At 38.0% G+C, this 112,998-nt stretch overlaps 5 protein-coding genes across 7 annotated transcripts in view; 1 reads left to right on the plus strand and 4 right to left on the minus strand.

The window, feature by feature from the left end:
* The first annotated feature begins 15,528 nt into the window (after positions 1 to 15,528).
* On the plus strand, positions 15,529 to 32,938 carry LOC136240814 (ABC transporter G family member 23-like). Its single transcript, XM_066031876.1, has 22 exons — positions 15,529 to 15,773; positions 19,113 to 19,272; positions 19,641 to 19,795; positions 23,217 to 23,324; positions 23,379 to 23,472; positions 23,544 to 23,618; positions 23,669 to 23,749; positions 23,799 to 23,886; positions 23,937 to 24,027; positions 25,712 to 25,821; positions 26,620 to 26,702; positions 26,750 to 26,853; positions 26,912 to 27,006; positions 29,103 to 29,152; positions 29,205 to 29,270; positions 29,320 to 29,390; positions 30,441 to 30,529; positions 30,581 to 30,684; positions 31,408 to 31,480; positions 31,555 to 31,641; positions 31,878 to 31,982; positions 32,694 to 32,938. Exons 1-22 carry the CDS (start codon positions 15,613 to 15,615, stop codon positions 32,801 to 32,803), a joined length of 2,160 nt encoding a protein of 719 aa, XP_065887948.1. The 5' UTR covers positions 15,529 to 15,612; the 3' UTR covers positions 32,804 to 32,938.
* An 11,025-nt stretch (positions 32,939 to 43,963) lies between these two features.
* LOC136251644 (uncharacterized protein C14orf93 homolog) lies at positions 43,964 to 46,911 on the minus strand. Its single transcript, XM_066044101.1, has 8 exons — positions 46,750 to 46,911; positions 45,061 to 45,483; positions 44,933 to 44,994; positions 44,787 to 44,881; positions 44,615 to 44,733; positions 44,422 to 44,563; positions 44,213 to 44,377; positions 43,964 to 44,157 (listed from the first exon to the last, which is right to left on the minus strand). Exons 1-8 carry the CDS (start codon positions 46,825 to 46,827, stop codon positions 44,063 to 44,065), a joined length of 1,179 nt encoding a protein of 392 aa, XP_065900173.1. The 5' UTR covers positions 46,828 to 46,911; the 3' UTR covers positions 43,964 to 44,062.
* Positions 46,912 to 49,839: 2,928 nt separating this feature from the next.
* On the minus strand, positions 49,840 to 71,939 carry LOC136240846 (ABC transporter G family member 20-like). Its single transcript, XM_066031909.1, has 22 exons — positions 71,700 to 71,939; positions 66,414 to 66,573; positions 66,210 to 66,364; positions 64,485 to 64,592; positions 64,337 to 64,430; positions 64,196 to 64,270; positions 61,101 to 61,181; positions 60,969 to 61,050; positions 60,832 to 60,922; positions 60,642 to 60,751; positions 58,452 to 58,534; positions 58,296 to 58,399; positions 58,149 to 58,243; positions 55,697 to 55,746; positions 55,581 to 55,646; positions 55,458 to 55,528; positions 54,921 to 55,009; positions 54,758 to 54,861; positions 54,170 to 54,242; positions 54,031 to 54,117; positions 50,811 to 50,915; positions 49,840 to 50,174 (listed from the first exon to the last, which is right to left on the minus strand). Exons 1-22 carry the CDS (start codon positions 71,837 to 71,839, stop codon positions 50,065 to 50,067), a joined length of 2,133 nt encoding a protein of 710 aa, XP_065887981.1. The 5' UTR covers positions 71,840 to 71,939; the 3' UTR covers positions 49,840 to 50,064.
* A 1,929-nt stretch (positions 71,940 to 73,868) lies between these two features.
* Positions 73,869 to 100,746, minus strand: LOC136240823 (ABC transporter G family member 20-like). Its single transcript, XM_066031883.1, has 22 exons — positions 100,568 to 100,746; positions 97,661 to 97,820; positions 97,457 to 97,611; positions 93,070 to 93,177; positions 92,922 to 93,015; positions 92,780 to 92,854; positions 91,332 to 91,415; positions 91,203 to 91,281; positions 91,066 to 91,156; positions 90,126 to 90,235; positions 79,739 to 79,821; positions 79,588 to 79,691; positions 79,443 to 79,537; positions 79,044 to 79,093; positions 78,931 to 78,996; positions 78,807 to 78,877; positions 78,452 to 78,540; positions 78,296 to 78,399; positions 77,143 to 77,215; positions 76,734 to 76,820; positions 74,732 to 74,836; positions 73,869 to 74,061 (listed from the first exon to the last, which is right to left on the minus strand). Exons 1-22 carry the CDS (start codon positions 100,717 to 100,719, stop codon positions 73,952 to 73,954), a joined length of 2,145 nt encoding a protein of 714 aa, XP_065887955.1. The 5' UTR covers positions 100,720 to 100,746; the 3' UTR covers positions 73,869 to 73,951.
* A 4,911-nt stretch (positions 100,747 to 105,657) lies between these two features.
* Positions 105,658 to 112,998, minus strand: part of LOC136240856 (ABC transporter G family member 20-like) — a 22,599-nt gene continuing 15,258 nt past the window's right edge. For all 3 annotated transcript variants that reach the window (XM_066031929.1, XM_066031920.1, XM_066031935.1), the window contains exons 10-22: positions 112,187 to 112,296; positions 111,538 to 111,620; positions 111,386 to 111,489; positions 111,241 to 111,335; positions 109,753 to 109,802; positions 109,636 to 109,701; positions 109,516 to 109,586; positions 108,756 to 108,844; positions 108,605 to 108,708; positions 108,292 to 108,364; positions 107,720 to 107,806; positions 107,371 to 107,475; positions 105,658 to 105,834 (exon numbers count right to left, since the gene is read on the minus strand). In XM_066031929.1, the coding sequence (XP_065888001.1) occupies positions 105,725 to 105,834; positions 107,371 to 107,475; positions 107,720 to 107,806; positions 108,292 to 108,364; positions 108,605 to 108,708; positions 108,756 to 108,844; positions 109,516 to 109,586; positions 109,636 to 109,701; positions 109,753 to 109,802; positions 111,241 to 111,335; positions 111,386 to 111,489; positions 111,538 to 111,620; positions 112,187 to 112,296 (1,147 nt within the window). In that variant the 3' untranslated portion in view covers positions 105,658 to 105,724. The remainder of the gene's footprint in view (positions 105,835 to 107,370; positions 107,476 to 107,719; positions 107,807 to 108,291; positions 108,365 to 108,604; positions 108,709 to 108,755; positions 108,845 to 109,515; positions 109,587 to 109,635; positions 109,702 to 109,752; positions 109,803 to 111,240; positions 111,336 to 111,385; positions 111,490 to 111,537; positions 111,621 to 112,186; positions 112,297 to 112,998) is intronic.

Genomic DNA, 112,998 nt, shown 5'->3' on the forward strand with positions numbered 1-112,998 from the left:
ACCTGACCAAAAGGAGGGGGTGTATATTACTGATTCAGAGAATAAACTGCTTTTTCAGGCTGATTATATTTCCTCCTTTTAAAAGTGTTATGTGTTTATGTCTTGATATTTCCCATGTCAATTACTGCCCGATAATAATTTTCAAATATTAGGTGATACCAAAGGCAATACAATCTCAATATTCCAGTATTATCCTTCAGCTCTGAAACAAACACTGCACTGTGAATTGACATACAAAAGAATATGCAATAGAAATTCTATTCTAGTGTATTATATAATTGAGTTAGTTTTATTTATTTATTAATTACTATCCCACTAGGGACCCGGAAGAAGGTAGTTGCTGGGTATATATGTGTTATTGATATATAGCTACACAGTGTCTGGGAAGATGATTATACAAGCATAATCTAGAAAGTGTTTTGGATTGGACATGTTGGTTACTATATGAGGTTATGTTGAAGCCAGTTTGGTAATGTGAATTAATAATAACATAGCCAAACAGCTGCCTGATACATGTCATGATAGACTTAGTCGCACTGGAGTAATGTATGTTTAGTAAATGCTCTTGTGATGGGATTAAGACTCATGGTAGTAACTTCCCAGCCAAGATTCAACTATATCTATCTCAGGCTAGTCAGTACAATGACAATACATCGTCAATTATTTGAGTTTGCGGTGAAACTTGAGTATGTGATGACTACACAAGACATTACACTGGAATATGAGGTTTACTATGAATACTATCTAAGTGTGAGCACTGATTGGTGCAGTAGACACTCTGTTAAATCCTACCCTTGTTTAACAGCAAATTGACTGTTTTATTAGAGTATTTTAAGTGTAGGTGTACATAAACCACAACTCAGTGAATTTATCACTTATCTCAACATTTGTCTGACATCATTGGGTTCAAATAACTGAGGGTTTATTGTAATAAGATCTGGAACATGCACCCAGTAGTGGCTCCTTTATAATACCATCACACCGGATTGGTGTTATAACACTAATATACAATAGATGCTCCACTGGCACTGAGACTAGCAGCACTTCTTGATGACTGCTGCTCTGATACCTCGAGGAAGATGTCCAACATTGTCTAGAAAAACCTAACATTCAACACCTTAATAATATAGCTACTCAATCATGACTCACAAGAAAATTAAATGATTTGATAAGCCTGTCTGAGCTGGTTGACTCTGTGTTACACACAACTATCAATAGTTTGCTCCATATTAGCTTTCATAGTTATAATCTACTGTACCAAGTCTCTGTTGTTATACGGAATGCTGTATAGTATTTGATTTATCAAATTCCTCAATGAAGGACAATTTGACTGATCTGTATTATGTGTAAAGACAAGAATAAAAAGACCCTTGTATTATTAAAATATATGTTCCAATGCGTAATTTCATATTTAAAAACATGTTTTCTGTTAATCATCTAAATTTTCCAGCATAATTACAAGGATATGACAGCCATTTTAAAGAGTCGGAAGACTAGATAGCATTCATTCGTTGCTTTTTCTTAGGCAGTACTCATGATGTTCACATGTGGGACCACCATGCACATACAAGTGGCACCATTGTTATTACAACACCACACGAATGGGTTTACATCATTGGTTATATGACTTCCCAACCTCAAGTTGAGAGTGAAAGATTGTAATTAGGAGTTTCCCACCAAAGTAACAGCTAGGATATCGTCACTGTTGTTATTTTTACCCACCAATAGCTACTGTGTTTTGCTCACAAACAGTTGTAGGGTCAGAAATTTTAGTTAGCAGTTTCCACTGAACTAATTCACAAAGTTATCACCCCCTCCCCAACCTAATTACCATGGATTTGTGCAATATTACGTCACCTTGAAACCACTAATTATAACTCAGTGACTGAAATTTTTTGTGAGACCACCAACAGTTAACACCAGGGTATCTAAACTAGCTAACAACCCATAAGGAACATCCATGTCGAATCCAGCTCGTAACGCGTGAAAGGCGTTTCGTCCCGTCCCATAGAACTTGTGGACATTACGAGTCTGTAGCGCCAGCATCATCCTGCGGCTCTACAGCCATTAATTTACGTCTCTACTGCTACTGTACTGATAATAATGATCGAAGGTTATTCCGGCTTTACTAAGGGGGCGCGCCCTCTAAATGTTTATTCGTCAATTAGCACATATTTATCGAATCACGTATTGTGGTTGTTGGTGGTATTAAGTATTCATCGAATTACATTTAGTAGATGCTGGTAGTATCACTATTAACTATATTTTTGGCAGGTGGTCAGGTTGTTTAATCACGTGATCAGGTGCACGTGATCCCCTCTCAACGCAGGTCGGTGACAAGCATGTAGCTGCTATTGCGTTTTCGAGCCTTTGTTGTAATCTGTATGGCTCGATGTAGGATTTTTGGCCCCTGCAGCTAACTCGAGCCTATCTGGACGAGAGTTCCATAGCCCAAAGAAAGCCCATAATGGGGTAGCAGGGGGTTCTAAGTGGCTAGCTAGTTGGTGTAGTTTAAACCTTGTCAAAAATGATCATCTTGTTTGAGCTTGGTTTTCCTATCGCCCAGATGAGGTCTTGTCGCCTTTGATAAGCACTGTTAAGCGTTAGCGCCATAGGGTTAGCACGTGTGTCTGCCTATTCATGGCTACCTGGCCACCTCTTTGTAAACCGTGCCAGCAGCGCAGTTTAAGAGCCGCAAATTGCTGTTGGTTGTTGATACTGGCCGGTATAGAAAGGAATATATTTCAAAACGTTAAGTGAGTGATGTTGTATCAGTGCCATGCCCTGGTCTGGCGAGCAATCCACTGTCAGCGGACTACCCCAGCCGCTTCATCGATACTTAGCTGCGTGACACTACAGCCTTTGTTTGATTGAAGTTTTATGGTCATAGTTATGACTTATGCTAAGACTGCTTGCTATAGGTGTGTCACCAGCGTGGTGCAAAGTTGGCAGTATCAGTAGCCGTAGCTATAGCTTGTTATTAATCTATATTAAATGTACGTGTGTATGCAAGTGCGTTTTAGTGGTTGCATGGCCTGTTGGATTTTTGCACTGTAGTCATGTGATGACCTAGCTGATGTGCAGTTGCGCTCTGTCCCCAGCTCGCAGTGCAGTCATAGTGAGTAATATTGGCTCACCTATTTGTGCACTCTTGCATCTGCGCAAGACATCTTTCATTAAGTGATGACAGAAATGTTTGAAAACATTGAAGGTGTAGAAGTTGTAGTTGATGACATATTGGTATGGGGAACAAACGAGGCCGAACATGATTCTAGACTAATTAAAGTCCTTGACAGAGCTCGCCTACGAAACCTGAAATTGAACAAAAATAAGTGCCAATTTAATAAACAAGAAATCGCTTACCTGGGACATGTCCTGATTAAAGATGGATTGAAACCAGATCCCAAGAAAACACAAGCAATTAGTGAAATGACACCTCCAATGAGCAGAGAGGCTCTACAACGTTTCCTCGGCATGCTCACATATCTTGCCAAATTCATTCCCAACCTCTCCCAGACTGCAGCACCTCTCAGAGCATTGCTAGAAAAGGATGCAGAATGGCAGTGGCACCAAGAACATCTGCAAAGTTTTTCAACATTAAAACACTTATTTTGCTTACTTCAATCCCAGCTAGCCAGTCAAACTCTCAGTTGATGCCAGCTCTGGGTGCCGTCCTTCTCCAAAACAACCATCCAATAGCATATGCTTCAAGAGCCCTTACAGACACTCAACAACGATACGCTCAGATTGAGAAAGAAATGCTCGCTGTAGTATTCGGATGCACAAAATTCCATGACTACATTTATGGCATGCCTAATGTTGAGGTAGAAAGTGACCACAAACCTCTTGAAGCAATTCTAAAGAAACCTCTCCACCAAGCGCCACTAAGACTGCAGAAAATGATAATGACCACACAAAAATACTCACTCAATGTCACCTATCAGCCAGGCAAAGAACTTGTTTTAGCTGATACACTATCAAGAGCATACCTACCAGAGTGTGAAGAATCAATAGAAGAGGAATTTGATATCAACATTTTACAAACTCTGCCAATTTCCAATACAAAGTTACACCAACTGAAAAAAGAAACCAAAAAAGACCCACATCTACAAAAACTAGCATCAGTGATCGCCACAGGTTGGCCAGAGACAAAGCAAGAGGTACCAGAAAAATGTTTACCTTACTGGAACTATCGTGATGAATTATCAGTCTGCAATGACATCATATTCAAAGGTGAAAAAGTTATAATTCCCAACAGCATGCAGCAAGAAATGCTACGCAATATTCACAGCTCACACTTACACTTAGGGGTGGAAAAATGCAAAAGAAGAGCAAGAGATGTAATGTTTTTGACCTGGAATGGCTGCCCAAATTCAAGACACCATTGCAAACTGCCATATCTGCAGTACTCACCAACGAAGCAATACAAAGGAACCAATGATAGCACATGAAATCCCAACCAGGCCATGGTCTCAAGTTGGTGCAGACCTGTTTGAAATCAACAACCAGAAGTATCTAGTTATGGTTGATTATTACTCAGGCTTTATTGAAATCAACTTACTCCAAAACGGCACCACTAGCAAGCAAATTGTTACACATTGCAAATCGCAGTTCTCCAGACATGGAGTCCCAGACAAATTGATAACAGACAATGGTCCACAATTTTCTAGTACAATGTTCAAACAGTTCTCACGAGAATATGGATTCGAGCACCAAACAGCAAGTCCATATTACCCACAGTCCAATGGCATGGCAGAGAAAGCAGTCCAAACAGCAAAAAACCTGATTAAGAAAGCCATTCTAGACAATCGGGACCCATACTTAGCTCTACTTGAATATCAAAATACCTCCATATAAGACACATTAGGATCACCCGCACAAAGGCTCATGGGCCAAAGGACAAAGACCCTGCTTCCAACCACAACCAAACTATTGCAACCAAAACTCATCAGCCCACAGGCTGTACATAAGGAACTCAGACAAAGGAAAACAAGGCAAAAATATTACTACGACCGCCACACGGCAACTCTAAGACCATTAGTGGTGGGAGACAGGGTGATGATGAGAGCAAAAGGGAAATGGGAACCAGCAAAAGGGAAATGGGAACCAGCAACAGTTATTGCCATCAGCCAAGATGGGCCTTGCTCATACATAGTTAATACTCCAGGAGGACAAAGTTACCGACGAAACCAACGGCATCTAAAACCAACACCTAGTAGCCTGAATGCAAAACGGCACTACCAAGCTGATCACAGCTGTGATGACTGGCTAGAGGATGCCAATATTAGTAGTGAAGCTGACACCACTGAGACTGAAATTCCAGCAGGACAAAACAGTGTACCTTCACCCCCTTTACAACTCCGCAGATCACAGAGAACAATTTGGAAGCCAGCAAGGTACACTGACACAAACTATTGAACTCTGACATGCACACACATTTTAAATGCACATATTTATTGTAACTGTATGATTGCATACTCAAACAACAAGGGAGATGTAACATATATTAGGATACACGTATGCGCATATGTAACACGTGATATATATTATTGTATTGGAAGTTTTTCGTGTAGCAACTATCACAAGTATCTCAATGCTGCTCAGGGAAAGTGCTAATGCCGAAAATTAGTGCCTCGATATAGTTTTGTTGCATGAGAAAGATGATCACCGTGGCGTAAAAAATTTAATGGTGATAATATGCTGCTGGTATAGGCAGACGAAAATTAGAGGTTGGGTGATTTTTAAAAAAATTCTATATTTGGTCACCTATAAGTGTTTTCTTGCTGTATGTGATGTTAGATGGACTAATATTATTGTGTAAAAGTGATTTTTGTCACGTAAAATGTTTCTAGGGTGATTTTTAAAGGTAGCATTTTAGGTGTCGCGTGTCATTTTATGGGCGATCTCTTCTCAAACAGTACTACGATACTGTTTGATTATAACTATATATGCATACATATATACACATTCAAACTGCATACTTATTATGCATGTACATCTGTATACAGAATATTTTCTTTACAATATTTTCTACACTTGATTTCCAACAATGAATGATGAAGAAAATGGATTATATTGCATGACATGTGAAATTTGCTGCAATCCGTATATGAGCCTCAAATATCTGCCATGTTATCATTCTTACTGTGAGACATGCTTGGAAAGATTGGTAGAAGACTGCATCATACAATGTCCAAAATGCAGAAAGAAAACACCAGTTCCTATGGGAGGTGTGAAGAACTTAAAAGACAATCGTTTTTGGGACAATGCAGTAAAAGAAGAGGATCCACAAGATGATGAGACTGATGAATCTGCAGATGAGACAAGTAGCACATGTCATGAAGAAGCTTCAGTATCATGTTGTTCTGGCTGCCATATAGTTCTGTGTCATCGTCATGTTCACCATCACATATGTGTGAGAAGATTTCATATGCACAATGTCTGTGTACATCACCAAGCTGAAAGTACACCAACAGAAGGTAAACTTTTGAAATAAACAATGTTCATATGTAATCACATAATTATGTGACCCACTGAGCAAAAACCCGACTAGTTTGCATTTTTTCTCGAATTTCTTTTTATAACTTCTTTGTTATCCAGAGGGAAAACCAACAGTCTGTGAAAGTTTCAGCTATTTCTGGTGAATAATTGTGGAGTTATAGTGATAGGCAGCAAGCAAAGCAAAACAATCGATTTGTACAGTGACCATATGGAAAAAATTACAGACACTTGTTTAATCAATCATAACTCATGAAGGAAACAAGCTATGGAAATGGGATTTGGCTCATTTTATTCAGAATGAAGTGAGGGCATTCAGCAAGGTATGGTATTTGGCCTACATAAATCCATGCATTCAAGCAAGAATGCTGTATAAGCTCAGAAACACTCATTTCTGGCTGTACACCTAGATATGGTACATGTTGACAATACCGTTACAAAAATATTACCCTATATAACTATGTTATTTCGTTTCATCGCCATATATGAAAGTAACAAAAATATGTTACATCAAACTTTTTATACACGAAATTAATTTTCTATGCCCGATTTACAGTAGCTGCCACAATGTACATATAAGCTCCTATTGATGTAGACCAGATACATGAGGGTCTGGCCATGCCAAGCTAACTCACATCAAGGGCTGCAATCACTGAGCCATTTCTGGCCACTATCCTCTTTAGTTTCTACCTTTTGAAATTAGAGTTTTAGTTTAAGCATACAATTAATGCTTACAAAACCATGAAATAGAAGGTTACAATAACCTGCTGTATTTGTGCAGTTTCAACTGCATTGATTGTAGTGCTTAATGCTGTTGTCATTAGTTCTATATAATAGTTATAGAGATATTTGTCAAGACATTGACTGGAAAGACTGCTACATACACTTTCAAGATAGCACCTTCAGAACTGATAGAAACTTTGAAGGCCAAAATTCATGGAAGAGAAGGTACACCAGCTGATCAGCAGACACTGTTTTTTATGGGTGAGCTACTGGATGATGAGAATAAGTTGTCAGACTACAATGTTCAAGATGAATCTACACTTTATTTAGTTAAAAAAGGTTAGTGACAAACATAAGACGCCATTACATGTTGCGTAGTGCAGTAACAGTGATCAGCTTATTTCTGAATTTCAGTGTGTGCATATGCAATTAGGCTTGTGGTGAATTGCAATGCCGGGTACATAACCAAAACAATAGTGTAGAAGACATGTGACTGGATTTGTGAAAATACCGGTGTCTTCCACGGACAATTATTCGTGATCAAAGCTACAGGTAGGAAAAGGATATTGGTTTGAAATTAATTTTTTTGGTTCGATGTAAGCAACAAAAAAGCTGAATTGGTGGAGAAAATTTCAGGTTTGTATTTCTTTGAAACAGTGGCAAAAAGTTTTTTACAACTAGCTCTATACCAATACTGGTTTTTTTTTATCAACTAGGAGGGTCTGGGAGCATAGCCCCCAAGAAAATTTTGAAAAATAGCCGTGACAAGATTAAATCTGGAAGCAGTCTGTGAGCGATTGAGATTCTGGAAGTAATTTTAGGGAATAGGTCAAGCTGAAGGGGACAAAATTACAATAAGAAATACATACGTATTCTGTAGGAAGGCAGATATATAACTATATGATGTCATTTTCTTAACAGGTTCAAATGCTATGTCTGCACGAGATGGGAAGGATTTCTACTTGTTTCTTTGTCAACCACCTAAACACTTGTCATGTAGTGTATGCTATTTTCTTAACCAAAATCTTCACCTAAGTGCATGTTGCGGCTACAATTTCTGTAAGTCCTGTTTGGTTATGCTTAAAGGACAGGGTAGAAAAGTTGAATGTCCACTGTGTTTACAAGTGCAGTTTAATACCTATCCTAACAAAGAAGCAAGTAAAGAATTTAAAAATTTACGCATCTTCTGCCCTAATAAGGAGAGGGGCTGTCAGTGGCAGCAGAAAATATCAGATGTTTATGATCATCTTGGGAATCCTACTGGATGTCAATATCAAGATGTGCTGTGTCCTAAAGGATGTGGTAAAACAATGCGTCGACATTATCTTTCTAGTCATTTAAGCTAGCCAATTCACCTATCCAGTTTACAGTATAGTAATATTAAAAATATATAAATCCACCCTCCCACGCGCTCTGCTATTTGGGATTTGAGGATGCGAAACTATTAACTAAGTCATACCTCACAAGCTTCTTCTTCTACATAGTAATGAAGTTGGTCAGCATGCACTCCACTTAGTGAAGTTCCACGCATACAAAATTTGGGTACATTATATTTTCACCATGACACATGAGATAATATAGCATGCTTCTACCCATAGGTACCATACAACGGGTTAATTTTGAAGGGGAGAGCAGCTGGTAAAATTGATTTCAAAAGTTTTATTTTTGAATCCTTAAATGTCATGTGTAACACCAACAAAATAAATTTAGTAGTGCATGCTAAGTGAGTGAATTGTTATTGAGATGGCAACCACACGTACCAGTACAAATTTAGTATATAGTAATAATGCCTAAAAATGGGCCACTATACTCTAGGGGAAATTTTGTCTTGCAGACAGGAAATAATGAGAACACAATCATTGCACATAGCTATCCATATGCTTTAAGCTCTGGTTGCTTACTAACAATTGGCAATTCAAGGCCATGGCATGCCATTCAACCGTATTTCAACAGTTATATAATGAGTTCATACGTAGCTAGTGCATAGCAAGCATGAGCAAGTTCTTACATGAAGGCTTAAATCGAATATATTGTGCATAATAGCAATTTTTCAAAGAGTTAAATTTTCATAGAACCACTGCCTTTTGAATAATTCAAAAATTAAAATCCTCCCGTTATACCATAGATAATATATACCTCCGGACACTGGAGGTATATATTGTCTATGGCTATATGGTACCATCAATTACAGTGTGGCTGTCTTCATATCGAATCTTACTGAATCATTTCCCATATTTGCCCTCTGAAAACACTATACTTTGCAGTAATACAGTACCTGATGTACAACTTACTTCGGTCATGCTGGTAATCCTAAGGCTGCAGCACATGTTGCTGTCAGACCTTCAGTGCTGGTCACTGTAAAGTGCTAAAAAAAAATAATTGTACAAGTTGTATGAGTGATGTATTACTGCTAGTATAATGTTTAGCTACAATGTTTTTTTTCCTTACACTAGTAAAGTTCATATCACTGTTACTATGTACTTTACAGTACAACCGAGCAATGTTTATTATCTTCTATAGCTAAAAGACCAACAGTACCACAATTAAATGATCACGTGAGATCTAAAGTTGCAACTCAGTGGAAAGACCTTGGAGCACAATTGTTGTTAAGCACTCACAAAGTTGATATTATTCACCATGACCACCCTTATGATGCCGAGACCTGCTGTACTGAAATGTTTAAGACTTGGTTAAGAGAAGACACTGAAGCAAGTTGGGCTAAATTGGTAGATGCATTACGAGCACCTAGTGTGGCACAATTTGTACTGGCTAGTGATATAGAGAGGCAGTTCATGGGTTGTAGGTCCACTATGTAACTGATGTACTGAATGCTTTAGCTGTGGTTTAAATATATTCATCAGTATATAGGTACATAGTTATGACTGTAGTGTACTTAGTGCCAGTGTATATTCATAGTAATAATATATAATATTTGTTAAGGTTTTTAAACAATTCACTTTATGTTAAATGTTCACAACTGTGAGGGAAGAAGGAATGTCATAGCTTGCACATAACACGATTATAACTGTAATTATTATTATTAATGAAGAGGGGAAGAATTCTATGGTATGTATATATTGTGCTTACTGTATGAGAAATAATAATCAAGTATAGTACAAGCATTATATCCTTCACATGTAACACTATAATTTGTCCTGATAGCTAAGACCTGGTAATCTTGCTTTTCATCACAACCCACATCAGCTAACTTACTGCCTCATGTTCCGTATTACTGTAGTTGGTCACATACACATATGCTTCAGATGTTGAGAGAGTCTGGCTATCATTTACACCAAAGGAAACATTTTGCTTGCTGCAGAAAAGACTGTAAGTAGAAAAGACTGTAAGTATTAGCTTAAATGTCCTTAGTAGCTCAGATAGCCTGCTGCTGTTTTGATTACTATAGCAAGGAATGATGGCCACCCAACCACAATAATCGAGGAAGTGGAGCCAAGAATGTACTTTGTCTTCCTAGATTGGATGCCTGGCTGGTGTTTATAAAATTATAACATAATGTTAATGCCAAGTAGTCAGCAAGAGTAAACATATAGCTGTCATGATATGCATCATGTGATTTATGTGTATTGCAGGCACACACACACACCTACTTGTTAGCAAAAAGGCTACAGTGCTCCCTCAATTATCCGAACCTCTATTATTCGAACATTTGGTTATCCAAACAGTGGAATTGACTGCTCTATTAGAGTATTTTGTCTAAGATGTATGTTCTATTAGAGTATTTGAACAGGGATCTGTAAGAATGGGCTTTGATTATCTGAACATCTCTTGGTCCCAAGGGGATCGGATAATCAAGGGAGCACTGTATACATCTACTGGGTAGTCCCCTTTTCTCATTTTAAATAATTGACAAGCGAACTGGTGACATGCCCTGTTTACATTAATTAATACTCAGGGAGCAAGTCATCACCTGTAGCAAAAGTAATTATACATACAATACACCTACAGTGTAGCTACAGTGGAACACCTATGAGTACAACCTGGACTAGTGCCAGCTCAACTGAATAATAGTACTTGGACAACTAATTCTGCTTCTGAAACAGTGCGTGTATGGAAGATATATAAAAGTTGAAGTATCCAAAAGTTCTTGAATTCATTTTAATAGTATTTGTATCAGCATAGCCTCAAAGTAGTGCTGGTCCATTAGAATCTCGAAGAACAATTTTCCATAATCATGTTGTACAATATTCTCAACCAAAACGTTTACTTACCACCCGAATACATACTACCTCCAGTCATCACAGTACCGAATACAGACAAGATCATGCCATGCATTCAGACTGTTAGAATCATTTTGTAATATTGATACCTACAAGTACTCCTTAATACCTTCCACTTACTACCTCATCACATTTTTAAATCGCAGACACTTGACCAGTTCAAATCCACACTACGTAATCATTACTTTGCAATTAATGGCTAAACTTTAAGTGTGTATAACCTTCTATTTGTAAAGTTTCGCAAATCAGTAACTAATTCTCTCAAATCAAACTGTGCATGTCATCATGTTGTTCAAGGGTGTGAATATAGTAATTTAGTCTATGGAGTGTGAGTGTGTGAATATGCTCATGCTTGTGCCAGTTATGTCAGTGTAATTTGGGTAGGTAGAACCATCAAGTATAATGCCAGTGCATAAGGCTGAATCTTTTGCATGTGATACCGGAGAAGCTAAAATTCTTATAACAGGTATACACAGTGAAATATATAAATATAATCTCTCTTGTTGAGGGAAGAGTGACTGATCATGATACTCTAATTCAACATGGCCTGTATAAAGCTCTAGTGCATTGGAAATTGTGCAATTAGACCATTATACACAAGGCATGTATGTGTTGATGTACGAAGGCTTTGATTTGCTATAATAACTAAAGACCAACAGAAAACCAATTGCCTGATCCTTGATCATGCATAGCTACCTAATATTTCAGTTCAGTGGAAAGATCTAGGATTATATAAAATTGTTGCCAAATACTAATGAACTTGACACTATTGAACATAATCATCAAAAAGATGCCTGGAAATGCTGAGTACTAGGACAATGAAGCTAGCTGGGTTAAATTGATAGTTGTCTTTAAGAGCACCAGGCCTTATGGAAAATGTGTTGGCAAATAAGTTAGAGATGCAGTTACCGTGTAGCTTTACAGCTCACATGACCTCGTTCTGTTTATTTTAGTTAACAACATGACTTATATTTAAGCTAAGGTAAAAAAATCTTTACAACAATGCAACCTGTTCTGTTACCCAGGAAAGTGACCTAGCTCTCAAGGGCAGTCTTGATATGAAAATATTTGCAATAGTATTCTCTTATCCACTCTATAACACTCATAGTAGCAATGCTTCAATATAAACTCAAATACTAAAAATTGTGAAAGTAGTGTTAACTTTACATATATGATGTATGACAGGTGAACACTAAACTGAACAGGTTCCACTGCACTAACAATACCAATTATATGTAAACACATTTCCTATACATTTACCTCAGCAAAGCACATATCTGGCCTCGCAGCCCTAGTTAGATACATCAACCATACATGGGTGGCAGGTAAGAAGGATAGACATCTTGTGAGCACAGGGGTGAGTGTAACAGAGATAATATTTGCTCAGACAACAGCGATCTTCATCACACAAGTCATCCAGAGTACAATGGTGTTCTTCTTCATCACATTTGTGTTTGATGTAAGTATATATAATGTACTGTTTCCATAATTAAGTGTGGTGGTGCATACGAGTTAAACTGTATGTACCTAAATACATTATTTTCAAGGGGCAAATAATATCCAGTTAGTTATGGTGCTATCCACTGGTAACTAGGGCTGCAACAATACATATCCAGTAGATATATATGTATTAGATAAGAATGGAAAGACCCTTGTATTGTTAAAATTTGTGTTTAAATTCACATTAAAATTTTAAAACGTGTTTTATATTATATCATGGTTTCTGTTATCACCTACTATTTATTCCCATAGAATGGCAAAATTACAAGGATACGACAGTCTTTTTTGCTTTTTACAGTTAAGTTGGCAGTGTGAGTACCAACTTGCAATGTTCACATGTGGGACCACATAGCACCAGTTATTACAACACCACACAAATGGGCTTATATCATTGGTTATATGACTTCCCGACCTCAAGTTGCAAGAAAAAGTATACTAATTTAGGAATTTCCCACCAAAGTAACAGAATTTTCCAATAGTTTATTGTATGGTGCATGTCATCAGCAGGTAGCTACCTATAATAGTTAAAATTAATGTTAAATTTTATTTTGACCCTGTCCCACCGGTTTCAGAATGCCATAGCTACCACATTTTGCTAACAAACAGTTGTAGGGTCAGCGATGTTAGTGTACAGTTTCTAATTCAGATAGTTATCACCTCCAACTACCTTGGATTTACCATGCAATATTACATCACCTTTAACCACTAATTATAACTTTGGGACCTGCAAAAAGACTGAACTGAATTCTTTGTGAGACCACCAACAGTTAATATGACCGTGAGGAGTGACTCAACTCACATAACAAGAGGGTGGCACTCCTATATACCCTGTACTCCGATCTTCGTCCTCGGTAAAAGTCGAAAAATAAGCCTTATTATTATCAATTTTACCAAAAAGGAAGGCATTATTTTATTTTTTATTTTCCAAGAAATGTGCAGCCTCAGTTTGAGGATTAACGCACATATGAAACATGCATACAAAATGTTTTACAATGTGATTGATTATGGGATTACTGATTGGTAGGGGAAAGTAATAATAATTTCAGCTGGTGCTTAAAAATTTGTAATGAATGTTGTTGGATTAGGTCAGGTGGGAGTGAATTCCACAGTCTTATTGATCTATAGGGAAGAATGAATTACTGAACTGATTGGTCCTTGCATAGATGTGATGAAATCTTTGGTCATGTCCTCTGGTGTTGGAAGTGACAGGGATTAAATCAACAGGAGATATATCAATGAGATTATGAACAATTTTGTAGAGGAGGGTGATACTGGATACTTGTCTGCGGTGTTTTAAACTGGGAATGTTAAGGTCAATGAGCATGTTGGATACGCTGCTGAAACGTGAGAAGTCAGCCATAATGAATCTGGCAGATTGCCTCTGTACTCTTTCAAGCTTATCAATATCTCTTCTGATGTGAGGGGACCAGACAGGATTGGCGTATTCTAAGATTGGTCTTATCATGGCATTATAACATTTCAATTTAATTTGTGCTGGGCAGGACTTAAGATTTCTCTGTAGGAATGCTTTGACTGATAGAGCTTTGGATGTGATGTTAGTAATATGTGTGGACCAAGACAAGTCATTGGTGATTGTAACTCCTAAATATTTGGTAGATGAAACTTCTTTGATAGAGATGTCATTAATGGTGTAGTTGTAGGTGAATGGATTGTGTTTACGAGTAATTCTCATGAATACACTTTTATCAGGATTAAAAAACATACCAGATCTAGTGCCCCATTGCGATAAGGAGTTGAGATCATTTTGAAGTGATAAACAGTCGGATGTAGAGCATACACAAAAGGCAAAGCCTGTACAAAGTGTCCGTCTACAAAAACAAACATACATACATATACCAACAGTACACTACAAACTAAACAATACACAAAACAGTGATACAGAAGTTAATTGACACATAAGTAATTATAAAGGTGATGCCGGAAAGACTTTCGATTACTGTCTTCAAGGATATGTAATGGTACAGTGTTCCAGAGGAATGTTGTGTTGACAAAAAAAGGAATATCTCCTAGAGTTAATGGTGGACTGTGGAGGGATTAGTGACTTCTGGTAGATGCCATTGAATTAAAGAACAAATGCAAGATGTTTGCTGGTGGTACATGTCATTGAGGAAACTGACCGAAAGGAAACTTCGCCTTGACCCTTGACTTACGCTAAAATCCGCGCTTGACTCTTGGCCAAATTCTTGCATATTTTCGTAAAATTGCGTTTATGTTGCAACTCTAAAAGTATCAATTGTGGTATACACTTTACAAACGAAGCTCGTCTTTTGACCTACTGCAAGTTTCTTGCTTGACTTTTGACTTTCGTTTTGACCGAGGACGAAGATCGGAGTACAGAGTATATTGGAGTGTCACCCCCTTGCATAACTCCGTGCCAGGGTATCTAACAACTCACATAATCCCATAAAGAGCATCCATATCAAATACTCGTAGCGCGTGACGGGTGCTTCGTCCCGTAGAACTTAATTGTAGACATTACGAGTCTAGCGCCAGACCGCTCGCATCATCCTACGCAATAATTTACGACTTGGCCGGCTTTACCAAGGGGGCGCGCCCTCCAAATGTTTATTCGTCAACTGAGGGCTTCAAAACTGACAAAAGATGACTTCATGAATCGGCGGTCTTGTTAAATATGGCCGAAGATGCAAGTAGACTAGCTTTTACTCGGACCAATAGTTTAAGTTCCCGCTCTCTAGCTGTACAGACTCGTAAAGTGCACAAGTTCTATGGGACGGGACAGAATGCCGTCCACGTATTACAAGGACTTGACGTGGACGTTCCATACGGGAAAATGTGAGTATGTCAGTCTCGATGTCAGTTGTCTGTTCATTGAAAAAGTGTGCAATGTGTAGTGTATGTATAATATGGGGGAGTGTAGCTATTTCTATGGTCAGTATAGCTATAGCTAAACAGTCTTTTAGCGTAAGCGACCGATCATCGACCAAGTTGGGGACCAAGTTACATCCTTTAACTAATTTCTCGGTGAAGCAGTTTTCAACAACAATCACTCCTTCTGGTCTGCACACAGTAAGGGGGTCTTGTGAACATAGCCAGCGACTTGTGTTTTAATTAGAAGCCTTTTATTAATTGCATCATGTGCCTTTCAGTATGAGCCTTAGCCTTTAAAGAAGCCATTTCGTCCCAATATGAATACATTTTACTGACCTTATAATGTAAACATGATTGGCCGTCGTTTTTCCACCTGGCTGTGTAACTCAAGTTGCTATGCTCAGTTGCTCACCGACCCTTACTTTATGCAAAGGGTCAGGTGCCACCACTCCGGCTATCCTTCAGCTATAAAGTAGTTGTGGTCCCATGTTTGTGCAATGATTCATTTTACGCTCTGCACAGTAGACTGAGACCGGCTATCCTTCAGCTATAAAGTAGTTGTGGTCCCATGTTTGTGCAATGATTCATTTTACGCTCTGCACAGTAGACTGAGACTATCCAAAATAGGTGTTATAATTGACCAACGGTACTTGTAGGCTACACGTATATTTTCCGTACAGGTCGATAGTACTGTATAGTAGGGATCACTAAAGGGTTGGGCATGGCCTATGAAAAAGCATCATCCAAAAACCAACCTCAATTTTCCCTAATGATGATGAGGCAGGTAAAACTAAGCCCAAACAAGCCTTCAGATCAACCCAAAATGCTTTCAACAAGTTGCTATGGAATTAAAATAATAAATAGAATTTTATACTGACTGACTGACTGACTGAGTAACTGACTGATACCTTCGGACAAGCGTCACTTGATAACGGCTAAGCCTACGGGCTTGATTTTTTTCACTGTTCGACATTGCTTTAGCCGGACACGTGCCTTTTGGCATACTGCAGTACGTACAATGCATTCTTCATGGACTTACCAGTGTCCTCCTTTGTGTCCCATTCATCTTGGCTGACAGCAAAAGGTGTCGATTTGGCGGTAGTGTGTGATGGCTTCCCTTTGTAATGGAAATCGCCTGTATTTTTTATGATGGCTACATTGATTGCAAAGGTGCTTTTCGAACAGTTCTCGATTCATAATACTGTGTAATGGGTTGAACATAGCTGACAACGAAGCATAATGGATACTTTGACGATGATTGGTAGCTGGGATGTGCAGCACCATTTCTTTCTTTTGATGTGGTATGCATGGGTTCACCAGTCATAATAGTTTTATTTTACAAAAAAAAAGTTAACAAACAAGTACAAAAAAAATTTGGAATTTTCAACTAGAGTAGGGACCATAGCACATCGATAAAGAGTACTGAAACAAGATGGAGTAACGTACAATAGTAAAACAATACGAAGTGTTATATCCCTACTGTGCTGTTCCTTCAGTTGATGTGCTATGGTCCCTACTCTAGTTGAAAATTCCAAATTTTTTTGTATACTTGTATGTAAATTATCAACCAGGTACTATAATCATAGATAGTATATTATGTATCTTAGTGCTGTGAACTGGTATGCAAAAAACCGGTTATTAACCGGTGTTGTCTAGGTCAGCCAATTACTGGTTAAGAAGCCTGATCATTGTATAAGTGCAGCTACGTACATTACTCCTACAGTAAGTGCCTTAAATGCAAAAAATCTTATAAACCCTGGCTGGCCATGGTGCATTTTTATTTTATAAAAATTCAAGCCAAAATCGATTGTGGGATTGGTCACGTGATGAAAGCCAAGTGTCTGATTTTGCATCCTACAGCACACAGATGGAAGCAATTTGTCACCCTTGCCATCTTATGAGTTGAGAAATGTTAAGGGTGCTATAGCATATTCACAGTCACATTTTCGAATTTGGACAAGAAGTCCCAGTACGCTTTTCAGTACAAAACCATTGGGCTCACATGGACACTTCCAACCTTCTCTGGAATACATATGTACATTGTAGAATGTCTATAACTATCAGTACTGATTATTACTGTCAGGTTAGATTGCTATAAAGTGTGCTTGCCCCTTCAATGCTAATTCTATGCGTTCACCTAGTTTAATGAAGTAGGGATCCAGTGATATTTTTATAGTTATAGTACAACTATGGATATGTACATGTGTAGTACATTGTATGAAGAATGACTGCTTTATTAGAGTATCTTGATCTTGCTGCTTATCTCAAGCATAGAATAGATTAAAGGGCATGATTTCTTGTTTTTCTACCATAAAACTTTAATTGATAGTTATTAATGTGGCTAGACCATCAAGGGGTGTGGTCACCATGTTGTGATAATTGTAAGACATGCTCTGACCATTTCAGGGCATGATTGCCAGGCTCTTCTTTCAGTAGTAATCGAGATCATTGTATGAGTGTAGCTACACTACTCCTACAAAAGGGGTAAGTAAGTGCTTTAAATAGTTTTGTGACATCCAGATACGCTCCTTTAAGGAAATTTAGACCACAGCAAGATGAAATACTCAAATTTCATTGGCTACTTACAGGTATCTAAATCCTGTAGATTCCTTGTTTATGTCTCAATAGATCTCTGTCTCTGAGGTGATGCAAAACAATAGCATGGGCATTTAACTGGACTGAAAGTGCCATTGCTAATTACGGGAGGTGTAATGGGCTTAACACTACTCAACACTACATTTCTCATATCATTAGCAGATGTGAAGGTACAACAACAAGTTGTGGTCTAAATAAGTTAGACATCGAAACCCAGGGTTCCTCGGAATTTATAAATCCTTAGGCCCTGTAGTAACGCAAGAGTTTATAATAAAAAATACTGAGGGAGAGTGCCATTGTAGCTTGTACAAAATCACTGCATAACATTGAATGCTCTTTGAAGAAATTAACACATTTGCTGATGATAGAGAACTGTTGATTGGTATAGAGTGCTGTTGATAGGTGCTAAGCAAGTTTGTTCTGCCATGTATAAATACCCTCTAGTGATTTTGCCTGAAAATGTCCTAGTTCGACACTCTCCTTTACTATCTTTTTGTTGGTGCCCTCACTTCGTTTGTGTGCCACAACACAGGGCCTTTCAGGTTACTAAATTCTGTAGAACCCTGTGTTTCGATGTCTAATTGTAGATACTGTCAAATGCAATATAACAGTTGTCTCATATTGTAGTGTAAATTAGTAAAAAACATCAGCAGAAATAACTGCACTCAAAATGTTGTAAATATTGTTTGTATTATTATCTCCCTGTAGTTATGGTCTTCTTGGTGCTAGTGGGTGTGGCAAGACCACATTATTACGTTGTGTCCTGGGACGTTTACCCATTCAATCAGGACACATCCTCATCCTGGGTAAACCCCCTGGGACTAGGGGACACAGTGTACCTGGAAAAGGAGTAGGCTACATGCCTCAGGTGAGCTGGTATCATTTCAAGTTGATGCATAATTACCAAGAACTCAAAACAGCGCAAATGAGTATAATACTATAGTGGTTCCAACCATTGTATAATTCCACCCAATCCTCAAGTCCATATAAGGTAGTCATCCAGTGATTGTTACATCATCACTGCTTTTATGGGAGCCATTATGGATGAAAAGCTCTGAGTGTTTCCATGAGTTCACAATATTAGGTAGTACCTTGAACTCTTGGTGGTGTTGCTTTAGCAGTGTTATCACTGTATGGTAAACTGTTAACATAGCAGCCACATCCCAAGCAAAGGACTTGACAATGGTTGGAACGCAGCCATTGAAGGCTTGCACTTTTGTATCAATGACATCACAGGAAGAGGCGTTGGCACCAGAGTTCACCATGAAGGAGATGATGTTTTACTTTGGAATTATCTTTAATATGAGGATGAGTTACATAAAGGAGAGGACCGAGTTTTTGAGGGAGTTCCTTGAGTTACAAACAGCTGATGCTCTGTGTAAAACACTGAGGTTAGCGTGTGGTAATTTTTATTTTATTACACATTAGTTTTGCTGGCTACTACACATGTATGTTGTGTCTTATTACCTAGCTCTGGTAACTGTTTCTACCCAACAATGTTCTGTATGCCTAACGTATGATAATAATAATACTTCAAGTACTGCAAACCCCAGACATTAAAATTGCTGTTTTCATATAATTGTGGCCACTTAGGCCACTAGTATAGAACATTGTAATGCACAGAGGTTAAAGCATAGAGGTTGTATTCCTGAAATCCACATTAATTTGCAAAAATACATACCTGAAAATTTGCAAGACTACAGTCAGGAGCTTTTGATTGTGGGCTATTAAAACTACTAAGCCCTGATGTGTAAATGGTTTGGTTATGTGAAGTTAGATAGAAGTCTAACACAATTAAGACCAGCATTTCTAGAAAACAGTTTTCTCAGATCTGGTCACAAATATTGAAATTAAGTTCATGGTTTCTTGCCTTCGCATACTGGCATCATGCCGTGTGGCCAAGAAAGCCATCATGCCACACTGGGCATATTGATAGGAAGAAAGAGAATGCATTTTTACCTCCATGATCCCCTCTCGAAGGCACCTGATTTTGCATCTACAGTCACACTTCCCATTCTAAAATTTAAGTAAAATCACCTGATACATTCGTGAAATACAAGCCCTCAAAGTTAGGCTTAATGTCTTCCTTTTTGCTTAGCTTTCCAGGGATGTATTCTTTTTGCACATTTCAGTGCAAAATGAAAATGCACAAGTCAATTGATGATGTAGATTAAGGATGTATTGAGGTATATTCATGTACCAAGTCTGGTTAAATTTTCACAGAATTAAGGATAATTATTTGTTTTTAAAATACCAATCTTTTGTCATGCCTGCAGGCAGGGCCGCCCACAGGGGGGGGGGGGGGGGGGGGGGGGGGGGCAACTGGGGCATTTTGCCCCGGGCCCCAGCCTGAAAGGGGCCCCAGGAGGCCCCATGAAGGGCCCCCTGAATACCTGTTTAAAAGATCGATATACTGTAATAGAGCAGTCAGATCTAAATACTCTAATAGAGCAGTCACAGTATTCTTCAGAGGAGCAGTGTAGCAAGCTTATAGATAAGGAGATATGGTTGGTGATGGGTAGTTATTGTCATTGCCAGCAAGTTGTGACCTTTTTTTTTTTTTTTTTTTTTTTGGTTTTCACCTTACAACTTGGGTCAAGGGCCCCACTTTAACTCTTTGCCCTGGGTCCCTTAATTTCTCTGGGTAGCCCTGCCTGCAGGGTAAATCACTTTTGAGAATAACGGAAAATTGTTCTGTGTATAATTTCCCATCATAGCTCAAACCTTTTGTGGTAATTGCAGTGATAGCTACAGAGTTACATGGAAATGAAACCAACATAATATAAGGGGTCAAAAATACTCTATTAGAATAGATCCAAGTAGCAAAAAGTGTCCACACCACTGAACCATTCTTGTCAGCTGCTCAGCTCATGCTGCTCAGCTCACTTAATTTCTACCTTACAAATGAAAATTCTCTACTCAATACTAAAGGATTTATAATTTGTGACCATCTCAGCAAAATTCCGAATTTTAGCATTATCTGCAGTGCCCAAGGAATTGATCACCAAAGTTTCAGCTTTCTGTGATGAGTAGTTTTAGAATTATAGTGCTGTGCTAGACAGTAGGAAGAGCAAGACAATCGATTTTTACAACGACTACTTTCATTAGCAGCCATAACTTCGTTTGCATTAGTCTACAACAATGCAATTTGGCTTAAAATGTTCACCATGGATTAGCAAATCAACCAAGGTATAGTGTTAGCCCTGTAGTCACTTACACATATGGGTATGAAGGTGGAGAAATGACGACAATCTTGTTTATGTTTACCGCATTGTAAACAAACACATGTGACACGCATACTGTTGGGGCTACAGAAATGAAACAAAAGATTTTTGAGCTGTCCATGTGCAGGCTAATAAGATGGTGTATAGTTTTAATTGATTTGAGTCTTCCTTCTCTGGGTAATGTCCTGATAAAAACTTTCATATTTTTTCTTTATAGCATGCGGAATTATTTGTGACTGGATCTGCGAAAACAGGACATAATCACATATTTTTCGAATTCCTGGTTATTAAATATTTATAATCTACTTAGCCTAGTGTACCAACTGGCAAAGTTTCAGCTTCATATGCCAATAACTTTGGAGTTACAGCCCTACAAAGTAGCAACAACAAAAAAATCGATATGTACAGCAAGTATAGGGAAAATAAATTACAGACGCTTACAAAAACGGTTTGTAACGTACCAACGGATTGAGGTACGGAGCTAAAATTTTCACCATCGTGTTTGCCATGAACAGGGGAATAATTTACTATGTAAGTGTGTCCTTTACTCGCCCTTCTTCACTGCATACAAAGGTGAAATCCTTGAAGAAAAATCGATCGCGTATGATCACTTCGACATGATGTAAACAAACGCTCATAACTTATGTATCCTTGAGTCTACTGCAACAAAACGAAGATTTTCCAACTCCTCTTGAGCAGGCGAATAAGATGATATCCAGGTTTTTATTGTTAGTCCCTTCTTTCACTAAGAAACAGGGATAAAAAAAATTAATGGAATTTTTTCATTAATACGCAAGTATTTCACCCAATGTATTCAATGCTTTATACTGTAAATTTAGGCTTGTGCAATTATGTCCCTTTTTCGCAGATCCGGTCACATTTTACGAATTATTTTAAATTTCTTATTTGTTAATATGCATATTTGTGCAAACAAGTCGGGTTTTTGCTGAGACGGTCACATTTCATAGATCTACCATTAGATTGTTCTAGAGCATTCTATGTGTACTCTATTAGAAGTTCTCAAACTCTTTTAGAGGAATTGATTGCAATAGGCTGCTTATGCTGGTATAGTGTTGGGTGCAGGCAAGAGTTTACTACTGATGTGAAGTTTGAAACATACAAGTTGCCATTCTGGGGGTTCCCTAGGAACATTTCAGGTCTTTAACATTGAGTTTGGTTCAGGTAAACTAAGTAACTTTATAAATTGTGACTGTTCTATTAGGGTAGTTGACTACTCTGTTGGAGTACTTCAATCTGAACTTTTGATATCTTTGCAAATCAGTGCAAAATGCCTGAATATATTTAACCAGTTTCTGGAAATCTCAGAAACCCCCTGGATCCATCCCTGATACAATTGTAATTTCTGTCTTCCCTAATCATAATTGTGCCTGTAGATAAGAAAAGAAATGGTGCTCCAATTTAATAATACAATGGCCATTATTAGCATTAACATCATTGTAGCCATTTCTTGGCTGCCACTTTTACTTTTTCACCAAGACTTTCGAAGGCCTCATCTTTTTTACAGCTTGGCTGTTTTGTATGGATTTACAGCTTGGCTCTTTGTCATTCTTATACTAATTTGCTGTAGTGGTGGTCAGAAGAGACGTGTGTCATTAGCTGTTGCTCTACTTCATGAACCACCATTGTTGATATTGGATGAACCAACTGTTGGACTGGATCCCTTATTGAGAGCAAAGTAGTGTGACTAATAATCGAATAGAGCTAATAATTAGGATGTGCTATAATACAGAGTTTGGGAACACTTACTAGAGATCACCTCAACTGGTAACACTACCATTATTATTACTACTCACTATATTGAGGAAGCCAGACAAGCCCATACGGTCAGTTCTAGCTAGATGCTCTTGTTCTAACATGTGTCTCAAATTTAAGTACTAGCTATACCCTAATATAGGTTGGTCTGATGAGAACAGGTAGACTACTAGCACAATCTCCACCAGAAGAACTTATTACATTGTTTGGTGTAACTGTAAGTTGATGTTGTTTCTATAGTGTTTGTGTTACAATTTTATCTTGTAGAACTTGGAAGATGTTTTCTTAAAACTACTGGAACAACAAATTCATCAAATGGACAACATTACTTCATTGGGAGCATCAATTGTAAGAACACTGTCCATGAGTGAAGTATTTCTTATTATACTTTCCACAGCAACAAAGTGATGGTATGTCCACAGAAGACACTCCGTTACTAGGAAATGTTGAAGTTGTCAAGTATCCCTCTTATTTCTCTACAGCTGGTGAGCTTGAATTTTGACAAGCATTGTTTACAAGTTTTAATTTTAATCAGATATTCGCTTTGGTGTTCCGCGACTTCCTAAACTACCTAATGTTATTGCTCTATCATGTAAAGAGGCTCTAAAGTTGGTCCGTCAACCATTGTGAGTATCATCTTCATATCATTGCATTATTTTAATTATAGGAAGTTATCCTAACCAATCATTGTCTTTTGCTAGGCTAGGACACATAGTCTGGGAAAAGCGGTCTTATCGCTTATTAAAAGTATCAAAAAATGTTGGTTTTAAGTATTTAGTGGTTTGTAGCTTGCCAATGGTTGAAGTTATGTGTACCAAATTTTCACACACACGTTTTACACCAACTTCCAGAGCATCCACTGTACAAGTGGCCAACAGCTAAGTTTCCTACCAGTTTTTAACTCCATGTTGGCTGCTTCAGGTGAGCTCCAATAGGAATGGAGGGGAGGGAAAGAGGTTGTTTACAAAAGAGGAACACGTAGGGATTAATTAGGCAAATTATGGGCCATTCAGGTATCATAATTGGCTAAAATGAAAGGAAATTTACAGCACAGGTCTTTATTCAACACCACGGAGCTGTACAGCCACATAATATTATACCAATCCACAGGCTGGCCAGAGCTCCATTAAAACCTCAGGCCGCTTGTACAGCTTGCCTTTGTGCTTGGAAAAGGCAAACAGTAAAAGCACACCATTCAAGTCTAGCTGATTTGATTATGAAATTTGATAGTTTATTCATGTAGCTTTGTGAAAAATCAAATCTGCTGTCATGGGTGATAAGACTGGTTTTCCCCAAATCCAGTCACATATTATGTATAAGATATCACCATTCAATTTGTCATAATTCCATGGTTAGTCCCTTGTGTAAAAGGGGCATTAAACCCTTAATAAGCTGGTGGCTTCAAGGACATGCATAAGGAAAAATAAATTCCAAGTTACAAATGTCAGGTTTCAGACTCCAGTAAGGTCGAGGCTATTACTAAAGTCTTACAGTTAGTGGATTGTATTCTTTATCAATATTAGACAGGCCTAAGGGGGGAGTGGGCGAAATACAGTTTTATCTGAGTAAGGGGAGTGGGGGGGGGGGGGGGGGTAGTGTAAGCATCTCTGTGCTTACATTTATTTGTATGGCATTGTAAGGGCTATGCCCACTAGACTATCAGATTGCTTCTGGTGCATTCTCAGGTACCTAGAATAACATGCCACTCCAGAAACTTTTTGCATTTTAGACTCTCGTAGATTGCTTCTGATGCATCCTGAGGCAGTTTCATTTAAACTATTTCTTAAAATTATTTAAACTATTTCTTAAAATTTAAGAGGGGGCAAGAATTTGTCAAGGGGGTGCCTGTCAAGGGGGGTGAGCGCACCGCCCCCCCATTAGATATAAATCCTTTGAGGGGTAAAGGCTAAAACCATCTCATTTAAAAACCAGGAAACCAGTGTAATGATACTGGGAAGGAATTAAAGCTCCAGTATTTTATTAGGAAATATGATATATCATATAGAGGGAAACTTTGGTGGGAAAAACTTTGGTGGCGAATTTGGTGATTTGCTACAAATTCACCAAGCCAATTACTCATGGCGCCTAAGATATAATCTTTATAGCTAAAGATTGCATGTGGTTGAATTCCCAAGTTTATTTTGCTAAATACATTTTAGCAGGCTATTCTCCAAAGTTCCCTCTATACAATACATAGTTCCTGGTTTATTGTTATGTTGGCTTGATAATTAGCATGTCTTTGATTGTGTGTAGTGCCAATTTATCACATTGTAGGTTTATCAAGTTTACAAGTGTCAATTTCTTTGATAGATTATTTTTTTTCCTGATGATCAACTCAACTATACAACTAGCAATAGTTAACTCAGTATATGGACAGGACCTCACAGACATCTCTGTGTATTACAACAATTATGACATTGGTAAGGTACAGTTGCATTGAGCTGATAACTCGTAAAGATTAATACTTCATTAAGGAAGACTTAAAATCAACTAATTGGCCTATCTTTAATTCAAAACATTAAAGGTGACTATAGGTATTGCATCATAACTTCACTATATGCGTTTATACAGGCTATGCTGAAGTAGGATACTCTCCCCCACTATAATAATTATTATTTTTATTAGCCATAAGAAACTTACAAATGTATTGATATTGGGCGGCACCCAACAAAAATTTCATATATATAATAGTGAATTGTTCTAATAGGACAGTCACTTTAACCAGGAGCTTATAAGCGCCAAAGGTGGGAACATGAGAACATAATATCTTATTCCTGTATAGTCAGGACTTTTACTGGTCAGCATGCTCATGCATGGTACTACTAATGCAAGCTTTCATGTTAGGTAGGGAAAGTCCTATTCATGTCATATTTACAATTTGGGTTACAAACTTCTCATGTAAATCACCAATGGAACTATGTACATACAACTCATGTTCAATGATGAAAACTGCTCTGATAACATAATAGCTTATTACTACAGTTTAGATGTTTATGCATAAAACTGCTGTCCACAAAAAATTAGTATGTATATAATTTAATGAATGTCTATATACAGCTTCTGGAAAGCTGTGTCCCAAGACCCCTGCTGTATGTATGTACGTACCTCCCCCCCCCCCCCCCCCCTCCCACCCCACTACTTACCTAATCCTGGATCAATGTCTGTAAAGTGTTGTTATGTCATCATTAGCTTATCAATCAGTTTGTGATCACTTGTAGCTTACCATTCTGATTTCTTCAATGAAACATTTGATCTTGGTAGATCATTTCTGTCACACATTGATCATGATACTCTTGATCTGGTGAGTGTACTGGAATATTTGATTGTGGTATGAGGTGTCACATGTAGAAACTAGCCAGTAACGTTGATGGAGGTGTGGAGAAGATAGAGGAAGGACATGCCTGGGGATATTTTAGAATACCTGATAAATACACTCAGAGTTACATAGAAAGGTTTTGAAGTGTTACATATAATAACACAATAATAATAATTATTATTATGGTGACATAGACTTGTGAGAGTGTGTGAAGGTGTAGAAGCTGGTAGTCCTGTTTATCCAGATGAAGTGAGTGGAGCTGCTATTGAAATGATCCTGGATGTGACTAGTAAGTTGGGGGAGCTTAATAATGAATGATAAACTTGACATTGTTGGATTGGAGAACTTAACAGCTGTGACTTAAAAGTATATATGTGACCGGATCTGCATAATGGCGCAAGCCTAAATTGCTGCTACGAGAGCTTGTAATAATTTACTAATACTATAATTTTCTGGTCAAATATCTATTCATGTGTTAATTATATATCAATCATACCTTACAATGTGTAAAATACTGGTATATGAAAAAAAATTCTATAATAAATTTTTTGAAACAGTTTTTTTTTGTGAAGAAAAAGTCTAAAGGTAAAATCTTGAATACATCTACTCAAGAGGAGTTCGAATATCTTTGTTTCATTGCAGTAGGCCAATGGATATGTAAGTTGTTTACATCGCATCAAGGTGATTGTATGCTATCAATCTTTTTCTTCAGTGATTTCATCTCTGTATGTAGTATAGAAAGGTGATACAAGGTAAAACTTACCCAGCAGTGAATTTCTCTATTCATAGCAAACATGATGGTGCAAGTTACCACTCTGACAGTGCCTTCGTACGTTACAACCATTTTTGTAAGCACCCGTAATTTATTATCCCTATACTTGCTATACAAATTGATCTTTCTGTTGTTGCTACTTTGTAGGGCTATAACTCCAAGCTGAAACTTTGCCAGAGCATAGACTTGGCCATGTAAATTATAAATATTCAACAATTAAGAACTTGCCATTATGTCTGGTTTTTACAGATCCAGTTGCACATGAAGGGGTCAGTGGAAGTAATATAAAGTGGATGTGTAGTATAGAGTTTTGAATTGCCTCAACCTAATGCTAATTTCAGGGGCGGATCCAGGAGCTGACAAGGGGAGGAGCACAAACAGGCTAAGTGGTTGGGGAGAGCCAGATTCTCTTGTTAGTTGCTGCATTTTTGAAGCAGCAAATAATCACCTCTTTATAGTGTCTCACTGTTGAATTTTGCCATTTTGGTCTTTGCAGATGGTTGTGAAGTCTTAAAAGCTATTCAAAAGGCTTCAAATGCCTTAAACAACATCAACATGATAATTATTTTAGAGGCACTTAGTATGCAAGAAGGTGCTGGGTAACAATTTCACAACTAGTTTAACTGGTTTACTTTGATTTCAGGTGAAATTGCAATAAATTCTACTGAAATGTGCATATTTTCATGAGTTTTATTGCCAAACTGATCTTGGCCTGACAAAGTTTAGTATTTTAATCAGAAGTAGCTATGGCTAGCTCCTCCACGAGGTGAGGGGGGGACATTTGCCCCAAATTCCCCATCCTGGATCCTCCATTGAATTTAATTTGAGGTGGCAAACTATTACGTAGCTTAATAATTCCATTTTTACAAAATGGCAAAACTCAAATTTTTCCTTTTCCCACTGATCCCTTCATACCAAGACAACCTAACTGGTACAAGGGACCATAAGTCGCACAGTTCCTATTTCTAATATTACACGCCACCTGTAAAATTTACAGATGCTGGTTACTGTCTTCTGACCCTGTTTGATGGGCCGTAAGTTGCACAAAATTTGCTATCTCGTGCTGAAAATGGCACAGAAACATATAGGACTAAAAATAGGCCACGACTTAACATGTTGAAAGAAGCATCACTATCAGCACTAGGAGCTATGGATTATTGTTATAACTGGTACCTGCCATGGCCAATCATTGAACACTTACATTGCTAACTTTCTAAGCACTGAAAGTCGCTCCAAGTCACTTCATATTTTAAATACATGACTTAATTTGTCATTGCATGGCTTTGGTCACTTAAAATGCTTCACAACCTGCAGATCACCAATCTTTGCTCATTTCCACAGCCATCTTCTATTTGGCCAGATCTCTATCAAGATTTCACACCATTTACATGTATACAGGGTCTGAAAAAGCAGCCAGTGGAACTCTTTTGGTTGATTTTGGCAGTCAAATTTGATACTTTGCTCATGTATGTAGTAAAAGCTCAAACCTGCTGTCGTATGCGTTACCGTGGTCACTTATATTATAATAATTCTTATATATAAGAAGTACACAGAGTCAAGCAGTACTAGGGATTCTCTGTGTTGTTTGACATTCCATATTTTACCTATTGCAGATTCACAGGCATACTATACAATCAATGCTACACTGATCAATGCTGCCTTGGTGAGTATTGTCTCCAAGGCAGCAAGTGTTGTGTTCATTGTAACCATCTCAGGGAATGAGAAGAGATTTCCTCAGGAATGCTTCAATTCCAGAGTTCTACTTCAATCCATTATTAAAAGTATGTACGGTTGTGTAAGGTGTGAAGCAGATATTGACTTCTTTTATAGGTCAACAATTATGTCTATGGAGGAGCTGATATCTCATTTACAGACTACCTCGCTCCAGGATCAATTGCTGGGTAAATCACACTGTAACATCAATTCTGTTTGTAGGACTAAGCAAAGGCATAGCTAGATAATAGTTAGAAGTCAAGAACCAGGGTTCTACGGGATTTAGAAAACTCAAAGGCCCTGGGCTGCATGCTCGGGGGCTACTAAAGGCCTGAGGATTTTCTAAATCCTGTAGAACCCAGTGGTTCTTGACATCTAACTTATTTAGACTACAACTCATTATTGTACCTTGAATTGACAGCTGCTTGTAAACGAGAAATGTATGACTAATTACTCTACACAGTGGGACCTCAGCGTGGCTGTTGCTACCCGTTTAAACACCCATGCGTTGCCAATGTTACAGGCATGTTCTATGTTTCGAAGTACTGGACTCAAGCGACTGGACTACAACTCATTGCTGCTGTTGTGTGCCTTGACAGCTGCTTGTAAACTGGTAATGTAGTGTTGATTAGCACAAACAAGCCAATTACGTCTCCCTCTAATTCAGCACGGCTGTTACTAGCCATTTAAATGCCCATGTGTTGCCAATGTTACAGGCACATAGTTATCATGTTTTGTATCGCCTCAGAGTGTGGTCTCTATTGGACATGAGCTTGCATGGTTCTATGATAGAGACCATGTTTTCAGCCAATCAAATTCCAGTATCAAACTTGTTGAAGGTTTAGTCTAAGAAGGTGAGGCAAACCTGATTGCTCTATTAGTTGAAGATAGATGACTGCCCTATTAGAGTATTTTGCCACTACTCATTCAAATACATTTCCTAACTATTACCGAGGCAGCTATCTCAGTTGCCTCAATGGTAGCTAAACCACTACTAAGGATATATGTACGTCTGTCTGGAGGGATGTAATGGTTAATCAACCATGGTGCCTATGCTAGTATGTACACTTTCTGCAGTGAAAAGGAGAGCATACAGACAGATACTGCACCCATATAAACATCTTGTATCTCTCTTGTTGTAATTACCCACACAACTATGCTGTTTGCAGTTTTACATGTTAGCTCCTCAAAAGATGCTGTGCAAGAAACACTGTATCTGTGATTGATCTTTCTTATAGGTGGACATTTGTGGTATGTATCACAATAACAGCTTTAAATCTGATCCTAGACAGGAAGTCTGGACTGTATGATCGCACGTGGGTGGCAGGTAAGGCAATCTTATCACTATCATTACCAGCTACATGATGTTCCCCTATAGGTGTCAGTGTGATAGAAGTGGTCACATCACAAGTTACTGCTTATAGTATCATGGTATTGTTGCAAGCCATTCCAGAAACTTTTGTTGCCATTTATGCATTTGATGTGAGTCATTTGGATAACTCGTGTAACATATCTATAACTACATCACATGGGCCAATTTTCCATTTCTTGCTTGCCTACAGTATACTCAAAATACCTATGTGGAAGGATGGGTTTATTTTTTAGTAAAGAGACAACTGAATTAGATAGCCAGAATGCAATTTTTTTAACCAGTTACTGATTTAGCTGTCAGGTAAAATTGTGTTAGATCAACTCACTGATACAGTGGAAATGGAGTCAGGGGATGAGAAAGTAATCATTATATTGGTATAGTAGGGGTGCAGGAATTATGCTAGCATTTTGAGGTGATTATAAATCTTTAGCAGTAGGAGAATCTGAAAATTGCACAATTCCGTTAAAACAGATCGAGATACTCTAATAGAGCAGTCAGAAACTCTAATAGAGCAGTCACTGAATATTATTTACTTTAATAAAGCAGTCCATTGAAATTCTAATACAGCAACCAGCTAAAGAATTCAAGATTACTTGAAGCTTAAACATCAATGAAAATGGCCTGATACAGCAATAAACTGGCATTATTAGCCAATTATGGTGGCATAATTTTGGGAGTAATGGGCAATTCTCAATAGCATAATAGGTGATTTTTTGAGCACTGCTCAAAAGCATAATGCTAAATTTTTGGAGCATAATAGCCTCATGCCTACCTTATAGACAAGACTACAATGGTATAGAACTGCTATGATACAGCTTTCTCTCTCTCAATAGGTGATGAGGGAGGGAAGCATTGTTCTAGTGATCTTTATGGCATATTTGATTGGGATATGTGGTCTAGGCATTGGTGAGCAGTATTAACTCCATTTTGTAGTAATAACTGTATTCCATTATCAACAATACCGTTCCACACTCTCATAGGATTGGTTATATCAATGGTCATGTCTAGTGAAGAGGCAGCACTGCAAACTGCTATTGCAAGTTTCTACCCTTTTCTACTAATTGGAGGTAACTTGCCACACATGGTATACTATGGAGTGAATTGTGAAACTGTAATAAAGCAAAATTAATATTATTGACCAAATCAGCCTAGCAGAATAACTGCACTTTAAAAACCAGAGTTAAAGTTGTGAAGTCAAAGTTGGTGACCAAGTCATGTATTTGTCAATAATGACAGCATCATGTCTACCTGTACATGCTTAGGAAGTATATACTTACTTTATATTTGTGTTCATTTTATATAGGAATTTTCTGGCCAGTAGAAGGATTTGATAAGTGGCTGCAGACGATCAGCTATTTATTACCTGTCACGTATCCTGCAGAAGCGATTAGAAGTATACTAATCAAAGGTGAGTGTGTGTGTTTGTGTCCTATATGGGTCAAGTGCTGGTCTTCTTACCCCTGGAGCACTTGCCTGCACAGACTCACTGTAACAATGTAAGGTATGCAGGTACTGCAGTTCTGGTTCGCTGCATGGGCTACAATAGTTTGCATTGCTACTAAAAGATTTGTGTGTCTAGTTTGTACTGTTAAATGAGTCTCCCCCCCGAGATTTAGAGGAAGCAATAAAATTAGTGTACATCAAAAGCTACCTTGATGTTAAAACTAAGATCTGTCATGTAGATCTAACATATCTCAACATATAGTCATGCAACATATTTTTCACACCAAGTACAAGCTAGAGGGGACAAACAGTATAGGGTTTTATTGCTGTATATTATTAGTGCTGCCATGATAAATATAGATTTTATTTCTATAGTAACCGCTTAGTATAATGATGTGGGGGAGGCCAGACGTATGGTATTTGGAATTTAATTAAGTTATGTGTTTATGGTTTAGTGGTGGTCACAAGCCAACCTCAAACACAGGCTTTAGCCTTCTCACAGTTCCCTTGTGAGGTTACAATGAGGAGTATGTATATGTTTGTCTTGCAATTGTTACAGCTAGTTCTATATCATGATATATATATGTTCATATCGTGACATAAACCTTGGTGATATATGATACAGAGTTTTTCTATATTGTGGTAGCACTAATTATTATTGTACATATTCTATCAGGTTGGGGAGTAGGTGATGAACCAGTCTACCGTGGAATGATTATTCTAGTTGTATGGACTATCATAGTTTTGATCATAACTTGCTTAGGATTGCAAGTTAGAAAATCATGAAGTGTATAATAACGAATAATGTTTGTATAGCAGATAATCTAATGAACATGTTTTATAATGATCATGTACAGGAAAGGTTTAATCAACAAACCTCTGTTTTTATGTGTATCTTCTAATTCTAATTATTGTTGTATTTGTTGCGTGCATGAGAATTTAGGTTTGACATAGTAGGTAGCTGCAAGGTGGTGGAGTGTGTGTAGGCCTCACTGTGTTAGAGCCTTGGTCACTTCCTTTGCATGATGATGAGGTTCTTATAATGTTGTGCATATATTCTGTTCCAGGTCCGTTGAATTGGACAGCCCTATAAGTAGCTGACAATAAAATAATGAATTTGTAAATGTTGCATGGAGAACTTCAATTGTGTGAAAATTAATTTTGTGATAAATACACTTAACAAAGTAGTTAATCATTTCTTCTATCTGGCAGGGCTGCATGTAGAAAAATCAGATTATCCCCCTCCTCCTCCCTCCCAGCCCTTCACATGCATGCACTAGTATGGCTAGTAATTTGGCAGCCTTGTTTTCTCAACACTGGCTATTGCAAAAGGTGGTCAAATTGCTAGCCAATTAGAGTTCAAAGTAATCCACTAGAAATACAGCAAGACTGCATGAGTCAGTGATAAGGACCGATGTTAACGATCTTTGTAAATTGTTGTTAGTTGTATCAACATTCATTCTTGGCTGCATGCTTACTTTCTTGGATGCACCTTTTTTACAGCCATGTTTTTGTATAAGTACGACTGTGTATAGTGATTAGGAAGACACTGGAGTTACTCACTGGCTATATAGTACATAGAAAGTTCTCTCTTTAAAAGATAATTACGTTGTGTTTAATTTGATTGTCAGTTGTGTACTATATAGTAACCTTATAACAGGCACAACAAAAAGTTCAATAAGTTGTTATTCATCATGCATAATAGTAGCTATGGTGACATACCTTGTGTAGACCTAGTGAGATGACAAATGAAATTATTGTAGCAAATTGTCCAATGTGTAGCTATATAAAGACAAATTGTGACCTGATCTTGGAAACCTACCTTTTCGGCACATTGGTCAATTTTCTGTTTTATAGCTTAAATGAGGTACTGGGTGCTCATCTATCTTGTGTTAAAATTTCAGCTTAATATCTTTAAGCATTCCTGAGATATGGCCAATTTTCTGTCCTGTACATTACAAACTAACTTTTATGGTAATGTATTGAGTTCTGTGAGTGATTAAGGGTGACAAATGGTGACAAATCACTTTGTTTACCAATAATTCCATTCTTACCATATAAATACTTTAAAAGACATTTCTGATAGTTTAATGAAGTATTCTTGGTACTTTTCAGCAATTAAATGCCATGTATCATTGTCTAAGACTAAGTTTTAGCAAGAGCCATTCCAGCAGCTGAACAAATCACCCAATTTGTAAGTTAATTGTTATCCCACACATGTGAAATTACTACATGGTCTGATATAACATCCATATCTCCTAGGAAAAAGAAGCTATGGGTGCGAAACTTCACAGCAAATAGTTGCTTTATCCAAATGTACAAAAAATGATTTTTAAAAAAATTGCTGAAATTTTCATTAGGGTTTTCCCAAAAAGTTTGCTTGTGCCCAAAAGGTAGGTATTCCAAGATCCGGGCACAATTTAAGATGAGTATTACATTGACTAGCTCACAAGATAGCTTACTACAGTTCAGGACACTATTAATAACTCCTGGTGGAGTAATTATGAATAAATAATTGTTTAGTGTCATAATATATAACAAAAATATAACTATTGCCTATCAGAAGTCCTTGATTGTCAGATGGATAATTATTGTCAACTGACTGCCAGAAAAGTCATAATATTGGGACAAGTGGAATGAGATGTTTATGAACACCACCACATACTCACAGATAGAAAAGAAACTGTATACTGCATCAAGTAATTAAGGATTTATAACTCTGCAAATAACATTATTCATTGTTATAAACTCTTCATGACACATGAACCAGCCTATTATGTTTTGAACATAATAGGTGCTTGAAGCACCAAATACAATGCTAGAATAAAAGAGTAGAATAATTAGACTACACTGTAAGTCCTGGTACATGAAAATGCATGTCATGGAGAAGGAATTACACTCTCTAATAACATATAACAGGATATGTATATAGTACTGCAGAATAGGTAAAATTCAAAGCATATAGGCTGGTGGCTATACATGAAGTTAGCTAACTGACCATTTGTGAGCACTACATACTACACGCCATAAAAGGTTTTAGTATTATGTGAAGCAAGAAATTGTTTAAGAGTACACTATACTACAAAATACTAGTATATAAGTACACATTATTTGAAAAAAAAGTTAAGCATACAACACAAACAATTTTAGTAGAAAGATTTTGAACCAACTAGGTGTGGTTCCATTGTGGCATGGAACCCACACACGTACACACCTATGTTCACATGATGTTGCAATATATGCATTCATCCAATCCATATACACACTATATGATTGCTCTTTCTACACTGCCCACTGTGGGGTCAGTTTCCCATATACTTTCTCAAAGGAAACTTACATTATTGAAATTGACCAAATGACTTTGATCCATGTGCATCCTAAAACACCCTTACACTACTACTACTACTACGACTACGACTACGACGACTACGACTACGACTACTACTACTACTACTACTACTACTACTACTACGACTACGACTACAACTACTACTACTACTACTACTACTACTATGCAGTCAAGGATACTGTAGGGTTCACAGTACACATTGTGTCTGATGTAGAAGTAAACACAAAGTAGCAGTGCTGGAATGTATATCATCACACTCCAAATCCTAAACCTCCACGACATTCTTTCCTATAATTATTTGATGTCAACTAAGAACAACTGATCTCATAAACAGAGAAAATGGTCATATGTCACAGACATGTGATGTGGTAATTGGCAAACATGGTATTGATATAGTGTTCTTGTAAGGGCTCATGTATTTGTTAACTGTTTATCTACAGCTGCTGGAACAATCCAACTGGCTAATTGGCTATATTGCAACACATGTCTAAACTGGTCAACTTGATAGAAAGTAGTGAAACAAGAGATACATGATGGTACGTAGTTATGAAGAAAAATTTCTACTAGCAAAAAACAAGTAGTGAGTACTGTGGCAAATGTAGTGAACGTCACTGTGCAATTTAGTGACCATTAATAAGAACTTGCAGCGATGTTAACTATAGTGATGCACCGATACCACTTTTTCACTACCGATCCGATACCGATACATTTGAGGCTGGAAATGGCCGATACCAATACTTTGCCCACAGCCATTTCTCACAAGAAACAGCTAGTGATTTAGCTTACTAAACTCATCTCATCAACTGCAGTTTGCTGGTTTTGTGGCTATCGAAGATAATAGTTTATGGCTTCAATGAATCTTATTTTGTGGCTTACTTTAGTTCCACTGTACTATTAACGCTAGTGGCTGGCTTCTTTTAAGGAATTCATGGTTTATATCAGCTTTTGCTCAACTCCGTTCGATGTCCTATGTACGCCGCCATCTTGATAAGTAATTAAATGACATCATTTAAAGTATCGGTTGGTATCAGGCATTTATAGCTTTACCGATACAAGTCCGATACCGCCAAAATAGGGCCGATACCGATACTAGTATTGGTATCAGTGCATCACTACTTACAATATGGCATTGTAGCTATGTGGGAAAATCCTTAAATTGGCATGCTTTCACCATCTTTTCAATGTCAAAGTAGGGATTTTCCCACATTGCTATAATGCCAAGTACATAATTTCTTGTTTCACTAATATTTATCACTGGAACCCTGAATTAATAATTAGCACACTACAGTACTTTGAGCATTCACTTGGACTTCCTAAAACTGAAGAGAAATCAAAGGTTTTGTAAATTAGATCAAATAGTAGACAGACAGTTATTATGTAGCCATAATGCACTAACTGGTCATTGGAAAAGCATGATCTGGTTTCCTTGGGTTTACCACAAATGTATTCACAGCACAATGTGGTCAAACCGGATGTCCAATAGCAATGTACAGCAGAATTTTTATAGCTTCATAACTCTTTTGTCTTGGTAAACAACAAGGCGGTTTTGGTGCCCATTTGTGCAGATTTTCATGGGCTTCCTAATGGTGTAAATTTGAAATTCATAGCTTATTGCGTTGGTGAGTTATTGGCAAATAAAGAAGGCCTAAGTGAATGCGAATGTACTATAGTTTATAAAGTTTTTCTCTATAAAATACACGTGTGGTTGTGACTGCTGCATTAGAGTGTCTCAATCTCACTATGGTATTACGCAGTAGATTAAGGTAAGGGGGTGTGCGAGGGGTATGACACCACCCAAAAATTGCATGTAAGATTCCAAACCTCATCAATTTTTTGCAGATTCCAGATTTCAAATTTACATCGCTAGCTCCACATAATAAATTAACACTTTTTATGCATTTGGCTGGCTTCCAGGCTAATTGGATTGAGGTATAGGATAGGGAATATATGTGACTGGATCTGTGAAAACCGGTCTTATCGCTCAAGACAGTAAGTTTGATTTTTTCACAAAACACAAAGCTTAATGAATGCACTATCAAATTTCACTGTCACAATAATATAAGAGTAAAGTGGAAAGGTAATAGATTGATGCATCTCTTGTGTCAATTTCATATGCGTGCTTGCTATCCTTGGCAAGTTATGCTGACTTGAATTCTTTAAATTATTGGTAGAGGATATAAAGCTGGCAGAAGGAATGTTACTTGAAAAAAACTAGACAAAATGCATGTCACCAAAAGAGTACTGAACGAAAAAAATCCATGGGGATTTGAACCCAAGACATCTTGCTCTTTGGTCCATTGTTGTCACCACTGCAGTACCACAGACGACAGTGCTTCCAGCTACCCATTTCTACCTTATAAATGTGAAAATGAAGAAACCTCTATATTCTAGGGGCGCTGTTCCTAATCCTACAAGCGTATTTCTTAGCCATAGGGAGGATTCCTAATGTTTATACAATAAATTTGAAGTAAGTGCACATGTGTACTGGTGATCTAGCATAAAATGAATGAAAGCTGTACCGTTTGATTAGCCACTTCGTTCTTTAACTCAAAACTTCTAATGTGCGATTTGGATCGTTTTTCCAAAATCCAGTCACGTTTGCGGAAATGCACCTAGATTTGAAATACTCATGAAAGGGTATGAAGTGGGCAATAGGTGCAAATTTAACATGGCAGTGTTTACAATTCAAAAATCAACTTTGGAAGTTCTGTTTCAGGTGTGATGAGATGTGTCTGGAGTTAGGAGCACGCATGAAATTTACACATAGAGTAAGCTACCAATGTTCAACCATCATTGTGATTTTTGCTTTAAACCCACAAAGAAAATTCCTGTTCTTGCTGTGCCCTTGGTGAGGTCTAAGCCATAGACTCTTGCATGTAAAATTTCAGACCTGCAGCTTTCTTCATCTGGCTGCAGGAGCTACAAAAGTGACCTGTCCGAATGTTCTCAATTATCGGACAAAAATATGTATTATCAGTCGAGTGGCACTGCTCATAATACTTGACGCTGATCAAGTCTTTCTGTACTTGACATGAAAGAGCAACTCTAATACTCTCCAAATATATGCAGATATTTGGCTTAACTGCTACTGTCAGAGAAGCATAAATGCAATGTATAGCTATTTGGGCAAAAATCAAGGTCAGCCATTGTGCATGTATCTGGTTACTATTGAACAGTAACCGATGCTCTTAATGTTCATAAAAATAGGTTTGCATTTGATATAGGTGACTATTTGATGTGCATGAGCTTCAAATGTAAGATTGCATGACAGAGGTGACTTTGGAGCTTTGTAATTCACAGCCAATAAGGACATAAACTCTGGATATTAATATATATAGGAACTACATAATCTCTTTACAATGATTTTGTTTGTGTGTAGATGCAGATTCAAGCTGGACTATTTTAAAGTTAGAATCCATTGCCACTCGTTTCCTCAAGAAATGGCTTAAGCTGCCTTGTAGGGTTATACTGTACTATCCAGGAGTTTGTTGCCCGAGTGTCCAGGGAAGCAAAGCTTAGTCTGTTGTCTTGTGTTCTGACCCCCAGCTGTCTGTAACTACATCTTGGGAATGTTGCTTGCAAATTAATGATAATGAGTACTCCATCTTAACTAATGCCCGGGAAGCAGCTATCTGTCTTACTATCTGCTCAATCTCTGTACCTTAAAGCCAAAAATCAGCTAACACATTGCATTAAATTAAGTCTCAATGCAAAGATCACTTGAAGACACTCTCTGTCCAATCCAAGTTTGGTAACTCTGGAAAGTTCTTGCAAGACCTGGAATAGACTTCTGGCAAGAAACACCCTGGCCAGCTATCATTTCTCCTATGGGCTACCTCTGATACTCTACCCACTGCTGTCAGCCTTCAGAGGTGGTCAATACAATGTAATTCCAAGTGCTTATTATGCGATTCCATCCGACCCACTACAGCTTATGTCTTGAATGGCTGCCCTGTTTCATTGCCTCAGCAGCAACACACTTATTGTCATAATCAGGCTCTCTCTAGCTACTATGCTCATTAAGATATTTTACTGATCATCCATTTGCTCATTGCTGACTTATAACCACTGAGCCTGTGAAGCACCTCAAGCTACCATCCCAACATCTATTCTGATAACTTCATATCACCTTGATATTGTTGTGTACAACTCACAACTGAGACCATTGCGTTATACATACTTTTGTTCAATAATTGAGAACATTCGGACAGGTCACTTTTGCAGCTCCTGCAGCCAGAAGAAGAAAGTTGCAGGTCTGAAATTTTGCATGCAAGAGCCTATGGCCTAGACCTCTCCAAGGGCACAGTAAGAGCAGGAATTTTTTCGTGGGTTTTCGCGTCTGATCCAATGGTGGTCGAACATTGGTGCCTCACTCTAGTTGAATTTTGGAAAGCAGCTCCTCAACGGATGGAGATATTTTGATGAAACTTGCAGGACTGATGCACCATAGGATAGACTTTATTACCTTATTTTAAAATTCGCTTGCATGGCGGAGGTGCTGCACCAAAACAAAAACTTTCTGGAGTTAGGCACACTTACCTCAGGGGCGGATCCAGACTATTAAAAAGGGATTACATTTTTGGAATTGTAATTTTAGCCAAGTGTAAGTTGAAAACCAAAAAAAAAAAAAAAAAAAAAAGGTCATCACTTGCTGACAACAGCTGCCCCTCACCATAGATACTCTTACCAACTATATTTCCTTATTTATATCTAGATACATAACTTGCTACACTGCTCCTCAAAAGACTACTGTGACTGCTCTACTATAGAGTATCTCGAGTAAGAGAGGCTCTTTCAAAAGGGGGGGTTCCATGGAACCCTTGGAACCCTCCCTGGATCCGCCCCTGCTACTTGCTAATATGTTGTCATGCCTGCAGGGTAAACTGCTTATGGAAAGAAGCTGAAAATTGATACGTGGATAGGCTAACTATTGAACTTCGTGGTTGGAAAAAAATTGAGCTAAAGACCATGAAGATACAGCGAAAAAAACAAACACATGTGTAACAATTATGCAATCAAGATTTGCTAATAAAAACGATTGCTTGCCACGCCTACCAAACAAACTGCTCAGGGGAATGATTTGAAAATCAATTCATAGATGGATTAATCTCTTAGAAGACCCTTCAATGGTTTAGAAGAATCAGATTTAGACTTATACCTACAAAATCCAACTCCACATAGCAAGTGCAAGATCGAGATACTCTAATAGAGCAGTCAGCTAAGAAGTAAATTACTGTATTAAAACGTTCAAGTATGTCTTGTAGAAATTTAACTCTGTAATAAGCCACCATGTATAGAGTTCAACTACAATAAAGTCACCTTGTAGAGAGATCCAGCCACCATGTAAAGAGTTCAGATCAGTACACTAGAAGTCTCCCTGTAGAGAGCTCAGCTACAAACAAATCACCCTGTAGAAAGATCAGCTTCACCCTGTAGAGAGTTCAACTACATTCAAGTCACCCTGTAGAGAGTTAAGTTAGAAACAAGTCACTTTGTAGAGAATTCAGCTACAAACAAATCACCCTGTAGAGAAATCAGCTTCAGCCTGTAGTTCAACTACATTTCAAGTCACCCTGTAGAGAGATCAGTTAGAAACAAATTAATCTGTAGAGAGATCTACTAGAATGAGTCACCCTGTAGAGAGTTCAACTACAGTTTATGGAGAGATCAGCTACAACAAGTCACCTTGTAGAGAGTTCAACTACACTCCAAATCATCCTCAGCTAGAAACAAGTCATCCTCTAGGTACAGACATCATGCAACTAGAAACAAGTCACCCTGTAGAGAGATCAGCTAGAAATATCTACAGGATATTTATTTATTTATTAACAAGTCACCCTGTAGAGAGATCAGCTATTTATTTATTTATTCCTACACAGTAATAAATAAATAAATAAATAAGTTACCCTGTAGAGAGTTTAGCTAGAAACAAGTCACCCTGTAGCAAGATCAGCTGAAGTTTCACAGATTCTCAGCTAAGCCAACGAAGAAGTGCAGGCCACAAAAAATTATTCATGTGAGTAAATAGATTTTGCTCAGTTTTTGTCATGTCATTCCAAACTTCTATTGCTCTTGGTAAAATGCCTGCTTTATAATCACAAAGCAAGCCATTAAAACTTTTCAGCTGCATGTCAATCTGGTAAAAGTTGGTCACAATTTTAGAAGATACAACACTTCTACCTAGAGATAACCACATTTATTAATATTGTCTAAAATTCCTTTGAGCATTTCTAGAGTAATTTGAGCTGACCCAGAAAATACATGGCAGACTCCAAGAGTAAAGGAAACTTCTTCACTATACAATGGATAATGCTTCCCATACTTGATTGTTCCATCTGTGTCTGTAGTGCATGTGCAGCTTCAGTGGAGGAGCGTTCTTCACCAAGCTGAGCTTACACTATCACTAGTACCTCTAAAATCACGCATATTACACACAAATGCAATATAATATTAATACTGTGTATTTTCAATATGTCTGTTTTGTTGGAAGATTTGTATACGAATACAAGTGGCTGCATGATAGTTACTTTTTACAGACTTGTGTACTATGATTTTGAGGACACGTGGTGTCACAGGAGCAATATTTAGTACACCTACATTTACAGACAAAAGCTCATACACACACACACACCCTAACATCATCATTGTACTTGCCACCTTCAAGAGTACAAATTTCTGAGTATCCAAAGCCTCTCTCAGTTCAGCATTTTGCAAATGAGCAGCATACAGTTGTTGCTTCAGAGCTTCTATTTTATGTGTACATTCAGCCTTTTATTATCTTTTTCGCTACACTTTTTCATGCCACATGATAATGAATTGACTCTAACCAGTTTTCCCTTCAGTCCATGCATGCAATAGCTTTGACTTTCTTTTCAGTTGCTATTTGCATATGTTTTATGCTGTAGTTGCTGTATTTCTTGTTTTTGAGCTTCAAGTTCAAGCAACTCTTTATGATTACTTAAATAATTGAGTTTGTGATTGCCTGATTATGGAAGAACTCCTGAAAAAATCAGCTATATTCTCCATTTTAACACCGGAATGCTACTTTTGAACTTTCTGTAAATGGCTATTAGTCGATCTGTGCTATTAACAATTGCCTGTATAGTAAGAGGGTTCTGCTGTGGCCAGTTTTTGCCATACAGATCTAGTGCAACATTACTGGATATGCTTATCCTTAAATTTGCACACTTCAATTATCAATCCCTTTCTTACCACTTCTACTTCAGGTAAGCCATGCTGTGTCTCAAGTGTGAAGATGTCAGTGTCTCATATAACAAAGGTATCAAATCTGGTTTCCAGAGGAAATGGAAATCGAAAACGGTCAAATCGTTATATGCATGTATCTTCAAGTAAAAACCTAACCACCTCTTAAAGGCCACATTTTACAAAGATCACCTCTGTACAAAGACCACAATGAAATTAGGTTCTTAATAATCTAATTGATTAGACCACTTCATGTTCATCTTTAATAAAGACCACCTCTTTACATGGCAATTGATAAGTTCCAAAACATGCATTTCATGACTCATAGAAAGGGGTTATAGCTAATGTCTTATCTCATATATTTGGTCCATACTTCACTCAAGTAATCTGGCTCACTTAGTTTGTACCAGAATGTGTCATTATACAAAAAGTCAATGCAAGTGAAGTGTAGCCAGTACACCATAACCTACCACATCAAAGAAAAAGTTTATGAGGTCTCATAAATGAGATGACCTCAAGAGCCTACCTGTTTTGATAAAGTCATGAGATAGATATGTTTGGAACTTTGATGTGGTCTTTGTAAAGTGGATGGCCTTTAAAAAAGGTGACAATGAAGATCTTATCAATAGGGTCATTAAGTGTGTCTTTGAGATCTAATTACAATGTGCATGGTCTTTGTACGGAGGTGGTCTATAAGAGGTGGCCACTAAGGGAGGGTTTCACTCTAGGATACAATTATATTACTATTTCTGTCTTCCATTTCTGGTTTTTGTTTCCAATTACCCACTTTGTCCATTTACTTCAGACTTTTGTCTCACCACACCATTTGATCAAAATGTTTGCATGAGCCAGCTTGCAAGCAAGGCATGTCACGGATTGCACCTGCAAAAAGTACAAGTGTAAACCCTGATCAATTGTTTATCTAATGCCTCAATAAGTTATAAAACACAAGATAGCAACCATATCTGAAAGCACATGAACCACAGCAATAGCTATAACAAATTACAGTGGAACCTCGGTTATCTGAATCCCTGGGGACCAGGGGTGCTCCATAAGTCTGAAAAATCCACATCTCTGAAACTGTGTATAAGTAACCTTAAAATGGCATTAAGCATTTTTTAAATTTTCAGTATTATCAGCTACCCTAATAGAACAGTCACTACTCAACATAGTAATAAACCACACTTAGTCTTTTTCGCATATACATCTATTTCTTTGTGATAGTTGACCTAATAAACACTTGTATGTACATATAGTAGATTCAGCTCCATTGTCATATTATGACAGTGAATACTTTCTATTACACACATATACAGGAAACACCAGCAAAAAAAGCAACAAATAAACAGATTTATCAACCAAACTTACCTATAGACAAGTTGTTTTGCCATTGATGGGCTCATAATTATATGTATGAGTTTTGTGTACAATTAGACTAGTATTCATCAGTTTTACAGTAATACAACAGTACTCTACTATCATGAAAATAACTTCTAATACTCAAAAGCTAGCTGTTCACAGTCTGATTCTGAATCAATATCACTGTGCTCTCCTGATTCTGATAAACCACGCATGAGACGTCCATGTTCTGTAAGTAATTATAGATAGTAACATGCACAAAAGCAAAAAAATACAGAACATACGTCTTCTCCAGTCTCTACTGATAGTCCATGTCGGAGCACTAACAGGAGGTGTAGTTTCTGCTACAGCCCCATCTATCCTTAGTTTGCGTTGAGCAAAATGATGCTTGGATGATTGAACGGCTGCATCAGCCCTTGCATCAAGCATTTTCAAATACTCTTCAAGTTCTAATATGTGACATATGAAAGTTGGCCACCAAAAGTAAACTAACTTTTTGATCGCCATGATATATGGTGGACTATGCTAATATCATCTTCCTCATCACTGGATTCTAAACTCATATACTCAATTGATAGCTGGTTCCACCATTCTAATTCATCACTCTGAACATGTTTCTTACGCCGCTCAAACAACTAAATAGTGCAAAATACCAGGAAATGAGTATGTATTATATATAAACTTACACAATGACGCCTTGATCTTCTTTTCCTTTGCTTTTCTTGACTACTCACCCTTTCCTTTTGATCAGGCCTTGACTCTCTCAGTATTCGTTTTCGGGATTCAAAGTATCGCTTGATAGAAACTGCAAAAGTGCAAACGTCATTAGAACTAGAGTTTAAAAAATTAAGTTGTCACCGGTAATAGTGCTAGAAGAAAAGGTATTTTCTTTGTCAAGCATAAGCTTTTCCTTCAATGACTTCTTTACTTCAAGATTCCAAGCAGAATTACACCTAATAGACATCATTACATTTTAAATTATTTCTAAAAGAACCATCGCAAACTTCTCTTCAAAGTTGAACTGCTTCTCCGCAGGCAATTCCTGATAAAGAGCACCAATCTTCCCCTATCAATGTGATATACATATATAGGCAGGCAGGCAGACAGGCAGGCAGCAACTAACAATACTTACACTTAATTTTGAAGGTAACCTCTTTCTCTTTTCATTAGATGCACCGGTACTGCTGGATGACAATGATGAACCTACAACCTCAACAGTCTTTTGCTGTTCAATGTTTTGAACTCGGATCATTATTCCATTCATTTGTTGTTTCAGTTCGTTTTGTGCTCTCAATATCTTCCTCAAAGCATCTTCCACCGAGACGAAGCTTTCGTCACTTTCAGTTAATAGCAATTGTCGCACAGGTGGAGGCTGCTTGTCTCTAGTAGTTGGGGTGTCCGGTGGTGCAGTTGAGAGGGGCTCAGGAGTTCCAGATTCTGGTGTAGATGGTGACAATGAGGGAATTATACTACCAGGTGGCCAATAGTAAAAATTTTCCTGCTGCTCCATGTAGGATGTGTTTGATGGACGTCGTACACCATAACTTCTCTCCACCTGTGATGGTAATGAAATATTGTGGTAGCTAGCTCAGTAAGACTGTTATGGTCTCGGGGTAAGACTAGTAGCTTATATAGTATGTACACGTTGAGCTGAATCCTCTAAAAACATTTAATAACTTACGGGTGCAATTACACACGATCTTGAAATTTGGCTCATTTGTAGTACTGCTTGACCCGCTAAAAATATTTCAAAGTCTTATTGTTCAAATGTCTGACATAACATTTACGGCTAATCAATTCACTATACATTTTCTATGGGGAAGCCATAAAACTGTAGTCTCCATTACATCCCTTTCCCGAACTTGTAATGGAGCCAAACTGTCGTTGATACCTTTGCTGTCACTATTAATCATCTGGTTGGCTGAAAAATTCACTTTTAATTTTTAGCTGTTTTTCAGGATCCAGCTCTAACTTGTACACACTATACAGCAGACCTCTCAACTCTCACGATTTGGTCGTGAGACACACGATTTCAGCCTTCATATCATGACCGCTTGCTGATCTCACAATTTTCAATAAAATTTCCTAAGGCATGCTAAATCTCCTTGTAGCAGGTATCACATGATCAGTTAATTAGAATAGTGGGGCGCCTCTATTTTGAGCTGGAATTTTTGGTGGTTTTCCATATTTTTGACTGTGTCACGAGTCACTACACTGTCAAACTCAATGAACTGAGCATTATTTGAAGGTGAAATCTCAGGTGAAATCCTTTGAGAAAAGACTCAGCACACATGGAAGGTAAAGAATAAGGTAAAATTCTACCAGTTGTGTTATTATAAATGTTTATTGCTTAATCTTGGTTCAATGTTGTGAGGTGTACTTGTGCAAAAAATCTGTGCTGAACACTAAATCCACTGCTGGATACTGATTACTCAAGAAATGAGAGGTGATTTCAACGATGAATCACTGGTGAACCAGTACATCAACTGATCGAAAGACTGACATCACGTGATTCAATGATGGAGCAAAGATAGTAGGTTCTTGTCATATAGTAGGCTACACTGTATTATAAGCCGCGGTAAACAGCAGTATTGCAACCACATAGCTAGCTAGTTGTGCTTTTTAAAACAATTTTTTGTTAAAACAAATTTATGTGCATGAGCCCCACCACAAAGATGGTAGGCTTCACAGCTACATGGGGTATGGCTTTCTCACGACCAGGTGTGCTTCCAGGTTGAGAGGTCTGATATAGTCAGTACAACATTGTCATGGCATGTCAATATAAATCCGACCAATTATCTACTTTCAAAACTTAACTTACATTTCGTCTTCCTTCCATTCGGCTCGAGTGATCATACTCGTACTCCCTGTGTACTGGAGTCCTCTCAGGTGCCGCCATGCCTTGCCGGTTCTCACCGAGTAAGTAGTCTACGCGCCAAAATAATACTCGAATTGATGCCACGGTGGTCACGTGCCTCAGTGTTTTCATAACAAATAATTATATAGCTAACTGTGAATAAAATTAATATTTTGATCGGAGAGCCGCGTAACCCGCATGTGGCCTCGTTATGTGCAATAAGATACCAGAATGTCGATACCACCGATACAAAGCAATAAAGTATCGATATACTTGATACCAGGTTGATACCAACGTTGAAACTAGTCTGGCGGCGCCCGCCCCTTCGCATAGAGTAAGGGTCTGGTATGCTTAGTATAGTGGAGTTGTACCGGATTACCAAAAACTGGTGCAACCAATCAGAACGCTCCACGTTTAATCAGCGCATTTTTGTGTATGTTACGTCAAAAGAAGGAATCAAATGCCCTAACAGTACTGAAGAAACAAAAGGAGTTAGCTAATAAAGAACAAAGAGAAGAAAGTGTTATATCGGGAAGGGATTTTCGCCTTGTTTGATACGCGAAAAAACCATGTTACGCTCTGATTTCCTAGGTAGGGAGACATGTGTCTTTTATAAAAGTAGACCAATCCACTTTCGCCTATGTAAAGGAGAAGAAAGTTCAATATCTCTGCCACAGTTTTGGGTGAGGCACTTCCGTTAAGGCCATTTTCGTTACGTCATTACATTCAAATTAAATTCCTCCAGAACAACTCGGTGATACTAAGCATACCAGACCCTTACTCAATGCGAAGGGGCGGGCGCCGCCAGACTACGTTGAAACCGGGTCACTACTGCTAACCCGGATGACCCACTGACCCGGATTAATTAAAGCCGAGACGTGTTTCGGCTAGTCTCGAGCGAGCGAACGAGTCTACATTTTGAGCGTTCGATTCGTGTTGAGTAAATATTGCAACTTCAGCCTATCTGTAGGTTGAAGACCAAAAAAAAAAAAAAAAAAGGTCTCCACCTACTGACAATAGCTACCCTCGCGTATGTGTGGGCGTGGCTCACGAAAGAGCTACGCGATAGCGTTTAGAAGTTTTCACGTCGTCAAACGAACAATTTCGTTTCTCACGTGATCCAATTCGGGTCAGACCCGGATAAATTGTAAACCGGGTCAGACCCGGATGACCCGGAGAAAATGTGACCCGGATGACCCGACCCGGTTTCAACGCTGGTTGATACTGCACTGTCGTGAAGCTCACATGATCAATTAGTAAAACTTCATTGTAAATGGGAAGTGTAAACTATTTTACAACACCAGATGCAAGATTACAGAATTAAAATAACTATATACAAAAATTGTGTGGTGGCCAGCGGTCAAGGTGGTGGTGTTGAGGGTCAGATGGCAACATGATTGTGCCACTTTGAAATAACAACCAGTATTATTGTGTTGTATACTGAGCTAGATAGCTAGCTACCTTTATTTCAGCAGGATTAGAGCATTGTATTGATTTTTTTGCAAGAAAGTAGGTATCGCATCATCAGGTCAAATCAAAAATCCTATAGTATCACTCATGAATCTATAATTAACTATTTTATGTATACATCTTGTCATACCCACCTTATGGAATCTGGTTAGTATTAGTTAATGGACAATGATGAGGTATCATCCAGATTGTATTCATTCATTGGACATTTCCTTGTTTACGCTTCCTCGACAAATTACTGTAGCTACGTATGCTGGCACAACATTTTCTAGCCTGTTATGGTCACAGTATAGTTGGCACAAACCTAACATTTATTAATGCCTTGTTTCCTGTCCCCTAGATACCTCTGAACTGGTGAGGGTGGGGGTTATTATTATTACTAAGGCCAGGTCACGTACATACATCCTACCCATAAGGCATCTATACACCATTGATGTACCAGCACTTAGCTACCAGTGGCAAATGATGCCCCCAAATTAGCATATAGATATTTTCAAAACATTTTTACCTTTAGACAGGTGCTCACAAGCCACAATCAATCATTGTCCATCCAGAAAGTACAACTTGATTTCAATTCAACAGAGGATGCCAGGGTTAGCAGACCAATGAGTACAATAGGCTGAATTCTTTAGCACTCCAGCATTTCAATTGAAAGCATTATATATTCTGTAGGCTGGTGGCCGTGCCTACTAATAATCAATGCATACAGCATAACTAGCAGTCATTGACAACTATATGAAACCTATATTATTAGTTCATAATGTATTATTATGAACTCTTGATTATATCAAATGTCTGACTATATTACGCATGGCAGGGAATGTCCCCTCACTTCATTATTTATGCACAGTGAAATAAGACTCTCAATAATGGACAACTTAGGACCAAGACGTTTTTGCCACCATCACTGCAATAATGTTGTCCTCTAAAGATGTTTACAGTCAGATCTGTTGGGACTGTCCTTATTATGGAGTATTAGTTCTATTGTGTTCTCAAGATACCGTATAAATTAGCTTTTTTTCGTTGTAAAATAATTTTGTATGCAAAACTTGTACAAAAATTTCTTACACGAACTTTTTACACATGAAGATCGAACTACTCTAATAGAGCAGTCATTCATGGAAAATATTTTTACACGAAAGTTAGTCACAAATTTTTTTGCATGAAAATAAAGCAAATTACGGTATTTACCATGATCTCAAATCAGTGGCGATTCTAGACTTGACCTACTAGGGGGGCCAAGTAGGGAACTATTGTTGTATGGCTGTAATATACATTAAGCTAAAAATAACAATACCAATCCATACTGCAACTTTTCCCCAAGAGTTTTAAAGAGCTATTTTTCAGCAGGGGGAGGGGCTGCCCCTCCCTTAGAATCCCCTATGTCTCAAATAACTGGTTGATGCTCTTAGCTACTTTAGCAGAAAAAAGAAGACAAGCCTCACAATGTGAGAGTCTGCAGATAGTACAAAGGGTATATGCACAGCCTGCAACATATGGTTGCTTCTTCTCAACAGCAGAGCTTGCTAGAAGCAGGACACTGGAAGATAGCACATGCAAGGAAGAGACATCATACAAGCACAAATCAAAATATCAGAATGTAGTCACTCTGCTCTTCCCAAGTCAAGCCCCTCAGGCCTACATTGTTTCCAGTAACAATTTTAACCCAACACTGCAGGATTAGATATATTCTCTATGTCACATCAGTTAAATGAAGCTCATTGATTAAAGCATAATAAAAACTGACAGCAAATAATAAAACACAGCCCAAGAGTAAAATCATAATTTGGCCCAGAGGTTGATCCATTGCTAGTATTTTCTCAATTGTAACCCTAAACAACTTATGAGCAGAAATACGATAATCCAGGACATGAGAACAACTATCCCAAGGTAGACTGGCTCATCTCCTAGTCCCCATCCTGTATAATTGAACACAAGTATGTAAACACACACATATAAATGCTATGCATATACACTAGCTACACACACACACACACACACACACACACACACACACACACACACACACACACACACACACACACAAACACACACACACACACACACACAAACACACACACACACACACACACACAAACACACACACACACACACACACACACCAGTATTGTAAGTGGGTCACACACCTCTGCAAGAAATAAGAAGTTACCAAATTATTTTTATGATCGATAAATAGGGGTGGTTCCACATAAGTCTACAGACAGCTACAGCAATCTATAAGCAGGCTCCAGACTAGATATCTGCAAGCAGCAACTCCAATAAGTGGGTATGATGCCATGCATGTTCACCCCGGCAGTAGCATACAATCCCGATGTGTGGGTATGGAATTGTGTATTATTACAGACAGCAAAGCACATTTCTGAATGGTGGGCATAAGTTTCTTACTACATTTCCATCAATACAATAGAACTTGTTATTTATGATCACACATGATCTCAACCTGGATACTCAATAAAGTAAATGAGACCCATGCACTTTACTTGGACAAAATTGACCCGGAACCTGACCCACTTACAGCACTGCTACACACAGACCTTTGAGCAGTATACTTCTCATTCCATCTGCAGGATAGGTCACAGGAGATAAATAACTGATAATCCTCAGCCAATCTTCAAATGCCTCAGTTGGCCACATTAGCCCTGTAACAATGTTGAAACAACAAGGTGATGTTATTATGTACAATCCTGAAGTGCAGCATGTACATTCAGTCAGTTATTAATGTAAGTTCACCACTGATAAGGTATGCAGAGTTGGACCTCACAGTCTCACAAAAAAAGATTAAAGGATTTTATGCATACCATTTACTAATGTAACTTTAGCTGTCACTATAGTTGCAAGATATATACTAATTTCAAAGGATGTAACCGTTATACCATATATATATATATACTGAGGAGAGTATCCTACTCTCATATACCCCTGTAGAAAGGTGTATCAATATCGTGAAGTTATGATGTAATGACAAGGTGATGTGGTTTGTGCCATACAGGCAGCCATAAAAGTGTGAGAATTGTTAGAAGTTTGTCATATCTCGCAACGTTCAGGAAAGCCATATCCGTGAATGGCTGGGCAAAAATGCCTAAGCAGTTGTCTAAACCCATGAAGATGTGCCTGTAGTTCAGTGAGAAATGCTGAGAGCTCAAGCAGGGGTGTACGAAGGGGGGTTTCCAGGAGTTTCAGGAAACCCCTTTGGATTTTACACCGTACTTGAAACATTAAGAAATTGAAACTTCATTCCAGAATTTGGAATCTGTCATGGAACAGGACACATTTTAAACTTTTATCTTAGTTAAATAATGGTTTTTCACATGACAGCAACACTTATAGCATTGTTCTGAATTATGATTTTGGTGAAAAGATCGAGATACTCTAATAAAGCAATCAGGCAATATAAACTACTCTAATATAACAGTCACTTAGCTGTAGTGGAAACCCCTTTTCAAAATCCCTGTGTACGCTCCTGCTCAAGTTAGTTCAGTTGCTAGTGATGTTGTTAGGCACATGTTTAATTGATATTAATGACATCATTAATTATATATACAAAGAAAAACGGGCAAACTTGGAAATGTTACATCATAACTTCACGATATGAGGTAACTCTCCTCAGCATATATATTATGAACTCTTGGTTATACTGTATATTAAGGTACAAGTAATATATTAGATAACTACAGTAAGTTACAAAAGTAACAATTTTGATGATATGTTTAAACATTGATGAAGACAGGTGAAGAGAACAGTCGACTGCTTTATCTCAAATGTGGCAGGGTGAGCATAAGGACAAATATAGTGCAAAACCAAATGGAATAAATCTAGCTTTGGAATGGATCACACTGTAACTAAATGAATGTAAGACCTCTTTCTAAAGGGTTAGTTTTGTTCAGGCTGGTCAAAATAAATTTTATACTGCTGGGTAATAACTTCATTGTGGTTAGTAAACAAAAACAACATAGTTGAGCTCCTTAGCAAGCATTCAGATATATGGTTACTAAGTAGTTCTGTGTATTGTATGATTAGTATGATATGATTAGTGATTCAGCCAGTAGTCACTGAGTATTTGGATGTTAATAACAAATTCTTTACTCAGTTTTCAACTCAAACAATGAGAATCGTATAACATGTCTGTTTTAAACAAGCATGGTCACTAGTGAACATACATTTGTCCAATTATTTCGTCAGAAATTTGTCCCCTATGGGCATGTTATTTCAAAACTGGCACATTTTTGCTATGAAGCGCATGAACTAGTATAAGGAAAAATTGGGAATTTCAAGTTTGATTAGGGAAACAAGGAAGTAAACCTTCCTTGTTTCCTTACTTTTATCCAAAATCAAACTTATAATTTCTAATTTTTCATTATACTTGTTTGTTGTAACATTACTATGACTAGTTAACCTGCCCATACCAAATCAAAAGAAAGGCAAGGGGGTGTCATGTAGGTATGTCATGTAGGTAGATCTGTAACCAGTCAAAGTCTTGACTCACCAAATTTTTGCTGTAACTTTTGACTAAGAACCTTTTTCAATCTTTGACCTGTGATTTAGCAATAATATTTCAGTACTTTTCGATTGTGGGTTGGAATTTTTTCCCTTGACCGTTGACTTGACCTGAATTTGGTGGTCTTGACCCTTGACTTATATAATTAGTGTTTGACCACAATTGCAGATCTACCTACAGTGAGTGTATATGTGTCACCCCCTTGAAAGGAGAGTGCCAGAGTCAATGTTTTCATCTGAACACACACCCCAGCTATCCTTTTCTGGCCCAAGAGTGAAGTGGTCATTATGCTTTGCTGTCAGCTATGTTCAGCCTGTTACTCAGTGCTACAAATGAAGAGAAGCCCCTCTGCAATCAATCCAGTCACCACGGAAAATGCGGATGATTCATGTGCTCCAACGATCAATTACTGACTCGAAAGTGACCATTACGCTTCGCTTTCAACTATAAGCCTGTTTTACAGCATTACAAATGAAGAACAGGAGAAGTACCTCTGCAGCCACCATGGAGAATACAGACGATTTCCATTTACAAATGTAGGGAAGCCATCACGGTGAATTGACACCTTGGGCTGTCAGCAAAAAAATGGGACAAAGGTAAGTCCATGATGTGTGCATTGTACGTACATACTGTGGTATGCCAAAAGGCAAGTCTCAGGATGAAGCAACGTTGACCAGTGAAAAAATCAAGCCCATAACCTTAGCTGTTATCGAGTTATGCTTTTCTAAAGGCATTAGTCAGTCAGTCATTCAGCCAGTAGCTAATAAAATTTTAAAACAACTTTTTGGAGGCGTTTCAGGTCATACTAAAGGCACTTTTTGGCTTGGTTATACCTAATCAATACTGCCTGGTGCCATGAAGGTATTGTGAGGTTGGTTTTAGGATATTTGTGGTCATAAAATCCCAAACCTTCACGATCCCTAATATACTGTACTATTGTACTGTGTGATACGGTACTGCTAAAACGTAACGTTACACTCGCTCGCACCACTTGATTACAAGTGATTAAAAAACTCACTAATTAAAGGGCGTGGCACCCATTTCCTTTGCGAGTATTCATCCCAATCGAGCGGTGCGAGCGAGTGCAACGTTACGTTTGAGCGCTACCGTAATTAAAGTAATGCAAAACTTTATCAGTTATGATGCCATTCTACCATTATTAGTGGCTATATATGAGTTATAAGGAGCTCATATCATCCCACGTAATACTTAGTTATTACCCGTAGATATACTTATCAATATACATACACATAATTCACCTCCAACTAACAGAAGAGGGAAAAATATTGCAATAGATATTTGCAAGGCTGCTTCTTCAGTAGATAACAATGCTGAAAACACCAATCCTAGGGTTATACAACATCACATTACAGTAAGCATAACATGATCATTACTGACCTAAACTGACCCCACAAAGTCCCTCCAAAGAACAGATCAAAAATACTAACAGCATATTCCCTTCTCTCTTCACCTGTTACATAGCACAAGATAATAATAACACTTGTTGTGTATCTCTGTGAACACCCAACACAATTATGAGATAGATGATGTTAGAATGAGTTCATGATAAGGTCAACATAATTAATAACGTTCCTTGTTGTCCATCACCTTAAGAACAATCAGGTAATAAGGCAGGCAGTTATTATCATTAATAATAAAATCTCATTATTTTGGTGAGTCCTCATAAACAATAGTTACAGTAATAATGTAATGTGGTAAGGCAAAGTGGTATGTGGGCAGATGATGGGAAACTAGCTATTAATAACTGTTGGCCTAAAGAAATATATACGTTTTATGCTTTCAGAGCTAACTTTCAATGATGTACACTCCGTAAATACCTTTCATTACTAGAATGAAGCCTTCTTTAGTTGAAATTTTATTGCTCACATAAGTGTGTACAGATATATAATTCCCAACCACTTCTCCCCTCCAATTTTAAGAACTTGGGAACACGCCTTGCCTGGTTTTACAAAATACTCAACTCACATCAAATGCATAAATACCAACAATAATAGCGGGAATGACTTGCAGCATTGCCATTAAGCCATAAGTAACCATTTGTGAAGTGACCACTTCTATCACACTGACACCTACAGGTGAACATCACATAGGTAGTGCATGATGATAGTGATAAGATCATTTGCCTTACCTGCCACCCATGTGCGATCATACAGTCCAGACTTCCTCTCTGTGATGAGATTTGTGGATGTCAAGGTGATGGCTACAGTCAGTGCTATCCTAAAATAGTATGAAAAAACAACAGCAGCAGAAATGCAGATGCATGGTAGCAATGGCAGATCTTGATAGATTTCTCCACAATAGTATCATCTATATTTTCATGCTGTACAATAAAAACAGTCTCAATACAAAATATAATACTTGGCTTTGCCGTTATACATCGTCCCCTATAAATCAGGCTATACCATCAATTGTATGTGATTTTAATGTATACACAACCACCATTATGATCAGTCAATCTTATCGTCACATTTTACAACTTAAAGAGTTCCAAACTTCCAATCTGTTTCACAGTGATTTGAATCACTAGTCAGCACCTTGAATTACAACAAATTCTATTTTTTATCAAATGTATAATTGCTTTAGTGGTGACATATATAAATGTAGATTTCAAGTATGACATAAGACTGGTTTTCCAAAATCTGGTCACATTTATTTATCAACCTACCCTGCAATTAGACCAGGAGCAAAGTGATCAGTGAAGTCAACATCCTCTCCTCCATATACATAATTATTTATCTAGTAAAACACATAAATACAGCACTTATACAAGTAGCGAATTATAAAGTACTTCTACAATTGGATCAAAGTAGAAATCTGGAATTGAAGTGTTCCTGAGGAAATCCCTTCTCATTCCCTGAGATGGTTACAATTAACATACTTGTTGTCGATAGATCGTGTACTCACCAACACAGCATCAAGTAGTGTATCATTGATAGCATAGTAGACTTGTGAATCTGTGTGTACAAAAACAAAATTAGTGAGTGTCAAATCATACTTTGACACTCACGCACAATAGATGAATTTCATAATAACAAAAGTTGCTCCTAGCAAACAAATATTTGCAGGAGTACATATCTAAAGTATTTACATCTCCAAGTTTTAAAGGATAGAATAGGTCATGAGATTATGACATTTTGAAGCTTCTAGTTGTCAACAGTTGCCCCTTCTTTTGGGCAATCATATAGATAATGTCCACAAATTCTGAAATGTCATATCATTATTTTTAGGTCTGAATGTCAACATTAACCTCTCCAAGTTTTTAAATGATAGAGTATATATAATATAGATCATGAGACATGACATTTTCAAATTAGTGATTGCACAGAAGGTCAACAAGTTACATGTCAGAGAGACAGATACCTGAAGTTCCTGGACCAGTGTATAGAATTGGAGTTTTTAACTTTTTCCTCCAGCAACCTGAATTTTACAAAACTTGTAGGGGTGAATGTCAAAAAACAACTGGGTGTTATGCACTCAGACCTCTTTGAACTATTGAGCCATATATACCATTTTTGATTTTGCATGTTCTAATAGTCTTTAGAAAATGCTATGCATAGTATGCTTTGATCTTTGGTTGATAATGAGGTCTTTAAAAACCATGAAGAAACCTGCTAGGAGGTTTCTAAAATGGTTAGAAACCTGCTAGCAGATAGACCTCAGCATTGCAAATCTCACTTTTGATCATTGATTTGCTATGCATGCTCTGCAAAGCATATACAGGCTAAGAGCCCATAGACCAACAGAGCTTGACCTACTCCATTCCTTTTATAAGCACATCTACGCCGATTCGATTATGGGAGCTAGACTATAACGTTGTAGGTACGTTTGCTATCATAAGCGGAGACTTCCAGAAATATAATGGAGTTCTATTTAATGCCCATCATTGTTTCAAGCCTGTTTAATATGTACTTTAAGCAGACTCCCTATTAAAAGAACTAAATAGGTAAGCTTTCTTGTAGAATGTTTATTTGTTTCTTGTAAAAAAGTTATGTAGGTGTGAAATCGTGTATATACTGGCTTAGTCACAGAAGGCCTAGCGCCAGACCAAGTATTATTAACCATTGACAACAATGTTACCACTTACTTAAAACCCTTGGTAGTGCTGGCTTTAACTTTATTGTCACAGTAGCTATCACTCTTTGTTTGATCCACCAGCTAACAGAAGCAGCGATAATGTAGCTAGTTACAAGCTTTAATTCGAAAACACGTTCAATCTTCTCTACTGGCCATGGTCGCATAGCGTAAGTGACCTATTATCGAATGGTACCTATTATCGAACGGAACATAAAAATCACGTAATGTATTCGGAAGTTTACAATTTTATTCCACATACTCGTAAGGTGTTTATATGGAGAATTCCAATAGTGTAGCCTATTCTTAATGAGCTTTCCATCCTTTAGAGTTTATGTATGGACATCACAGCAGTCTTGATACTCATCACCACTGACGAAGAAATGAAGAAAAAGAACACAGGAATCGCCGTGAAAGAAGTACAACTTGACCGTGACTTTGGCGGCGGAATTGGGCTTACTGTTTGTCATTTACCTGAGTAAAAGATGTATCCACGAAGACTGTACAGAAGGGGTTGTTGTAAACAAGGATGATAAGACTGTGTTATTGGTCGTAATGTGCTGATTTTTCACTGTACGCATTTTACACTAAACGATTCACTGTTGTAACTCACAAGTGCATGCTTGTATCAAAACTATACTTCAGTTACAGTATCATGGTACTTCAGATAACACGTTGATATAATAGTTAAGAGTGTGTAGATTACACTGAAGTCACCACAGTAGAAAAGGTGTAAAACGTTCGATAATTGATTAACGCAAATTAATGGGCGTTCGATAATAGGTATCGGTGTTCGATAATTCATATTTTACGGAATGCAGAAATCCACTCATAACACGGACACTAATCGGATACTATTACTCAAACTTACGTGAGGTATTCTACAAGAAAGGCGCTACCTCCTGGTTAAAAGTCGAGGTTGATACTACTTTCCCGGAGATATTTATGAAGTAAAGTATAAACTTTGTTCGATAATCGGTCACTTACGCTAACTTGTTTTAACACTGTGACGATTTTGAAACGACATATAACCCAATCCTACAATGGTTCCACCTACATAGCGATATATATAACGCCCGCATTTTCTAAGTTGGTTAGGAACCACGCCCTCGGCTTTTCGTGTTTTAGAAACCTTGCTTCGCTCGGTTTCTAAAACCACGAAGAGCCTCGGTCTAGGTTCCTAACCTATACTTAACCTATACTTAGAATATTATTAAGCCCTCTCCAACTCATTAGTCACAAAATCATTATGCATCCCCAACTGCCGTTAAGTTCTCCAACTTACCAGTTACGTCTAAAATCATTTCAATAGCAGCTCCACTCACTTCATCTGGATAAACAGGACTACCATCTTCTACACTTTCACATACTCTAACAAGTCTATTACACCTCAGAATACTATTCCATTGTATGTACTTGTAATGTCACAAACCTTTCTATAAAATTCTGAGAGTAATTCACAGGTATACTAAAGTATCCTCGGGCCCATCCATCTTCTATCTTCTCAACACCTTCTTCAGTATCTCTGGCTAATTTCTACAGTGAATGTGATGCCTCATACCACAATCAAATATTCCGGTACACTCACCAGATCAATAGTATCACGGTCAATGTGTGACAGAAATGATCTACCAAGATTAAATGTTCCATTGAAGAAATCAGAATGGTAAGCTAAAGTATATAAACATTCAACAAAGTACTGCAGCCTCATTAGTACGTAAAAACTTGAGTGTTACCAACAAAATCTAGACATGTACACTAACTATTAATTTTTTCATGCAGCCAAACAAGCTGGCACACCACACATGGTGGAGTTATCTACCTGGTAAAGCATTCCCACATAGCAAATTTAATGTCTGCCCCTGTTTAACTTTCATAGTCATAACTTGTGAACCATTATTTCTATGACTACACAAGTACTACCATTTTTTCACCAGGGATTATAATGGTACCTGGGGGTATCATGTTATGCTAAATAATCATGCAATTCCCTTTCCACGTCATCAAATTCAGCTGAAAAAACATGAGGTGAGTTGTCATTTGATAGTGATCATGAGCCATGAATCTTTGATCTAACACTAGTAGAGATATATCACAGTTAGTATCCAGGCATGTTCGTCAGAGTAGACAGTGCTTTCATTGCAGACCAAGCTATTGTAACTGACTAGTGAGCATTTCAGCTCCACAATTCTGCGATATTGCTTTGACAATAAATAGTTTACCATGGCAATGAATAGTTTACCATGGTAATGAATTGTTTACCATGGCAATGAATTGTTTACCATGGTAATGAATTGTTTACCATGGCAATGAATTGTTTACCATGGTAATGAATTGTTTACCATGGTAATGAATTGTTTACCATGGCAATGAATTGTTTACCATGGCAATGAATTGTTTACCATGGTAATGAATTGTTTACCATGGCAATGAATTGTTTACCATGGCAATGAATTGTTTACCATGGTAATGAATTGTTTACCGTGGCAATGAATTGTTTACCTTGGCAATGAATTGTTTACCGTGGCAATGAATTGTTTACCGTGGCAATGAATTGTTTACCATGGCAATGAATTGTTTACCATGGTAATGAATTGTTTACCATGGCAATGAATTGTTTACCATGGCAATGAATTGTTTACCGTGGCAATGAATTGTTTACCGTGGCAATGAATTGTTTACCATGGTAGTAATACTTGCATATGACTTTATAGCAAGTAAGCCTCTGTTGTTACAGTAGATCAGCAAGTGTTAGAAAAGTATTTGTTCCCAATTCTAAAACTACTCTAACAGAGCACAAGCCACATTGCATTAAACAACCTACTCGACAATAACAGATTCACTTGTAGCATGTTCCTTTTGGTATCTAATGAATGTCTACACTCTGCACCCTACCTCTCTTAATTTCTGATTCTCTTTGTTGTCATCTTCTTGATGAGTAAGACATACCAAGACATTAACTTTTAGGACTGACACTTTCCTTACAGACATGGATACAGATGTCATACTATCATTTGAAATATTTATTCCACTATACAATAAGGAGTGGATAACAACACTTATAAGAGTCAGTTTCAGAAAAAAAAAATTGTAACCAAATCCCTTCAGAATGTGATAACTTAATCTGAGATCCACAGCAAGAACCAAAATACCCTAATAAAGCAGCAATGCTAATACAACAGTCACAACAATACTCTAATAGAACAGTCACATCAATACTCTAGTAGAACAGTCACAACAATACTCTAATAGAACAGTCACATCAATACTCTAGTAGCACAACTCAGTTGGGTTCCATGTGCTACACACAGCAGTTTCAGTGAAACAACTTACTTACATGTGGGGAAATCCTTCTTTAGTTTGAACTATGTAGCCACAGAGAGATTCCCCCACATTATCTCTTGTTACACTACTTTTAGCACATGGAGCCCTAAATCATTATTATTAAATTAACATCTTTAAACACACTAGTTAGTTGTATCATATCAACCTTTTATGAAATTATATTCATTTCTTTAGTTTGAGCAATGACAGAGGAAAGGGAGACACATCTACCTGCCCCCTTTCACCATATGCACCACTGTCAAGGGAATAGTTGTGACCAAATTTTCGAATGTATCTGTACTGTACAGATACTAACCAAAAACTGATAAAAATGTATTTTGAAAAATGTGCACAGACATGGATGGAAAATTTGGTCACATTTGTGCCAAGAGGATGAAGTACTAACACACATGCTAGTAGTGTAACACATGCTAGTAGTGTAACACAAGCTTACCACTGTCAAAATTGTTGTAATAAACTTTGATGTCTCTGAGGTCTTGTCCATACACAAAACAGAGCATAGCAACGTTTATGGTCGACATGATGATCAGAAGGAAAAACAAACTGTAACAACAAACAACGGTAATATGGTACAGCTAGTGACTCTATGATTATGACATTAATAGTGCCATCATGATACTCACAATGGCTGACGGACAAACTTTAGAGCTTCTTTACAACACAGAGCAACAACAGTAGCTAGTTTAGGAAGACGTGGTACACCTAGCTGGATACCTGATGAAAACATGTCACAAATCAAACTTGATGTGTGATCACTGACCAGAGAAATAAGAGGGATAATTGACAGTTCGAACATTGCCTAGTAACGGAGTGTCTTCTGTGGGCTCCTCATCACCTTGTTGCTATGGAGAGTGTTAATATAGAAATGAAACAATATAGATGGAATTCTTACAATAGAAGCTCCCATGGATATTTTCTTGTTTGCTTGACTAATCTCTTGTTCTGATAACCTTAAGAAGACATCTTCCAATGTCTATGAATATATAGAACATTAAAGTGTTAATACTGTAAGTACTTTCTTACTACTATTATTGTAAAAATCATATGTGAAACCATACACTAAAACTTTTTACTCAATTATGTGGCCAGTCAGACAGTACAGTAACTCAAGGTTAAAGTCTGCTTAGTTGTGTGTTTTGTATACTATAGCTCAGCAGGAGCAGATTTAGGATTTACAATAGGGAGGGGCTAACTCAAGGTACCAATCTCTCATATGTGAAGGTGTGCTTTACCTAGCATACAAAGCATGCTAGAACTAGGGGGTTTGTGGGGCATGCCCCCTCAGGAAAATTTTGAACAATAGATGCTAAAATACTGCAATTTGGAGACATTTCCATATACAAATGCTATAAATATTTTATATACATACTACCCTTTAGATTAGGTTATAGCTCTGCAGTATTTGTTAATGAAAAGGTTGGGTAGGTTCAGACAACCAACACCCTCTCACAATTGCACAACAGGTGCATATTAGAATAATGATGTAATTGAAAATTTTGAAATATGAATGATACGAGACTGAATCTGAGAGCATTTTCAGTGGCATGTGTATACTTGAATATAGTATTACCATACATAATGACTGTACCAAGTAGATCACTGCACTTCATTGTATGTATAGACACATCGTTAGGTACAGACAGATATGGATAAATTCCACAGCAGAACCAACTATTATGTATCTGTTGAATGTTCAATTAGAGTAGTTAGGTGACTGCTCTATTAGAGTATCTCGATCTTGTGCACCTCCAATGCTGATCCAGGCCCTTGTTTGATAACCTTTAGCACAAATCCAGTGATAATGCCTTGAAATGAAGGTTATAGGGTTTAATGAGTATTTGTACTATTTTAGTGATCATTATAACTATACCAAGACTGAAGTTCATTATAATCTTCAGCATATTGATCAAGTAAAGTCTAAAAGTGAAGGGGGCTTCAGTCCCCATAGCTCCTTTCCTAGATCTGCCCCTGCTTAGGGATAGTGGAACAGGCCAAAGAGTGAGGGAACCAACCTCAACAATAAAAGTTACATAGTGGAGTGTTAGAAGCATACAAAATATATGAATAATTCATGAGGATCTGGGATATGCAAGTTCTAGAAAATGTATATATTATAGATACTCTGAGATTGCATTTGTACTGTTTTTGCACATAAACTAACTAGCTACCGTATAGTGGAAAATTTTCGAAAGGTTAAATTTTTGAAAAATTCGAAAATATTTTTTTCGAAAATAGTAACTACATCCCAGCTTTGAAGTGACAATCAAAGAAAGTATAGCTAGGTATGATTTTTGCGAGTGCACGCATGCATAGTTTCTACAAATATCAGTTAGCTGTAGACCTAACTGGGCCACACACAAGTAGCTAGCCATGGAGCTACCACATGCGCGCATATGAGTGAGCACGAATGACACCACGAGTCTTGAAGCCTATAAGAGCTCGAGAGACCAGAAATTACTAGGAAAGACTATAATTATCAGCAAACATTTAGCTATATGGGCTGAAATACGCCATGAAATCTGCCAAACAACCTACGAAGGAAGACCCTAGGATAGCTAGATGAGATTCTATCAAAGCCAGATTGGGCGTTTATCTAGCTGAACAATCAAACCAGCAAGTTCTAGCTATGTATGTGATCAACGCAACCACTGTTAGCTTTCTCCGTGAATTAATTATCTATGGTGCGGCGCGGTAAAGAGGCATTGTTTCGAAAATATTTTTTCGAATTTCCAATCAAGCACTCTTTTTCGAAAATTTAACCTTTCGAAAATTTCCCGCTATACGGTATGTAATAAAGAAAACAAAAGTGACTATTCTATTAGAGTATCTTGATATTTTGTTACAAATAAAAGTAGACCACTTCCACAGCCTACACTGTAGTTTTTAAACAAGGCACATCAAGCACAGTGAAACAATTTTTATAGAGCAGTCATGCCAGACATGCTTGACTCTAATACAGATATCTACATATCTGATATCTCTTCATACTACCATATACATGTATGCCTAATATACTATCATCTGCTGCTACAAAAACATTGACTTAAAGAGGTAGCTATATGTGTTATATCACCACTTCAACTTCAAGAGTAACTGTCACATGTGACCCAGTCTGGAAAAACTGAGCTTATCGCCTATTTAAAAGTATCGAGAAATGCCGGTTTTAAGTATTTAGTGTGTTGTAGCTTGCCAATGGTTGAAGCTGTGTACCAAATTTTCACACGTTTTACACCAATTCCTTACCTTCCAGAGCATCCACTGTGCAAGTAGCCAACAACTAAGTTTCCCGCCATTTTAGATAGTTTTTAAACCGAGGTTGACTGTATCAGGCGAGCTGCAAAAGGGGTGGGAGGCGGGGGCATGGAAGGCGGGCAAGATGGTGTTCAAAAATTGAAAAGGAAGGCGTATGGATGAATTAGGCCAAGTTTTGGGCCATTGAGGTCTCAAAATTGGCTAAAATGAAAGGAAATTCACAGCAGAGGTACATCTTAAACACCACAGAGCTGTACAGCCACATACAGTCATCCCCAGGCTGACAAGAGTTCCATTAAGGCCCCACAATGCACATACGGATCGCCACTGGGCTTGGGAAAAGCAGCCAGCAAAACCAGACCACTCAAGTCTAGCTGATTTTGATTGTGGAATTAGATAGTTTATTCATGTAGCTTTGTGTCTTGGTTGAAAAATCGAATCTGCTGACATGGGCGATAAGACTGGTTTTCTCAGACTGGGTCACATATGTGTTCAGGGCCTTTTGTCATATGTGTAGGTCAGCTGGTAAGATGGCTGGCCAGTCAGATACATTCAGTGAAGGTAGAAACTAATATGGGAACTGTGGGTCATTTTGAGTAATAGTTACACATTAAAATTACCACATCATTATGAATTGTTTCTACGTGATCCCAGCTGTTAAGCAGGTGACATTTCAGTATAAATAATACCAACTTGGTGATAAATTACAGCACAAACACTACAACATCAACTTACAGTTACACCGAAAGATGAAATAAGTGTCTCTGGTGGAGATTGTGCTAGTAGTCTACCTCTTCTTATCAGACCAACCTACATTAGGGTATAAATTGTACCCAAATTATAGACACATGATAGATAAGAGCATCTAGAACTTACCATACTAGCTTGTCTGGCTTCCTCAATATAGTGAGTAGTAATAATAATGGTAGTGTTACCAGTTGAGGTGATCTCTAGTAAGTGTTCCCAAACTCTGTATTATAGCACATCCTATTTAATAGCTCTACTCAATTAATAGTCACAGTACTTTGCTCTCAATAAGGGATCCAGTCCAACAGTTGGTTCATCCAATATCAACAATGGTGGTTCATGAAGTAGAGCAACAGCTAATGACACACGTCTCTTCTGACCACCACTAGAAAGTGAAGTAAATAATTCACCTGTCAATTTTAAACCATTTACAAAACCTCTAGGTATCACTTTTAATCCTCACTGCATCATGAGTGTAATGATATAGATTGCATAGCCGTTAGTCATAGAAACAGTAAGTTAACAATCATGCACAACCACTGATGTATTGGTCTATGTGGCTTTAACTACTAAATACTTTAGCTGGCAGGCCAGGGTATTTATTGCAGTGTGTTTACTACCAGAGGTGGAAATTTCCCAATACTCCGATATATTGATTACAGAATTACTGATCACAATACCGATATGTGACTGCATCTGGGAAAACTGGAAATTCGTACGGATGAATTAGGCTGAATTCAAGTTTCAAACCTGGCTAAAATTATAGGCAATTTATAGCAGTAAACACAGGTCTTTATTAAACACGTACAGCCACATACAGCCATTCCAGGTTGGCTAGAGACTGCCCAAATCAGTGGCTTACCACTGGACTTGGGAAAAGCAGACCACTCAATCTCAGCAGTGAAATTTGATAGTGCATTCATGTAGCTTTGTGTATGTGGTGAAAAATTGTCATAGGCAACAAGACTGGTTTTCCTAGATCCAGTCAATATTTTGTGATATTACATTTGAACATGTAAGTAAGTATGGACAGCTGAAAATGATATCAAACAGAAAAAAACAGATTTGTAAAAAGGTTGTAAAAATGGCACACCTGATGAAAAGTTCTTGACTGAAGATTCATGCTTTATGCCAAACACTAGGTATAATAATACTTCAGTAAAATATCTACTTATATAACAAGTTAGTTACCAATATCATCACACCATTACTAAACTCTCTGATTTCTAAATGAACTTCTATGTATGTCTGTGCCAATACAATGAAAGAATGCAGTTTTTTTGATAATCAATTGTGACTGGATTTTGGAAAAACTATCCAAATCGCACAATAAAAGTTTCGAGATAAACGGTTTTAAAGAATTCAAGTCAGTATAACTTGCCAAGGATAGCAAGCACATGTATGAAATTTACACAAAAGCTGCATCAATCTATTACCTTTCAGACCACTTCCAGTACTTGTAGCTGCTTGCAGAATTTCCCGCCAAATAAGATAGAAAATCTGAGCAGTTTGACGAGTGAAGCAGTATCACAAATGCTCACAAAGGGGTGGAGGGTGCATGGGGACTGGCGGGGAGGGCAAGAGATAGACTTCAAAATGGAAGCAGACCACGATTAGAGTCCAGACACGAGATTACAGGGCTGTGTTGGCTCCTTAGTGGCTGATATGTAGCAAAATCAACAGAAAAAATGTCTGTTCAAAATTATCAGGCTGTCCACCAGTATACCACTGATTCTTGCCAAGCCAGACCCTTCACAAGGCCAGATACTGCCATTCAAGATCTCTATACCACCCAGAAAAGACGTCAGTTAAACCAGCCTCAGGTAGTTTGAGTCGTACTGAGTGTCAAAACTACTAGTACAATAGTGTAGCTATCCACTGGTGGTGTTAGTTTTATTTTGCCTGATGCACGATTTGGATCAGTTTTGTAAAATCTGGTCACAATTCAATTATTGGTGTGACACTTTAATGCATGTAATTATTCCAGGTAGCTAATGCTAACCTCAGCGTTTTACACAGAGCATCAGCTGTCTTTAACTCAAGGAACTCCCTCAAAAACTCGGTCCTCTCCTTTATGTGACTCAACTTCATATTAAAGATAATTCCAAAATAATACATCATCTCCTTCATGGTGAACTCTGGTGCCAACGCTTCTTCCTATGATGTCATTGATAGAACACATCAACTTGAAATGATACCAGTTCACCTGAGGCATGTAGCCTACTCCCTTTCCAGGTACACTGTGTCCTCTAGTCCCAGGGGGTTTACCCAGGATAAGGATGTGCCCTGATTGGATGGGTAAACGTCCCAAGACACAACGTAATAATGTGGTCTTGCCACACCCACTAGCACCAAGGAAACCATATCTACAGGATGAAAAATCATGCAACCTTGTATCATATGCATGAACAATAGTATTAACAGACACAGGACACACGCATGTACACACGCACACACACAAACTTTGAAACGACACTTAATTATACACTGATAATTACAAATCCACCAAAACTTTTCCTCAAGTTTTAAACGTTGCATATACATACAAACATTATCAATTGATTTATAATTACATCTATAATCACGGAGTATATTATTGAAACATTATAAACAAAAGCCACCAAAACATGTACATACATCACTTAGCATCTAAAAGCTAACCACAAAATACTACTAGTTTCATTTGCACTTTTCTATAAGCGTATGCAGCTGGTTAGAAAAAGATCCGATTATTGGCACACATAGCAATTATATGTGAAGTTTGTCAATATCATAGGCATATGGGGATTGATTTTAGTTTGCAAAAAGATCAAAATACTCTAATAGAACAGTCAATTGTTCTAATGGAGCAGTCAGTGTGTAAAATAACTACAAAAGGTTTGAGGTTCAATAGTTAACCTATCTATGTACTGATTTTCGGGCTCTTGCTGTAAGCAGTTTGCTCTGTAGGCATGACAACATATTCATATTCCAACCAAACTTGGTTACAAGATTTGCCTTTAAACTCACCTTATGTGTGCCAAATCGAACAACGGATTAATAAGAAAATACTGAAGAAATTAAGCCAATTTTTGAAGTCAGGAATGCTTGAATCAATTTTGCTCAAATTTGGTATGTGGATTACATAAAGTGGAGTGCATTTCCACAAAAATAATTGTTTCATTTCATAAAGGCAGCACAGAGCTACTAATACATGAAAATCCCATTTCTCCTGCCAACATACTCACGATGTGGCATGCTGACCTCTTGGGCTGTGTGTCTTGATAATTAAATTTTCTGAAATATACCCATGAGATAGAGTCAAATACTCTTTCATTTAATCACGTGCACTTTTGTCTCTAGTCACAGTCAATGATCTGTTAAGACTGTATACTGTTTAAATTTTTTGAGTACTGGAGTATGGCTGGAAAACCTGCAGCACTGGCCAGAGCAACTTGAATCAGTTTTATAATTAGTCATGTGCAATGACAATCAGTAAACCTTCCTTATCAGTCACCTCAGCATAGCAGAGTTAATATTTCCAATTGGCTTGTGTAGAAATAATTTTGTTCCTCTTATAACAGCCAACTTTAATTTGGAAGAAATCAAGCTGAAGATACAATGCAAAACCAACAGTGTGTAACAATCACATTACATGTAACAAGTCCGAGATTGGGATACTCTAATAATGCAGTCACCCTAAGCCACAACTGTATTAGAGCATTTAGCTATGTTACAAATCACCTTGCAGAGAATTTAACTCTGTTAGTGCCACCCTATGGAGAGTTCCGTAAGAGAGTTCATTAATTTTATTTTACTCACAGTATTTATTTGTCATATACCATAGACACTGGCATATAAAATTCCTTGCATACTTAGTACGTTTTTCCCCGGGCTGCCTTTTTCACCACCCAGCACCAGTTGGCATGTGCTGGACAACTAAGAGACAAAAGGTTGGACTCAGTAGTCCCTGTGCCTATCAAAGCAGCAAGATGGATGGATGCATACTGTTGCAGAGCACAACAGAGAGAAGGACAGTGTGACCTTATCCAGGCCAGAGAATGGCTGTATGCAGTTGACCCTTAGCATGTACGTGAATTAACCTTTTACACTCTTTACTCACACCACATTTCAAGGTAATCGAATTACATATTTGTGTTATAAAGAGTTTTGCAAAGTGTCCCAGGCCACAGAGACCCCTTAAGAAGAAGAAAACAATGAAGAAAAAAATAAAACCTTGGCCGCTCATACCTCATGGATGGCTGGAGCAAATTTAATAGCTGGTAGACAACATGGTAGACAGCTGTTATGCATACTTTAGAGAAGGGACCATGAAGCTATACAGGTGTAAAAATCGCTTTTCTCCTGTCAATATACGCTGATGCGATGCGTCAGCTATGACACATTACCTGTGTGTCTTGATTAGTGTTTGTTGAAAGGCAGGAAGTGCAGAGTTTACCAATTTTTGATTGTGGTACCAGATTATTGGCTGAATAAGACACTAACTGTTCATTATACACAGCAACTGCTATATGAGAGTTGAAGTTATGTATACAGTGATTTCATCAGTGAATTCTTGTCTGGCCACTAAATACAGCATTCGGTAGACAGGTGACCACTTAATGCAGACCACAATGCAAGTAAATAGCAGCTTATAGTGAAGCAAAGAGTAACACATGTTTTGCGATTACATTTATGATGTTTACACTTTCTTAACCAACAGTAGTTTGGCTTTATTGGTTACAATTGTAACAGACCACTTAACAAGTGGCATGTTGATTGCAATAGATGGTAATATTGATATATAATATAAACAAGTTTAAGGAAAAATTAGTTAAGTTTGATTGGGGATCATAGTAAAAAAGTAGGGAAACAAGGGGGGTCGCCTACACCTGCAGATATACTAGCGAATATTTAATCCCTAATCCAGTCTATACCCAAGACCAAGACTGAATTAGGGATTAAATGTTCACTAGTATATCTGGAGGTATAGGCGACCTCCCTTGTTTCCCTACTTTTTATTTCTATGATCCCTAATCGAACTTAAAAAATTTCTAATTTTACTTAAACTTGAATGTTCACTTTTTTTGCAACATTATTATGACTGGTGAACCCACGCATACCGCATCAAAAGAAAGGATGGCACCAGAATTAATGTTTTCGTCTGAACACATGCCCCAGCTATCAAAAACTGCTTCAAAAGTGTAGTGGCCATTATGCTTCGCTTTCAGCTATGTTCAGCCCATTACACAGCATTAAAAAGAAGAAGTGTTAGAATCGTCTCTGCAATCAGTCCAGTCACCACGGAAAATACGGACGATTCCCATTTACAAACGAACTGTAGGGAAGCCATGCATCGCGCTACCGCTAATCAACACCTTGGGCTGTCAGCAAAAAGAAATGGGACACAAAGGAGGACAAAGGTAAGTCGCAGGCAGGCAAGCAGGCAGGCAGGCAGGCAGGCAGGCAGGCAGGCAGGCAGGCAGGCAGGCAGGCAGGCAGGCAGGCAGGCAGGCAGGCAGGCAGGCAGGCAGGCAGGCAGGCAGGCAGGCAGGCAGGCAGGCAGGCAGGCAGGCAGGCAGGCAGGCAGGCAGGCAGGCAGGCAGGCAGGCAGGCAGGCAGGCAGGCAGGCAGGCAGGCAGGCAGGCAGGCAGGCAGGCAGGCAGGCAGGCAGGCAGGCAGGCAGGCAGGCAGGCAGGCAGGCAGACAGGCAAGCAGGCAGGCAGTTAGTCAGTAGAAAATTCCATTGAATGATTTTTTTTAAATTTTGTAACAATTTATTGGAAGTCATTAGGATCGTACTGAAGGTACTTTTGGGCTTGTTATACGTACCTAACCAAATACTGCCAAGGTGCCAGGATAGAGTTGTGGAGCAGTTTTTGGCTATATAGGAAAACCCAAATCTCCATCATCCCTAATATACAGTACTATACCGTACTGTATGATAATATTTCCCAGTCATATCATTATACATGACACTGGTACAATGGTAAAGTGGTATACAGTGGAACCTGTGTAGTTACGGTCACCTTAATTGAGCAGTCACCTTTGTATAATGGCCATTGTCACGAGGTCCCAAAAATTTTCCTATACAAGTTTTAAGTCAGGATTTAGAGGCTGAGTGCTACATGCAGTGCTAATAACAGAAAGATTAATTCTACAGTGGTAATAGGGAACTATAGGTGCTTAATTAAATGGTCATAACTTACACAAATGTATAGCCTTAACTGGAGTTTCACCATCACCTTCCCCATAAACAAGCAAAATTGATTCTGGATAAGTTATGTCTTATAGATCCTTCCTACAATCAGGGAATAGGCAAAAACTAAGAGTAAACTACTCACCCACTGCACAGCGGTAAACTGACACTCATATATCTTCCATTTACTATAGACGGGTTGCCTTTTTAAGGCGTGGTCGTTTTACCGTAAATTTTCCACATACTTTCCGAGTTCGCTAAGTCAAAAATGTATTATGGCTATTGGAGAAAATGAACATTTCGGTTAACTTTAGCAAGCAAGAGTTAGCCAGTCTTCAGAACAGAAAGTATGTTATAGAGAAAAGTTCGAGCTATAACATATCCAGCGTGTAAGGTGAAGGCTGAACGAGAAGATGATTTTCTCTCAATCTCGGGTTTTTGGAAAGCGATAAAACTCGCTGAAAACATTCTTTGTAAGACTTTGCTACTACTTAGAATGATAGACTGGATGATTTTAACTCACCTTGTACCTTTGAAGAATCGAAAACGTTTCAGTGTCAAACTATTTTTAAAAAATGGGTTTTTTGTTGACTTCTTGACCAACACTGTAATCATGTGTAAAACGGAAAGTCGCGTTTTCTCGCGTTACACAAGGGACACGCCCTAAATAGGCAACCCGTCTATATAGCTGACACAAAACAAAGATTATTTGTACAGAAGTGTTTTTACAGTTCACATGCAAGTATAAGTTACACCCATTGTGTGTTTAACTGTAGATTTAGGCCTGAACCTCAAGGGCCTAGACAAAGTACAACTTGTGATGTAGAAGCCTTTCAATGATGTTAATTCAGTACTGATTGCATCAATCCTTTCAGTCTCGGTTTTATAATTCCAGTACAACCTATAGTCTTTGAAGAAGCCTTGTAGTCTCAATGCATGTGCTTGTAGTAGCTAGTGATGCAGCACTGATGCACGAAAACTGATACAAGCTGAAATTGTGATTGGCCAGTCTGCGTTTTTCCACTGAACTTAACTACTGGCTGCCTGCGGGCAGGGGAAAGCCGCCGCATGCTACACGAAGAAGTATAGCTAATCATAGCGCAACTTATCATACATTTTCTCTAAATAGCTATAGCTAGCTACAAAAGGTTTTTCGTCAATTCGAAACCGCGAAGGCAGCTTTTTCGTGCCTGCATGCCGAGTGGCTTTCGCGGCACTGCCGGCTGGCGCAGTCTAAAGAAGCAAGGTGTGAAGTAGCACTACACACTGTGACACAGATATAGCTATGGTTGCACACATTATAATCTTACGTACATTGATCCGTACTGCACTTCCATGTTGAACGAACGCAACACGTGAAATGCGCTGCGTCCTGTTCCATAGAACTTGTGTAAGTCTTTCACTTGTAGAGCCAGTGAACTATTAGCAGGATCCCTGTTCTGTGATGAATCCATCTCGTCTCAATCTCAAGTCATTCACCTTCTCAAGTTACCACTGTGATATTGACTCTAAAGTGTTTATGAAACTGAATCACTACTGAAAGCCCTGACGCAAATGATCACGTGAGAACAAGTGGCTGATCAGGGACGTGTCGAAAGTACTGACGGGCACTAACTGTATGCGTCGGATAAGTAGCTATAGAATGAGGAAAGGGAACGACAACAGAAAATGCCTACTGGACAAAAGTAAAAATAAAAAAATTGCCTAAATCCAGTCCTACAAATCCATCGAAACACTCTAATAGAGCATTCACTGTGTGTACTAAAGTACTCTAATACAGCAGTCACTCTGTAGAGTCTGTACTGTCCCTCTGCACACTACACCACAGTCACTCTGCACTATAAGTACTCTAACAAAGAGCTAGTCACTCTGCATGCATTATAATTTTATTTTAATAAATATCCTTGCCACGCCCACTTTATGGTCTTCCATGTTGTGGTCGCGTGTGCCCAAGGACACACCACACTTTCAGTTACTGTACAATATTGTATGCATTATTTTTCATCATCATTGATGGTTCTCTCTTACAGATTTTGGGTCAGCTATTAAACTCAGTGGGTCATGTATAGCCAGCTAAATAACAGAGGAGCAATATTATGAGAAATAATATAATTGAATTATGTTATTATTATTACCTAAGGGGCACGCTACTATTTCCTATGTAAAATAATGGTTTTCACTGATCTTGCTTTCCACTCCCTTTTGTATCAGACGTGTTTGTGGTAGCTACTTAAAAATCATCATCTCCAGTTAGAAGTACTGACTGCATGTAAGACTCGGTTTAGTGTTTTAGACCACAAGTATGGGAATTCTACCAATTTTTTTGATCTAGTCTTTCAGTTTTTTCTAAACTTTGTCATCTTCTACCTAAGTATATTTGCAAGTATGCAGGTAAAACTTTGAAGCTGTATTTGTTCAAATGAGTTAATGAATTCTCTAAATTTTCTGTGAATACAGCAATCTACTCTTTTGAAGCCATAGTAGTCATACCTAAAAATCTGTTTCCATACTTTTAAGGATAATTATTATTTTAAACCACTGCAAGAATTTTTGGGTAGTTTCACATTTTAGTGTAAAAATTACAGTGTTTTGTAGCCACGCTATAACTTGTGCATGCTTTTGTGGATTTCACTCAGATTTGCACTAAACAAAAGTTCAATATATCTCAACTGAAATATAATATATTATTCACCAGGTGGGAAACATTATCATGTGTTGGCAAGTTCATTAATGAAACACATATGGAAGCCATATAGGACATAGTTGCTTGTCCTCTTAATACTTTACAGATCTGTTTCACAAATTAGGTTAGGTCATCATTATTATATTCCTTGTATCCTGTCACCGCTCACATCAATTTTTAGGTATCCGCACCAAATTTAAATTAGATAATTATAATGTGAATGCACTATTTATATAATTTCATGATGGAGGGAGGCACAGAATGATCAAGTGGTAAGGTATATGTACTAGCTGTACGTATAAACATGCTACAAGGGTAAAGGGGTTGGAGTCCCTCCACTGTGGGTCCATGGGTGGATAGATTTTGTGCTTTTCACATCAAGACACTCTAATAGAGCAGTCATATACTCAAATGAGTGTATACTTAATAATCACCTCCCACCTGCATCAGTTTTTGTTACACTAGGTGATGGGAAACAAGCAATATAGTAATGATAGCCATAGCCAGCTTGCAGTGCAAGTTGTCAATTAGCAGGCAACGTACAGTATCAAATAATCGCTTTATAAAGTTGTCTAGCACAAAAGAATAATAATTATCAGTAATTTTCATACCACACCTCCAACTTTGTTACAATAAGCAGATTGATAGCTTCGTCTATTTATTACTAGCTGAAAACTAAGTAAATGAACACAGCAACTTGTATACATAAAATTTTCAAAAAGTGAACTTTATGTGCCCACATACCTGGCCTCCACTACAAATCATATCTAGGTAAACATGCATACTTAAAGTATACAATCTCAGGTTTATCATATTATCAATTGCTATACAAATACAATACATCCATAACATAATGAACTATACACTATTACTTGTAATGTCACTAATATTTTTTTAATTGTAATCCCACACAAGTTACAGTCAGAAATATGACAATATAAGTACAGAGAGTGATTATTGCAAGGTAGACTGGCTCATCTCCTAGTCCCCAACCTGCACAATGGAAAAGTACATGACAGACAAAAGTTCATAATATTAAGGTGTATGAGACTGTACAGTTTGTACAGGTTGTTTTAGTATTATAACAAGTAGGGATCCAGGGACCAAGGACCTGCGTGGGGATCCAACTTTGTGGAATTCATGTACTTTACGATGTTTATACATTCTGTACTTGTACTGGATACCTCTACAAGTCACAACAGCTAGTCTCGCAAAGCCAATCCACCTTTTCTCTGTCATGTGCGATGTTTATATTAATTAGAAATAAGCATCTCTGAAAAGGGGTTTACAGTTGACTGCATTACATGAATTAGGCCACTTGTGCTGCATAATGAGCACACTAATCTAGACTATCTACAGGTGTGAGTATGTAAAGGTCCATGAAAAGTTGAGTCCCCGGGTACTCGGTCCCACTGTTTATACCTAGGTACCCATATTACACTCATCATGTTAGCAAGAATGTAATATGTGACAATCTCAGTAAAAAACCTGTATGGTTTGCATAATTATTGCCTTAGCATTACCTACAATGTCCAAAGAATGGGCTACACACACACACACACACACACACACACACACACACACACACACACACACACACACACACACACACACACACACACACACACACACACCCACGCACACAACGCGCACACACACATACCTCTTAATAATACACTTCTAATAGCTTCTGCAGGATAAGTGACAGGAGTTAAATGGCTAACTACCCTTAGCCAATGATCGAATCCTTGAAGTGGCCAAAATACTCCTATAGAACATATAAACAAGAATAAATGTAATTACGTTCACACAGAACAAACATCTATATGTGTTGGGCTTCATGAAAAGTTTGTGTTACATAATATACATAATACTAGAAACCACAATCATAACTGTTAACAAAGTTGTACATGTACAGTAAGTGATTATTAAACACAAACACAACACAAAATTAGCTATAGCAACTTATGTGTGGACACTTGGGATAGGACAAGATGTACCAGCAAAACAACCTGACAACAATAGTTCAGCTCAATGGCAAATATATGTACCCAGATAACTGCTTTTTTTTGCAAAACTCTATTTTGCTATAAAAATTAATTGAAATGAACTGGGTAAAAATATACATGCTACATAATACTAAGAGTCACACTTTAATCACTTTGGTATGCAATATAAGTGTCCCTTTGCCACAGCAGCTACATAACTAATTCAAAGAACAATCCTTGTACTATTTATCATGACTGGATCCAGGGTTTGGCAAGGGGGTGCACCACGGTAGTAGGCACAGATACATGAAGGTGGATCATTAAGGTAATACCAAGAGTCCATAATAGAGAGGAGAGTAGTATTGGCCCGGTGAGTACATAGTGGTAATTGTCCTGTGTGGCCATATTTTAGCCATATACATCTATAAAGAAACCTAGTGAGTTTTGGTAGAATCCCTTTACTGTGATATCTCTTCATAACAAGGCTTCTTTGAAATGAATACGTCGTCAAACCATGTGGACTTACCAGGCTCATTTTTGATGGACCAATACTGAGTTAGACACTCTCTACTCTATTACAGACTCTTGGTAACACGTTGTGTAACAATATTGTAGTAACAAAGTAATATCATGATGGAAGTTACCTTAGCAAAAGCTAAAATATATAGTCATTGTACTTATTACTTCATAGTAACAAAGTTAAGCATGTTTCTCAGTGTAATTATGTAATGATATTGTATCTATGTAAACAGAAAAATACATTACGTTACAAAGAAATACGTAATAGTTATACCATGGTTGTGAGGGATTTTGCTGATATATACACCCAAAGCCCAAGGGCCACAGGCCCGAGGGCTGCGGGTGTATATGTCAGTAAAATCCCAAGCAGCCATGGTACAAGTGATATATATCACTTGGGGTGTACTCACCTAATAGGTGAAAGAACTAATGAGAACTCATCCCATTTGTTTTATACAGTAGCATCTGAAGATCGATCGTGGTTTTAATAGCGTGGGCTAATAGCCATCAAAACGTTGTCCATACGTTAAAACGTCATTAATACGTTACTATGCTTCAACACACAATGTTAGAAAACTTGCGATTGTGGGATGGAGTTTATATTGTTATCATTTTTGTACTAAGTTAAGCCAACTAACTTCGCTATTGAGACAGTAGTTATTATATTAAGTACTTAGGACTGTAAGTTACTAACTTATTTCAACGTAGCAGTAGTAGCTTTGCTGTTCCGTGGTCTATTCAAAGGTTGATACGCGGTGGGTAGAAATACGCATCCACAATCGCCCAAACGATTATTTTATGCCTTCGTTAACCTTTAGTAACAACCAACTACCCTATATTAACAAATGTGCTAAGCTTAGCAACTACTACAAAAATGAGTCCCACAATACAAAGCTCTATGTCGCTCAATATAATGAGTCAAAGCGCATCGATTCTTTGAACTGGCTGGGTATCAAAGTCATTGACAAACCGCTTTCCCATGATATTGCCCGGGCAATATCTTGATATTGCCCAGGCAATATGCGAGTTAAACACTGAGCGGCGCCTTTGAACGCCCACGCTAAAGTGGTATATACACCCATAATACATTATGGATGGTTTAGCTACAACACATAAAGTAACTCATGAGACCTTCCATATCACAAATAAAACAATTACCTCCAATTAATAGAAAAGGATAAATCATTGCAACAGTAATTTGTATTGCTGGAGCAACATCAGACACATATGTTGATATCATCAATCCTATGACAGTGATATGACAAACTAATAAATGTCCACCTGTTGGACTCATTTTTAGAGTGAACAAAATATTTTAATATTGGTACTGTGGACAGGTATCTGTGTTGAGAAGAATTCTTACCACTACCACATCAAGACCACATGGCCAGCCAGGGTTTACTAGATATGTGCCCTAAATTTTGCCTCTAAATTAGGTAGCTTCATGATACACATGAACAACGTAGTATTACAGCATATCCACACTACATATTTTATTACTGTACTATCCTCTACAAAATAGTAGCACTAAAATATAAGAAACATTACTGATCATGACACTACTGACCTATAGTGATCCCACATATTCCTGCCAGGTAGGCAATTAAGAACACCAGTAAGATATTCCCTTCTCTTATCACCTGTACATATAGTGTTAGACAGGAATAATACTTTATCTGCCATCACATAACAACATTAGGATGCTTGTCTTAGTCATGATATACACTAGTATTAGAAATTAGAGTAGGGATCATACAATAAAAGTAATGAAATAAGAGAGATCATCTACACCTGCAACTATACTAGTATCCTAAATATCCATGCAGCTGCAGGTCTAGATAACCTACCTTCTTTCATTGCTATGGTCCCTACTTTTTACTTTTTAAGCCAAATGCGCAACTACAGTTGGCAGAAGGCTGGCTGTGGGCACATGCCTGGTTTACTGAAATTGGTTTGGCCAAAACCGTGTGTCTACATGTAGGTATGTCTGTCCAACATCCACGTGAGCAAACAGGCTTTGAGCTACAGAAAATAAACCTTCATTGAATGAATAAAGTACTGCATTAAAGCTCAACTTCCTGTTTTCGTCATGTTTACTTGAAGGGGTGTGGCCAGTAACTGATACCAGGTGAAATAGTTCAGTGGGGGCTAGCCTAGGTGCTGTATGTAACAGTGTACATAATGACTGACAAACAAAGTAACAGGCCTTGTAAGCTACCAGGAATGGCGTACCTTCTTGAGTTTAAAGGGGGCGTATCCCCTTGTACAAGAACAAAATTGAGAGCAGCCATGAGGCTTTGTGTAGAGAATTTGGATATGAAAACAGGACAGACAAACTATAAAACAGTTAAGAAGATACTTCTGTGCATATTGAACTTTGATGCATAGCAATGTAACTGATGGATTACAAAATAATTGGTGAATTGTGAAATACATTTAATTTTAATGTACTGCCACAAAAACAAAGCTATAGCATGTTGTGAGTTAATTTAATCTATCAGGAGTTGATTGATTCAAGGGATAGTATTTACTGGACGCCCGGTTTTTAGAAGCAGCACAGCATCAACTTGTTGTAATAACATATTACTGGTGAACTATTATATGTGCCCTGACTATGAAGCTGCCATTCCACTTCGTTTTCAGTTACGTTACATGTCTTTTGTATTGAGCATTTGTGTCACTACTTCAACAGCTCTTACAATGTTAAGAAGATAACTCACATTGAATACATAAACGCCTACAATAATTTCTGGTATATCTTGTAATAATGCCACCAAACCATAAGTGATCATTTGTGACGTGACCACTTCTATCACACTGACACCTGCAGGTGGGCAACATGTGGCAGAGGTGATAACATGATAATTTATACATACCTGCCACCCACGTGCGGTCATACAGCCCAGCTATCCTATCTACGATGAGATTTGTAGATGTTAAACCAATGGCTACAGCAAGTGTCATCCTGTAACAAAATTAGCCTCTATACTTCTAGACATTTACAAGGGGTCGATAGTCAACCTGTTTAAGTTACATATGTCATTGTATGAGTTTTATAAAGACATTGTTAGGCTACATAAACTGAGCATGGAACTTGTACAGAATTATTATGAAGGTAGTCAGAGTTTCTGGGATATTTAAAACAATGCTAAAAATTGCCCTCTGTGAATTAAAATAAAATTTATTTCAACATGTTACTCTCCATAAATACCTTGTAATAAACTAACTTACCCAGCAATTATTCCCGGAGCAACAAAGTCGGTGATGTCAAGATCATTTCCTCCATATACAACATTACTGAGCTAATAGTACATGTATAGTGTTACAAGAAATGGCCTACCATCTAAGCACATACATTTAAACTTGGATTGAAGTAAAATTCTGGAATTGAAGTGTTCCTGAGGAAATCTCTTCTCATTCCCTGAGGTGGAAAGAATATAACAACTGTTGCCATTGGACAAAACGTACTAGAACAGCCTTTAACAGTGTTGCATTCATTGTGTAGTACAGTTGTGTACCTAGATGAATATGATACAGAGTCATTGAATTACATTAGATAATATGATAAACCAGGCAGTAATACTTTCAACACATTTTAGAGTACTACATCCCATCACAATCCACCTACTTGCAAAATATTCACAACACTGTTAAGCTCCCCAAATTTACTATTCACAAGCTCCTCCAACTTACTAGTCACAACACTATTAAGCTCCCCCAATTTACTAGTCACAAACTCCTCCAACTTACTAGTCAAAACACTATTAAGCTCCCCCAACTTACTAGTCACATCACTATTACGCTCCCCCGATTTACTATTCACAACACTGTTAAGCTCCCCCAACTTATTAAGCTCCCCCAACTTACTAGTCACATCCAGGATCATTTCAATGGCAGCTCCACTCACTTCATCTGGATAAACAGGACTACTAGCTTCTACACCTTCACATACTCTAACAAGTCTATGTCACCTCAGGATATTATTGTGTTATTGTATGTAACACTTACAAACCTGTCTATATAATTCTGACTGTAATTCTTAGGAACACTAAAATATCCCCAGGCATATCCTTCCTCTATCTTCTCCACACCTTCACCAACGTCACTGGCTAGTTTCTACATGTGACACCTCATACCACAATCAAATATTCCAGTACACTCACCAAATCAAGAGTATCATGATCAATGTGTGACAGAAAAGATCTACCAAGATCAAATGTTCCATTGAAGAAATCAGAATGGTAAGCTACAGATAATAAACAATAAAATAGTCAGTGTTATGGGCTACATAACGCTTACACAAATGAGTGGAATATTCATCGAACATATTATCAGGTATTAATTTTCATTAAGTTTACTATAGTTTGTACACTACACTAATTACTAAAACATTTGTTATAATTGTGCAACCCTAGTATAAAACATCGATTATAATGGATAAAATACTTGTGTATTATAAAAAATCCATAAATTTTTGAACACTTTGTTGTTAGTGAACAAAAATATGTCTAACAATATGTGACCCACTGAGCAAAAACCAGCCGTTTTTGCACATTCCTCAAATTCCATTTTATTGCATCTCTGTAATCTATAGTAACAAAAGAGTGGACAGCCAAAGTTTCAGCCTTTTGTGATGAATAGATTTGATGTAGAGAATAGCTGACTTATTAATAGTGTATTGTGTAGTGCACATGTATTATATGACCCATGTCAAAAGACTTTAATTAGAGTTACTGAAGGTTGTGTCCGTGTGTGGTCGGGGAATCAGGGTTATCTACCTCCAGGAGCGAGTTGTATCACACTCTCCAATACATTATTTTGGTGTTGTGACTAGTTTGGTCCACCAAATAATTGTAACCCAAAGTACAAATGCTGTGGTACTGTGGCACACTGTAGGACGCTCTACTAACGGTACCCGAGAGGCAAGCATCCGCGTAACTTAGAACACTGATTGCTGTTGTTTTTCTTTGAGCGGACAACATCGATGGAGGGACTAATTCGTCTCCAGACCTCACAAAGAGCATACCGCTCCCACGTGACTAGAATCTTCAACAAGGTGGAAGAAACCCTAGCAAACGAGATTGATGAACTCACCATAACCTATCTCAACACCGCTGTTGCCCAGCTAGAGAAGAAGAAAGAACAGATTGTGAAGCTTGATCAACAGATTGTGAAGCTTGATCAACAGATTCTTGATCTTATACCACAGAGCTAGAAGAGACAATTATGGATTAAGAGGAGTTACAAGACATCATATTAGAGAAAGTCAATAAGTTGAATAAATGTGTGGAACTACTCCAGCTACAACTTCCTACTACTCCTTCACAGCAAGGATCAGGTGAAGATCATGAAGTTACAATGCTAAGATCAGATCATGAGAATGTGAGTGATGTAGCTAGCACATTACCAACAAGTTCGTGTGATGCAACCAACACAATTGTCAGTGACACCTCAGTGTTGTGTACTATACATGATACACCTGTAGCAAATATCATTAGTGATACAAGTATAGGTAAGACACACAGTGCTAGGATTCTTCAGTCGATAAACAACCCGAAGGAATGATGTAATAATCACCGAGGCGGAGCTGAGGTGCTGCTGCTGCTGCTGCTGCTGCTGCTGCTGCTGCTGCTGCTGCTGCTGCTGCTGCTGCTGCTGCTGCTGCTGCTGCTGCTGCTGCTGCTGCTGCTGCTGCTGCTGCTGCTGCTGCTGCTACTGCTGCTGCTGCTGCTACTGCTGCTGCTGCTGCTAAGAATGAAGTAATTGTTAGTCCTTCTCTGATCAAACAGTTTGATCCTTCATATCCAATTCCTGTGAAGTTTCAAATAAGATGGGAAGAACTGATGGGAGTTCCAGTCAACCCGGCACATTATACAGGACTGTTGGCACCAGCTATTATAAGCAATGGAGGATACGATGACCTGGATCCCGAGATGGATGCACTGGTGGTTGAAGCCTCTCAGCGGGTTGAAAGTGAGCTGATATCTTGGGAGAACGATGAGAATGATTGTCGAAAGCTTAGCCGTTTTGGTCCACCACAAAGCGATGCTGATATTAAAAAAGCTAAAGAAAGCCGTGTTCCAAAGAATACTTAGAAAAACACCAGTTGGGCTCAGCAAGTTTGGCAACAGTGGGCCACAGAACATCTACAAAGAACTGCGGAAAACGAAGGTAGCTGCGATTCAGTGTTGGATGTGGATTTAGTGCTGGACGTAGACATTAGAAAGATGAGTAACGTGGCTATTAATCACTGGTTGCAACGATTCGTGCTAGAGACAAGGAAGAGTAACAGGGAACATTACTCCCCTGATAGCTTGCACCAGATATGCTGTGGACTACAAAGAGCAATCAGAGCTGCTGGTAACACTGATATTAACTTTTTTGATGGCAAGGAATTCACACCTTTTCGTGAGCTAATGGATGGCGAATTAAAGAGACTGAATGGTACTGGTAAATATGTGTACAAGAAAAAAGCCGATACCATTACAGCTGAAATAGAGGAAATTTTGTGGGAAAATGGATTGTTGGGTGATCACTCACCACAGGTGCTGGTGAATACGTTGGTATATTTAATGGGGTTATGTTTTGCACTTAGAAGTAGTGATGACCATCGAAGACTGAGACATTATCCATTGCAGGTTCAACTGGTAGAGCCCCTCAATAGTACAGCTTACCTTCACTACAAACAAGATATCTCAAAAACGAACCAGGGGGGACTGAAACATCGCAAGCTAACTCCAAAGGAAGTGGTACACCATGCAAACAAGACCAATCCAGAGCGGTGTTTGGTTTGTCTATACAAGCTATACAATTCGCTGTGCCCAAACAACCGTCCACAAAATGCGTTTTATCTTACATCCATTGATAACCCAGAAGAAGCGGATTGCTGGTACAAAACTGTCCCTATTGGCCATAATAAGCTAGCTGAAGTGGTACCAAGATTAATGAAGGATGCTAATATTCAAGGATATTATACTAATCATTCACTGAGAGCAACAGCAACCACTAGGATGTATGACGCCCAATTAGATGAGGCTATTATTATGAGTAGGACAGCAGTAGATGGTGTCAGAGTGTACAAGCGGACAACCACTGTATTGCAAGAATTGTCATCTGCTATTCTAAACGGTGTGACATCAGGGGATGCCAAGGAAGAGACTACTACATCAAGAGAGGCCAAAGAAGAGAATGCAACAGTTGTCAAGGAAGAAACTACTATGCCAAGGGAGGCCAAGGAAGAGAATGCAAGCAGGTATCCTCAAATGGACTTTGGTAATGCTACAAACTTCACAATTAACTTTAACTTTAATACAAAGTAGGTATATACCTGAAACAATGTTAGTTACTTTATTTTTACAAAACGTCATTATTATTAGGTGTTTGTGATGAAATAAATACAACCTGAACTAGCTATGAGTGTGAAACTGGTTGGGAAGCTGTACTATGGTATTCATAAAATATGCAATTATATGTTGCAAAACATGACTAGGTGAATTACTAGTAAGACACCTGTACATAGGTGTCTTACCAGAATAAAACACCTGCATACTTTCCAAATATCAAAGCATTCTTAACATGCCATTGTCTAACAGTGGTATATACTAGCTCTGGAGCTCCTAGTACTATTGTATCAAACCCATCACTCACGCTCCCAACACTTGCCTCAATCTCATCTTACTCTACTTTGCCTATATCACTCACAAATCCGTTAGCTATTGTGGTTCAGGACCTCCTCCTTTTATAATATTAAGAGTTACAAACACCGTCAGCCCTGCCCCCCATCCAGTCTAGCAGGGGACCCCAGTCTATTATTGCCATCATTATCAACCCTGAATGTTGGAATAAGTAGTTCTCTTAGCTTAGCTGGAATTCCCACAATCAACACAATAGCAAGTACACCCCCACTAGGAGTCACACCTACCACCACTGCAGCAGGTCGTAATCAATCTCAACAGTTTGCTATGTGCAGGTTATCCAAATTTACCCTGCCTACATTCTCAGGAAACCCTCTGCATTGATTGACCTTTTGGGGCTCCTTCCAAGCAGTAATTGATCTTAATCCTAATCTGAGTGGAGTGCAAAAATTTAGCTATCTTAAAGCCCAACTTGAAGGGGATGCAGCTACGTAGGACAATTGAAGGGTTCCCCTTACTGACCTACAAGATCGTTTTGATCAACCCCACAAGGTGATTGCCACACACATGAGGGCTTATGTCTGCTATCCTTAAGGAGATACGGATTTTAGAAACCGGTAGTGATGATCTATACAGGTCTCAGTCCCATACTACAGCTGCCTTTCTAGTAACTTCAGAGTAACAAACCTAAGTTGCCACCATCATGTGTGTTTTGTAAGAACCTCACGTAGCCCATCAGTGTACCACTGTAACAGACCACCAAAGATGGTTGGACATTGTAAAACAAAATCACTTGTGCTTTAACTGTCTTGCCAAACATAAAGTCTCCCAGTGTAGCTCCAAATTTTGATGTAGACAATGCAAACGGAAACATCATATAAGCTTGTGCAATGGTGACCACAGAACTGATGTACCAAGGAACACATCTCAATTCACACATCCACCTGTTATACTACAACCTGTTCTTCCACCTACCACACCAGTATCACTTGGATCGTATCTCATTCCTGTTTCCCACCATACCACTCCTATTTGCTTGTTTACTCAAGACTGCTATAGCTCCTGTTATTGGTACTGATACAAGGATGAATGCTGACATATTATTTGATGAAGGAGCACAACGCTCATTTATTTGTTCACAACTAGCTAACAAACTTCACGTTGTGCCATCCACCACTACACAAGTAGCTCTGTCTTAGCAACGGCTCACCATCATTTCAAACATTAGGAGTTGCCACTATCCAGGCACAGACACTTACTGGTGATCTTGTTCCTATTTGTTCCAAAAATAGCCACACCTATTCAAAATTCCTGTCGAGTAGAATTGGACAACATACCACATTTGAAAGGGTTGAAGCTTGCAAATCCCGCTACAAACAGTTATGAATTTCTAGTCTCTATTCTAATTGGAGCCAACTATTATTGATCATTTGTACAGGACCACATCATCAGAGGAAATGGTCCTACAACACAGCAATCTTGACTTGGCTATCTTCTATCTGGACCTCTACCATTGTCAACTACCCAACTGTCGACGTCTATCCTGCTTCAACTTGCTGACAACAAAGAGATTGATTTAACAACTATGGTCCATAGAAGCCATAGGTACAGAGTCTCTTGAACCTAGTTCTGTTTTTCTCAAATCCTACCAGTCTCACAACATCTCTCAGCTACCAGATGGCACATATACTGCTAAATTTCCATGGAAAGACAACAAACCACATCTGCCATCGAATTACAACACATGTAAAAGAAGGACTAAAAATCTGCTCACAAGGTTAAGACAAAGCCCACAATTACTGAAGCTGTATGGCAACATTATAGTGGATCAGGAATGCTGTGGTTTTATTGAAAAGGTCAATGACATTCCTTCCCTTCTACTCCCGAACCATCAGTTCACTACTTGTCCCATTAGTCCCATCAAGAAGGACTCTCAAACAACTCCCATTCGGATTGTATATGACCGCAGCTGTTTGTAAGAGTCCCTCTGCAGCCATGCTTAGAGGTGGGACCTCCTTTATTGAATGATTTACGTTCCATTTTGTTACGTTTTCATTTACACAATTATGCATTGTCAACGGACATTGAAAAGGCCTTTCTTCATGTCAGATTGCACTCTTTTTTTGTGGCCAATGCAACCTGAGAACCCTGACAGTTGCTTTCAGATATTTCGTTTTACATCTGTTCCCTTTGGTACAGCCAGTTCTCCCTTTATGTTGCATGCCACCATTGATCTACACTTATGCAAGTTTCAATCGTCTGTTTCTGAAGACATTCAACACAATATCTATGTTATATCCGGGTGCTACACTGAGACTTGACTTGTCCAATACTACACCCAAGCACGGAATATCATGAATCAAACTAATTTCAATCTAAGGTCATGGGCTTCAAACAGTACCACACTACAGCAGATTGCCACTGCCGATAATACCATAGACCACAATACCACTGTTCAGATACTTGGTCTTCTCTGGAGTACATGTATGTCACTGGCTCCCAAATCACTGCCCTCAAGTAACATAGTATCCAGCGCAGTGTTCTTCAAGATTCATCACAAATATTTGATCCTCTAGGGTGGGCTACTCCAGTTTCCATCCGTGCCAAGATACTGTTACACAGAAAGTATGGCAGCAGAAACGTTCTTGGGAAACTCCACTTCATGAAGAACTTAGAGGCAAATGGCTAAGTATATGTGATGACATCCTTGAGCTTTCCAACTTGACTCTTCCAAGATTCTACTTCCCTCATCTACCAGATAAAGTTATTGATCACATATATGTGTTTGCAAATGCCAGCACTAAGGCATACAGTGCTATTGTTTATATCTGCAGTAACAACAACATCTTTGTCATGTCCAAAAGCCGCATAGCTCCCATTAAGGATTTAACTCTACCTAAACTGGAACTGATGGCCGCTGTCACTGCTACCAGAGTGGCAAAATTTGTTCAAGCCTCACTTTCAGTCAATCATCACCTTATTCCAGTACACCTATGGACAGATAGTCAAATTGTACTTCATTGGTTACACAATGGTGGCCATTCCAACTCCTTTGTACACCAACAGGTAACAGAAGTTCTCAAGAATTTTCCTTCAACAAATTAGTCATTTACACCCTCAGCCAACACTCCTGCAGATCTCCTCACCAGAGGCATATCCACAGAGCAATTGAAGTCATCTGAGTTATGGATGCATGATCCACAGTGGTTATCGAACACTTCCAATTGGCCCACATGGATGCCAATCAATATCCTTGACGTACATAGTAGTAACTGAAGCTGCAGAATTTGTACCCTGAAAGACCGAACAGATATAATGACAATTGTTGATGCTTCATGGTACAGCCACCTTAGTCGTCTATTGGTGCTATTGCTTACATTTATCGTTTTATCCATAATCTATGTAAGTTACAATCCTCACTTTCCGGACCTCTTACTAGCTCAGACTTATCTGATGCATGCAGATGTTTGATCATTGCAGTACAACACTGTAGTTATCCAGAAGAACTTGCTTAAACATCTTCCAAGTGTCCAGTGATATTTCAATAGTTTTATGGCAAAATATATTTTGCAAAAACGGCTGGTTTTCGCTCAGTGGGTCACATATAAACCTGGGTATCATCTTATTTGCCTACTCAAAAGGAGTTTGAAAACCTTTGTCTCGTTGCAGTAGACAAACAGATACACAAATTATGGGTAATTGTTTACTTCTGGTCAAAGTGATGGTACATGATCAATCTTTCTTCACTGAATTCGCCTTTGTAATTAGTGAAGAAAGGTGACACAAGGGAAAACTTATGCAGCAATCGATTCCCCTATTCATGGTGAACACGATGGTACAAATTTTAACTCAGTATGCCACTGGTTCATAAGTTACAACCATTTTAGTAAGCACCTGTAAATTTACTTTCCCTATACTTGCTGTACTTTCTGGTGTTGCTACTTTGTAGGGCTGTAACTTGCCAGAGCATACACTTGCCTAAGTAGATTATATAATGTTTAATAATCATCAAGAATTCAAAAATATATGCACAATTATGTAGGGTGTTACAGATCCGGTCACATTTGTTTTGTATTTAATGTTCAACCCAAGAGGTTCAACCCAAGAGGTTCACAGCTATCCACTGTGTAACTTAATGCATGTTTTTAGACAATGCAGATAGCAAAGGTTGTTTATATGCTGCGTTAAAGTTCAACCTCCCGTTTTCGTTGTGTTCACTTAAAGGGGGTGAGGTCGGTAACTGAAACCAGGTGAAACAGTTTAGTAGGGGCTAGCCTAAGAGCTCTAACAGGCATATAACGACTGAAGACTAACATAACATGCCTTGTAAGGGCTTATCTTCTCAAGTTGAAAGGAGGAGTATCCCCTTTGCACACGAATAAAAATTAAGAGCAGCCATGAGGCTGTGTAGAGAATTTGCATATAAAATCATGATATACAAGCCATAAAACAGCTAAGAAGATACTTTTGTGCGTAATTTGTGATTTTAAGTGGTTTGCTCGAGTTACGCTTCCTTAGTGATGCATAGCAACATAATTGATGCATTACAAAATAATTGATGAATTACAAAATGTTTAATGTTAATGTGCTACATGTAGTGCTACAAAATAAGGTGAGAAGCAAAGCTACAATAATCATGCTGCGTGGTTAATTTAATTTATAAAGAGTTGATTAATTCAAGAGATAGTATTTACTGGGCGCCTGGCTTTTAGCTTGTTGTCACACAGAATGTTTCTACGATGATTTTTAACAGTGCACAGTGTTTTAGACAGATGCCCTTTTTTAGGGGGAGTGGGAATCATGTACCAGTTAAAGCACTGTGGCAAGTTAAAGTATTGTGGCAAGTTAAAGCACTATGGCAAGTGCACTACAGAAAGAATAGCATAAGGATGATAAATATAGCAAGAAAACAAGAAGAAACAGAGTGGTTAATATCATGACCTGAAATACCACCATGACAGTGAGAAAACTTTCAAGAAAAAACTCATGATTAGCAGAAGGCTAATTTGTAGCAATTAGTATAGAGTTTACAGCTATCACACAATTTGAGATCAAAATTTGCTGAGACAGGAGGATGAGAGTAATAATGGTCAGTTTACACAATATCTAATTGTTGTTCCTGAGGTATGGCAAAAGTGCAGCAAATTATCATGTGGCCACTGAATCCAAGAATTTGCTGGAGTTACAATGGCAAACAGTTGAGCACACAATTTTAGGGGTGTATCCATTCACTGGACTGGACTACTGGACTTAATGTTTTTGGTTTTTGTTTTGTTTTTGTTTTCTTGCCTTTTATCACCAGACTTAACTAAAATAAGTGTCTTAGAAACTGACATCATTCACAAGACATAAAATTTGTACATTGATCACAAAAACTACACTAAAACCTTGGTGCAGTTCTTTATCGTAATTTGCCTACTGCTAGCAATGTTTCAAGCACTGTTAACACTACCATCTTATCTATTTAGCCTTCTTTTGTAAAGTAGCCACCATACGTTTACACAATTATGATATAGAAATTGCCTGTAGTCTGTGCATTCATTCTAGCTTTGAGGCTCTTTGGTTTATAATGTTTGCAAATAGCAACGAGTATGCAGTGTTAAAGAATTGCTTCCCAATGCACACATTTTCAAACAGGAAGGTAAGGTTACACACATTTGCAAAAAAAATACAGTGAGTGTAACAGGGGTTCAAACCAAAGTTATAGACCTCCAAAACTAGATAGCACCTTTTTCAAACATACTTAATATAACATCTTTAAACAGGCTGTAGGACCAGGTATCTTACAGACCTTCAGCACTTGCACTGTAACGCCTAATTTAAAAAAAGATATACTACAGTTAGCTGTATGTGCCTCTTTTTTATGTAAGACAAGACATGGAGAGGAGAGCCCTAGCTTCAAGTGTGGTGTACTACTCTATGAAATCACTTTTAGTGGTTGAAAAAATGTGTTTGAGCAAATTTCATGTGAGTCCAGTAGTCCAGTCCAGTAATCCAGTCCAGTGAATGGATACACCCCAACTGAGTTGTAAAATTATTGTACTGGAATGTAGAAATGGGCAATTATTCAAATATCGTGATAATCATGATTATTCTATTGGCAATAATCGACATCGTGTACTTTTCATTGACTATTGATAATTGAAATCGGCAATTATCATGCAATAATCGTGATAGTCAGAGAAATTTTCAGTGCAATTTTACCATTTTATTAACAATTCATGATGTGTTTAGTATTTTTTATAGCAAGAGTTGAGTGGACAATAATTGTGATAACCGTGATATTTGTTCATGACAATAATCGTATGGCAAAATATCAATATCGCCGGCCATCACTACTGGAATGACAAATGTTTGTGAACGTAGCCATCTAATTTGTTCATAATTTCTATGGTAATGTTATTGAGACAACTTTGCTAGTGGGTGGGTTTTGTGGTCATTCCAGTGTCATTGTGGGTTGTGTCTATAGTTGTGTCACACAGGATGGTAACGAGCAGTCTGGCTGATCCGGTTTTGGCTGAATCACTTTGCAGAAGATTGATATACTTTAATAGAGCAGTCACATGTAGTACTCTAATAGAGCAGTCAGCTATAACAATCTTATAGTCAGAATAATTTCAAAATCCAGGTTCAAAATTTTCCTGGAAAGGCATCCCCCCTGACCCCCTAGTTTGGCATGTTTCCCGTACCCATGTGCTACCCATGTGCTTTACACATGCAGTATAGCTGTTTCCTCATCCACTGATAACGGCCTGACCACTTTGTTACGGCTCTGTCACGTGTGTTTTATTACCATACAAAAGAATAACACAGTTTTAGTGGAATACTCTCTCCATATGAACACAGATGGACATTAACATACAGTACTACTTACTAATGATATACACACAACATCAAACAAACATATACACCTTACCAGTATCATGATTATTGTAATACATTTTGATGTCTCTAAGATCTTGTCCGTATATAAAACAAATTATTGCAAGGTTTATAGTTGTTATAATTATCAAACGAAAAAGCAACCTGTAACAACACACTGTACCATACAGCTCATACAACAGCGAATAATATAGTGACTTAGTTTACTATAATATAGTGACTTAGTTTACTATAATATAGTGACTTAGTTTACTATAATATTATATTTAGTTCAAATGCTATTATTCCCAAAATCACATGGTTTGTTTTCTACAAAACAACTAATATTATAACAGAATCACAAAAACCATTCAAGAAAGTGATGTGATAAATTACCAATAAATAAGCTGACAATAGAAGCCTTTTAAGTGTAATGATAGTTATTTAGAAGCCATTTAAGTGTTATAAATAATTTTTACACCATAGGGCCTTACTGAAGTGACTACTCTTAGATACATACTCAAGTGGATGTGTGAATGACTCTGGGAAAACCTGCATTGGTTTTAAGTATTCAGAGTGTTGTAGCTTACCAGTGGTTGAAGATAGCTGTACTACGTTTTCACTAATTCCTTACCTCCCAAAGCACCCACTGTACAAGTAGCCAATAGCCAAGTTTCTGATAGTATTTTTTTGTAGAGTTAGGCAAAATCCAGTAGGGGGCAAAAGGTTGTTTTCAAAATGGAAGAAGTGTCCACAGAAAACTAGGCTGAGCTTTGGGCTCAATGGTTAAAATGGAACAATATTATACCCCCATATCTAACTGCCGTTGGCAGCACTCTACATTTTGAAGCTGCCTGAGCCTTACCACTTTTAGTATGACACTATAAGGGAACATGTATTGATTATTTCTATTCTAAATATGTCATGTTATTCAGTAACCTACTAACTATAATTTGACTATTTAAGCAAAATTCATTAATAATAATTTCACTCACAATGGCTGACGGACAAACTTTAGAGCTTCTTTACAACACAGAGCAACAACATTAGCTAGTTTAGGAAGACGTGGTACACCTAGCTGGATACCTGATGAAAACATGTCACAAATTAAACTTGATGTGTGATCACTGACCAGAGAAATAAGAGGGATAATTGACAGTTTGTACATTGCCTAGTAATGGACTGTTTTCTGTGGCCTGGTCACTTTGTTGCTATGGAGACCATTGTTAAGAAACACTTCACCAATGAGCAGTAAACTTACAATTGACACTCCTCTTGAAGTAATCTTGTCTGTATGGTCACCTTGTTGCTGCTCCAATATCTTCAAGAAAACATCTTCCAAGTTCTGGAACACCATACAGTACAACATGATAGAGGTCATACTTAACACTACTGACCAGAAACCTGTCATACAATACCATCACAGCACCTTGACAGTATGGTTACGTACAATACAGACCAGATACACTTGCAATAACTTACTACAAATTTTATTTAAAAATTTGTTTGGTGGCAGCTGCCTGATGCCTTCAGAAGACAAGGTAACTCAAAGGCTGCAGGGGTTGATTTTTTTTTTGTGACGTACTGGAACCCTAATTTATTTTTGTTAATAAATAAATTTGACTTTTGTTGTTGCAGTATTGTTATGATAAACACATGTGGCAGTGACTGCTCTATTAGAGTATCTCAATCTCGCTGCTCAACTACACAATAGATTAAGGGGTGTGGTTCAAATTAATCAAAACTACAACTGATTACAACAGTGCCGATAAATCATCAAGGGGTGTAATCGCCAAACGTAACGTCATCTCGCATGAGTGCAAGTAATTAAAAAAACTTGCTAATTAAAGAACATGGCACCCATTTCGCTCACAAGTATTCATCCCATTTCATTTTGCAAGCAAAATTGGTGTCATGCCCTTTGATCAATTGCTCACACTCTCGCAAGATATGGCATTACATTTGAGTAGTACTGTACATGCTATCTACCAATACTCCCTCTTATGCACTTTAAATTGTTGTGTGTATGTGTATCTAAATACACTCCTCTAGGGAAACTGTTGATACAGAAACTACACTTCAGTGTGGCATAAAGAAGAAAACAAACCGGAAGATGAAAAGGGAAGGCAAAGCACAGAAGGTAGGCACTTGTCAGAACCAGAAAAGGCAAATGGCACCAGTGAGTTTGTTATTGCAGCATAAAATTGTGGCTGTGCGCTGCTTCATTTGGCTGCTAGCCTTGCAAATGTACTCAGGCAGGCAGGCTGATGGCAGGCAGGCTGACGGCAGGCAGGCTGATGGCAGACAGGCTGACGGCAGGCAGGCTGATGGCAGACAGGCTGACGGCAGGCAGGCTGATGGCAGGCAGATCAAAAATCAGATTTTGGCTATTGGAAATATTCAATGTCCAGCTGTCACAAGTGTTTTCTTGTTTTTAACACTTTAGATGAATCTGATTATTGATTTTTGTCATGTATAATATGATATTCTACGACAGTTTTTAACAGCAATATTTCAGTGGGTGCTGTTGATTTTAGGGGGTAACCCTACTAAACAGTACTGAATAAACTTTGAAATTTCATAAAGAACAGTCGGTGGGTTATAGAGTACAGTCCACTCTCAACTGTACTTTATGGAAAATAAAACACATTTCATATTTGATGTTGCCCATGCAAAGTTCAATAAATGTTCTCAACAACATCAACTTACAGTTACACCAAATGATGTAATGAGTTCTTCTGGTGAAGATTGTGCTAGCAGTCTACCTGTTCTCATCAGACCAACCTATATTAGGGTATAGTTTATACTTGAATTTGAGACACATGTTAGAACCAGAGCATCTATAACTGACCATATGGGCTTGTCTGGCTTCCTCAATATAGTGAGTAGTAATTAGAACAGTGGTGTCACCAGCTGAAGTGATCTCTAGCAAATACTGCCATATCCTGTATTATAGCACATCTTAATTGTTAGCTCTACTCAATTAATAGTCACACTACTTTGCTCTCAATAAAGGATCCAGTCCAACAGTTGGTTCATCCAATATCAACAATGGTGGTTCATGAAGTAGAGCAACAGCTAATGACACACGTCTCTTCTGACCACCACTAGAGTGAGAGATGTACATCAACAACAGTGTAGGGAATATTTACATGTTCAGAGCCAAACATCACCTTCACATATTACATGGGCATACAAACAAATACATCACTCCCTCGATAATTTTTCAATTATCCAAACAAAAGAAATGACTAGACTAAAGTGTGCATTCTATTAGAGTAATTGAACAGGCCACTGTGTATAGATGAATGGGCTTCATTTATCTGATTTTGTGATTGTCTGAACATATCTTAGTACCATGGGGGTCAGAAAATCGAGGGAACACTGTATTTCACAATGTACTCCCAAAAACAACACACTAGCTTTGCAATAGACATTATACCCTGGGAGACTTGCAAAACCTCCACAGAAGAAGTCATACCATCAGGACTAGGATTGGCACACTGCAATCCAACCTCATGATCTCAGTCAGCTCAGTGGCTAATAGCTATTTCCAGGGTTTACCAGAAAGAACTGCTGACTGACATGGTGGTAAACACTGACCCCCACCCCACCCCATACACACCCAAGCATGCATGTACGCGTGTACACACACATGCATGTACGTGTGTACACACACATGCATGTACGCGCACACACAAACACACACCCACGCATGTACATGCGGTGGCGTCGTGCACACACACACACATGCATGTACGCGTGCGCGCACACACCCATACATGTACGCGTACGCGTGCGCATGCAGACACACCCACACATGCGCATGCACACACGCACATTTAATACACAAACACACATGTACAGTACATAATTAAATATCTCCCCAGACATGTGAGCACACAACATGTACAGCCAAGAGTTCATAATATGTATAGATTAGGAACCCAGACCGACCAGCTTAGATAATGGTATCGTTTTATACATAGGTGGAGTCATTGTGGGATTGGACATGTCGCTTTAAAATCGCTGTGCAGTGATAAAATTCAGTTAAGTGCGGAAGACCGAACAAGTATTTGTCTAAGAGCCAAAGCTCGCACTTTATCGCTACTTCCTTGGAACTGAGAGCAGTTATGTAACTACTATAGTGAAATATGTGGCCAAGTGTCATCAAGAAAAGTTGCGAGTTGCTGAGTGCCCATGGCGTCACAGCAGTGTGAAGAACAGGTGTATATAAAACTGTTACAGTTCGAAGCGATCGAGGCTTGACTGCCGAGATAACAATGGCAAACAGTTGTCACACGGCACGGTTTCGATTATGGACCCACACCCCATTCCACAAGGAAGCTTACCCATTAGGTCTTAGTTTAATAGAAGACAAAACAAAGTGTAAAACACTTATGCACAATAAATAGTATTTTCCATAATATTTCTGGATTTGTCCACTTGTCGTAACAAACGTAGCTACATTAGATTCTGCATCCCATAATCAAATTCTTTTAGTCAAGCTTATAAAAGGAAGCCAGTGGTTACACTTGTATTGGCTTGGGCAGCTGGTTGCCCACTGCAGGCTATTAGATACCAATTTACTTTAGTAAATTTAAGTTCAGAACAGGCACTATGGGAGGGTTAGGCAGACTTCAGCAAGTAGGCCTACCTGCAATTTGCTAATGAAGCATTGCACCGCCTCTCTGCATGTCATGGGATAGCGGTTTCCCACAACTAGTTGTAGCACCTTCCATTCAGCAACCTGTATTGGCACCCAGTGTTTTGATTTGAGTGTTCCAACAAGTCATCCTGTGATTGCCCACCCACCCAACCCACCCATTTTAAACTCTTATCCTCTGTGCTTATCTACCAACCTGGCATCCCAGGCACAGTAACATTGCTTGATGAATAACCGTAACGTTGACGGGCACAGCCATCTCTCAAATGCAGCCAATCAAATGCAGGGATCACAGTGGCACCCTAACTCCTTTTCTTGAGAGATTTTGCATGCCCCAGTGAAATCCTGGGCTTGCCCAATTTTTCTCCCAAATTAGCCAATAAGCTAAAGTGTTAGTGCTCTCTGGCTTGCCTGGAAGAATATGCTTGGAAGAGCATAGCAAATCAATGATTAAATATGAGATTTACAATACTAGAGGTCTTTCTGCTGGTAGGTCTCTAACATAGCTGGTTCTCATTGGCCTTTAAAGACTTCATTATCTTCCAAAGATCAAAGTATACTACGTATAGCATTATCTACAAAATAGTGAGGAGAGTATATTGTACAAAATAACTGAGTATGGTTGAATACAGAGAGCGTTCACGTGAGCTGTACATTTTCATTGGAAAATCTTCATTTCAAGACAATTTTATTAAAACTATAGTGCATTTGAAATCTTATGAAGCTTTAAACCTAACAGCGTGATAAACACCAGTCAACCCCGCTGATTAAGCTGGTAACAAAGCCAGAGTTTAAAGCACCAACAAAATAAATTATGCAAAATCTGTTTTATTGAGGAGGGTAATACAGCGATCTCAGTGTAATGCAGTGAAGGGTCATTGTTTCATTATAGAAAACGGACGTGACAAGTCTGGTGAAGTTGTATGCATCAAATCACAATTTATTAATTTCATCCCAAATCTAGAGTGTTTTTAGAAAACAAAGTACATCGCCTTGAAGCTTACGTAAAGGACGATCTGAATATCTAACGAACCCCAGTGAGCCCCATCGTCTTTCAGTTTAGTATTGCGACTATTGAGAGTCACGTGAAATACCAAACAAAAAAATACAATTAAGAGCAATATATTTAAGTAGCATTTAAAGCATGTCCAACCTCCTCTGGGTTGAATATACATTTATCTTTGATCACATTAACAGTTTCTATGGTGATAGAGAACTGTTGATAGGCACTCAATAAGGAAAAGTCATTGTTCTACTGAGGTATGGATTATCTAGATTTTGCTAAATAAGTAACACAGTGTGTGGCCCCAGTGGGCAGAGCGAAGGAGCTGCAAAAGGTAATGCTAAAATCGATTGAATTGATTAATACTCACATGACTAGTATTCACAACTTGGATTTTGGCATAACCGCTCAGACAGGCATAACCACTCAGACAGGCATAACCGCTCATACAGAACTGTTTCATTGTCCTTGCTATCCTACAAGTTGAAAAACACTACACTAAGGTGAGAACTAGTGCAATGGCGGATCCAGGATGGGGCATTTGGGGAAAATGCCCTCCCCCTGACCTTGTGGAGGAGCAGAAGCCAGTCATACTTCTACTAAATTTTATGTCAGGCATATAACTTGTGAAATATGCACATTTTACTAGCATTTATAATAAATTCACCTGAAACCAAAGTCAAACTAGCTGCAAAATTGTCGCCCAGCACTTTCGTGTGTACTAAGCGCCTCTAAAAATAATTATCGTTTTGCTGTTGTTAAAGACATTCAGAGCCTTGTAAACAGCTTTTAAGACTTTGCAACCATCTGCAAAGGCCAAAATGGCAAAGTGACACACTACTAAAAGGTGATTATTTGCTGCTTCAAAATGCAGCAACTAGCTATAGCAAGAGAATCTGGCTCTCCCCAACCACCTACAACTTAGTCTGTTTGTGCCCCTCCCCTTGCCAGCTCCTGGGTCCGCCCCTGTAGTGTTATAGCTTATTCTCAATCTGCTTCTACATGTTTTTGAATACGGACCACACCCACATTACTGATAAACCACTCTGCTTACCCTTCTAGACCTTTAGTAAAAACTGTACAATTATTCCTTAAACTATTTAATAGCATAAAACATTAACTTGTGTAACTGAAATTCTCTGTGATATCTCTAGGAAGACTAGGATTTGTCCATTCATGATAGACAGAGTTAACATACCAGCTGCTGACCCATAATCAAATTTTCAGGAATGTATAAATGATACATCCAGTGGTTGCATTAGTATTTATTGATCGCCTGGTGTGGGCTATTACCCTTCTAGTGTTACCGTATAGCCTAAATATTTTGAGGGGAAAATTTTTGCTGATTTTGCAGTTTTGGGTGTTATCAGTGAAAATTTTTACCCTGGAAATATTTAGACCTCCATATAGGGTAATACATTTTGGGAGTGTTTGCAAATCCACGAAATTTTTATTTTTAGCAACATTACTCAACCTCGAAATATTCGCCCCACTTAGGCTATACGGTACATATTAGCTGTAACACAGGACATATACACCTGTTATTTTGCCTGATATGTACACCCTTCAGCTCTCAGGGCCTTGAGCTGTCGGGGATACATATCAGGCAAAGCCTTCATTTCCCATGCTACAAATATAATATGTCTCACTTAGACACTCTCTCCCTCACTACAACACATCACTGAATACATATACATCTCAAGTGATATGGACTAACCTCAGTTTACCACATAAAGCATCAGCTGAAGGGAGGTCAAGGAATTCCTTTAGCAAATCTGTCCGTTCCTTTATATGCTGCAACTCCATACTAAAGAGAATTCCAAAATAATACATCATCTCCCTCATGGTGAGTTTTAATGCCAATGCCTCTTCCTGTGATGTCATTGATAAAACATGTCGACTTGAAATGATAGAAGCTCACCTGAGGCATGTAGCCTACTCCCTTTCCAGGTACGCTGTGTCCCCTAGTCCCAGGGGGTTTACCCAGGATGAGGATGTGCCCTGATTGGATGGGTAAACGTCCCAGGACACAACGTAATAATGTGGTCTTGCCACACCCACTAGCACCAAGAAGACCATAACTACAAGGAGATAATAAATTCAGATCTATATGGATCGTATACATAAGCCATGCAAAAATGGGTCACAGCAGGAGTAGGAGGGACAACCCTGCGTGTGTGTGTATATATAATGTAATAATTTTGTGCAAGTACTGAAAGTATTTCACATGAGCTGAATAAAAAGGAGCTAGACAAGGCTCAATACATATTTCTAGATAGTTTGCAATGGTGTGATTCACGATTGGAAAAATGCTGCCGTTATGGAGTAATTAGACTTACAATGATGACAATGTGTGGTGGTCCCGACTTTGACCAATAATTACAATACAATCATTGTTGTACAATCTATTAATATAGACTAATAAAATTTTTTGTTAGCACTTCGTAGTGCATGTGATCTTGTCATACCCCATGGGAGTACAATATCCCACATGAAGGACAAGTGTTAATAACTAAGATATTCCAAGTAAAAGATTTGTGGGTACTTTGATGTATGTGACTTTGTACATAGTTCATGTAAACATGTTATAGTGACACTACAGCTGAAGTTATTGATTTTTCTCCATTTGTTGTTTGCAAAAAACACAAATAATTATGGAATGCCTTAGCCTAAGACTAGCAGCCTTACAAAGGTTGTGGTAAATCATTTATTTGTTGATGGTTTGTGGTGGCCACACAAACTTTGAGGTTTGAACACCACACAGTCCTACCAGGAGCTTATAAGCGCTGAAGGCGCGAAGGAGCATGATACTAGTGGTTCCAACATTTGACTAATTACTTAAACCTCAGTCCATGTAGGGCATTCATCCTATATTCACTGCTACTCAGTGGTTTATTGCATCATCACTTTTAAGCTGTTAATTTTCAAAGGAAGCCATGATGAGTCTAAGTACTTGTGTGCTATTTGTAAACTAAAAGAGACTGAACAACTCTTAACAATGAACTAAGTAGCCATATGTTTTGTTAGCTCTCTGTGCTGTACTGAGGACCAGAAACAGAGCTGTGTTGAAATAATTCTTTTAATTACCCTACTAGTATTACTGACACTCTATGGCTGCATATTAACTGCTAGCACCTGTTAACATAACCAAGCACAGCCCAGGAAATTACTGCTCTCTTTATAAGGACATGTTTCATTAACAAAAGATAGAACACAGCTATATCCTGAGTGTTACGCTCCTTCGCGCCTTCGGCGCTTATAAGCTCCTGGTCCTACTTATACTTGCCAAGAGCAGTTTTTTAAATCTCAATAGTCATAATACAAAACTAGCAAACATTGACAGTCATTCACTAAGATCTTTAAATAGTGCTTTGTGCTTCAATGCACTTTGTTTTAAAAAACTCCATGCGATCATTTTATGCTAATTTGGGGATCCTTATGAAACAATAGCCTTGATGTTTATGTAAAGCGTTATCTAATTATCCACTAAGCCCCAGTGTTGGCTGATTTTGTACTGTGATTAAAGACTCATGGGATAGTAATGATCACTTAAATCAAGTGGTACAAAACGCATGTCCTACCTCTTCTGGTACTTGTCAGCTATGAAAGTGCAAAATATATTTATAACATGTTTTCCTGGTACTAGTTAATGGGTGACTATCACATGGTCCCAGTAAATTAATTGAAATATTAGATTCACTGGGATATAATTATTGCATTATGTGATTTCAGATATTTAATTATAAAGAAGTGAAGATGAATTTTATTTGAATACTCTACCCTTGTGTTTAGAATAAAGGCATACAAATGGTTTCTCGTCTTTCCTTGAAATATAACACAGGTGAGACGTATGTATCTAAAGCCAACAGAAACGAAACATAAATACCGTATTTCCTTATATAAAAGCCCGGGCTTTTGTTTCCTTCCCAGCATTTTTGACCCGGCCTGTAAACAGAAGACTCAAGTAGCAGCCCGGGCCTCTATTTGAGATCAAGCATATATTTTCCTAAGGTGCTGGAAACCCCCCCCCCCGGCTTATAATCGAGACAGGCATTTAATCGAAGTATTCCAACAACTTATCTTTCAAGTTACGGAAAATTACATAGTGTTGTAGTTACCAAAGCCACTAATGCTAACAATAGTTAACCACTTGTTCTCTCCACCAGCAGCCATTTAAGCCCAACTAAGGATGAAACAATAAAAATATTGAGAGAAAGGTATGATGAAGGAGTTACTCAAAACTGAATTATTAGAGGCAGTAAAGCAAGGGGTGTCATGTAGGTACGTCGTGCTGTAGGTAGATCTGCAACTGCAGTCAAAGTCTTGACTGGCAGAAATTTCTGTGACTAAGAGCCTTTTTCGATCTTTGACCAGTAACTTAGCAACAGTATGTCAGTACTTTTTGACTGTGGGTTGGAAACTTTTTCCCTTGACTGTTGACTTGGCACGATTTTGGTGGCCTTAACCTTTGACTTTGACCGTGGTCGCAGATCTACCTACAGTGAGTGCCTGTGTGTCACCCCCTTGTAAAGTCAGTATTTTGTAGCTACAGGGGGAAAATGACTGTTGGAGTTTTTTAATGAAGTTTTTCAATTAACCAAGCTAAGGCTATGAAAAAGACATAGAGTACATTTAGGGTACCACTATAAGGGTAATTCTTCATTTTACAAATCCTAATCACCCCCAATGATGCGCATACGGTACCTTTCCCCACGCAATTACTAAGTTATGCAAATACTAAGGCATGGTTACAAGTGACTGTAGATCTTTAAAACAGTGGCCGTACCAAGTGTACAGGCTATACTCCTACACTGTATGTTTATCTCACATTGATCCGTACTGTACTTCCATGTTAAGCGATCGCAACGCGTGATATGCGCCACGTCCTCTTCCATAGAACTTGTGCACACCTTTCACTTGTAGAGCCAATAACCTTTTATTCTGTGGCGAATCCATCGAATTGTCCGAGGAATTGTCCATTACGGTGACTCTATTGGTCGCGCATGCGCCAATACTTCATACCGGTGGCGGCGCCCGCTCATAGCACTAACCTCCAAGGCCAAGGCATGAGCAAAAGTAGCTAGCTCGCCCACGTACTTTTTCTAAATACAAGAGTTCTTATTTTGTCATGTACGCCGTACTTTCCCCCAGTCTGCATTGTTGCAACATGCCTGTTTCAGACACCTCAAGTCCTCAACCGGTCTCACGCATTACGCGTGAGACACCACTGTTGTCTCACGCATGGTTTTCCATCTCAAGGGGGTGTCACGTCGGCTCACGCTGTAGGTAGATCTGCGACCGCGGTCGAAGTCTTGACCGGGGAAATTTTCACCTTGACCCTTGACTTGCAGCATTTATCGTCTTTGACCTGTGACTTGAGCATTTCTTGTCGAACTTTTGACCTACACTTATTTCTCTATTTTCCTATACGCACCTGCGCTTGTAACCTAGTATAATATTTTCTTAGTGCGTGCTACCAGCAGCTGGGAGAGAAAAATCATTATAATTACGGCGAAATGCCTGTTGGAGCTTTAAAACATCTTCTTAGAGATCCTTATCTCTTGTGAGTTACGTATAATCCCGTAAACTTGATAATAGCTACGTATAGTTTTCGATTGTGGGTTTCGAACCTTCAGTATCGTCTTGACCCACTGTAAGAGCTATTTAGTGGCCTTGACCGTTGACTTAGAGTTTGACCGCGGTCGCAGATCTACCTACAGCAAGAGCCTGAGTGACACCCCCTTGCATCTCACGCATTGCAATTCCTAGAAAATTAAGCTCTTATGTAAGTTAATTTCACTTCAAACCTCTTGGAAAAGCCGCACTAAACAGTGCTCTAATGGTTATTAAAAATGGAGAAGTATAACTGAAAATAGCCAAAGAAAGTTTCGAATTTTGCAATTTTTACAGGAATATTTCTGCTAAGACGAGACCTCACGCATAAGTAAGCAAATCTCACTCATTTTAACCTCAGGTCTCACTCCTAGTGCACTTTACAGGTTGAGGTCTCTGCTGTTTATAAACAATGATCAATATCTGACATTTGAACAATCATATAAACCATAATAGAAAATTTAGATACTATCCAACAAGAGTTTTAGCCTAGTCAATCTTCTTCAAGATAAAACCATGAACGAAGTTGCTATTGTTCTGGCAGCCGGAAATATTTTGTCAGGGCCGGCAGTCCACTAGATTTCTCACTATCAAGCACACTAGTTGTATGCTATGCCCCGAGTATTCAACTTTAGGGCGCGTGTCTAGTAGGTTGCCCTGAGTATTCGACTTTAGGGAATGCATCTAGTAGGTTGTCCCAAGCATTCAACTTTAGGGGATGCGTCTAGTAGGTTGCCCTAAGCATTCAACTTTAGGGGACACGAAAAGTAGCTTTAGTGTAAGGGGTAGGGTCGGGTTCAGCTTTGGTTTCTTCTTCACCTTCAATATATATTATATAGAAGTTACTCCACTCGGAGACATATAAGGTAGAAACTAAAGGATTTGGGTAGCTGGGAGCCACGTAGCACAATGGTTAAGACATTGGGCTCAAGCACTGGAGGTCCCAGGTTTGGTTCCAGCTCAAGGCATTTTGTGTTTTTCTCCTTTTTTTTCGTTTGAGGACCTTTTTTTGTCTAAGATTTACTTTTATTCACATGACCGCCGGAACAATAGCAACAGCCAACAATGAAATTCTTGAACATGTGAAACAACCCATGAAAATAGAGGAAAAACTGGGGCTCTCTTTAATTACAAATTTCAATTTTATTTATTTTCTAAATCTGTGTTCAATACAAATTGTTAAGCTCCATGAAAGGTTCCAGCAATTATACAATTGTTTAGCAAAACTCGGCAAAAGTATCATAGAAAAACTTAAAGTAGAAATTGTAATATATTTGTCATAGTTACCAGGACAACAGGTGTAAAAATAAGTAGAACTATTTGAACATAACCATGTGCAAAAACAGAATCAAGCAATCTATTGTTGATCTGAAGTCATAGTCAGCTACATTGGAAGTCTCCCTGTAAAGAGTTCAACTACTAACCAAGTCACCATGTAGAAAGTTACAAACAATTCACCCTGTAGAGAGTTCAGCTACAACAAAGTCACCCTGTAAAGGGTTCAGAAATTTTGGAACTACATGTCTTGGTGCACTATAGTTCCATATGTACAGTAGTGAGACAGGCCCTGGTAGCTACTGATCATCCAGTTTTCAAATAATCTCCTACAAGCAAGATTGTAAATCAAATGACTGGTAATATGACCTTATTCGTTTGATGCACGTATACCTTGGTTGTGTCTTCATCCTCACTTTTATCAGACTGGAAAGATTGATGTAAAATCCAAATAAAGATTGTGACACCATGCACCTAACAATGCTACATCCTGTGTCTGTATGCCAGTCCAGTGTTCATGATACATGGTATTGTTCATTAGGCACCCCGGCTATATAGAGCTCGAGGTTGAAGCATTGGCTGGATCAAGTGGCTGGGTAATGCAATTCCAGGTTTAATTCCCCGTTTCTACTTTACTTCAGGTAAGGGAAATACACAACCACGTACAAAAACAGTATCTTATAACATCATGTGTCACCATACACAATAATTGGTTAGCTATTACATTTTATTGTCACCCATCAATTTTTTTTATCATCAAAGATCTCAATTAACTAATTGTGAGCTGACCGGCAGATATGGAACAATGAGTAAAGTTTCTTTGCTTAATATTGTATAGTAACCAAAATTGATGCAGTGTCGGTAGGGACCCGCCGATTATGCTGACATAATAATGAGCATAATAGGTGCCTGAAAGCATTGAGCATAATGCTAGCATAATAGGCAGAAAACTTGTGCAATGCTATAAATTCTTGCTTATCAAAATACATATCCGACAAAAAGATCGATATACTCTAATAGAACAATCAGTAACTCTAATTAAATTATCAGGTAGCTGACTGTTCTATTAGAGTATATCGATCTTTTCTGTGACATGCATTTTGACAAGCAAGGATTTACAGTCTGTGCTTCAACCACTTACTGCTTTTTCATAAAGTGCAAAGTTATTAGAAAAATATGGGAACTGAGGTAAAAATATTGAGCATAATTTGAGCATAATAGGTAAATATTGAGCATTAATCTAAGCATAATAGGTAAATTTTTGAGCAGTGCAGCATAGCATAATAGGTAAAATAATGAGCATAATCGGCGGGTCCCTAAGTGTCGGTGTGCAGCTAATTATGTTGATCCAGTGTTCTTGTCCTTGTACGTTGTTTCTCACTATATAGCCCCTGCTGCATTAGTACACTCAGCAAACTATTTTAAATGTAACTGTTGAGGAATAAGTCACTTGTGACCATGTGAATTCCTGTGATGGTTTCCTATGCATATATATGTGACCAGTATACTTCTGACATCATAGCTAGTGATGGCTAAGACAACGTAGTGTGAATGCTATTAAGCATCATCATACTGTTCTGTGCAGTGTGTAAAATTTTTAATTTTCATACAGGAGGACTGAGGAGGTGTACCTACACCTACAGAGCTAAAACAACAGAACCTACAGAACAAAGGATAGAAGCAAGAGTTAATAATATGGAAGGGAGAGTGTCCAACACTGTATAGGCCTGCAAAAAATGAATGCGTGACTTCCAAGGGATTCCATCTGCATAACTCAGTAATTTGCCACAGATTTGATAAGTGGCAATTGAAACACTTAGTTGTAGTCATGCAATATTATTACCTCTTAATAGAAGAGAGGGATGAAAGGGGGCTTAGTCAACTCCAAGGTGTTCCTCCCCCAGAGCTAGGTCAAATGAGATCAAGAAAGTGGTTCAATCTCAACTCACACACTAACAGTAGAACTCCTTTGTATGTTCTATTAGAGTAGTTGACTGTTCTATTGAAGCATACATAACTGAGATTCTAAAATGATCTTTAGTTAATGTTTTTAAAACAGTTTAGCTTTTCTCCTTTGCATTTTTGTCTTTCCATTTCCTATCATCAAATCCTATGCTTAAGGTGCTAGCCACACCTGTAGCCTATATTACACAACTTCATACAGTACAATTTAAGGGTGTCTATTATGAAAGTGCTTATGTTGTTGTTATATTGCACTCTAAGCACCCTCACTAAATCATGTCACTGAACATTTATAAGTGTAGACACTGCTTGTGAGTTAGATATACAACAAACATAGATAACTGGCTACATGATTTCTGCCATTGTGATGGTGACAACTATGATAGTTTCAATCAACACATCATTCATAATTTATGATGGAAGAAATGGTAGTTGCTATAACGGGCATAATTTCTCAGCCATAATGATGATGCAATCAGGGCATGCAAAACACTTAGTACTATTGCCACAATGGCAAGTTAAGTTTTGACTTTTGATTGTGGGGTCCAGTTTTGCACCGATGGTATCATGGTAGCCATAAAGGAGTAGATAAGTTCCACTTGAGCCTCCTTGGTAGACAATAACAATTCACAGTACCTTCCCAGCAAACAGGTCCACATTACCTAAGCTGTTTGCATCTCAAAATTTTATTTTGATAAACTTTTATGGACTAAAGCAGGCAAAACCTTTAGTTACAGTGTGGTGGATGGGTGTGCCATTAGAGTTCTCTATTCTTTTAAACTAAAAAATATACTTTTTGACTTCAGCACCATCATGTCTCAACATTGTATCAAGTATCTTGTCATAACGAAGTTGAAATTTGTATATACTAATCTATCAAATTTACAATTATTTGTGCAAAAACCATTCCTTATACAATAGACATGTTTAGTATGATCATGAGATGGTCCATGATAATTACAACCTATGCATAAGTATCAGCTATAGCTTAATATAATCTACCAAATACCAATCTGCAACACCAGTAGCTGTAAATATGTTATTGTGTGTGTATAGTCAGCAACACTGTCTGGTCATACACTATAATTATTGTAATAGAAAAAAAACAGTGTACATGTGGAGTAAGTTCTATTGGTCAATATTTTCTGATTTGTAATCCTAAACATGTCATCAACAATAACAAGATGATCCAAACCACAAGCACCACCATTCCAAGATAAACTGGTTCATCTGTTATACCCCATCCTGTAATTAGAAGGGCAACAAATAAAATATTAATTATGTGACTTATGTCTCAAGTTAGCTAAATATGTATGTACGTATTGTAATTACAAATTAGGTAACATACTTAATATGCAAACAATTGCTTTCTTAATTACTTAATATATTGTAATAATAATAATAATTATGTTGCTGTTTACTGTATAGCAAATGTTACCAATTGTAATATAGTTTAGACACATATACACAATATCTCCCAGTAATTCCACCACTCAACACACTTTTTACTTATTCACTTTGTTGGCTGTTATGCTATATATACAGTGCTCCCTTGATTATCCAAACCTCCATTATCTGAAACACTTGGATATCCAAACAGTAGAAATGACTGCTCTATTAGAGTATTTTGTCTAAGATGTATGTTCTATTAGAGTATTTGAACAGGGCTCTGTATATAAATGAATGGGGTTTGATTATCCAAACATTTTGATTATCTGAGCACATCTTTAATTTGTCCCAAAGGGGTCGGATAATGAAGGGAACACTGTGATAAGGTAGCTAGTACAACCACAGTGTGCACTAGATGATCCTGTATGAACATATAAACACATTAAGGGATTTTTTTCAAGCATGATGAAATTGAAAAGGTGTTACTAGATAGAAAATTCATGAAAGTCAATTCTGAAACATATTTCTAACATACAATATTTGCTCATACAAGTTTCTTTCTATGCTAACAATGTTCTCACACACACACACATACACACACACACACACACACAAGCACAAGCACAAGCAAAGCCTTCAGCTGCCATGCTACCATGGTCACCCCTACCCAGTGAACCAGCAGTAGTCCAGCACTGGACACCTGTGCACTACTCAGGTGCTGGGAGTCAGTGCAGGAAAATCTTCCTGGGGCAGGACTAGTAACCTGAAGGAGGCTGCGCTATGTCCCACAAGTCACCCAAAGTCCCACCTGGACCTTCACCCACTGTGTGAGACATGGATAGTTGGCATTTGCTTCCCCAGTTATTAGGTACCCATTGATGTTACAGCTGGGTGGCTGCTTCCTCAGGCCACCAGGTCTCCATTTAAACAGCTGGGTAGTCTGGAGCAATGTGAGTAAAGTTTCTTGCTCAAGGAAACAACACCAATTTGGTGTAACCGAGCAACATTGGGTACGTTCGTGTGTGTGTGTGTGTGTGTGTGTGTGTGCGTGTGTGTGTGTGTGTGTGTGTGTGTGTGTGTGTGTGTGTGTCACTGTGTGTGTCACTGTGTGTGTGTGTGTGTGTGTCACTGTGTGTGTGTGTGTGTGTGTGTCACTGTGTGTGTGTGTGTACGCATACACACACATGCACGCACCACACGCAGCACCACACACACACACACACACACACACACACACACACACACACACACACACACACACACACACACACACACACACAACACACACATACACGCACTACACACATGCAAACATGCATGCACACACATATACAATATACACATTTGATTGTGATTACAGACTACATCATAAGTATTACAGGTAGTACACACCTCTCAATAGTATACTCCTTGCACCTTCAGCAGGATAAGTTATAGGGAAAAGGTAAGTGATAGTTTGTATCCATTTTTCAAATGATTCAATAGGCCAGAACACTCCTACAGTATAAGTGAGTTAACAAATAGCACTAACATTTTTATTCATAATGTACTACAGTAATAAGTGACCTTGTTATCAAGGCCACATAATTGTGGCCCCAAATAATGAGGTGGTCTAATTAAAATGGTCAATACTAAGTGAAATTTCACTGTAAAATGATATGACAATCAGAACATTATAAAAGCAGTCAAACCATCCTCACATCTTACACTTTTTTCAGAACATATATAACATGCTACACACCTGCAATGAGTAGGAGAGGATAGAACAGTGTAACTGACACTTGTAGAGCTGCTGCCTCATCATACAAAAATACTGATATTAACAAACCTGTATAGTGAAATGTGAAGTTCTAACCAGAGAACATAATATGTATGCATATTATGCATGATGGCTGCATATACCAGCAGCCAAATTAATGCTCACCCTTTAAATTCTATATCAAAGTGACCGCTGTTAAATAGTAGTGGATATGTGTTCTAATGGAGTACGTACTTGAAAACAATTTGTGTCTTGCATATTCAAACTCTAGATCCATTTATCTGCATGACACTTATTGATTGGAAATTATAAGCGTCTGCTCTGAAAGTAGGTGCTTGTAATTTCCAGTTGACAAGCACCATAGAGTCTGGCTCTGTGAGAGCTTTGATGTTAAATTTGGTCATTATTGAGCATTAATTGCAACATATAAGAATGAAGAAATTTTCTGGTTTGTATGTTTCTTCAAAATTAAATTGTGGTTTTCAGGATTGGATGTATGTGGAAGACACTTTTCGCAAATCTGGTCACAGTTCAGTAGTGGTTTAGTCACTGACCTAATGCAAGCCCACAGATCCCTTCAAAGTATGCCAACAAGATGACAAGTCCAATGTTTCCTTCCATTGTTATCTATGATAGACATTTAGTGTTTAGTAATCACCATTTCAGCACAATTTCATGAATACCATATATAGGAATTTCACTATCAATGCTTGAAGAAGCTAACGTATTTCAAGGGCAGATATTATAGAAAATTGAGATTAATATGTGGAAACATTTTAAAGCAGCTAAATAACAACATATATTGTATGTTAACCCATTGGGCCAATAGTATACATACAATAGCTACTGTAACTCCATTACACTCACATTAAAGACATAAATGATAAAGAAGACCGCTGGGATCATTTGTAACAACATCACAAAACTGTTCCCTATCACTTGTGACATGACCACCTCTATAACACTAACACCTGTAGGATGTGATGATAACAAGTGGGTGGGGCTGATGACAATTTACCTGCCACCCATGTGCGATCATATAGTCCACTCTTCCTTATCGTGATCAGATTGGTCACAGTGAGAGTCATACCCACGTACATCGTACCTCTGTAATAGGCAGTCTTTTGGTTATTGTAAGATACACACTGTGTGTACAAGTATTATTGTAGTTGGTTCACATTAACCTGACCCCTTGTTTGTCAGCTACCCGAACATTCATGTACATAGAAACACTGTGAAGCCTTTAAACACTGTGAAGCCTTTAAGCACTGTTGTACAAAGCTCTTTGATATTGGCAAGAACACATTAGTTATACGATAATTTACAACATGAAAAACATGCTTGTTCTAGTACAAAACTGTGGAAGTGAAATACATTTATCTCTTTGATATTACCATTTTGGCGGGGGCTCAGGTGAATGCGAACCTACTAGAGTAAATAATAGAAAAGTGATGAAATATGTAACACTTCGACACTTCGTGGAGGTAAAGGTACCATTTTTCTTTGTAAAATGAAATCTGTGTGCAAGTCTTAGCTTAAAATTCATTAATATTATTTTCATAGATGATGAGTCTCTGAATTGTGCTACACATGATATCAAAATCAAATCATGTCAGAAATGAATACAGCAACCATCCTAAAGGCCGCTAAGGCTATTTACAGTTGAAACATTAAATGCTGGAATTGCTCTCCCACCATCAGAGGTTAAGCCTCCTGTTGTTAATGCGGGCAGTCACAACTTTGACGTAATATGTACTAGTATATCTTATGGTCCTTACCCAATGATCAGTGCTGGAGCAAAGTACTCTGTATACCTGAGATCACCTCCTCCATATACAATATTATTAATCTAGTCAGAGAGTGATGGTACAGATGTGGCTCATAGCTTGAACACATACTTGTATTAGTGGATTAAAGTAAAACTCTGGAATTGACGTGTTCCTGAGGAATTCTCTCCTCATTCCCTGAGATGGCACCAGATACAATTACACAATTAAAATAAATACAACACCTACCTTAGCAGCTTGACTAAGGGAATTGTTCAATGCAGAGATGATGATGGGATCTACATGAATACAACGATCACACTCTCAACTATATGATAAAGCACCATTATAGACACACTCCATTCATGAGATGTTACAGCATAATTATTTGTAAATATTATGCTTGAATTTTCCCGTGTAAAATGAAATTGCTGCAGTCACTAAGATTGCATAACTGTCAGTGATCTTGTAAAGTGTTTAAACAAAATTTGTGTGTGTGTGTCTGGATCATATCAAATGGCTTGTACACAGACTTGATAATCATGTTTAAAAAGAAGAAATCCATTCTAATTCACAATTATCAAAAAGCTTCATTACTGATGCCATAGACATTCTCTGAGAAGCCCATATATGCGGGTTGTGCAGTATGTAGTATACAGTAACTTGTTGTGTGATCATCAAATGAAACATCAGAGTATATACTGGTGAGTATCCAGTGATTAATCAATAATGTATCACCCCAAGTGTATTGTGAAGCAGGTCACTTTTGGATGGTACAAATACGCTGTCTAGCTAACATGAGTAAAATGTTTTCAATATACGTGATATTAATTGCAATAGACTTGTGTCTGGCATAATTTCAAGCTAAACAGGCTAGAAAAAACATGCAATGGTAATTCTAGAGCTAATCATGACATACAGTGAGAGCACAGCGTAAAAGCTATTGTATGACTACAATATTATAAAGTAGAATTTCAGGGGGTCTGAAGGTGCAACCCTTAGAAGCTGCAGTAATTTAACAATACAAACATGAAACTAACATTGCTAATCTCTATACTGTAACTTCCCCCAAGATTTTTCAAAATTTTTTTAGCTAGCAGGGTGGCCATGCTCTCTGCATCCCTCCCCCTTAAAATTGCCTATACCAGCATAATAGGACAATTTAAATGTACAATGATTAGATAAGGTGAAAACATAAACACTACATCCAGAAAACATGAAATGTTATTATTTTACTGTTTTATTCACACTTTAATATTTTTGTACTTCCCTTTACAAGATGCTCTAATAGAACAGTCACTTACGATGATACATATAGCAGTCAGAAAAGATATACTCTAATAAAGCAGTCAGCTCTCGAGCATAATGTTGATTTTGAAAGCATAATTTTGAGCATAATAGGCTTGATTTTTGGGCACTGCTCAAAAGCACAATAGGCTAATTTAAAAGCATAATTGACTTAAGTATAGTCCTCAAACTTGGAGAAAGATAAAACACAATAATTACTGAACAATAACATGCACAAAATGCTACTGACAAATTTGTAATACCATGGATACATGGATAAAACAGTGAGATAGAATCTGATATTAAAACTGTAGGACCAGGTGATATTGCATAACAAGGAAGCACACAGCCCAGTCATAACAACATGAATTCTTATACAACACAGAGGCCGATAATACACACTAAATATGTTACTGAACTATATGAGAAGTATCTTTCTTTACTTCTTACCAGTCAAATCCAGGATTAACTCAATGGCAGCTCCACTCACTTCATCTGGATAAACAGGACTACCATCTTCTACACCTTCACATACTGTTACAAGTCTATATCACCTCAGGATATTATTGTGTTATTATATGTAACACTTACAAACCTTTCTATATAATTCTGACTGTAATTCTTAGGAATACTAAAATATCCCCAGGCTGATCCATCCTGTACCTTGTCTCTCCCTTCTGCAATGTCAAAGGTAGTTTCCTATAAAGATAATTTCATAACCACAATCAAATATTCCAGTACACTCACCAGATCAATAGTATCATAATCAATATGTGACAGAAATGATCTACCAAGATCAAATGTTCCATTGAAGAAATCAGAGTGGTAAGCTACAAGTGGTAAGTAATGACATTAAATCAGTACTTATAAACTACATGCAATGATCACCACCATGCAAGGCTGCTATCAGAGTCACTAGGATAATGTCCAGTCTAAAACCAGAAGATATAATATTGCTAAAATGCACACAGCCATACTACAAATTTGATCATTGCTTGTAGTTTGTGACACGTATACATGTTATTTGTAACACATTCAGTATAATTCTTACCAGCTGTAAAGTATAATGAAGTAGGAGTGTGGGTAATGTTATAATAGAGCACATGGCAAATCTGTAATCTGTCTAACTTGCAATTTAATCAAACTGTATAATTTTCTCATAGTTTCAACCATCACAACACGATAGGGCAAACAGATTACAATAGCTGGACTTTGCATTTTATAGCGTAGCACATGTACGTATTCAACAACCATTAATTTTAATATGCAGCAAAATAGTTATGCCATACAGAAACTCATTTTGGTAGTTTGTTCTTAAAAATACGTATTTTTATGATTTGAAAATGATTACAAGCAAAGTATCATTATCAACACAACAATGATGTTTACTACTTACCAGTATCAAAGTTACTATGGTAGATTTTGATGTCTTTGACGTCCTGTCCATATGCTAAGCAAAGAATACTAAGTTGAATGGTTGAGTGGATCACAATGTGGAAAAGTAAGCTGTAGTGAGAAATAGTGAGAACAGAAAATAAAACTAATACTGCACATGCTCTTTCCTAACACTTATGTTTTCAATATTTTAAATTTGATAAAGGAGAGTAAAGACACAGTTATACTCAATATCCTTCTATTATCTGGCCATCAATTAAGTGGCTAGAGTATTTGTCTAAGGTGTGCATTTTGTTAGAGTAATTGAACAGGACTCTGTGTATAAATGAATGGACTTCATTTATCTGAACAATTTGATTATCAGGATGAATGCACTCAGTGCCAAATGAGTGGAAAATAGAGGGACCACTGTAGTTATCCACAGCCTAATGGATGGATTTATATACAAATTCATTAAAACTCCCTGCAAATAATCGAATATTAATAATGTGAATATCTGTCATTTTGCTAAGCTCTAGCTCGATAACTTGCTTTTCATAATCTAGATGTAAGGGCAGGTATTTATTAACCTGTTGTCTAGAAGATGTGCCTTTGAGTGCTACAATTTCAAGTACATAATCTATACAAAACTTTATTTATTTTATGGTAAGAAATTATTTATACTTAGTGACACATCCAATTTAAGAAATTTATACTTAGTAACACATCCATTTTATCAAGAAGGCCTTATATGCAGTGATAATTGATATTTTCAGTGAATTAGTTTTTAGGTATACAGCAGTAGCTAATTGCCTCTATAAAATTTCATTAATT

Source organism: Dysidea avara, chromosome 1 (genome assembly GCF_963678975.1).
Source record: "Dysidea avara chromosome 1, odDysAvar1.4, whole genome shotgun sequence".
NCBI classification, from domain to species: domain Eukaryota; kingdom Metazoa; phylum Porifera; class Demospongiae; order Dictyoceratida; family Dysideidae; genus Dysidea; species Dysidea avara.

Bases quoted from the DNA above. Each gene is read 5' to 3' on its own strand.
- LOC136240814 (XM_066031876.1), top strand. From the start codon at position 15,613: ATGGCCGAAGATGCAAGTAGACTAGCTTTTACTCGGACCAATAGTTTA. The intron at 30,685-31,407 runs GTGAGTCATTTG...CTCTCTCAATAG, and splicing joins TTGCCATTTATGCATTTGAT to GTGATGAGGGAGGGAAGCAT. The intron at 31,481-31,554 runs GTGAGCAGTATT...ACACTCTCATAG, and splicing joins GATATGTGGTCTAGGCATTG to GATTGGTTATATCAATGGTC.
- LOC136251644 (XM_066044101.1), bottom strand. From the start codon at position 46,827: ATGGCGGCACCTGAGAGGACTCCAGTACACAGGGAGTACGAGTATGAT. The intron at 44,995-45,060 runs GTAAGTATTGTT...TCACATTGATAG, and splicing joins GGTTACCTTCAAAATTAAGT to GGGAAGATTGGTGCTCTTTA. The intron at 44,882-44,932 runs GTTTGCGATGGT...GATGTCTATTAG, and splicing joins CAGTTCAACTTTGAAGAGAA to GTGTAATTCTGCTTGGAATC.
- LOC136240846 (XM_066031909.1), bottom strand. From the start codon at position 71,839: ATGGATTCATCACAGAACAGGGATCCTGCTAATAGTTCACTGGCTCTA. The intron at 58,400-58,451 runs GTGAGTGTACCG...CATTCACTGTAG, and splicing joins ACCGTGATACTATTGATCTG to AAATTAGCCAGAGATACTGA. The intron at 55,529-55,580 runs GTACTTTATAAT...GTGTTTTACTAG, and splicing joins ACTTTGATCCAATTGTAGAA to ATAAATAATTATGTATATGG.
- LOC136240823 (XM_066031883.1), bottom strand. From the start codon at position 100,719: ATGGACAATTCCTCGGACAATTCGATGGATTCGCCACAGAATAAAAGG. The intron at 97,821-100,567 runs GTGAGATAAACA...ATCTCCTTGTAG, and splicing joins GAAGTACAGTACGGATCAAT to TTATGGTCTTCTTGGTGCTA. The intron at 78,997-79,043 runs GTACGTTTTGTC...TTTCCACCTCAG, and splicing joins CACTGTTAAAGGCTGTTCTA to GGAATGAGAAGAGATTTCCT.